We start from the raw sequence: 144,179 nt of genomic DNA on the forward strand, positions 1-144,179 counted from the left end.
GAGGAAGGAAATTCTTGCTATTGAGAGAGTACAGCGTAGGTTCACAAGGTTAATTCCTGGGATGGTGGGACTGTCATATGATGAAAGAATGGAGCAACTGGGCTTGTATTCACTGGAATTTAGAAGGGTGAGAGGGGATCTTATAGAAACATATAAAATTATTAAGGGATTGGACACGCTAGATGCAGGAAACATGTTGCCGATGTTGGGGGAGTCCAGAACCAGGGGCCACAGTTTAAAAATAAGGGGTAGGCCATTTAGAACTGAGATGAGGAAAAACGTTTTCACACAGAGTTGTGAATTTGTGGAATTCTCTGCCTCAGAAGGCAGTGGAGGCTAATTCACTGGATGTATTCAAAAGAGAGTTAGATAGAGCTCTCTGGGCTAGGAGTATGGGGAGAAGGAGTATGGGGAGAAGGCAGGAACAGGGTACTGATTGTGGATGATCAGCCATGATCACAATGAATGGCGGTTCTGGCTCGAAGGGCCGAATGGCCAACTCCTGCACCTATTGTCCATGTATCTATGTATCTAATTAATCTACAAACCTGCATGTCTTTGGAGTGTGGGCGGATTTTACTAATCATGGAGAATGTACAAACTCCATACAGACAGCACCCGTGGTCAGGGTTGAACCCAGGTCTCTGGCTGCGAGAGACAGCATGTAAGGCACTTGCAGAAGGACGGTACACATTCACTCAGCACTCTGAGAAGTTGGCCTTTGCTGAGACCCACTCCTAAAGCCATGACTGAGATTCAATCTTCTCAAGCAGGGAACGAGACGCGGTTACTGGTATCCTGGCCACTCTTTGAATCCCTTGCTTGAAATTGCACTTTAAAGTGCACCAGTTTCCATCAGTGTCACCGTTATTGCATCTGCTCAACTCAGTTGGAGAATATTAGCTCAATTCTGCTCATAGTTCTCGTGGCCGCACCGCTGATAAACTGCCCAGGCCACCACTAGACTGTTCTGTTTACATTTTATTTACATTTAACAGTTTATTGCTAGTGAGCAAGCAAGAAACTGTAGCAAAATCCAATTTCACAGCAATGCTTCGGCACATTTGAAGTGTTATCGTCAGCCGTATTAATTCAAGCAATAACAAACTGATTTTCTGTATCTTTTACTGCCTAATGCATCAGTTTGAAAAACACTTTTTTGCCCCTTTTTACCAATCATGGTTACCGCTGCAAGACACAAACAAGAAGAAACTGACTGTATTAATGGCGTAATTGCCAGACCTGATTTAGCTGATAGACTGTTAATCTTTACCACATTTAAGTTCCTATCACTCCAGATTTAAAAAACTATTACCGTCCTTTTTCCGCTTTACTTTTCAATGTCTCTCACCTTCATTATGTTACTAGTTTTTAGTTCTGATGGTTGACAAAGTTTTTCACTGTACCTGGGTACATGTGACCATCAACTAAACCAAACTCAGAGCTTATCCAGTAATTTATCTCCCACCCGAGCTCCATGCTGCCTGCAAGTTCTAGTCACCTGCAGCGGCACGGAACGGTGGAGCAGCGGTGGAGGACGCCTGCAGCTTCGCTTGGCCAGGCCGACCCGGCAGCATCGCCAGGACAACGGGCTTTTATGGCCAGTTGCACATAAGCATCATGCACTTTGAAAATGGTGCCAACACCTGGCGACTCTTGTATATGGTCTCGGTGGATTATTTCTACACCATTTGTACTTAATCTAGGATTGTGTTTATGTATAGTAATACCTTGCTGAACTGCATGCAAAAAAAAAGGTATTTCACTGCACCTTGGGTGTGTAGGATAATGCTAGTGTACGGGTCGACCCTGACTCAGTGGGCCGAAGGCACTGTTTCTGTGCTATGTCTCTAAAGTCTAAAGTAAAGCAAAGGAAAGGTCAGGCAGTATCTGTGGAGGAAGAAGCTGTGTTAGTCGCCAAAACGAATAAACATGAAGGTAGATAAAAATGCTGGAGAAACTCAGCGGGTGAGGCAGCATCTATGGAGCAAAGGAAAAGGTGACGTTTTGGGTCGAGACCCATCTTCAGACCCTTCTGCAGTTCCTTCTTAAACATTAAAAACGAATAAACATGATTGGTTGATTGATTGAAAGATACAGCATGGAAACAGGTCTTTCGACCTAGTGATCCACCAACCATCGATCGCCCGCCCGTTCATGCTAGTTCTTTTTCATCCACTCCCTATGTATTTGGGGTAATTTCACAGAGGCCATTGACCTACAAGATCGCATGTTTTCGAAATGTGGGAGGAAACCGGAGCACCTGGAGAAAACCCACAAGGCCATGGGGAGATTTTACATTAGACTTTAGATTTTCGGGATACAGCGTAGAAACAGGCCCTTTACGACCAGTGATCACACCATACACTAGCACTATCCTACACACTAGAGACAATTTTACTAACTTACTGAACTAACTGACTTAACTAACCTCTCATGCTGTGAAGCAGCAGCTGTGCCACAGCCACCATTTCTCTGGGTTATGTCCAGTCTTTATACTTCGTACTTTGTAACTTTGTGAAGTTTATAGTACTCATTGTAGAATGTATGTTCCAGACACATCCTGATGTTAATGTCATAGTCATATAGTCATACAGCCTGGAAACAGGCCCATCAGACCAACGCCCACACCAACCAACATGTCTCATTTACACTCGTCTCACCTGCCAGCGTTTGACCCATATCCCTCTAAACTTATCCTTTCCATGTAACTGTCTAAATGTTTTTTAAATTATGTGATAGGACCTGACTCAACTTCCTCGTCAAACAGCTCGTTCCATACACCCACCACCCTTTGTGCAAACAAGTTACTCTTCAGGTTTCTATTAAATCTTTACCACCTCACCTATCTAAATGGTGGCCGATTGGGAAAGGGGGAGATGCAGCGAGACCTGGGTGTCATGGTACACCAGTCATTGAAGGTAGGCATGCAGGTGCAGCAGGCAGTAAAGAAAACGAATGGTATGTTAGCTTTCATTGCAAAAGGATTTGAGTATAGGAGCAGAGAGGTTCTACTGCAGTTGTACAGGGTCTTGGTGAGACCACACCTGGAGTATTGCGTACAGTTTTGGTCTCCAAATCTGAGGAAGGACATTATTGCCATAGAGGGAGTGCAGAGACGGTTCACCAGACTGATTCCTGGGATGTCAGGACTGTCTTATGAAGAAAGACTGTATAGACTTGGCTTATACTCTCTAGAATTTAGAAGATTGAGAGGGCATCTTATAGAAACTTACAAAATTCTTAAGGGGTTGGACAGGCTAGATGCAGGAAGATTGTTCCCGATGTTAGGGAAGTCCAGGACAAGGGGTCACAGCTTAAGGATAAAGGGGAAATCCTTTAAAACCGAGATGAGAAGAACTTTTTTCACGCAGAGAGTGGTGAATCTCTGGAACTCTCTGCCACAGAGGGTAGTTGAGGCCAGTTCATTGGCTATATTTAAGAGGGAGTTAGATGTGGCCCTTGTGGCTAAGGGGATCGGGGGGTATGGAGAGAAGGCAGGTACGGGATACTGAGTTGGATGATCAGCCATGATCATATTGAATGGCGGTGCAGGCTCGAAGGGCCGAATGGCCTACTCCTGCACCTAATTTCTATGTTTCTATGTTTCTATGCCTTCTGGTTCTCGAATCTGGGCAAATGACCATGCATGACCCGACCTATTCTTGTCATGATTTTGTACACCACGATAAGGACACCCCTCATTCTCCTGCGCTCCAAGGAATAAAATCCTAGTCTGCTCAACCTCCCCCTATAATCTTCCCAGGATCTTCTTTGCCATGTTTGAAATTTTATTTCTCAGAGCATTGTAGGAATTATAGAGCTATTGTTTTCTTACTTTGGAAGATTTCCAACATTTTGTGTTGCATTTATCATTGACAGCAACATACATATAAACAAACATACTGTGTCAATTAGGAGCAGGAGAAAGTCACTTGGGCCCTCAAACTTGATTCACTGTTGAATAATATCGCGGTTGCTGTATCATCTCCTCATGTATTATCCCCGTTGCTTATCATGAATCTGTTTATCTCTGTCTTAAAGCTATTCAACAACTTTGCTTTCACTTGCCTTTTGATGGAGGGGATTGCAAAGACTATTGACCCTCTGAGACAACAAATTTTGATTCTATATGCAAGATCACAGTGGCGCAGCAGTAGAGTTGCTGCCTTACAGCGCCAGAGACTTGAGTTCGATCCTGACTACGGGTGCTGTCTGTACAGAGCTTGTACGGTCTCCCCATGACCACGAGGGTTTTCTCCGGGTGCTCCAGTTCCCTACTACATTCCAAAGACGTACAGGTTTGTAGGATGATTGGGTTGGGTAAAGATTATAAATTGTCCCTAGCGTGTAGGATAGTGCTAGTGTGCGGGGATCACTGGTCGATGGGCCGAATGGCCTGTTTCCGCACTGTGTGTGTCTAAACTCTAAACTAAACAAGACATTAATGGGCGGCACAGAGGCACAGCTGGTAGTGCTGATGGGAGAGAGGAGAAGAGGGAGTGACCAGGGTGAGTTATGCTAGCGGCCTTGCTGAGGCAGCATGGTCTTGCTTTTCTTTGGCTTTAGAGTATGACAGTGGTCTCTCTGAAGTAGGTGGGTCCGTTAGAAAGTAGAGAGAGACTGAAAGATGTCGTCTCCAGCCTTCGTTCATCCATCTGCCAATTAAACCCCCTCTCATCTGTACCTGCCTATCACATGATAGGCTTTGTCCCACCATCAACTAACTCTCTTACACAGCTTCCCCCACCTCTCACAACAAAATAAAGACGGGTCACAATCTGAAACATCACCTATCCATGTTCTCTAGAGATGCTGCCCGACCCACTGAGTTACTCCAGTACTTTGTGCTCTATGCAAGGCTCCAGCATCTGCAGTTCCTCGTGTCTCCATTGATAGAGACATGTAATTCACGTGCGGTAACCTTTAATCTTTCGTGCTGCCAGATGTAATTTCAGACCGACATTTTGAATCAATCCAAACAGTTTGCTTTCTTCCAAAAACAATTCTACGCAGCAATCATCGAAACAAACTATAATGCACCTCAACATGGCTTGCAGGAATGAGAGTTAGATTTTTTACTTTCGGGCAGACCTGATTGCTTATTGATTATTATAGTCATCCATCCCATTTCACCATTGATTTGGACTGCTCTAATGTGGCTTGTTTTAGGTTTATTCCCAATTGCCTCCAGGGCAGTCCTCTGGGGGTATGTGTAGGAGATTGTAGACATTAGAGATATAGCACAGAAACAGGCCCTGTGGCCCACCGAGTCCACGCAAACCAGCCATCATCCCGTGCACTCACACTATCCTATACACTGGGGACAATTTTGCAACTTGCCGAAGCTAATTAACCTACAAACTAATACGTCTTTGGAGTGTGGGATGAAACCGGATCACCTGGAGAAAACCTACACGGTCACAGGGAGAATGTACAAATTCCGTACGGCCAGCACCCGTAGTCAGGATCGAACCCGGGTCATAGAGTGATACAGTGTGGAGACAGGCCCTTCGGCCTAACCTGCCCACAACGGCCAACATGTCCTAGATACACTAGGCCCACCTGCCTGTGTTTAGTCCATATCCCTCCAAACCTGTCCTATCCATGTAACTGTCTAACTGTTTCTTAAATGTTGGGATTGTCCCTGCCTCAACGACCTCCTCTGGCAGCTTGTTCCATACACCCACCGCCCTTTGTGTGAGAAAGGTGCCCCTCAAATTCCTATTAAATCTTTTCCCCCCTAAACCGATGTCCTGTGGTCCTCAGTTCCCCTACTCTGGGCAAGAGACTCTACCCCAATCTATCCCTCTCATCATTTTATACAACTCCATAAGATCACCCCTCATCCTCCTGCACTCCAAGTAATAGAGTCCCAACCCACTCAACTTCTCTCTATAGCTGAGACCCTCTAGCCCAGGCAACATCCTTGTAAATCTTCTTTGTCTGGTCTCCAGCTTGACAACATCTTTCCTTTTGCATGGTGCCCAGAACTGAACACAATACTTGAATTGCGGCCTCACCAATGTCTTATACATTTGCAACATAGCATCCCAACTACAATATTCAATTTTCTGACTGACGGCCAATGTACCAAACACCTTTTTGACCACCCGATCTACCTGTGACTCCACATTCAAGGAACCATGCACCTGCACTCTTAGATCTCTCTGCTCTACAACACTCCCCATGTGTGGGTCCTCCTGCCCATGTTATACTTCCTAAATTGCAACACCTCACATTTCTCTGCACACCTCACGAGTCTCTGGTGTTGTGAAGCAGCAACGCTACCTGTGCTGCCCATCTGAAAGTAAATCTCTATCTTGAAATAAAATCAAAATTCATACGTATTGTATCCTGCTTGTTCCTGACAATCATTTATTTTTGCATTGGAGTGGAAAGATGTGTTCAAAGGGATAGCAATAGTTTTATCAAACAAGTACATTAATACATTTAGCAAAATACAAAGTTCTGGAGGAAGTCAGCGAGTCAGGTGGCATTTCTGGAGGCAATGGGCAGGCAACATTTCTTATGAGATGCACTGCGTTGCGGGTTCTATGCAAATAAATCAAATATAATACAGGTACAACTAAGTCAGAAGAAGGCTTTCTACCCCAAATGCTGTATTTTTATTCTACTTTATTTTTATTCCCTCCACAGTTGCTGCCTGACCCACTGAGTTTTGTATTAATTTAGTTTAGAGATACAGTACCGAAACAGGCCCTTCGGCCCACCGTGTCCGTCCGACCACAAACTGTGCATCTACCCGATCTATGTCTCTCATGATTTGATACACCTCTATCAGATCACTCCTCATCCTCTTGTGCTCCAAGGAATAAAGCCTCAGCCTGCTCAACCTCTCCCTATAGCTCTGGCCCTGGAGTTCTGAACTTGTTCTTTAAAATAAAGGGAATAAGGATGCTCACAGAACAAAGTCAGACGAGGCAGATAAAACAATGTCACAGCCCATAGTCTTTTCCAACGAACACAATGAGGGTCAGTTGTTCCATTAAATAGAATGGCGCCTAATCATTTTGAGAATAGCATTGGTCTTTAATCCCACATTGCAATATGGGGGAGGAGAGCTGGCTTGCTTCATTGATAAACTAATGACTCTTCACTGACAAGGGGGAAAAGTTAATGTCACAGCTTTCACTCCGAATGAAGTTAGCTGGAATGAAAGCTAATGACATAAACAGGTAAAATTCAGCCTGCAAAACCTCGCAAGCACTATTCGTGTGCAGGAAACAACTGCAGATGTTGGTTTATGCGAAGACAAACACAAAGTGCTGGAGTAACTCATCGAGTCAGCCAGCATCTCTAGAGAAAAGCGATGGGTGACATTTCGGGTTGGGACCCTTCCTCAGTCTGATATCGGTATGAAGCAGCATCTGCAGTTCTTTTCTACACGTAAAGACAGGATTTAGATTGTCAGACTTGAGGGCCTGAGCTACAGGAAAATTGGGTAGGCTGGGACTTTATTCCTTGGAGTGCAGGAGGCTGATCATATAGAGGTGTGTAGAATCATAAGGGGGGTTAGATTGAATGAATGCAGAGTCTTTTGCCCAGTCTGAAGAAGAGTTCCGACCCGAAACATCACCCATCTTTTTTTCTCCAGAGATGCTGCCTGACCCGTTGAGTTGCTCCAGCACTTTGTGTCTATCTTAAGCAGGATTCATTGTCATTTTGTACTTTGAATTTCTGCACCAATCTATCATTGTCTGCGTCAGTTCTTCAAGAGACCTATAATTTTTGAGATACAGCGTGGAAACAGGCCCCCAGCCCACTGAGCCTGTGTCCACCATCAATCTCCCGTTCACGCTGGTTCTATGTTATCCCACTTTCTCATGCACTCCCTACACACTAGGGAGCAATTTTACAGAGGGCCGATTAACCTACAAACCCGCACATCTTTGGCATGTGGGAGGGAAACCGGAGCTCCTGGAGAAAACCCACACGGTCACAGGGAGAATGTGCAGACTCCACACAGTCAGCACCTTAGGTCAGGATCGAACCCGGGTCTCTGGCGCTGTGAGGCAGCGGCTCTACCAGCTGCGTCACCGTGTCGTCCTTGATATTGAGATTAAACACAGTGGAATTTGCATTGATGATGAATTTTTTTAAGTTCTGAACTAAGCTTTAGCTGATGTTTACAAAGAGCTTCATTTCACTGTTTCAACATGTATGTAATTATGTATGAAAAGATCATCGCATCTCAAGTCAAGTCAAGTCAAGTTTATTTGTCACATACACATACGAGATGTGCAGTGAAATGAAAGTGGCAATGCTCTCCGACTTTTGTGCAAAAAGACAAACAACCAAACAACCAAACAAACTACAAACACAATCATAACACACATATTCTTTTACATAATAAATAATGGAAGGAAAAAGGTTCAGTAGAGTTAGTCCCTGGTGAGATAGGCGTTTACAGTCCGAATGGCCTCTGGGAAGAAACTCCTTCTCAACCTCTCCGTTCTCACCGCATGGCAACGGAGGCGTTTGCCTGACCGTAGCAGCTGGAACAGTCCGTTGCAGGGGTGGAAGGGGTCTCTCATGATATTGTTTGCTCTGGAGTTGCACCTCCTGTTGTATAGTTCCTGCAGGGGGGCAAGTGATGTTCCCATAGTGCGTTCGGCCGAACGCACTACTCTCTGCAGTGCCTTCTTGTCCTTGGCAGAGCAATTCCCAAACCAGATGGTAATGTTCCCGGACAAGATGCTTTCCACCGCCGCTGCGTAGAAGCACTGGAGGATCCTCGGAGACACTCTGAATTTCCTCAATTGCCTGAGGTGGTAAAGGCGCTGCCTTGCGTTACTCACGAGTGCTGAGGCGTGTGATGCCCATGTCATATCCTCGGAGATGTAGACTCCCAGATATTTAAAACGGTTCACCCTATCAACAGGATGCCCATTTTTCCACAATGAAGTCTACGTCCTCGGATGATGTGCCCTCCTAAAGTCCATGATCAGCTCCTTCGTTTTTTTGATGTTCAAGAGGAGGAGGCAGAGTGTTATCCTGGCACCATCAGTGCTGAGATGCCACCACCACAGTGTCATGCAAACTTAATCTGAATGAACTGAATCATGTGTGAAGTCTAGATCAGCCACCCCTCCTCTCAGGGTAGGGGCCTTCTCGTCGTTGTCTGAGATCAGGACCCACCACCACAGTGTCAATCAGCTTCCAAAGTTAATCGTATTGAGTTGGAGCTGAACCTAGCCACACAGTCATGTGTGTACAGGGAGTACAATAGGCCTGGGCTGAGGACGTAAACCCTGGGGCGATCCTGTGCCTCAGGGTGAGTTCGATCCTGGGACTTCGATGTATTCCCTCCCATCTTGACTACCTGGGGCCTGGCGAAAGTGCCTGGAAAGTCCAGGACCCAGGGGCACACAGGGATGGGTGTGTTCGGGTCGGTCCCCCAATTCCAAAGTAGCTTCCCGGCCAGTCTGGAGTGGGGACTATCGTGTTGAAGGCTGAACTGTAGTCTATGAACAGCATCCTCACGCAGCATCTTTGATCACAAGAATGTCCTGTTTTGAAGGATCGCCTCTTCCTTATTATAATTAGGTGCTGGATCACGTTAAAGGTAGTCCAGTCAGTAATTACAGGCACGAAATTTCGTTCAGTGGCGTTAGATCTGAAGCAGGTCAACACTGAGCTGCTGCCTGGAACCCACAGTGCGCTGGAGACCCGAGTTGCAGGATCCTGACCTCGGATGATCATGGCTTGGCTGTGTGGAGCTTTGCACATTCTGACTATATGCCCCATTACAGGAAGATTACTGTACATGAGATTGTTAACTGTGCTCAGTTCAGCACAGAATGCTCCTTGTAGGTCGTCAATGCTCCGTAGGTCGTTATTTTCAAACATAATCATAATTCTCTTTACTTTCAATTTAGGGACTTTTTTGCATCTTTGTTGATTTTCTTTTTTAATATAAGTGAAGATCACTTTTCCCCATTACACCCTTTCTTGAATTAATTTATGTGCACTGTTCAAAGATTGTTATTTTATTTAATTAATTCCTTAGGCACTTATATCATTACCGAGTTTATTTAATTACTGTCTCATTGCCAATTTCCTTAACCGCTTATGTGGGGCTTGCTTTTTAATCGATTGTCTTAAACAATGCCTCTGTTTATTTAATTTATTCTACCTGATACTCTCTTACCCTTGTCTCAAGTCATGATGCTTATATTTATGTCATTAATTAATTGTTGCAGTCCACTTATAGCAAAAAGGCAACAAACCTAATCTTATTCAAATAATTACCATTCACGGTCATTTAAAATCTTCCTTCAGGCCAAACGCCTGTGTTTATATTTAATTAATTTCAACCGAAGTTCAATGGCTTCCACTCTGACGAAACAAGATAGAAACTTAAGTTACTATAACTTAATTCACAAATTCAGTAAATTTCCACTATCTATAAACATGCAGTCAGTTGAATTTCTGAATTTCTTTAGTCAGAGGGTGGTGAATCTGTGGAATTCATTGTCACAGACGGCTGTGGAGGCCAAGTCATTGGGTACTTTTAAGACAGAGATTGACAGATTCTTGATTAGTACAGATGTTAGGGGTTATGGGGTGGAGGCAGGAGAATGGGGTTGAGAGGGAGAGATAGATCAGCCATGATTGAATGGCATGGTAGACTTTTGACGGGCCGAATGGCCTAATTCTGCTCCTAGAACTTATGAACATGAACTTTGTGCAATTCCATACCAAGGTTTTAAACTAGATCCCATTGTTGTGGAGAGGAGATTTGTGCAGAGTTTGTAAGTTCACCCTGTGACTGCGTGGGCTTTCTCCGGGTGTGTCAGTGTCCTCTCTCAACCCAAAGACGTGCAGGTTTGTTGGTCAATCGCTGTTCTGTAAAATTGGCCCTAGTGTAATTAGGAGCAGACGAGGGCATTCGATCCAATTTGTGATCCCAGCTACAAAGACAGATGTATACAGCAATTTGTTCTTCCCCCGCACAATTAAAGCATGGAATAATCTCCACCCAACTATAGTTACCCAACCAGATGCAACTAAATTTAAAGTAGCTCTTTCTTCCCAATAACCCTTTCTGGCTTAAGCCCTCCCTTCACCACCTCCAGTTTAAATTCCATTTGGAATATTTTGGAGGACCAAGAAACCAAGAAGCAAGAAACCAAGTGTAGAGGGAGCGGATGAGAAAGTGGAATAACAATAACAGTTTAAAAAAACATTAGAACAGACACATGGATAAGAAACGTTTAGAGAGGTATGGGCCAAAGACAGGAAAATGGAACTAACTTTGATGCGGTATTTTGGTTAGCATGGACGAGTTAGACTGAAGGGCCTGCTTCCATGCTGTATGGCTCTATGACTCTAACGGAACTAGTGCGACACAAAATGCTGCGGTAACTCAGCGGGTCAGGCAGCATCTCAGGAGAAGAGGAATAGGTGATATCTCGGTTCAATATTCTTCATCAGTCTGACTTACTCAAGCATTTTGTGTCTATCTTCAGTGTAAAGCAGCATCTGCTGTTCCTGCTTACACATAGAACAAGTGTGAATGAGTGATGGCTGGTCGGCAGGGTGCCAAAGGGCCTGTTTCCACGCTGTATCTCAACACGAATCTAAACTAAAAGTACTGGGGTAACTCAGCGGGTCAGGCAGCATCTGCGGAAGGAAATGGACAAACGACGTTACAGGTCGGGACCCCTCTTCAGACTTCAGTCAATATTTGGGGCAGATTTAGGAAAAGGCATTGAAAACTGGATTCCGATCACAGATCTTTATCCAAACGGTTGCAGGTAATCTAAAAATAACGTTAAACAAAATCCTAAACCAGGCATCTGACATCATAGACAGTGACAGAATCACACAGCAACCATGGAAACATTCATCAAGCATGGGTTTGTGACATCACATGAACTGATAGAATAATCAGAAATATGTTTTCCCACTAATATTCATTTTGACTCTAAGCTGGCGATAATATCAATTATATATCAGTTTTCCACAAAACAATCATGAACGCAGTTCCTACATTGGATCAGGTAAAGCAGATTGATCATTTTGAGACCTGAATCTTCATGTGATGTGCTCTTATGTATTTTGAATTCTAATGGAGAAAGGTTGTTTTTATTTCCTAGAGAATTTAATCTTGTCTCTGGTGTTGGTTAACATACTTTGACAGTATGCTCTGCTATCTGAGTTACGTGGAGTACAGGTCCACCACCGAACTGATGGTCTGGGCCTCCTTTAAACTGGATAGGACCCCCGACCCCTGGAAGTCCCCCCAAAATTGTGGGGCCTAGGTCGGGTGAGGAAGCCGATCTCGACCTCATCGGGACTTTTGCAGCCAATCGGCAGTTCAACCTCTGTTGTTCTGGCAAAATGGATAATCCAGAAGGCTCTGGAACCAAGGGTGCCGGAAAACCAGTAGTGGGCCTGTAGATGTTGGCGTATCCACTATGTTTTACTCAATAACAATTAGATAGGGATCTGTTTGGAGTATTGTGTGTAGGTCTGGTCACCCCATTACAGGAAGGAGATCTTGGAGATAGTGTATATGAGGTATACCAGAGTGCTGCCTGGATTAGAACGGTTTAGCTACAACAAGATGTTGGACAAAACGTAATCTCTGGAACACTGAAGGTTTAGGGGAGACCTGATAAAAGTATGTACAATTATGAGAGAAACGGATAGGTTAGAACCTTTTTCCTGAGCAGAAATATCAAAGACTAGAGGGTATAGCTTTAAGGCGAGAGGTGGAAATTTAAAAGACAATTTGACCAAGTGGGAGCCATTGGTTGCGGGGGGGGGGGGGGGGGGGAGCTGTGGCATCACACACACACACTAACCACCCACCACACACATATGGAGAGGGGGGGGGGGGAGAGAGAGGGGGGGGAGAGAGAGGAAGGGGGAGAGAGACAAGGGAAGAGAGAGAGGGGGGAGAGAGAGGGGGGGGGAGGAGAGAGGGGGGAGAGGGGGGGAGAAGGAGAGGAGAGAGGGGGAGAGGAGAGAGGGGGGATAGGAGAGAGGGGAGAGAGGGTGGGGAGGGGGGGGGGAGGGGGGGGAGAGGAGGGGGGGGTTAGAGGAGTGGGGGGAGAGGAGAGAGGGGGGAGAGAGGAGGGGGGGAGTGAGGAGGGGGAGCGAGACGGGGCCAGGAGAGAGGGGGGATAGGAGGAGGGTGAGAGAGGAGGGTGAGGTCAGGGCCAAAGGCAGGGGGAGAGGAGGACGAGGAGGGGGAGATTTTCGAACATTTTGATTAATAACTCGATAAATAAGGAATGGGAGATAGGAGGCAAGCAGGTCTGCAGCGAGTGGCCGAATATGGGCAGCGAGCGGTGGCCGGATAACGTCACTCGCAGTGCGTGGAACACAGCGTGCATACCCATTGTGACGTCATCAGCCAAAGGCAGCCGGTTTTATTTTTGACGTTATTTCAGATTTTTGAAAATTTTGATTAATAACTCGAGAAATAAGGCATGAAAATTTTCAGATAAGGCAATTCTGAACTCCACAGGATAAATCTCTATCGAAATATGTGACATTTTTACCGTTACCGCACACACGTTTTTTTTCGAGAAGATGTGACACACACACACACACACACACACACACACACACACACACACACACACACACACACGCACACACACACACACACACACACACGCACACACACACACACACACACACACACACACATACATCAGAGTTTTTTAGTTATATAAGGATAAGGATGTGCGGGGCAAGTTTTTTTTACACAGATGTATGTGTTTGGAAGTGCTGCCAAGGATGGTGGCAGATAGAATGGGGTGTTTAAAGGGCTTCTTATTTAAGCACATGCATATGCAGGGAATGGAGAGATATGGATCATGTACAGGCAGAGAAGATTAGTTTATTTTGGCATCATGTTTGGCACAGACATTGTGGGCCGGGAGGCCTGTTTCTGTTCTATGTTTTTTCATGTATGGTCATGGCGTTACTATAACTGTTAGGTCACACCAACTGGGGCGGCACAGTGGTGCAGCAGGTAGAGCTGCTGCCTCACAGCATCGGAGAACCGGGTTCGATCCTGACCTCGGGTGCTGTCTGTGTGGAGTTTGCACATTCTCCCTTTGACCACATGGGTTTCCTCCGGTTTCCTCCCACATCACAAAGACGTGTGGGTTTGTAGGTTAGTTGGCCCGCCTTAAATTGCTCCTAGTGTAATAGAGAATGGATGAGAATGCTGGATAAAATAGAACTAGTGCGAACAGGTGATCGATGGTCGGCATGGACTCGGTGGGTCGAAGGGCCTGTTTCTACGCTGTATCGCTAAAATAATTTAAACACTCAAAACCTCCAAGTTCTGCATTTCCCCCAGTGTGTGGGTGAGTAATAGAATTTGGTGATATTGTTGTGAATATGCGTTTAATATAAGATTAGTGTAAAAGGGTGGTTGATATTTGGTACAGACTCGGTGGGCAGAAGGGCCTGTTTCATCCAGGCTGTTTCTCTCAATGACTCTTTGGTAAGATAGTACATCTGCTGAAGTTTTACACCTGTGGACTGGCAGATGAACAATTAGATATTGTAACTATTCGTTTGTTAACATTCAAGAACCAAGTGTACCGTATGTAACACATTTTGAAGCATTTGAAAAAGCTATTGGTGTACGGCAAGCCATAAGGGCTTTTATATTTACACACAAGGAACTGCAGATGCTGGAACCTTGAGCAAAACACAAAGTGCTGGAGGAACAGTCAGTCAGGAAGCATCTGTGGAGGGAATGGACAGACAACGTTTCGGGTCAGGACCCTTCTTCAGACTGGAAGCTCTGTCATGCACTCTCGTTTCCAGCTTCCACCCCCCGTGTTATAATCAGTCTGGTTCCTGACCCAAGCATTATCTGTCCATTTCCACATTCCCACATTTCCTTCCATGCTGTGTCTTTTAAGTCTAAAGTCTTATTAAGGTTTGTAGGTAGACTGGCTTCTGTAAATTGTAAATTCTCCCTTGTACGTAGGATAGTGTTAGCTAGGTGATTATTGGTCAGCAGGGACTGGATGGGCTGAAGGGCCTCTTTCCACGCTGTAGTTCTAAACTAAACACACCAAAGCTCCTTGTTCTGCTCGGAAACACCGGCATTTACCAACTAAACCAGGTGGAAAATTTGCTCAGCTGATCACCAAATTACAAAGCAAAAACACTTCTACAGATTGCCCAGCCTTGCATTGTGAAATTTATTAATGAGTGTAGGTCAGATTAACCTGAGACATGCTCATTGATTTCACTTTATGAAGCTCTGCGACAGAATTTACTTTTCATGTGACCTAATTGAGTTGATTAAATGTTTCAATTAATACTTTAATACCTCTAGTGCTTTAATTTTTAAACACATTTTAATAATTCAAATTTTCTCAATTGTTTTATTAATTTTTAACAGTTTTGGAGTGTTATTTCTATGTCAAATGCAGCTTTAGTCATAGAGTTATACAGCGTGGAAACAGGCCTTTCAGCCCAACGTCCACGCCGACCAACATGTCCCATCTATACTAAACCCACCTGCCTGCGTTTGGCCCACATCCCTCTAAACTTGTCCTATCCATGTACCTGTCCAAATGCTTCTTAATCAATGGTATCTGCCTCAACTACCTCATCTGGCAGCTTGTTCCACATACTTACCATCCTTTGTGTAAAAAAAGTTGCCCCTCAGGTTCCTATTAAATCTTTCCCCCCTCACCTAAAACCTATATCCTCTGGTTCACGATTCCGTTGTGTTTGACGGATAATAACTCAATATCGACTCATGTTGTACCGTGTCAGTGAGTGGGTTTATTCAAGCCAAGATGGCTGCCTGCCTGATTTCGAGAAAAACATACATATAGGGGCAAGCCCTCATGTGGTGACTGTAAGGACAGTCTTACATAGATACAACATATTTTCCCCTCCTTGTAAATGAAGGTGATCATTTAAGTCCAGTTATCAAATCAAATAAAAGTCCATATGAAATCAGTCCAAAGTCCTTTCAAATTTCATGTCCTCTATTAGTAAACGGAAGTCCAAAAAATAACTGCTCAGTGAATACAACGGTTTATGGCTTCACAGCTGAAAATCTTGCAGATACTGAGGTCTCCTCTTCTGTCGCTGAGAGCGTGGAGCGGGATTTGGCTGCTCTGCTGTAGGCTGACCGCAATCGCGGTCTTGACTGGATATCGGGAAAGGAAAAGCATCTGGTTCGTTTTCTTCCTGTCTCTGTCTGCTTGTGATAAGTCGCCTCGCTATCCATCTGGTGTCATCTTGGAGGAGGTACGCATTCTCCGTTTTATCTGGATCGGCTTTGAGAGTGCGAGCTTATGCTGCCTGTTTGGGCAGCTGGTTCGTACCCAGTCGCCAACCTTGAACCGCGACGTTCATACTCTGCGTTTGGCATCACAGTACATTTTCCCTTTTGCTTGTCCGTGTGCTATCATTTCCGCCCTCGCCTTTGTGTCTGGATTTGGGCGCGATAATGTTTGAAGAAGTTCGCAGGTTTCACGCTATCATCAGCTCTGCTGGCGTTTTCCCAGTCAGCGTGTGCGGTGTGGATCTGTATGATCGGAGGAAGATAAGGATTGACTGTCCGAATGTTTCCTCACCGACATATTCGCTTTTACGCTTTCTTTGATCACTCGATTGAATCGTTCAAACCCAGCCGTTCGATTGGGGGTTGTATCGTGACGTCCGCTGATGTTGAATGTCGTAGGTCGCGAGGATGGTAGAGAACTGTTCAGATATGAACTGTGGGCTGTTGTCTGTAGTTATGACCTCCGGCAGTCCCCACTTGGTGAGCAGCTTTTCGAGAATCGCGATGATCGAGCTTGGCGTGACTGAAGAAGTCGTAGCGATCTCAGGCCACTTGCTGTGGAGATCATGTACTTCTTCGTGCAGCTTGCACCTCTCCGAAGATGTCGAAGATGCAAGTACTTCCAAGGTTTGTCCAGCCATGGGATTGGCTGAAGAGGGCAGGACGTGGTTTTGTTGACTTCTCGCTAATTGTGCATGTTTTACAATTTTTGCCAAAATCTTCTACGCGACGATCTATTGCTGGCCACCACACTGCCTCGCGACACCGTTGTTTCATCTTAACAACGCCCGGGTATCCTTCGTGTGCCAGTTGTAACACGCGGTGTTGCAGTGATTTGGGTATAACCACTCGAGTTCCGCACGTGACACATGTATCGTCAAACACTGCCAGTTCGTGGCGTACCCAGTGGTATGGAACCAAGTCGTCTGCTATCTCCTTGGGCCAGTCCGTCTTGAGATACTGGCAGACGGTTGCAATGTGCCGTCAGCTGTCGACTCTGCTTTCAGGTCTTCCCGCGTTACTAGATTCGCGGTCCCGTGCGAAATCACCACAAGAACGTAGTCGTCGATGCTGCTTGAAGCGTCGCTATCGCGTGTGCGTGCGGATGCCACCTTTGGGACTCGACTGAGCATGCCTGTGATGCGATTGCGTGAACCTGCGAGGTATTCGACTTCGAAGTTGTACTGATGAAGACGATCGGACCATCTGTAGATCCGGAGCGGATGATGTTTTGAGCAGTGTCCAGTAACGTAGTTAGCGCTTGGTGATCCGTACGGAGAGTGAATGGCCTCCCGTATAGGCATACGTGCCAGTGTAGATGCATCACACGCGTAGATGCACGCTAATGCTTCGTGTTCCCCGGTGGAGTACTTGCTTTCGGTTGCAGTCAAGGGACGGGACGCGAATGTGATCGGTCGTTCGCTTCCATCGATACCCTGCGAGAACACTGCTCCGAGCGCGATACTGGAAGCGTTTGTTGTGACGTACGTTTCAGCACTTGTGTCGAAGTGCGCGAGAACAGGCGGAGATGCTATTTTGTCTTTTAGCGTGTTGAACACGATGTCCTGCTCACGTCCATTCCCACTGTGTGTCTTTCCATAGCAGCTTCTGTTGCAGTTCTGCGATCTGCGCGTAATGCGGCACAAACTTGCGGTAGATGTTGGTGGTGCCCAGAAATGAAGCTAACTCTTTCGTGTTAGTTGGGGTGGGAAGAGCGTTGGTGGCTTGGACATTGTCCTGAGTAGGCTCAACTCCAGTCGCTGTCACTCTGTACCGGAGAAAATCGATCTCGGATGCTGCAAATGTACACTTTGCTGCGTTGAGCATCAAATTGTGTTGCGAGAGACGAGCTAACACTGCATTCGGTCATCGATCGTGTTCCTCCTTGTCTCTGCCATGGACGACGACATCGTTGATGAGGTTGAGTGTTCCGTCAATGTCTGGCAGAACCAACGCCACGTGTTTTTGAGATGCGATAGGCTCTGAGCACAGTTCATACGGCATCCTACGGTTCTGAAATACTCCTTCATGTGTGATAAATGCTGTCAAATGGTAGCTTCGGCGCATGTCCAGTTTTGTGAACACTGTTGAACCGTGGAACGACACAGCTAGCTCTTGTTATTGTTGGCAGAGGATATTTGTCCGGAATGATGGCTTTGTTGACCAATTTGAGATCGATGCAAAGTCTGAGTTCACTGTTCTTACATCGCTATCGATTCGATATCCAAGGGGATGAATCGATGCGTTCAATTATACCATCATTTTCGAGTCGCTTCAGTTCAGTTGAGACTTCCGAGCGAATGGAAAGTGGTAGACATCATAGGCGTTGTGAAACAGGCGGGACTGATGTGTCTACACTAGGTGTGTGGCAGTACCCTTTAACTACCCCAAAACCCAAGAAAAGGGAAGGATACTCATGCCCATAGTCCGCGTCGCTGATCACATTGATGTTCGTGCTGGTTGAGTCCCGAAGCTTGAAACCTAGTCGATCAAACAAATTGACTCCCATCAGACTCTTTCCTTCTGCAACGTAGAATGTGAAGCTATCGAGCTTAACTCCTTTGTAGCAGACAGGAACTGTCACTAGCCCTCTCGTGGGTACGATTGAACCATCATAAGTGTGAAGAGTGTCCCTCGGGGGAGCAAGTGGGTAGTCTGAAAAGTAGGTTTTGTAGAGGTCGACGCTCAAAATTGAAACCTTCGCCCCCACATCTATGAGAAGCGATACCGAGGTCCCAGCGATCTCAACCCTGCAGTCTTTGAAAGCACCTGTTGACCGAACATCCTGGTCAGCCCTGTCCTTCATGGAGTATACGTTGTGTACACCCGGAGATTCATCGTCTACATGGCAGACAGATGACGCTTTCTTCTTCGACGACCGGCAGACTTTCGCGAAGTGATTCAGCTTTGAACACGCGTTGCACCGTTTACCGTAAGCTGGACATTCCTTAGGAGCGTGTGTCCGGCCATCAATTCGGACACTGCTTGTTTGAGTGATTGTTTTTTGACTGTTTCTGAATGCCCTGCACTGGTGCTGTGATCATCTGATGAGATGAATGACCAGATGCTCCCTCAGTGCTTGCCATTGAATGTTGTTTGAGCACCTTGGCATCATGCATCGCACTTTCAATTTGCACGGCCAATTCTTGTGCCATTTTGAGTTTGAGATCATCATCCTCCATTAGAAGGAGCTCTCTGATCCGCGGGATAGAAGTCTTTTCTATCAGCTGGTCTCTCACCAACTCATCAGTCAGTGCCCCAAAATTGCACTTTGCAGCTAGTTCTATCAATGAAGAAACAAATTGCTTCACTGGTTCGCCATGTCCCTGTGAACGTTGACGAAAACGGTATCTCTCTATCATCACACTTGTCTTTGGGCCAAAATATTTGCCAAGTGCAGTAACAGCATTACTGTACTTACTCGTTGCAGCACTGTCAAACTGCGCTGTTCCTCCGTTCCGAGGCAATGCGGCAGGATCGCTTGGCGACGAGCGTCCGATATAGCCTTGCTATCCAGGCCACTTGCGATCAAGCATGTGAAACTTTCGAACCATCGTGTCCATGGTACAGGAGGCTCTCCTGGACTTTCCAAGCATGGAGATGGGGCAGCGAGAGTTAAACTCGCCATCCTCGTCGCCAGATGTTGTGTTTGACGGATAATAACTCAATATCGACTCTTGTTGGTTGTACCGTGTCAGTAAGTGGGTTTATTCAAGCCAAGATGGCTGCCTGCCTGATTCCGAGAAAAACATACATATAGGGGCAGAGCCCCCTTGTGGTGACTGTAAGGACAGTCTTACATAGATACAAAAATTCCCCTACTCGGGGTAAGAGACTCTATGCATTTACACTATCTATTCCTCTCATGATTTTATACGCCTCTATAAGATCACCCCCTCATCCTCCAGCTTTCCAATCAAGAGTCCTAGCGTGCTCAATCTCTCCCAATAACTTAGGCCCTCAGGTCCTGACAACATTCTCATAAACCTTTTCCCACCATTTCCAGCTAAATAACATCTTTCCTATGATATACACAAAATGCTGGAGTGACTCAGTGGGTCAGGCAGCATCTCTGGAGAAAAGACTAGGTTTTGGCAGTCGCAAGAACGACAACTGAGTTTTCAGAAAAATTTTATTCACAAAATCACTTCTCAGTTCACAGGCTCTCACGACACGTCTGGCCACAACGGTGGTCAGCACTGAACTAACGCGCGAAAACAAAACCGCGCGAAAACAAGCAGCCCCTCCCGAGTCACGTGACCGCGGCTTCCGAACGCCGGGTTCAATACCTGCGTGCGCCAGCAGGCGCCGCTACATGGTGACATTTAGGTGACAATAGGAGACTATTAACACAGAGAGTGGTGGGCACCTGGAACATGCTGCCAAGGGTAGTGGCAGAGGCAGATACAATAGTGGCGTTTAAGAGGCTTTTAAATAGGCACATGGAAGTGCAGGCAATAGAGTGATATGGATCATGCAGCAAAATGGGATCAGCTTAACTTGTGGCATCATATTTAGCACAAACATTATGGGCAGAAAGGCCTATTCCTGTGCTGTACTGTTCTATGTAGAATCAAAGAACGGCAGGTGCTGGTTTACGAAAAAGGACACAAAATGCCGGAGTAACTGATTAGGTCAGGCAACATCTCTGGAGAATATGGATAGGTGACATTTCGAGTCGGGTCGGGTTTTGGTCTGAAGATGCATCTCGGCCGGAAACATCACCTATCCATGATCTCCAGAGATGCTGCCTGACCCGCTGAGTTACTCCAGCATTTTTTGTCCTGTGCTGTCCTATGTTCTATGTTCTGTGTGCTAAAACGCATTTGAAATGCCGGAGTACAAGCTCCAGTTGTACAGGGGTTCTGATGAAGAAAGAAGAAAGGATATTAACCACTTTCCCAATCTGTATACCATTAGGTGTAAATATAATTGATCAGGTTCCATTGTATCCATTATATCTATTGCCTGTTAATACTTGTGTCGGAAGGAACTGCAGATGCTGGTGTAAAGCGAAGATAGACACAAAATCCTGGAGTAACTAGAGGCAGAATCTCTGGAGAGAAGGAATGGCCCTTCAGAAGAAGAATCTCGACCCAAAACATCACCTATTTCAGCAGCTCTACCAGGCTCTATCCAAAGACACAAAGTGCAGAGTCATTCACCAGGTCAGGCAGCATCTCTGATGTTTTGGGTCAGGACTCTTCTTAAGACTTTCAAGCTCAGTTACTCCACTACTTTGTATCTTTTTATGCAAAACTAGCATCTGCACTTCCAAGTTTTCCCAGAGAGGCTGTATGATCCAATTACTCCAGCACTTTGGGTCTTTTTATGTAAACCAGAATCTGCAGTTCCTTATTTCCCTAAAGATATTGCTGACCCGTTGAGTTACTCCAACTCATTGTGCCTCCGTCTGTTGTGTAGTGCATATTAATAAATATAAAAGTATAGTAACATCTTTAGTTTAGTTTGTCAGGTGTACCGAGGTACTGTGAAAATGATTTTCTTTTGGTTGCGTGCTATCTTGTCAGCGAAAGCACTATACATGATTACAATAAAGCCGCCCACAGTGTACAGGTCACTCCTGTCCATCAGGCAAGAGGTACAGAAGTGTGAAAATGCACATCTCCTGATTCACGGACAGTTTCTTCCCAGATGTCATCAGGCAACTGAATCGTCCTCTCACCTGCTAGAGCGCGGTCCTGACCTCCCATCTACCTCATTGGAGGCCCTCGGACTATCTATAATCGGATTTTATCTGATTATAGAGCTCATTGTCGACTTCAGGAGGCACAGCACCGACTTAGCCCCCCTACACATCAACGGCGAGTGTGTGGAGAGGGTCAATACCTTCCGGTTTCTCGGCGTCCATATCGCTGCTGACATCTCCTGGACGGACAACACGACAGCGGTCATCAAGAAGGCTCAGCAGCGGCTGCACTTCCTGAGGGTCCTCAGGAAGCACAACCTGGACTCTAACCTGCTGCTGACCTTCTACCGCTCGTCCATCGAGAGCCTGCTGACATACTGCATTACAGCATGGTATGGCAGCTGCACCATGGCAGACAGGAAGAGGCTTCAGAGGGTAACTAGGACAGCGCAGAGGATCATTGGCTGCCCTCTCCCCTCCCTGATGGACATCTACACCTCCCGCTGCCTTAGCAGGGCAAAGAAGATCACCAAAGACAGCTCCCATCCTGCGTTTGGACTGTTCGACCTGCTGCCCTCTGGAAGGCGCTATAGGTGCATCAAATCCAGGACAAATAGACTCAGAAATAGTTGCTTTCCGAGAATTATAACAACTATTAATTCTAATTCACACATGCACTGACTTCACTGCCCAACACCACGGACTTCCATCTGTATATATGTATATATGTATGTAGCGTCGCAGAAATTGTGCACCTATCCCCCCCCCTTTCTCCCTTCTGTTTTTTGTTTTTCTGTCTCTTGTTTTTTTGTGCTAAATTGTATGTATGCACTGAGTACGAGCAGCTTTCAGTTTAACTGTACATGTATAGTGTCAATAAATGGCATATCAATATCAATTACTGGACTTTATGTTGCGCTAAACGTTATTCCCTTTATCCTGTATTTGCACACTGTGGATGGTTCGATTGTAATCACGTATCTTTCTGCGGACTGGATAGCACTCAACAAAAAAATGATTTTCACTGTACCTCGATACACGTGACATTAAATTAAAGATGCTCTTTAGTTCTACTATACTTTTATAATTATTCCAACGTTTTTAAACTTCTGTACCTCTTGCCTAATTGGGAGAGGGAAGAGCTGAACACTGTGGATGGCTTGATTGTAATCACGTCTTGTCTTTCTGCTGACTGGAGATCATGCAACTAAATAGCTTTCAGTCACTGTACCATGGTACACATGACAATAAACCACACTAAACTAAAGATAGACACAAAATGCTGGAGTGACTCAGCGGGACAGTCAGCATCATTAGATTGGTTGAGACCAGAAACGTCACCCATTCCTTCTCTCCAGAGATGCTGCCTGTCCCGCTGAGTTACTCCAGCAATTGTGTGTCTATCTTCAGTGTAAACCAGCATCTGCAGTACCTTTCTAAACTAAACTAAGGGTGCTGCAGTTAGTTTCTCCAGCACTGTGTGTCTATAATTGTAATATTCAGCATAGTAATAATTATAAAACTATAGTCAAACTTGGGCAATTAGAAGCTGTAAACAATGATTTGGCAGTTAAGAGGAGTGCACTTTAGGATGAATCATTGGGGAAGGACAGGATTAAGAATGGTTTGATCTTCGCTGCTGGAAGTGATTGGTGTTACAAGCACAAAAGCCAAGCCCACTTCGACTGCAGCGTTGAATCCCGTTGGGCTGCAAGAACTGTCAATCTCTTAGGGCACCACCATCTCACACGCAAGCAAGAACCAGGAAAATGAGTGGGAGCTGCCTTGCGGGAGAGGAGCTGGGGGTGGATGCAAATCCTTGTATTTCTTTTTAAATTGCAAAGTGTGGACGGGGAGGAGGGGGGTCGATGCGGTGAGTGGGAATTAAGAGAGAGGGAAAGAGAAAGAGAAAGAGAAAGAGAGAGAGAGAGAGGAGGGAGAGGGAGAGACAAACAGGCATTGCAGTGCAGAAGGAAGGAAGGGGATGCAATGACAACCTGCGTCCCTGGCGCGGCGGCTGGGCTGACATCTATCAGCAGGTAAGTCCATCCATTCCCCCTCCCTCATCCAACCTGCTACCTGCCGGTGCATTGCTCCCCCCTGCAGTGGTCATTATGGCCCCGGCGCGCCTTCCTCTGCAGACGCAGAAGTCATCTCCCACTTCCCCTTCCATGTCCTGGGCAGCTTGCGTTGCAACATTTTCCTGGATCGGAATCCACCCTCAGCCCTTGGTCTGACATGGACCCTATTAGGGTGCAGGCAACCCAAATTGGGTCCACGGCCACTAAGGTCATGGCACCTGCTCATAGAGTCATGCAGCATGGAAACAGGCCCTTCGACCCAACTTGCCCACACCGAACAACATGTCCCATCTACACCAGTCCCACCTGCCCACATTTGGCCATAGCCCTCTAAACCTATCCTATCCATATACCTGTGCAAATGTTTCCTAAACGTTGTGATACTGCCTCAACTACCTCCTCCAGCGGTTTGTTCCATACACCCACCACCCTTTGTGTGAAAATGTTACCCTACAGGTTCCTATTAAGGGAGGCATGGTGGTGCAATGGTACAGTTGCTGCCTTACAGCGCCAGAGACCCACATTCAATCATGACCATGGATGCTCTCTGTATGGAGTTTGTACGTTCTCCCTGTGACCACATAGGTTTTCTCTGCGTGCTCTTTCCTCCCACACGCCAAAGACGTACATGTTTGTAGGTTAATTGGCTTTTGTAAATTGTCCCTAATTTGTAGGATAATGTCAGTGTACGGGGTGATCGCTGGTCGATTGACTCGATGGGTCGAAGGGCCTGTTTCCACGCTGTATCTCTAAAGTCTAAATCTTTCCCCCCTCACCTTAAACCTCTGTCCTCTGGTTTTCAATTCCCGTACTCTGGGCAAGATACTCTGTACGTATACCCGATCTATTTCTCTCACGTCCTGGGCAGCTTGGGTTTCAATGTTCCCTGGATAGGGGTCCACCCTCACCCCTTGGTCTGAGTTGGACCCTGTTTGGGTGCAGTCAACCCACACTGATTCCACAACCACTCAGAGGGTGGTGGGTACATGGAACCGACTGCCAACGCATACAAATGAACAATGGATACTACTTTATTCCAAAGGTAGTTCTGGAGTAACTCAGCGAGTCGGGCAGCTTCTCTGGAGAAAAAGGATGGTTGACTCCAGTTCTCCAAAGGGGGGTAGTTGAGGCAGGGACCTTAGCAGCTTTTCAATGACATTATACAGGTGCATGGATAGGACAGATTTAGAGGGATGTGGGCCTAACACAGGCAGGTGGGACTAGTGTACATAGGGCATCTTGATTGGCATGGGCTGAAGTTTGGCTGAAGGGGCCTGTTTCTATGCTGTGTGACTGCGATTCTAGAGGGTGGCACAGTGGCACAGCTGATAGAGTTTTTGCCTTACAGGGCGGATAATGGATAGGGTGAATGCCCAGACACTTTTACCCAACGTAGGGGAATCAAGAAATATGAGGACACGGGTTCATGGTTAGAGAGGATTGATTTAAGAGGAAGCTGAGTGTGGGTGTATGGAGTGAGCTGCCATAGCAGGTAGTTGAGGCAGGTACTATAGCAGTATTTAAAAGACACGGACAGGTACTTGGCAATTTTCTTGACCGTGGAGCAGAATTAGGGCATTCGGCCCATCAGGATGCTCTGCCATTCGATTATGGCTTATTTAGAGGGATAGGGGCCAAATGTGGGCAGGTGGAACAAACGAACAACACAGTGGCACAGCCACCGAGCTGCTACCTCACAGCGCCAAAGATCCGAGTTCGATCCTGACCTCATGTGATGTATGTGGAGTTTCATCCTGTGACCGTATGGGTTTCCTCCGGGTGCTCTGGTTTCCTACCACATCCCAAAGACGTGCAGGTTTGTATAGTTGAGTTAAGTATAGGAGCAAAGTGGTCCTTCTGCAGTTGTACTGGGCCCTAGTGAGACCACACCTGGAGTATTGTGTGCAGTTTTGGTCCCCTAATTTGAGGAAGGACATTCTTGTTATTGAAGGAGTGCAGCGTTGATTTACAAGGTTAATTCCCGGGATGGCGGGACTGCCATATGCTAAGAGAATGGAGCGGCTGGGCTTGTATACTCAGGAGTTTAGAAGGATGAGAGGGAATCTTATTGAAACATATAAGATTAGTAAGGGTTTGGACACGCTAGAGGCAGGAAACATGTTCCTGATGTTGGGGGAGTCCAGAACCAGGAGCCACAGTTTAAGAATAAGGGGTAAGCCATTTAGAACGGAGATGAGGAAACACTTTTTCACACAGAGTTGTGAGTCTGTGGAATTTTTTGCTTCGGAAGGCGGTGGAGGCCGGTTTTCTCTGGATACTTTCAAGAGAGAACTAGATAGCACTCTTTAAGATAGTGGAATCAGGGGATATGGGGAGGAATTGGGTACTGATTGGGGATGATCAGCCTTGCTGGGGTGGGAGATTGCAACCTTCACGTGGCCCGCCCAGTTTCGACGAATGCAATCAATCTGGCGTGCACAATCAAGTAAGATCAAATGGAACAAGTTGTCCTACAACTTTAGGCTGTGCATGCCATACGCAAGAAGAAGAAGATCAGCCATGATCACATTGAATGGCGGTGCTGGCTCGAAGGGCCGAATGGCCTACTCCAGCACCTATTATCTATTAATTGGCTTCTGTAAATTGCCCCTAGTTTGTAGGGAGTGCATGAGAGAGTGGGATAACAGAACTAGTGTGGAGTGGTGATCATTGGCCAGCGTGGACTAGGAGGACTGTTGTTTCCATGCTGCATCTCTAAACTAAGTGTAAATGGATATCTTTGTTGGTATGGGCTAGATGGGCCGAAGGGCCTGTTTGCGTGCTGTATGACTTGATGACTATGTCAATAACTCTGTGACCACATCTGGTATGGTGCAAAGAGGTCGGTGTGTCTGGGAGGATTATGAACAGAGACACTGAGCAGGTCAGGCAGCATGTGTGGAGGGAGAGGTGGCATTGCAGATTAGAGATCTCGCTGGGGAATGTTAGAGAGAAGTACGAGTAGGTGAATGGAGAGAACGAGAGTCTTGCAGAACAGAGGAAAGCTAGAGAGAAAAGCCCAGCGGGTCAGGCAGCTTCTCTGGAGAACATGGGTCGGTGATGTTTCGGGTGGGGGTCCTTTTTCAGGCTGATTATAACTCCTGTGTTTTTCTTCAAGGATTCTTCAGATCCCGGTGAAAAACTGATGGGGGTTTGATGTGGAAGATGGGATCAACACCAATGCAAAACTACCCGAGGAATCTACTGGGCTGTTAACCTCAATTCTGAAGTAAGACTTAATCTACAACCTTCTACTTCTACCAAAGTCATGATTTAAAACAAATAAAGGAATTTCAAATGGAGAAGGAAATTAGCTGCATGTGGCGACTCTCAAATGCTCCAGAAGTCTTATCACCATGAAGTTCTTTGAGATGTAGCTTTGTATTCATGTTTATATCATAGCAGCAGAAGTAGGCCATTCAGCCCACTGAGTTTACTCCACCATTCAATCATGGCTGATTGAAGGATGTTGCCAGCACTCAAGGGCCTGAGCTATAGGGAGAGGTTGAGTAGGATAGGACTCTATTCCTTGGAGCGCAGGAGGATGAAGAGTGATGTTATAGAGGTGTACAATGTAATGAGAGGAATAGATCGGGTAAACGCACAACGTATTTTGCCCAGAGTATGCGAATCGAGAACCAGAGGACATAGATTTAAGCTGATGGGAGAAAGATTTAATAGGAATCTGAAGGATAACTTTTTTACGCAAAGAGTGTATGGATGAGCTTCTAGTGGAGGTAGTTGAAACAGGGATTATTGCACCATATCACCAAGTACATGGATAGGACAGGTTTTGAGGGATATGGGCCAAACATAGGCAAGTGGGACATGTTGGTTGGCGTGGGCAGATTTGGCTGAGGGGTCTGTTTTTCCCATTGTATGATCTACCTTTCCGCCTCAACCCAATTCTCCTGCCTTGTCCCCATAACTCTTAACACCCTTCAAGTACCAATCAAGTATTTGTCAATCTCCACCTTAGAAATACCCATATTTTAATTTCATTTAGCCTTATGACGTAGAAAACAGCCAGTTTTCAGATCCGTAGAACTAGTGTGAACAGGTGATCAATGGTTCTGGCCTACACAGGCTCACAGAGACATTTGACTTTCAGTACATTTCCCCATGACCCAACCCACTGCCATTTCCATCAGTTCTCCCCACATTCTACCTATGCGGGGGGGGGGGCAAATTCACAGTGGCCAATAAGCCTACACCACCCACATGTCTTTGAGATGCGCGGGAAAATGGAAACAACTAGAAGGAACCAACGCACAACGCAGACACAGGCACAACGTACAAACTCTGCACGGACAGTATCTGAAGTCAAGATTGAATCCATGTTGTTGGGGCTGTGAACTAGCAACTCTAAGTTGCATCAATGGTTTAATGGTGCTTTATCCTCACGTGTGCACTGTGCACTGAGATTCCTTTTGCATAGTGCACACATGCACGAGTCGCCATATTTTGGCACCATTTACAAAAAGTCCAAAGTCCTGTACACGTTCGATGTACTAGAACAGCTCATAAGAAACATGGAAAATAGGTGCAGGAGAAGGCCATTCGGCCCTGTGAGCCGTTCAATATGATCATAGCTGATCCTCCAAAATCAGTACCCCGTTCCTTTAGCCCTAAGAGCTAAATCTAACTCTCTTTTGAAAACATTGGCCGCCACTGCCTTCTGTGGCAGAGAATTCCACAGATTCATAACTCTCTGGGTGAAGACATTTTTCCTCATCTCAGTTCTAAATGTCCTACCTTCTTAAACTGTGACCCCTGATTCTGGACTCCCCCAACATCGGAAACATTTTTCCTATATCTAGCCTGTCCAATCCCTTAAGAATTGTATATGTTTCTATAAGATTCCCTCTCATTCTAAACCAAGTCGACCCATTCTTTCAGAATATGTCAGTCCCACCATTCCGGGAATTAACCTGGTGAACCTACGCTGTACTCCCTCACTAACAAGAATGTCCTTCCTCAAATTAGGAGACCAAAACTGCACACAATACTCCTGGTGTGGTCTCACCAGGGCTCTGTACCACTGCAGTATGATCTCCTTGATCCTATACTCTAATCCTCTCGCTACGAAGGCCAACATGCCTTTAGCTTTCTTCACTGCCTGCTGTATCTGCATGCTTACTTTCAGTGACTGATATACAAAGGCACCCGGGTCTCGTTGCACCTCCCCTTTTCCTAATCTGACACCATTCAGATAATAATCTGCTGCCTTGTCCTTGACACCAAAGTGGATAACCTTACATTTATTTACATTATACTACATCTGCCATGCATCTGCCCACTCACCCAACTTATACAAGTCACCCTGCAGCCTCATAGCATCCTCATCGCAGCTCACACTGCCACCCAGCTTTGTGTCATCCGCAAACTTGGACATGTTACATTTAATTCCCTCGTCTAAATCGGTAATATATATTGTAAACAACTGGGGTCCCAGCACTGAGCCTTGCGTCATCCCACTCGTCACTGCCTGCCATTCTGAAAAGGACCAGTTAATTCCTACTCTTTGCTTCCTGTCTGCCAACCAGTTCTTTATCCATGTCAGTACCCTAACCGCAATACCATGTGCTCTAATTCTGCACACTAATCTCTTGTGTGGGACCTTGTCAAAGGCTTTTTGAAAGTTCAGATACACCACATCCACTGGCTCTCCCTTAACCATTATACTTGTTACATCCTCAAAGTTTTCCAGAAGGAAACTTTTCAGGCTCCTGAATGTAACTGCTGTGATCATCTACTATAACGAAAGGCAATACCAAAAAAATACGCGTGAATGTCTGACTGGTAGACTTTAGAGATACAGCGCGGAAACAGGCCCTTCGGCCCACCGAGTCCGTGTCGACCAGCGATCACCCCGTACACTAACACTATCCTACCCAGTGGGGGCAATTTTACAATTTACAAAGCCAATTAACCTACAAAGCTGTACATCTTTGGTGTATGGGATGCAATCGGAGCACCCGGAGAAAACTTACATAGTCACAGGTAGAGCGTACAAACTCCGTGCAGACAGCACCCATAGTCCGGACCGAACCCGGGTCTCTGGCAGTGTGAGGCAGCAACACTACTGGAGCGCCACAGTGCTGCCCTGTTGAGTTACTCCAGCACTTTGTGTCTATCTTTCGTATAAACCAGCATCTGCAGTTCCTTGTTATTGCAGACTTCTTCATGGCCTCACGCCCACTATGTGGTGAGAACCCGTAGCCTCGTTGAACTCGAGAGAGAGAGCACTCTACAATTAGTTGCGGCAATCTGCCAGAAAGAACAGCCTGAAGGGTGTTCCCGAGCGGATTATGTCACTGAGTGAGGATTGTTACGCACTGAACATGTTCAGCCACATGAGCCTTTGGGAGGGTGTGGAGCTCAGTTTTAGTTTTAGAGATACAGTGCGGAGGAAACCGGCCCTTCGGCCCACCGAGTCCGCACCGACCAGCGATCCCTGCACACTAACACTATTCTACACACATTAAGGACAATTTACACTTGCACTTATACCAAGCCAATGAACCTACATACCAATACGTCTTTGGAGTGTGCGAGGAAACCGAAGATCTCGGAGAAAACCCAAGCAGGTCACGGGGAGAATGTAAAACTCCCTACAGACAGCACCCATGGTCTGGATCGTACCAGGGTCTCCGCCGTTGTAAGACAGCAACTCTACCGCTGCGCCACTGTTGTGCCCATTATAATATCAGATTTCTGCACTCCGTATCTTCCCCTTCGCCTAACCTATTATACTTGAATGTGGCTTGATTGTACACTGTGGATGGCTTGATTGTAATCGGGTACATTTTTGACTGGATTGCATGCAAAGGAAAGATTTTCACTGTACCTCGGTACACGTAACAATAAACTAAACTAAAGGAGCAAGTACTACAGAGGTTGGTTTTGGAACTATGGGCGGTACAGTGGCGCAGCTAGAAGGACTACTGCCTCACAGCACCAGGGACCCATGTTTGATCCTGACCTTGAGTGCTGTCTGTGTGGAATTTGCACATTTTTCCTGTGGGTGCTCTGGTCTCCACACACATCCCAATGACGTGTGGCTTTGTAGGTTAATTGACGTCTGTAACAAAAATTGGCCATAGAGTGTAAGGAGTGAGAAAGTGGGATAACGTAGAACTAGTGTGAACAGGTGATCAATGGATGGTGTGGACTGAGTGTGTAGAAGGGCCTGTTTCCCTGCTGTACCTCGAAACTAAAATCTAAACTCAATCACTACTTCTCATTACTATGAGGCACACACATTGAACCAGTGATTTAAAAACACTAAACATAGAACATAGACCAGCACAGCACCAAATCAAGCCCATAATGTCCATGTCGAACATGATGCCAACTTAAACTAATCTCCTCTGACTGAACGGGATCCATATCCCTCCATTCCCTGCATATCCATATGCCTGCTAATATCTTAAACACCACTATCGTATCTATCTCCCCCACCACCCCTGGCAATGAGTTCCAGGCATCCAAACACCCTATGTGTAGAAATAATCTTGCCCTGCACATCCCCCTTTCTCACCTTAAAGTTATGGCCACCATAACTTTTCCACTATGGGGCAAAAAGTTCTGACTGTCTACCCTATCTATGCCTCCCATAATTTTATACTCTTCCACCTTCTGTCTTCCTAAAGAAAATACATTCTGCACTGTGTGAGCCCCAGCGTTGAATTGTCTACTTTGGTTCCAACAATTAATTATCATCTTGCAGCTTTTTCATGCTTACACCTATCTGCCTTTTCAATTCAGTTCCTCGCATTTCTCCGTACTGCTCCTGCAGAAAGGAGGAATGTGAACATTTCTGCATGCCATTTGGGATTCTATCCTGGTACATTATTTAAGAGGCTTCTAGATGGGCACATGGATATGTCATAAGTGATAGGAGTAGAATTAGGCCATTCGGCCAATCAAGTCCACTCCGCCATTCAATCATTGCTGATCTATCTTCCCCTCTTAACCCCATTCTCCTGCCTTCTCCCCAAAAGCTCTGACACCTGTGCTAATCAAATATGCAGGGAGTGGAGGGATATGGATCATGTACAAGCAGAGGAGATTTAGTTTAACTTGGCACCATGTTCACCACAGACATTGTGGTCTGAAGGGGCCGTTCCTGTGCTGTACTGTTCCATGTAAGTGAGAACAAGGAATAAATAAGCTCTTGTGAGTGAGACGCAAGGAACTGCAGGTGCTTGTTTACAAAATAGACACAAAGTGCTGGACAAACTTAACGGGTCAGGCACCATCTCTGGAGAAATATAGTAGGTTTTGGGTCGATACCCTGAAGAAGGTGTTTGTACGTTCTCCCTGTGACTGCGTAGGTTTTCTCCAGGTGCTCCGGTTTCCTCCCACATTCCAAATACTTGAAGGTTAAAATGGCTTCTGCAAATTGTCCCTAAAGCTGTAGGATAGAACTATTGTACGGCTGATTGGACTCGGTGGGCTGAAGGTCCTGTTTCCATGCTGTATCTCTAAACTAAACAAAACATATTATCTATCTTTTCTTAGAGATACAGCGCGGAAACAGGCCCTTCAGCCCACCAAGTCCGCGCCGCCCCACGATCCCTGTATACTGGCACTGTACTACACGCTAGGGACAATTTACAATGTTTACTGAAGCCAATTAGCCTACAGATCTCTACGTCTTTGGTGTGTGGGAAGAAACCGGTGCATCTGGGGGGAGCCCACACGGTCACAGGATGAATGTACAAACTCTGTACAGACAGTTCCCGTAGTCCGGATCGAACTCGGGTCTCTGGCGCTATAAGGCAGCAGTTCTACCGCTGCGCCATCGTGCAGCTCTATGTCTACTGTGTTTACAGGCTTGTTATTCTGCTGCCAATAAGGATTTCATTGTTCTGTTGTCGGTACACATGACAATTAAACACTCTTGACTTTGAGTAGTCTATTTTCCCTTGAACAATTGGTCGGTGTGGACTCGTTATCCCAAGGGGCCTGTTTCCACGCTGTATCCCTAAACAAAATGAAACTAAATATTGTGGTGGATGGGGCAAAATAGAGATATCGGGAAAACTGAGGGAACCTGTAATATTTCCTCTGTTAGATACAACATTCTGGAGTAACTCAGCGGGTCAGGCAGCACCCCTGGAGAAAAAGGATGGGTGACGTTTCGGATTGGAACCCGTCTGAAGAAGGGGGTGGAAACGTACTCTGATTTTAAGCTTCGAGCCAGATGGAAATGAATCACTGTGTCGTGGGGCAAGGATTACAGGGGAATTGAACTATATTTCATGTTGTAGGAGCAGAATTAAGCCCATCAAGTCTACTCCCCCATTCGATCATGGTTGATCTATCTTTCCTTCTCAACCCCATTCTCGTGCCTTTTCTCCATAACCCCTGACACCCTTGCTAATCAAATCTAAACCAATCAACGTGGATTACTCAAGCACACATTTTTGTTGAACCATTTTACAGGTTAATTTGGAAAGATATCAAGATGGCTTGATATCTAGGTCAGAGGGAAGGTCCCCACCCGAAACGTCACCTTTCCTTTTTCTCCAGGGATGCTGCCTGACCCACTGAGTTACTCTAGCACCTTGGTATAAACCAACATCTGGAGTTCTACACATCTACACATAGCTCCTTAATGGGAGGTCATGTTGCAGTTGCATAAGACGTTGGTGAGGCCGCATTTAGGATATTGTGTTCAGTTCTGGGCACCATGTTATAGGAAAGATATTGTCAAGCTTGAAAGGGTTCAGAGAAGATTTACGAGGATGTTGTCAGGACTAGAGGGTCTGAGCTATAGGGAGAGGTTGAGTAGGATGAGTCTCTATTCGTTGGAGCGCAGTAGGATGAGGGATGATCTTATAGAGAGGAATCATGAGAGGAATAGATCGGATAGTCTCTTGCCCAGAGTCTCTTGCCCAGAGTAGGTGAATCGAGGACCAGAGGACATAGGTTCAAGGTGAAGGGGAAAAGATTTAATAAGAATCTGAGGGGTAACTTTTTCACACAAAGGGTGGTGGGTGTATGGAACAAGCTGCCAGAAGAGTTAGTTGAGGCTGGGACTATCCCAATGTTTAAGAAAGTTAGGCAGGTACATGGAGAGGACAGGTTTAGAGGGATATGGACCAAACGCAGGCAGGTGGGACGAGTGTAGTTGGGACATTTTGGCCGTTGTGGGCAAGTTGGGCTGAAGGGCCTGCTGCCACATTGTATCACTCTATGACTCTAATTGCTGGGGGTGAGGGGGGAGGAGGGGAGGGGGGGGGAGAGGTTAGGTGGTAGCAACAGGGCTTGTTGTACAAGACTAAATCAGGGGACAGTATCAATTAATCTACACCAGTCAAAAACACCTTGTGATCAGTCAATCTCTGCTGATATATCTAAAAATCAAAGCTGTATATTCCAAGGGTTCGAGACAAGGGTGGGGAAGAAATTTGTCCTAAAAAAATATTATATGTCATGTATAAATATTTCATTTTTAATTCTAAAATCACTAACCAGTGGACTGAGTGGGAAAACGATGTGAAATCTGTAATAAAATATGAATCTTTAAGCAAGGTCATATTCCATGAACAAATTAAATATGCTTTGAGCTTAAAGTCAGTGGCATCTTTGTGCAGTTTTACTGTTATCTTGAGGATGATTTGAAGCCACTGTTTTTACCTTCGTTGACTTCAATATCATCCTCCTTATTCCCTTTATCCTGTGGAGGTAAGAACTGCAGATGCTGGTTTAGACTGAAGAACGGTCTCGACCCGAACGTCACCCATTCCTTCTCTCCAGGGATGCTGCCTGTCCCGCTGAATTTACTCCAGCTTTTTGTGTCTATCTTCTCTTTATCCTGTACCTGCACACTGTGGACGGCTTGATTGTAACCATGTATTGTCTTTCTCCTGACTGGTTAGCACACAGCAAAAGCTTTTCACTCGATCCACGAGACAATAAACTAAACTCAAACTAGCATGCAGTCCAGGATTGCGGCTAAAAATCACATACGTGGATCCAACCATGTTAGCCAGAACTCATTTGTGTTTAGTTTTCTTTTATTGCATCAGTTTGCATTACAGATATCACTTCAGTGCAAAACGATTTTGATCTGACATCTCCAAAAAGCTGAGTGGGGCTCCCTGGAGGAACCTTGCTTGACTTGAGTCAACTGTCAGCTTGGATCTGTTCTGCAGACACGTCAAGGCTTTGAATTGGGCTTGCACTGAGAGTTTAGTGTTAACACGCAAATCGTTCTGGCTTTTCACCTCTCAAGCTTGTCGAGTGTGAATGCTTGGTCAGTGTCGGCGTGTGGGGAAGCTTCTCCTCTTTGTTCATCACGGGTATGGAGAAAGAGTAGTTGTGTAACAGGATTACTTCCAGCACTGGTGCTTACCAGCATCTGTGTCTCTGTGTGTGTGCGTGTGCGTGTGCGTGTGCGTGTGCGTGTGCGTGTGGGTGTGTGTGTGTGCGTGTGTCTCTGCGTGTGTCTCTGCGTGTGTCTCTGCGTGTGTCTCTGCGTGTGTCTCTGCGTGTCTCTCTGCGCGTCTCTCTGCGCGTCTCTCTGCGCGTCTCTGCGCGTGTCTGTCTCTGCGCATGTGGCTCTGTGTGTGTGTCTGTCTCTCTGTGTGTGTCTCTCTGCATGTGTCTGTGTGTGTGTGTGTGTGTGTGTCTCCCTGTGTGTCTGTCTCTTCGGTTTAATATCAGGGTCAACTGCTATTCTTACACTTTTGTACTTAAGTATGATTGGGCGTGTATAGTAAGGTTTTACTGAACTGTAGGCAAAAATAATTTCACAATTGCGAGGTACATGTAACAATGAACCATTGACTCTATGTTTCTAAACAACTCCATATGCCTCTATCGCTCCATTCCCTGCATGTCCATACCCCGTGCGTCTCCTGTAAACTTTGCCCCTCTCACTTTAAAGGAATCGCCTCTTCACCAATTCCAACACACACACACACGCACACACACCCTCCACCTCACATACACTCACTCCATCAATTCCAATACACACACACACACACACACACACACACACACACACACACACACACACACACACACACACACACACACACTCACACTCACACTCACACACACTTATACACTCACTCCATCAATTCCAATACACACACACACACACTCACACACACATACACTCATACACTCACATACACACTCACACACACTGGCTCACACACCATATATATGACAGTAAACTTTCTTGAATCTACTCGCACGCTGAGCGCGGCCTCTCCACTTTGGGGCTTCCGCAGTCAGCGGCACTTCCGCAATCAGCGTGACCTCTTGCACTTACCGGAAATTACGCAATCAGCGCGACCTCTGCGCTCGCCCGAAATTACGCAATCAACGCTACCTGTCCACTAAGTGCAAGTCACGAAATGAGCGGGACTTTTGGACTAAACACAGTCGGACCTAATAGAGCATTTCCTTCCAAACACAGTTGGACCTAATAAAGCATTTATTCCTTCCAAACACAGTTGGACCTTGTAAAGCATTTATTCCTTCCAAACACAGTCGGACCTAATAAGGTATTGCAGTTTCAAGCACAGGCAGGGCAGCAGGCCAAGCAACTCATGGCATTGCCATTTCATTTCATTTCCAATTAAGCACTGCACTTTCAAGCACAGGCTGGGCAGCAGGCCAAACAACTCATGGCATTGTCATTAAGGGCTAACAAATCATTTATTGCAAGTACATTGCAGACTCACAGTTCAGTTGATTCACAGCTTAGAATGACCGTCGTGGCCTCTCCCTCGTGATCTTGCAGAGTGACTGACTCGCGTCCAGGCATCCGGTGTTTTATAGTCCTGCCCAAATTCCGTACAGACAGCAGCCATAGTCAGGACTGAACACGGGTCTCTGGCGTTGTAAGGCAGCAGCTGTGCCACCGTGCCGCCTCGTATGTTGTCATTATACCTGTCCCAACTGAGTATGGTTTCCTTGCTTTGTTAAATGGTTACTCACAATGATTGCTCGATTCGAATGAGTAATTTCTAAGAATCCTATTGCACCCTAGGTGGGTGCCTGGAACATGCTGCCGGGGGTGGGAGTGGAAGCAGTCACAACAGTGGCATATAAGAAGTTTTGGGATAGGCACTTAGATATGGAGAGGAATGGAGAGATATGCAGGCAGAGGAGATTAGCTTTACGACACAGACAATGTGGGCTGAAGGACCTGTTCCTGTGTTGTGATGTTCTATGTTCTATGTAAAGCAAGCCATCCCTGATCCCAAAAATCTGCCTAAGAAGAAGAGTATTTAAAAAAAATTGGGGGTTTCTCTGGGTGCTCTGGTTTCCTCCCACACACGTACAGGTTTGTAGGTAATTGGCTTTGATAAAATTGTCCCGAGTGTGTAGGATAGCGTTACTGTGCGGGGTGATTTCCGGTCTGCGTGGATTCAGTGGGCTGAAGGTCCTGTTTCCGCACTGTTTCTCTAAAATCTAAATTTATTTTCAGTTACATTAATAACATTGCATTAGTTTAAAATTCTTAAACAAGGCATATTTTTAAAGCAATCAGAAATAAATAACTGCATTCAATTAATCTGCCTGATTGCACTGATTCAAAGAAGATGGTTTGTGGTCATGCAAATGAATTTGTAAACGGAGTTGTAAACTCATTTTGGAAAATGAGAGCAACTCTCAAAGATAATTTAGAAACAGAGAAAAAATAGGTTCAGGAGTACGCCACTCAGCTCTTCGAGCCAGCACCACCATTCAATATGATCACAGCTGATCATCTAAAATCAGTACCCCGTTCCTGCTTTTCCCCCATATCCCTTGAATCCTTTAGCCCTAAGAATTAAATCTAACTCTCTCTTGAAAGTTTCTGCCCAAAGTTTGGATTGCCCTCAAAATGGAAGTTCTACCTTGTTCATTATTTGAGTCATTCTTTGTTCTTGTAAAATGTTGATGACTAGAACTCACAGCTATAAATGAGAGGGACAATTTTCTTACAGGGGGGAGTGGGGGGGTGGGGGGGTTGGTGCCTGGAACACGCTGCCAGGGTTGGTGGTGGAGGCAGATACCACAATGGCGTTTAAAAGGCTTTTAGATAGACCATTGCATACTCCAGGGATGGAGGGATATGGATCGTGTGCATGCTCAAAAAATTAGTTTATCTTGGCATCATGTTCGGCACAGACACTGTGGACTGTTCCTGTCCTGTTCTATATTCCAAAAGGAATAAAGTTATGTTTCCTCAATTTGTTTGCATCTTCAGCAATTCGTCTGCATGACAATCCATAATTGCATTGGACAGGTCCACCACTGATTTTCTGACAATTGGTGGTCTGCCACCTCCTTTAATCCGGACAATATTACAAGAGCACACTTGAAGTTTCCCCCCCCCCCCCCCCCCTACCGCCATGATGGCCCCCTCGAAAATGTGGCACCTATGCCGGGTGAGGCAGCTGATCTCAACTAAAAATCTCCTTATGCTCTGGTATTTTATTTAATTCACATGTTTAATCGATAGTGTTTTATTATTTGTTTTATGTGTTATTCCTAACTGTCACTGTATGTCATGTTGTCACTTGCGGGCGGAGCACCAAGGCGAATTCCTTGTATGTGAATACTTGGCCAATAAACGTATTCATTCATTCATCTGGACTACTATGCCGATCTGCGGGTTGAATTTGGCCCCTGCGGCTCTGGAACTCTGGCCTGGCCGGAGCCAGCAGATCCATTCCCATAGTCGCCTAGGCGGATCATTCCAGTACCTTAATATGTTGCAGGAGGTGGAGATGGGAGGGTTTGCATTGACTCAACTAGGATTTCTGTTCTTTCTTGACCGGTTACTTCAGCTGAAAACATGAAGCAGAAGAAGATGACTACCTTAGATCTCATAGCTGGTTGCCTCTGGGGGAATATGTCAATGCATTTACTCTGTGAAAACAAGCATGCACTGAGAGTTTGTGTCCATTTGCGTGCATGCAAACAGCAATTGGTATTTTTCCTCACTTTGCAAAATGAGTTTTGCTGCACTTGTTTCACTTAAAGTTAATTGAGACCTTTCCCTTGTGAGTTAAATGCACAAAACTTACCAATGATTATCGCCTGACGTTTATTTGCGTGAAATTTTAGGTTTAGTTCAATAAACAACCAATTATGCACACTGATTTCTTTAATTATGGAATTCCCAGATGATCTTAATCACCAGGCAAATTAAAATTCTTGCGTAATTTAAAACACGATTATCATTGATTCACTGTATTATTGCCTTTCTCAACACTTTTTCATAGTCCGACTGTTATAATTTCATTTATAATGATACCAATTCACCACTGAGGCTATCTTTTTAATCAGTGAAGAATGTAAGAAATCAGTAAAGTGTAGAATATTTATATAGTTGTACATAAAATTATGTACATAGAATGATGAGGGAAATTTCTATTTAACAGCATAGGTTATGTTTAAAGAGCTCATCCTTTTATGGTGCACCTAATATGTTCACTCTTTTTTTACACGGGGGATAATGCAATATTAATCACTTCAAAGTATTCTAAATATATTTCACATAGATAGCAACGTATCAGAGACCATGTATGCCATCATTTGAATTAAGCTGTTGTATGTGAAGTAAAGAGTTAGTTACTAAATGGAAAGGGTCTTCATAAGTCCATAACTTCTCGGAGCGGAATTAGAGCATTCAGCCAATCGAGTCTACTCCGCCATTCAATCATGGCTGCTCTATTTCCCTCTCAACCCCATTCTCCTGCCTTCTCCCCATAACTAATCAAGAATCTGTCAAATCTCTAAAGCTTGTCATAACAGCTGGTTAGGTTAAATACTTATTGAAATGAAAGTTATGTTTAAGAGATCTGCTTACTGTTCCTACTGTTGTTGTGAAAGTTATGTCTATAGAACAGCCACGCTTTTCACTCAGAAGGTGGTGGGTAAATGAAACGAGTTACCAGGGGAGATAGACACAAAATGCTGGAGTAACTCAGCGGGTCAGTTGAGGCAGGTACTATAACAGCAATTAAATGACATTTGGACAGGTACATGGACAGGCAAGGTTTAGAAGGAGATGGGCCAAACATGGGCAAATGGGACTCGCTTAGTTGGGGCATCTTGGATGAGTTGGGCCGAAGAGCCTTTTTCCATGCTGTATGACTCTTTGATTAATTTAATCTGTTGAAAGCAATGCCTTTGCTACTAAGATGATCACCAGCTACATTTATATCACAACTTTAATATAGGAACTACTCTACAGCGGCGCAGCGGCTGAGCTGCTGCCTCACAGAGCTAGAGACACATGTCCACACCGACCATCAATCACCCGTTCACACTAGTTCTATGTTATCTCAATTTCGCATCCACTCCATACACACTAGGGATAATTTACAGAGGCCAATTAACCTTCAAACTCGCACTTCTTTGGAGATGTGGGACGAATGCGGAGTACCCGGAGGAAACCCACGCGGTCACAGGGGGAACGTGCAAACTCCACACAGTCAGCACCCGAGGTCAGGATCAAACCCTACCGCTGCGCCACTGTGCCGCCATTTTAGGGACAAGCTTGAGGAATTTAAGTTCTAATGAATGTAGTAGAAGCAGTTTTGTTTTGTTTCTTGGAGATGAGGAATTGCTCTAGTCAGGGTTGTGAATCTGTGGAATTCCTTGCCACAGATGACTGTGGAGACCAATTCAATTAATATTTTGTAAGGATAAGATTGACATATTCTTGATTAGTAAGAGTGTCAGGGGTTATGAGGAGAAGGCAGGAGAATGGGGTTGAGAGGGAAAGATAGATCAGCCATGATTGAATGGTGGAGTAGACTTGATGGGGCCGAATGGCCTAATTCATGAAACATGAATTGGAGAGTGCTTTATTGTTATTTTAGTCTTTTTATATTTTGCATTCGGCTATGTAAATTATGATGGATACGACAATTAATTATATTTTAAGCTTATTACACTTCAAGAATCTATGGTTAGTAAAGGTATTTTAAGCATGATATAGAAGTGCATTAAACATACATAGTGCCCTAGTCCTTAAAATGCAACTTTACAAATATCACAAGTCAATGTAATTGCATAAATATACAGTACCCTCCATAATGTTTGGGACAAAGACCCATAATTTATTTATTTGCCTCTGTTCTCCATAATTTGAGATTTGTAATATAAAAAAATCACATGTGGTTAAAGTGCACATTGTCAGATTTTAATAAAGGCCATTTTTATATATTTTGGTTTCACCATGTAGAAATTACAGCTGTGTTCCCCAAATTTCAGGGCACCATAATGTTTGGGACACAGCAATGTCATGTAACTGAAAGTAGTCATGTTTAGTATTGTGTTGCATATCCTTTGCATGCAATGACTGCTTGAAGTCTGAGATTCATGGACATCACCAGTTGCTGGGTTTCATCTCTGGTGATGCTCTGCCAGGCCTCTATTGCAGCCATCTTTAGTTTATCCATTAAATCTTTCTCTTTTCACCTTAAACCTATTTACTCTGGTTCTTGATTCCCCTACTCTGGCTAAAAGACTGCATTTACCCTATCCCCCCTCGTGATTCTTTACACTTCAATAACATCACCCCACATCCTCCTGCACGCCAGTCCTAACCTGATCAACCTCTCCCAATAGTTCAAGCCCTCGAATCCTGGCAACTTACTTGTAAATCTTCTCTGTACTTTGCAGAAATGTTTCTCATTAAATATATCCAATGACTTGGCTTCCACAGCCATCTGTGGCAATGGCCTCTGGTACTAGATGCAACTTCCAAATTAACATTCCTACTCCCTACTACCGATGCAACTTGCAAATTAACGTTCTGGGAATCTTGCACCAGCGCTCCAAAGTCCCTTTGACTCCACACTTTGCTACTTTGTCTTCATCTGCCACTTCTGTAACAAAAATATTGTCCGTAAAAGAGTTTGAGTGAAACTTGTGATTTTGTATTTCAGAAAACACGATGGCATTTCAAAAGATTGTTGGAGGAGCATTTCTTCTCGGGGGTAGTACGCTGACAACAGTTTTAGGTCTTTCTCAGATAATAGACTACAGGGCAAAGAAGGTAAGCTTTATTTCATACTTCAGTGAAAAAATATAAGCATGTAAAAAACATGTATTCAGTTTTGCTCACCGTGCTTTAGGAAGGATGCCGTTAAGCTGGAAAGAGTGCTGAGGAGATTTACAAGGATGTTGCCAAGGCTCAAGGGCGTGGGTGGATAGACACAAAATGCTGGAGTAACTCAGCAGGACAGGCAGGATCTCTGGAGAGAAGGAATGGGTGACGTCTCAGGTCGAGACCCTTCTTCAGACTGATTCGACTATAGGGAGGGGTTGAGCAGACAAAGACTTTATGCCCTGGAGCACAGGAGGATGAGGGGTGACCTTATGGAGGTGTACAAAATCATGAGGGGAATACATAGGGTGAATGCAGAATCTTTTACCCAGAGTAAAGGAATCAAGAACCAGAGGATATCGGTTTAAGGTGAGAGGGGAAAGATTTAATTGGAACCTGAGGGGCAACTTTTTTCATACAGAGGGTGGTGGGTTTATGGAATGAGCTGCCAGAGAGAGTAGTTGAGACAGGTACTATAACAACAGTATTTAAAAGACATTTCGACAGGTACATGGACAGGTAAGGTTTAGATTGATATGGGACAAAAACGGGCAGGTGGGCCTAGCGTAGATGGGGCATCTTGGTCGGCATGGGCAAGTTGGGCTGAAGGGCCTGTTTCCGTACTGTGTTACTCTGAAAATTGAAGAGGCCAGCTTTTCCTGTGTCTGATTCTGCCACTTGGGCAGTGTGAGGCCTGGTATGTTTTCACGTTGCTTCTTGTCCAAGTATGATTACGCAGGTTGAGCAGGTTATTTGTAATAGAGAGCCTCCGGGACTGATCCAGGCAGTGCAAGCTTGTTGTGAGTCGGGGCCAGTACAGGCAGGATTGAGTTGAGATGTATGCATGGAATGTTTGTGAGGAAATATACATGAGTAGGCGGGACGGTGGTGCAGAGGTATAGTTTACAACGCCAGAGACCTGGGTTCGATCCTGACCATGGGTGCTGCATGTATGGAGTTCGTACATTCTCTCGGGTTTTCTCCGGATGCTCTGGTTTCCTCCCACACTCCAAAGACGTACAGATTTGTTGGTTAATTGGCTTTGTTTAGAAGGATGAGGGGAGATCTCATTGAAAACTAGTGGCTATGAAAGGCTAAGATAGAATGGATTTGGAGAGGATATTTCCAGTAGTGGGAGAGAGCAGGATTGGAGGGTACAGCCTCATAATGAAAGGACGTAGTTTTAGAAAGGAGATCGAAAGGAACTCCCTTAGTTAGAGGTTGGTGAATCTGTGGAATTTATTGCCACAGCCAGCGGTGGGGGTAAGGCAATGGGTATTTAAAAATGGAGATTATTAGGTTCTCGATTAGTAAGGGTGTCAAAGGTTATGGCAGGAGACTGGGGTTGAGAAGGAAAGATAGGTCAGCCTCGATTGAATGGCGGAGTAGAGTAGATGGGCCGAATGGTCTAATTCTGCTCTTATGACATGACATGGTGAAAATGTGATCACATCAAACCACTTATTATGGGAACTGGTGAATTATTCAAGTCAAGAGAGTCGAGAATCAAGAGGAGAAAAAAGGAACTGCAGATGCCAGATTACAAAAAAGGACACAAAGTACTGGCTTTGTCCTACCTCCACCTGTCTTTTCCAACTTTCTCCCTCACTACTACAATCAGTCCAGATCCTAAATGTGGAAACAAAGAACTGCAGATGCTGGTTTACAATAACTAAAAGGACACAAAGTGCTGGAGTAACACAGCGGGTCTGGCAGCATCTCGGGAGAACATGGATAGGTGATATTTTGTTCAGACTTCAGAAAGGTGTCGAACTGAAACGTCGCCTATCCATGTTCTCCAGAGATGCTGCCTGACCCGCTGAGTTACTCCAGCGCTTTGCGTCTAAGAATCAAGAGAGTTTAATTGTCATGTGTACCGACAAACAGAACGATAACATTCTTCTTTGCAACAGCATAACCAGTCTATAAACAAAATACACATAAATAACATATAATAAACAAAAATTCAATAGATTAATAACCCTTAAATACTAGTGCAAAAGATGCCCAAAATCCTCAGTGCAACCAAAGACAGCCTATATTCATAGCTGAAGTTAGACTCAAGAGAGAGTTAGATAGAGCTCTTAAAGATAGTGGAGTCGGTGTGAGAAGGCAGGAACGGGGTACTGAATGTAGATGATCAGCCATGATCACAGTGAATGGCGGGGCTGGCTCGAAGGACCGAATGGCCAACTCCTGCACCTATTGTCTATTGTTAGTGTGGAGTGTTCAATAGCCTGATGGTTGTTGGGAAGAAGATATTCTTGAACTTGGAGGTCACAGTTCTCAGGCTCCTGTACTTTCTTACGCATGGTAGGAGTGAAATGAGAGCGTGGACAGGGTGGCAAGGGTCCTTGATGATGCTGGCTGCCTTTTTGAGGCAATGTTTCTTGTACATCTCTTCGATGGTGGGGAGCTCAGTACCCATGATGGACCAGTGGTGTCCACCACTCTCTGAAATCTCCTTTGTTTCCAGGATGCTTTGGTTTATAACAATTGGGATGATCAGGCTTTGAGGCTTCATAAAGAATTCATTGCCACAGGCGCTGTGGAGGCCAAGTCATTGGGTATTTTTACAGCGAAGATTGATAGGTTCTTGATTAATAAGGGCATCAAAGGTTATAGGGAGAAGACAGGAGAATGGGGTTGAGACGGAAAATATATCAGTCATGATTGAATGGTGGAGCTGATTCGATGGGCCGAATGGCTCCTATGTTGTATGATCTTATAGTCTTACAGTGTTGAAAATTGGAAAAAGGCCAGAGAAGAACAGAATGGTGTGAATTGCAAGTAGGTTAATATAAAGAAAAGGCCTCACATTAGTGAGTATTTATCACTCATCAGCAGTTAATTAAAACTCAGATCACCATTACCAGCTGTACAAACTAATCACATCAAACAATAAATATTTGAACAGCTCCTCTCTCAATCTCGGATTCTTCTCATTCCCTTCTTTCGCCCGCTCAGCAATTAATTTGAACCTTTGTTGAAAATTACCCCAAATCAAATTTACCCATAATCAAATTTTTTTAAGAGATAGAGCATGAAGCAGACCCCTCAGTCCACAGTCCACGCTGATAATACTAATGTAGGGAGGCATGGTGGCACAGCGGTAGAGCTCGCCAGAGACCAGGGTTCGATTCTGACAAACGGGCTGTCTAAATGGAGTTTGTACGTTCTCCCTGTGGATTTTCCCCGAGTGCTCCGGTTTCCTCCCACACTCCAAAGGCGTACAGATTTGAAGGCTAATAGCATTCAGTAAAATGTTCCTTATGGGGAGGATAGTATTAGTATACAGGGTGATCGCTGGTCCGCACAGACTCAATGGGTCGAAGGGCCTGTTTCCGCGATGTATCACCGGTCCAAAAACCTTCGACCACATTAGTTACATAGAAACATAGAAATTAGGTGCAGGAGTAGGCCATTCGGCCCTTCGAGCCTGCACCGCCCGCTCAGCAATTAATTTGAACCTTCAATATGATCATGGCTGATCATCCAACTCAGTATCCCGTACCTGCCTTCTCTCCATACCCTCTGATCCCCTTGGCCACAAGGGCCACATCTAACTCCCTCTTAAATATAGCCAATGAACTGGCCTCAACTACCCTCTGTGGCAGAGACCTTTCCAGAGATTCACCACTCTCTGTGTGAAAAAAGTTCTCCTCATCTCGGTTTTCAATGTTATCCCGCTCCATCAACCAAACCCTACTCACAAGGGACAATTTACAGAGGCCAATTGATCTACAAACACGCACGTCTTTGGGATGTGGGCAGAAACCGGAGCACCCAGAGAAAACCCACGCGGTCACACCTATTCCTTTTCTCCAGCAGTTCTGCCAGACCCTCTGAGTTACTCCAGCATTTTCTATCTATCTTTGCATATAGACCAGCATCTTCAGTTCCTTCTGACACATTTTTTCTAGAATGGAACTTGACATCTTGTCAGAACCTGTGGGCGTTGCATAGAGCAGCTGCTTACAACAGCGGAGACCTTGGTTCGATCCTGACTACGGGTGCTGTTTGTATGGAGTTTGTATGTTCTCCCCGTGATCAGGTGGGTTTTCTCTGGATGCTCCGGTTTCCTCCCAGACTCCAAAGACTTGTAGGTTTAATTGGATTCTTTAATTGTAAATTGCTCCTAGTGTGTAGGATGATGCTAGTGTACATGGTGATCACTGGTCGGTGCAGACCTGGTGTGTTGAAGGGCCTGTTTCCACGCTGGATCTCTAAACTAGACTAATTATTCCTCAATCTTCTGATTATAGGCCCAGTATCTGGGCCCCAGCTGACACTTATTGTCTTCACGAGACCCAAGAGTGAATGAAGTGGGAACAGTGCCAAAAACAACAGGTTAAGTATAGAGCAAAGCTTCCTCTCCACTGTTCCATTACACACTCCCATGGCAGAGGCAAGCAGAAGGGTTGCTCCATCATGGTACACCTGTGCTCAAACAGAGTGCAAGGTTGCTGCAGAGAAGCAGACATAATCCTCAAAGATTCACGGTATTCATGTGGTGGAAATAATTTACAATAATTGGTGTGCGTGCAAAAGATCACAGGCAGCCAACAATGGGCCATTATGGACTCCACCCTTCCTGAGGCCATCTGTTGCCGGACTTGATTTGTTCTGGCCTTTTCTTGACGCCTGTTTATCCGCCCCCACCCCCCACACCCCCTAGCTCAAGGGTTCCCAACCTGGGGTAAACTTATCCCCGGGGGTAAATTTTGCCTACCCAGGGGGTAAATTTGTTGATTCTGGATTTGTACATATTTTTTCTCATTGACTGACTGTGTTTGGTTCTGGTATATCGGTATCTGTTCATCATTAGTTGTTCATACATAAGTGAAATAACATTGTTATGTGCTATTAAAGATGCCAGGGGTAAATGGGACGGAAATGGTTGGGAACCCCTGCCCTAGTAGTCCTACCAGTTCTACTGTTCGCATCCTTGTATCCCTCTCGTTAGCACATCTTCCCCAGCCAACAATGGACCAGTATGTACTTCACAAGGTCACCTGTTGCTGGCCCTGTTTTATTGTGGCCTTTTCTCACCAACGCTGATCTTTCAGTCCGAAGAAGGTTTGTTTTCTCCAAAGATGCTGCCTGCCTCGCTCGCTAAGTTACTGCAACATTTTGGGTCTGTCTTCAGTATAAACCAATAAACCAGCATCTGCGGTGCCTCCAAACGCAAAAGATTACAGTGTCCTACTTAAAATTCTGAAATGCAGACAAACAGGTTCTGCAGAGGTTATTATCTTGATTATTCTTTTCAAACTTAATAGGTTTCAAATTGGCACATGAACTGACTTTAGACATTAGAGATACAATGTGGAAACAGGCCCTTCAGCTCAGCCACGCCGACCAGCGATCATTCCATACACTAGCACTATCCTACACACTAGGGACAATTTACAGTTTTACCAAAGGCAATTAACGTACAAACATGCACGTCTTTGGATCCGGAGCACACGGAGAAAACCCACGCAGTCACAGATGGAGCGTACAAACTCTGTACAGACAGCACCCACAGTCAGGATCGAGCCCGGGTCTCTGGCGCTGTGAGGCAGCAACTCTACCACTGTGTCACTGTGCCGCATTTTATATTTTCATTGAACTTCCACATGTCAATAAATATACACGAAAGCCAACCCCTTATTTAGTCAATTCATACTTTGAAAGCTTGTACACAACTGTATGATTATTATCAAATCATCAGAGGTTGCTGTGCAGAAGTGCACTTTGTATTGTTAATTACATTTTTTTAAGTATTGAAGGTTTTAATAAATGAATATGATCTGAAAATAACTCCAGTGAGAAAATGAATGAAATCGCCATCTCTAAGTAATTTGCATGAAGTCCAGCATGAGACTAAAACAGTGATTACAGTGGAACTTGGACGTTAATTGTCTGGTCTTGAAAAATGCACTTTTGTTTGGTAGTAGATGATAATTAATGGGTCTCGTTTGCTGTTAAGCTCCAAATTGCAAATGTCTTGATACTGTATGTTCAAGAATTTGCAAGTCTAATCATGTTCCTGTAGGGGTAAAATTGATATAATCATTCCTTATGAGTTTGTATATAAATTTGAATAAAACATTTAGTCTTCATTAAACTTCTCTATCTCCCCTTGGAGTGAGAAATTGTGTTAGAAATTAACCAAAGTGAACCCATCATTAATATTTCTTTTCAACTCTTTTATTTTCAACAATTTGTAATAATAAATATGTGCAAAAGATTCACAAGCCTCCTGTAGGAAACACAAATGATTCTGGAATTTTCATTTCGCCTACTTAAAAAAAAAAAATGTAAGCAAAAAATTGTGGCAATAATGGAACTTATTGTAATGTAAGGCATCTTTGGTCTGTTGGGCTGAAGGGCCTGTTTCCATGCTGGATGACTATTACTGTCGAAAGGAAAGATCTGATAACTGAAAGTTGGCAATGTTTACCTTTAATTACATGTGCAGTGGACTTGGTTAATGCTGACAGGGGAAAAAAAATGTCTAAAGAGCAGAGGGCGGTGGGTATAGGCAACGAGTTGCCAGAGGAGGTAGTTGAGGCAGATGGTCTAATAACATTTAAAAGGCACTTGGACGGGTACATGAAAACGTTTAGAGGGATACTAGACTAGCCCAAGTGCAGACCCGTTGAGTCTGCTCCCCCAATGCACCTTTTCCCTACCCCTAGCCCCTACGGGAGGCGCTGTCATCCAACTCCCAAATGTAAGATTCCAGCACTCCCCTTGCCTCCCTCAGCAGTGATCTTTAAAACAAATTCCAATTGCACTTGCCCTGTGTGTTGCAATAGCAAATCGCCCTCCCCCTGCTAGTCTATCCATTGTGACATCATCAGTTGAAGCTGCCATTGTGACGTCAACAGTTGAAGCTGGTCGGTTTGAAATTCAAGGTAATTAATCAGTAATGTCGAGAAATAAAGCATAAAATGTTCAATGAAAGTGATCTCTGCCTCGAGGGGAAAAATGTGAATCAGAATATGTAAAAATCTTGTGAAAGTTGGCTTTTTTAAAGCTTTAATCGCGAATAACGTGTCAAATATAGGATTAAATCTTCATTGAGGCTTGTCTCTGCTAGCTGAGCCATTGTGACATCATCAGTTGTAACTCGTGGTTTTAATTTCAAAGTCTTTTGACTTAATCAGTAATGAGTCGAGAATAAGTCGAGAAATAAAGCATGAAATGTTCAGATAAGGTGCTCCCAGCTTCAACGGGAAAAATGTCAATATGTAAAAATGTTATTGTTACTGTGTAGCTTTTTCACGAAGATGTAAAGAACCACATATATACACACGCATATACACACTAACAAGATAAAAGTTTTAATAAATACTAGACCAACTGGGAGCCGTTGTGTCCCGTCCACTCGACGTGCAGTTACGGGGGGAGGGGAGGTGGCCTGCGGCATCACATGTACACTAACGACCCCCACACACACACACACACACACACACACACACTAACCACCCCTCTTGATATTATATTAATATTATTAATTCGCTCCTTTTACCCCATCCCCGCCCTATCCACTCGCGCATAGCCCCCAGCTCGCAGGCGTGCCTAGAGAGGGAGAGGGAGGGGGGTTAAAGAGAGAGGGCAGATATAAGGGGCAAAGACAGAGGGAGAGGGGCAGAGAGAGAGGGGGGAGAGGGGGGGGGAGAGAAAGGGGGAGAGGGCGGGGAGGGGGCGGGGAGGGAGGAGGGGGAGGAGAGGGAGGAGGGGGGGAGAGGAGGGGGGGGGAGGAGGAGTGGGGGGGGGAGGAGCTGGAATGGGGAGGGGAGCTGGGGGGGAGGAGGGAGGAGGAGGGAGGAGGGGGGGGAGGGGAGGAGGAGGAGGAGGGGGGGGGGGGAGGAGAGGGAGAGCGTGTGTGGGCGGCGCTGGGCTGCGGGAAGCGCTGGGTACCGGGAATTAATGCATGAATCCGATAAGGCAATTTTGGACTCCACGGGATAAATCTCTATCGAAATATCTAAACATTTTACTGTTAATGTTGGCGTGTCGTTTTTAACGAAGATGTGAATACACACAAACAAACAAGTACACACACACACACACACACACACACACACACACACACACACACACACACACACACACACACACACACACACACACACACACACACACACACACACACACACACACACACACACACATCTACAACCAAGATCAGAGTTTTAATAGTTACAAGACCAAGTGGGAATGTTGTGCCCCATCCATTATTATTAATTCGCTCCTTTTACCATATACCCACCCTATCTGCTCACGCATAGACCCCAACTTGCAGGTGCGTCTAGAGAGGGCGAGGGAAGAGGGTTGATAGAGGGGGCAGAGACTGATAGAGAGGGGCAGAGACAGAGGGGCAGAGAGAGAGAGAGTGAGGCAGAGAGAGAGGTGGGGGGGAAGAGGGTGGGGGAAGAGGGGGGGGGGGGGGGGGAAGGGAGAGGGGGTGGAGGGGGGGGGGAGGGGGTGGGGGGGGGGGGGGGGCAGAGGGGGGGGGGGGGAGGGGGAGGGAGGGAGGGGGGGGGGGGGGGGGGCGGGGGAGAGGGACCCGAGGTACAGAGAGATGGCGAGCGGCGTCACAGGGCCGGGCTGGTTCCTGAACGCAATGCTCCCTCACCAGCTCCAGGATCTGCTCCAGCCTGGGTCCAATCTGTAGCAGCAACCTCCCCACCATGCGCCGGTCCGAGGACTCCCTAGCGAGGGGGGTGCGGCCAGCCGGCCGGCCACCAAAGGACTGCGAGTTTGGCAAGTTCATTCCGGCAGCGTTTTTTGTATAATGGGGGGGGGGGGGTGAGGGGAGGAGGGGAGGTGGGGGAGGAGGGGGGGGGGGGGGGGGGGTATCAGATTTGTGAACATTTTCATTAATAACTCAAATAAAGCACAATTTTCAGATAAGGCGATTCCGGACTCCAGGGGGTAAATCTCTACCGGAATAAGTAAAAATGTTGCAGTTGTAACATTTTTAGGGTGGAAATGTCCCACACTGGAGGGCTATATGGTGAGGGGGAAATTATAGAAACCTGGGTTTGATCCTGACTACGAGTGATGTCTGTGCGGAGTTTGTATGTTCTCCTGTGACCAGGTGGGTTTTCTCCTGGTGCTCCGGTTTCCTCCCACATTCCAAACACGTGCTTGTTTGTAGCTTAATTGGCTTTTGTAAATTGTCCCTAGCGTGTCGGATACAACAAGTGTACGGGGGGTGATCATGTTCGGTGCGAAGTCGGTTTGCCGAAGGGCCAGTTTCCACACTGTATCTAAACCAAACAGTTTGCAACATCCACCATCCCACTCCCCAAACTGACGTCCCACAATGACCAGTTACTGCTGCAGGAGACTTCATTGGTGCTTGGGAGGATGACTAAATGGCATCTTGGATTCAAGAACAAAAGCAAAATACTGCCGGTAGAATCATACGTGGAAACAAGTCCTTTGACCCAACTCCTCCATGTCGACCAAGGTGCCCCATCTAAACTAGTCCCATTTGCCTCCGTTTTGTCCCATTTCCCTCTAAAACATTTCCTATCCATGTACCTGTCCAAGTGTCTTTTGAATGTTGTTATAGTACCTGCTTCGACTACCTCTTCTGGCAGCTCGTTCCATATACCCACCCTCTCAGTGAAGTATCAAAGGTGACTAGCCAATGATAGTTTTATGAACACTACCAAATTCAACACTAATTAATATGTATAGCTGCTGAGAATGTCCGAAGAGTTTTTCCACAGTTCTTGTTTTGTACATATTTTTTTTATTCTGAATAAAATTCATTTTTGGAAAAACAAAACATTCTCTGAGTGAAAGGCCGACTGGGGCTTATGCTGTGACTGCCTGTAGATCAGGCTCATGGTAATCGCTTCAGAAATTTGCCTTGATTGCAGTAAATGAAACAAAATTTCAGAAATAAGATCGAACGCACCAAAACGCACGCACTTTTATCAGATGTGACTGAGGAAAAATTCCTAGCACAAAGAGTCTTTGGATATTACTGAATATTGAACATAAGACTGTATTTTAGTTAATGAAGTTTGAAGAAGGGTCTCGACCCGAAACGTCACCCATTCCTTCTATCCAGAGATGCTGCCTGTCCCGCTGTGTTACACCAGCATTTTATGTCTAACTTTTAGTTAATGAACTTGTTTCGAAACTGGTGGGAGATTATTGTCATAAAATGTCAGGCACTTTTGATGTGTGGTCTCAGTGTTATTAATTGGACACGTGGAAAACTGTGTGTTTGAAGTCTTGTTTCATTGTCCTGCCATTTGAATTGTCCAGGTCCGCCTTTCCTGTGTAGAAGCATCGGAAGTGTTGAACAGGGAATATCCGGAGAATGAACTCCCGCGTAGAGAAACTCAGCTCTTCACCCTGCAGACCACTAAAGAATTTGATGTCCTTATTGTTGGGGGAGGGGCAACAGGATGTGGCTGCGCTCTCGATGCTGTTACTAGGGGTAAGTAGCGGCTAATTTTCAAAAGTATTCAAGATATGCATTTCAATGTCGCTCTTTTGTAAACACAGGAAACTGCAGATGTTGGAAACTGGACTAAAAAAAACTGCAGATGTTGGAATCATGATAGGCGGCAGAGTGGCAGAGCGGTAGAGTTGTTGCCTTACAGCGCCAGAGATCTGGGTTCGATCCTGACCACGGGTGCTGTCTGTGCGGAGTTTGTACGTTCTCCCTGTGACCTTGTGGGTTTTCTCCAGGTGCTCTGTTTTCCTCCCACACACCAGGCGTGCGGGTTTGTAGGTTAATTGGCTTCGGTAAAGATTATAAATTGACCCTAGTGTGTAGGATAGTGTTAGTGTACAGGGATCGCTGGTTGGCGTGGACTTTCTGGACCGAATGGCCTGTTTTTGCGCTGTATCTCTAAACTAAACTAAAACTAAGTTAAAGAAACTGCAGATGTTCCAACCTTGACTCAAGGAACTGCAGATGGAATCCTTAATACAGGAAACTGTTTCAGGTCTCCCAGCTACAGAAAGGATGTCATTAAGTTGGAAAGGGTGCAGAAGAAATTCATTAGGATGTCACGGGCTTGTACGCTTGAGTTATAAGGAGAGGTTGGATAGGCTGGGACTGTAATTATGCTCCTGAAGCTTAACCCGTTAGTCCAGTTCAGTAAAATACTGTCAAGCACTGGATCAACTAAATTCTTTATTCTCACTCACAAACAAATTTCAGCCTCGTGCGAATAGACACCTCCAGACAGTCAACACAGTCCCAAGTGCATCTCCAGAAGGTCAACCTCGATCCACGTGGTGTCTTAGGGTTTTTGGTACAGTAGATATTCATACTCTGTCGCAAAATGCTGTATCAACCTATCACTTGCCGGGCTTTGCCCCGCCCCCCCACAGCCGTCTGTCCCCGCCTACTATGATCAGTCAGAAGAAGGGTCCCGACCCAAAACGTCACCTATCCATGTTCACACAGATGCTGCCTGACCCGCTGAGTGACTCCAGGACTTTTGTGTTTTTTCGATTGGGCACCGCTCATAATGCTTAGAGCGTGGACTGGACTTTCAAAATGGCGCCAAAACATGGCTCTTCTTGCATTGGGGATCAGTGGACTGTTTCTGTACAATTTGCTAATTGGGATTGTGCTTGGGTGTACCACTACTTTACTACATCATATCTAAGGAAAGAATTTCATTGTCCGTTTAGATATGTGACTATAAAAGCACCATTAATGATTTAAAATGCTAAATTTCTTTGTTCTGCGTCTTTATGAAAACTTCCAGCCTGCTGAAAGATATTCGAAAGATGTACCTTCACATAGTTGCTCTCCCAACCCCCATCCCTCCACCTTCCTCACTTTAACACCATCAATTTCCCGCGGTGTCGCACGGCAGAGGACATCCCGAGATGCTGTGGCTGCAGTGCCCGCTCGGAGGACCCGGAGGCTCGGCGGATCACGGTACCGTGAGGGAGACATCAGACGAGAGGAGCAAGGGCCGGTAGGAGGGTGATCCGGGGTAATGCTGCACGATTGGCTGCAGGAGGCTCCCCGGGACACAAAGATGGCCGGGCCAGGAGGGGGACGTTAGTTCGCGGGCTGATCCGGTCGAAGCTGACGGAGGAAGGCCCTGCAGGAACCTGGGGCTTTCCTGGATCAGGAACTGCTCCAGTAGACCGAGTGCGCGGACAGAATTTTGAAAATAGAAACATAGAAAAATAGGTGCAGGAGTAGGCCATTGGGCCCTTCGAGCCAGCACCGCCATTCAATATGATCATGGCTGATCATCTAAAATCAGTACCCTGTTCCTGCTTTTTCTCCATATCCTTTGATTCCTTTAGCCCAAGAGCTAAATCTTGCTCTCTCTTGAAAACATCCAGTGAATAAGCCAGTTCGGTATTCCGAAAAACGCAAGGAATCATGGGATTTGGCAAAGGTCATTCGAGAATCAAAAAAGCGAGGGGGGTGCCTGGTAGCGGGGAAGAGCGGGGTGTAACAGCGAGAGAGAGGGGGTAGATGCGAATGGGAGACAGGGAGAGACGGTGAGAGGTGGGGGAAGAGAGGTTTCAGTCAGACAGACGACCACTGGTAAAGCCATGGCTCGTTGCTTCTAGGAGAGTCAAGAAAATGTTCTCAATCGAGAGAATGCAACTTCAGAACCCCCTCGTCTCGACCATGCTGGAGATTTCCGCGGGCGCAAGGAACAAATGACCTAAAGTTTACATTGAATGAACTGAGTGTTCTTACCGTCATCGTCGTTCACCGGCGTTTAGTGAGAGTGGTTGGATCCTGGGATCGAGGAGTCAACGCCCGACAGGTGAGCGGCCCGCAGTAGATGGTGCCTTTCCGCTCACCGCTGGATGAACTGACACCTCTACTCCCTGGGTTGGGCACTGTCTCCTCGATCCCGCTGCTCAGCGGCGGCCGACTCGGATTCCAGAGCATCGCTGATGCCTCACATCCACTCCTGATCCCCCACCGCCTGTCCGGATAATGTGACTGACGTTGGTTGAGCTGAAGCTGGGATTCAACAACTCTCACAAAACGCCCGTGTACGACGAGGACGTTAAGAACACGCAGTTCACTCAACGCAAACTTTAGGTCATTTGTTCCTTGCGCCCGTGGAAATCCCCGCTCCCATCCATCCCAACCACGGCGCAAACGTCTAATGTGTGGGAAGTCTGAAGGAGTGTCTTCTATCCAGAGGTCCGCGGACAGGTGCGACGGCCCACGTCCACAGGTAGCGCGGCGGGGAGGCGTGGCCCCAGATCGACTCTGCTTGCGCGGCGACGGGACGGGCGGTGTTGAGCTGGAGTTTGCAGCTTCCTCTGGCCAATTTGCATGCCTTTTCCTTGGGTTTAACACTCCTTGATTTACCTCATCAGCCACGGTTGAGCCACACTTCCCCGTTTTATTTTTTCACCAGACAGGGATGAACAATTTTTGGAGTTCATCCATGCGGTGTTTAAATCTTTGCCATTGCATCTCCATTGTCAACCCTTTAAGTATAATTTGCCAGTCTATCCGAGCCAATTCCCGTCTCATACCTTCAAAGTCTCCTTTCTTTAAGTTCAGGACCCTAGTCTCTGAATTAACCTTTCCCACTCTAACCTCTCACTTTCCATCCTAATGCAGAATTCCATCATATTATGGCCACTGTTGCCCAAGGGGCTCTGCACAACAAGATAGCTAAGTAATCCTTCCTCATTACACAATACCCAGTCTACAATGGGCTGGCCTCTAGTCGGTTCCATATTGGTTTAAAAAACCATTCCGTATACATCCCAGGAAATCCTCCTCCTCAGCGCTGCTACCAATTTGGTTGGCCCATTGTATATGAAGATTAAAGTCACCCATGATAACTGGCACCAAAACATGGCGGTGCCTGGTTTGTGTAAATATGCAAAAATAATGTCACTGTGCAGTTGCACATGTGACTATAAAGCACCATTGAACCATTAAAATTGGTAATTGAGCCAATTTTAGAGTTCATATTCATTACAGACCTGTTGGCTAATGGCTTTGAGGCTATTAGTGAACAGTATCACAACTTTTGCAAATGAATGCCTTTTCCTTCCACTACTCTTTGAACTGGAAAGCCTCCCAACTGGAGAATGTTGCCACCTGCCGTGTGCTAATGAATATTTAATTGAACCACCAAACGCCCTAAATTTACTTAGTATGCAAAACTACTGCTTTAGTTCACGTTGAAACCGATTAAACCCAAACCACCAGAAAAAAAAAATCCTTCTGAGTTTTATATTTATTTAAGGCTGCAATGAGAGGATTTCTCTTTGGAAGAAAGGGTTTTGAGCAATCAGAAACACATGCACAAAATTACATTCGTTGCTACACAAAAAAGCTGGAGAAACTCAGCGGGTGCAGCAGCATCTATGAGATGAGCGAAGGAAATAGGCAACGTTTCGGGCCGAAACCCTTCTTCAGACATTCGTTGCTGTTTTCCCCCTAGTAGTTCTGCAATGTATTGTCCATGTTGTATTCACTGTTTTTAAATCAATAACGCTTGCTATTCATAGAGTCACGGAACCAGACCCTTCAGCCCATCTCGTCCAAGATGCTGCATCTAGGCTACATAGTGTGGAAACAGTCCCTTTGGCCCAACTTGTCCACTACGACTAACATGCCCCATCTAAACTAGTCCCACTTGCCTGCTTTTGGCCCATAACCCTCTAAGTCTATCCTATCCATGTACCTGTCCAAATATCTCTTAAACGTTGTGATAGTACCTGCCTCAACTACCTCCTCCAGCAATTCTTTCCACATACACATCACACTTTGTGTAAAAAAATTACCCCGCAATTAAGAATTGTTTCTCATTAACAACAAGGGATCAGGTCGGTGTCGGGATGTGTGGTGTCAGAGTAAGCATGGAGTTCATATCAAACAAGCAATTAGCTTCAAAAGACACAAAGTGCTGGAGTAACTCAGTAGGTCAGGCAACATCTCTGGAGGACATGGATATGTGATTTTTCGGGTCAGGACCCTTCTTCTTATTAAACAATTAAGGTTGTATCTTGTATCCACCTATCACTTGCCAGGTTTCATCCCGCCTCCATATCTCTTCCAGCTTTCTCCCCACACCCACTACAATCAATCTGAAGAAGCATTCCGACCCAAAACGTCGTCTGTCCATCTCCCTCCACAGATGCTGCCTGACCCGCTGAGTTCCTCCAGCACTTTGTGCTTTGCTCAAGGTTCCAGCATTTGCAGTTCCTTGTGTTTCAGACAGGGTAAGAGTCTCTGGTTGGTGAACCGTGCAGTGTACTGCCATGGTGTGGGAGAAAGAATGGAGCACGTTTTGAGGTTTTCACAAAATTCCTTGTGCTAGCGGCTGGAAGGACGGACCGGCGATCCGCGGCCTGTAGAGGGAGCCGCAGAGCCCAGCCGCTGCTCGTCCCCCGAGGACCAGAGAGGAGGATGGAGGTAGCTGGTGACGGTGGACGCGAGAGCAAGGGGCCCGTAGCAGAGTGAACCAGGATAGCCTGAGGCTCGCCTGGATCGGGCATCGATACAGTAGACCAAGCACACAGACCAGACTGGACTTTGAAAATAGCGTCAAAACCTGGCGACTGTTGCATGCGGTGTCAGTGGACTATCTCTATGCACTTTGTACTAATCACGGTATGGCAATACTTTACTGAACTGTATACAAAAAAAATCACTGTATATCTGTACATTGGATAATAAAGAACCATTGAACCATTAGTCTGGCTCAATGTAATCACCCCATTAAACATCTCCTTCATTAGAGATCCTCGGACTATCTTTAATTGGACTTTACTGGACATTATCTTGCATTAAATGTTATTCCTTTTATCATGCATCTGTGCACTGGATGGCTGGATTGTAATCATGTAATCATGTAGAGTTGTTCCGCTGACTGGTTAGCGCGCAACAAAAGCTTTTCACTGTGTACCTCTGTGCACGTGACAATAATCGACATTAAACTGAACTAAACACCTTTATTTCTGAGCCTATGGTGCCAGTAAGGATTGGTTATTTTGTGAGTGAACAGTGACTATTTTCATGTGTTGGAAAATCTAATGAATCCTGAGTATTGGAGAAAATACGTCGTTATTTTAAATGATTCTGCCAAGTATTGTACATGTAGGACAATTGAGAGCAAGTTACAGAGGATTCTTCTTCGTCTGTGTAGGTTTCAAAACTGCACTGATTGAGAGAGAGGACTTCTCTTCTGGAACCAGCAGCAAAAGCACAAAACTTATCCATGGGGGAGTGCGATACCTACAGAAAGCATTCACAAATTTAGACTATGAACAGGTATTTAATAACAACAAATTAAGCATGTTTTACGTACTGCGGTAATTGTGGAAAATGGAACTGATGTGCTACAATGCTGAGAGCTATATTTTGCACTCTGTATCTTCTATGATTCAATTCAATCACACTTTATTGTCACATGGACCCAGGTACAGTGAGATGCTTTGTTTTTGCATATGACCCAGTAAAATCAGATCTCACCTGGGCAGTACACAGGAGTAGTTACAAAAAAAGTTAACCAAACAGTTTTATGTTCTGCTTGCAACGGTGAACCAGGCAGCAGACAGCCCCCCGCCAGGTCCCTACTTCTTTCTCGGCAGCCCCCGCCCAGTAGCTTTCGGCAGCACAGGACCCCCTACACTCTTGACGGTCCAACTCACTCTCAACCCTTTCCTCTACCTATTCTACTTGAGTTTGTCCTGATTTTATTTATGTACTGACACTCCCCGACTTGCATAGTAGGCGACTTACATAAGTAATTCTTTAAGCCCACTGCTTTATTCCGACGTGCTATTTCTGTTGCATGCGATCGTTTCTGCAAACCAGTCAGCTGTTCTCGTAGATGCTCCTCCCCATGGTCTCCGCGCGGAGCTCCCCCCGTGATCTCCATGTTGGAGCCCCCCCCCCGTGGTCTCTGCGTCGGATAGTAAATTTACGCCTGAGCAGTAGCACTTCATTTACAACTTGCGTAACATCGTACTTATGCAAGGGTCCTTGGGACGTAACTCTTGCGTAACTCCTACAGGGTGCATCTGTATAGTATCATCTGATCTGCTTGGATAGCATGCAAAATATCGCTTTTCATTGTACCTCGGTATACTTAACAATAATAAACCCAAATCTAAGCCTTCTATTTCTTGCTTATTAACAGGAGATTAATATTCATTATCTTTGCTGATAAGCAACTAATTGGACTTTTCAATTAATTTTAAATGGGGCGGCACAGTGACACAGCAGTAGAGTTGCGGCCTTACAGTGCTCAATGCTAACTATGGGTGTTGTCTGTGTGGAGTTTGTACGTTCTCCCCGTGACCGTGTGGGTTTCTCCGGGTGCTCTGGATTCCTCCCACACTCCAAAGACATACAGGTTTGTAGGTTAATTGGCTTCGGTAAAATTGTAATTTGTGCCTAGTGTGTAGGAGAGTGTTAGTGTGCAGGGATCGCTGGTCGGCGCGGACTCGGTGGGCAGAAGGGCCTATTTCTTCGCTGTATCTCTAAAACTAAACTTAAGAGCCAAAATGATTATATTCCTAGTATTTGTAACATCCGGCTATTTTCTTGTTACAGTATAAGCTGGTGAAGGAGGCATTACGAGAACGTGCCAACATGCTTCAAATTGCCCCGCACATTGCAAAAGAATTGCCTATTATGCTTCCACTTTACAAGTAAGCTTTCCTTAATATCGTAGAGTTTTGCTTCTTGTTTGCTGTTGAAACTTTACGTTAATTGTGAAATTCTGTGAGGAAATTCATCTTGTTTTTTTTTGACAACTAGGATTAAGCTTGCTAATTGGTGGACATAATTTATTTCCTGTCAATGTATTAATCAAACATACAACATGTTTTCATTGTGTAAAGGGCAGTCTACAATGATAGTACAATTGTTCTGCTAACAGCTTTTGAGTTAGTTACATTGCAATCAATGATCAGCTGGGCAAGTGGGCTGAAGAATGACAAATGGACTTTAATTTGTTTAAGTGTGAGGTGTTGCCTTTTGGGAGGTAAAACGAGGGCAGGACCTTCACAGTGAACAGGAGGGCCCTGGGGAGTGTTGTAGAACAGAGGGATCTAGGAGTGCAGCTGTATAGTACCCTGAAAAGTGACATTGCAGGTGGATAGGGTGAGGAAGAAGGCTATTTGGCATGCTGGTCTTCATCAGTCATGGAATTGAGTAGAGAAGGTGGGTCTATCCATTCCTTCCATGGATACTGCCTGATCCGCTGAGTTACTCCAGCATTTTGTGTCTACTTTTTTTTTCCAACCCTTTTCTTCATTTGTAATTGATGAAACTTAACATTTAGCTTGGCTGCATTGAGTCACAGATGGTGAGGTACGTTTCAGCTGTACAAAACATTGGTGAGGCCGCATTTGGAGTTTTGTGTTCAATTTTGGTCACCCCACTGTAGAAAAGCTGCCATTAAGCTGGAAAGAGCGCAAATATTAGTTCGCAGGATGTTGCCAGCACTCGAAGGATTGAGCTATAGGGTGAGAGTGGGCAGGCGAGGACTTTCTTCCTTGGAGCGCAGGAGGCTGAGGGGTGATCTTATAGAGGTGTCTAAAATCACAAGAGGAATAGATAGGGTGAATGCACATAGTCTTTTACCCAGGGTCGAGGAATCAAGAACCAGAGAACACAAGTTTAAGGTGAGAGAGGAAAGATTTAATAGGAACCTGAGGGACATCTTTTCTCTTTGATGGTTGTGGATATATGGAATGAGCTGCCAGAAGAGGTTATTGTGGCAGGTGCTATATTAACATTTAAAACACATTTGGACAAGTGCATGTGAGGTAAAAAGCGATGTCAGGATGGAACCCAGGTCCCTGGCACGGTGAGGCAGCGGCACTGCCAGCAGTGCCACTGTGCCACGTCTCTCTCTCATCTATACATAACTAAAACTCTGACCTTGTGCTCTTCTGGTTTGTGCGGTCTTTCTATTTGCGCAAAAATGGTACGCGATAGCGCTACGATTTTTCGCCAGGTTACTCACCGTTCCGATCGGTGGTATGTTGTCAAAGTTATCGAGGTTTAAAAATCTTAAAAAAACGCACGTGTGCACAGACTCCTTCAGTCAGCGCCACGCAGATTGGTCCCTTCTGTCAGTCAATGCCACGGCCGGGATGGCGACGCCCCTTCCTGCCTTGCCATGGCCTCTCCCGCCTCACTCACTGACTCCTCTCCGCTCCTCACAGTAACTTGTCTATCGTCTCGCCCACAACCGGCGGCAGCCGCGGAGGGGGGTTCAGTGGAGGCCCTGGTCCCATCTCAGATTCACAGATCAGTTGATTCACAGCTTAGAATGAGAGTCGTGGCCTCTCCCTCAAGCAATCTTGCAGAGTGACTGAGTCATGTCCAGGCATCCGGGGTTTTATAGTCCCTCCCCGGAAGGGGCGTTACCTTCATCACAGTGATTGACAGGTGAGAGGTTCTCAAGGTTTTTTAAACACTCACTATATTTTTCATCGATGTGAAAAATCCTTGGGGCCTGCTCAGTGGAGGAGGAGTGTGAGTAAGATGGGCAAAAATCATAGCAATATATGGTAATGTTATTTCTAAAATCAATATACAGCACAGACAGAAAGTGGTCAAGATGAGACTTTTAATTATATGGATGTTCATAGTTAATAAGGAGGACTATGTAGGAATATCAAAATGATCACCTGCAGCTGAGAAACAAAATGATGATTTGTGCATGAAGAAACCATGACCAAAGCAAAGATACCAGAGCGGAGACGGAAGCCGGTTACGGAAATGGTGCTGAAGATTACCCATGACCCTACTACGACTTTTTTGTCGAGTAGACTATCTTACTCCGCTATAGGATCTTTGGTTTCCAGTCTCCATGAGATGGAGAGTGTGGAGGAAAGTGGCGCTGTAAGGGCAGCTATAAATGTCTTCCAGCTCATTGGAACTTTTCCCAATTCCATAATGAGCGTCTAAGAACTTGGCCCTCATCAGACCTGGCGTCTCTCCGCCATAAACGGAGTTCACCTCCTGGATGCTCAACTCGTAGACCACCCGCTCCTTCCTGAAGCGGATATCAAACGGCTGTAATCCGCTGGCGGGACTGTGGCGGAACGCGAACTCCCAGTCAAAGTAGCGAACGTGGTTGTTTACAACGTGGTATCTTGGTCCACGTGGCTGGAACTGGAGGGGGCCGTAGGTTTGAAACTTCTGGTGAGGCCTCAGCGAGGCGTAGTTGTGATCCGAATCTGTCCTTTGGATCTCTCTCGGTCTCTCACTCCCTCTCTCTCACCTTCTCGCCTCGGCATTCCCGGAATCATTTGGCGTTTTGCAGGGACGGCTGCATCTGCAGTTCCTTCCTGTTGGGGGGTGGGGGGAATCCTGGCCCGTGGCGGCTCCTGGTCCGTTCCCTCCACGAGTGCCGCCTGGCTCGCTGAGTTCCTCCAGCACTCTGTGTGTTTTGTTTGGCTCTGGAGTTGAAGGTGGACACGGGAGGGGCTGGGGTGGCTCTGCGGAACGGGCGGCAGCTCTGGGGAGTGGGTGGCCTTTTTGGGTTGAGACCCTTCTGCAGTCAATCGCAAGTACTCTCACCGACGAGAGTTCAGTTCAGTCTGAAGAAGGGTCTTCTCTCTAGAGTTGCTGCCTGTCCCGCTGAGTTACTCCAGCTTTATGTCTAACTTCAATTTCAAGAGTTAAATAAAAAACACAGTGTGCTGGAGGAACTCAGCGGGCTCGGCAGCATCTGTGGACTGTAGATAGCATCCCACCCAGTTGCTACCACTCCTTCACCGTGGTGCCAGTGGCGACCTGCAGCTGACTGACAGCGGACGCAGTCACAGCGGGGTGATGGTGCAGGGTGGTCCCACCAACGCCCCTACCTGACTGACACGAGAGGAGGCCAATCTGCATGGCAGCGATGACAGGAAAGGAGACCAATCTGCGCATGCGCCATTTTAAAGATTTTCAAACCTTAATAACTTTTACAATATACCATCGATCGGAACAAAACTTGTTGCACTTGCGCACAGGAGAATGGTGAGTAAGGTGGCGAAAAATCGTAGCGCTATAGTGTACCCTTTTTGCGCAAGTAAATATAAACGCGCATACCGGAAGAGCACAAGATCAGAGTTTTAGTTATGTACAGATGGATGTTGTTAAGCTGGATAGAGTGCAGAGAAGATTTATGAGGATGTTACCAAGACTCATGGGCCTGAGCTATAGGGAGAGGTTGAGCAGGCTGGGGCTTTATCCTTGGTGCGCAGGAGGATGAGGGGTGATCTCATTGAGATGTATAAGATCATCAGGGGAAAAGCTAGGGTGAATGCACAGAGACGATTACCCAGAGTGGGGGAATCAAGAACCAGAGGACAAAGGTTTAAGGTGAGAGGGGAAAGATTTAATAGGAACGAGAGGGGTAACTTTTTCACAGAGATGGTGGTGGGTTTATGGAACGAGCTGCCGGAGGAGGTAGCTAAAGCAGGATTGATAACAATATTTACAAGACATTTGGACTGGTACATGGATAGGAAAGGTTTTAACGGATATGGGCCAAACATGGGCAGGTGGGACTAGCCTAGTTGGGGCACCTTGGTCAACTTGGGCAGGTTGGCCCATAGGGCCTGTTTCTGTGCTCTATGACTCCATGACTCAAATTCACTGTACATTTAGGTGGAATCATAGAACAATACAACATGGAAACAGGCCCTTTGGCCCAGCTTGCCCATGCCGACCAACATGTCCATCTACAATAGGCCCACCTGCAACTGTTTGGCCCTTGTCCCCCTAAACATATCCTATCCATGTACCTATCCAAATGTTTTTAAACATTTTTGATGGTACCTACCTCAACTACCTCCTCTGGCAACTCGTTCCAGACACCATCACTCTTTCTGTAAACAAAAACATTGCCCCTCGGGTTTCTATTCAATCTTTCCCCCCTCACCTTAAGGCTATGTCTTCTGCTTCTTAAATTCACCTACTCAGGGTAAAAGACTGTGTGCATTCACCCAATCTATTCTCCTCATGATTTTGTACACCTCTATCAGATCATCTCTCAGTCTGCTGCGTCCAAGGAATTAGCGTCCTAGCCTCTCCAACCTCTCCCTATAGCTCTATAGACAACAGACAATAGGTGCAAGAGTAGGCCATTAGGCCCTTTTGGCCAGCACCGCCATTCAATTTGTTCATGGCTGATCAGCCACAATCAGTACCCTGTTCGTGTCCTCCACATATCCCCTGACTCCACTATCTTTAAGAGCTCTATCTAACTCTCTCTTGAAAGCATCCAGAGAACCAGCCTCCACCGCCTTCTGAGGCAGAGAATTCCACAGACTCACAAATCTGTGTGAAAAAGTTTTTTCTCATCTCCGTTCTAAATGGCTTACCCCTTATTCTTAAACTGTGACCCCTTGTTTTGGGCTCCCCCAACATCGGGAACATGTTTCCTGCCTCTAGCGTGTCTGCACCCTGAATAATCTTATATGTTTCAATAAGGTCCCCTCTCATCCTACTGAATTCCAGAGTATACAAGCCCAACCACTCCATTCTATCAACATATGATAGTCCCGCCATCCTGGGAATATACCTGGTGAATCTACGCTGCACTCCTTCAATAGAAAGAATGTCCTTCCTCAAATTTGGAGACCAAAACTGCACACAATACTCCAGGTGTGGTCTCACTAGGGCCCTGTACAACTGCAGCTCCTATACTCAACTCCTCTTATTATGAAGGCCAACATGTCATTAGCTTTCTTCACTGCCTGCTGTATCTGCATGCTTACTTTCAGTGACTGATGAACAAGGACCTCCAGATCCCGTTGTACTTACCCTTTTCCCAATTTGACACCATTCAGATAATAATCTGCCTTCCTGTTTTTGCTACCAAAGTGGATAAACGCATATTTATCCACATTAAACTGCATCTACCATGCATCTGCCCACTCACCCAACCTGTCCAAGTCACCCTGCATCCTCATAGCATCCACTTCACAGTTCACACTGCCCCAGCTTAGTGTCATCTGCAAATTTGCTAATGTTACTTTTAATCCCTTCATCTAGATCATTAATATATATTGTAAATAGCTGCGGTCCCAGCACCAAGTCTTGCGGTACCCTACTTGTCACTGCCTGCCATTCTGAAAGGGACCCGTTAATCCCTACTCTTTGTTCCCTGTCTGCCAACCAATTTTCTATCCATGTCAGCACCCTACCCCAATACCATGTGCTATAATTTTGCCCACTAATCTCCTATGTGGGACCTTATCAAATGCTTTCTGAAAGTCTAGGTACACCACATCCATTGGCTCTCCTTTGTCCTTTTTCCTAGTTACATCCTTAAAAAATTCCAGAAGATTAGTCAAGCATGATTTCCCCTTCGTAAATCCATGCTGACTCGGACCGATCATGTTACTGCTACCCAAATGTGCTGCTATTTTATCTTTTATAATTGACTCCAGCATCTTCCCCACCACTGATGTCAGGCTAACTGGTCACAACCTCGTAGACCTTCTCTGTACCCTTTCCAGCTTGACGACATCTGTCCTACAACATTCATTTATGTTTATTCGTGAGGCTTATCACACTATCTTTTTTTTACTTAAATAGGTGGTGGCAATTGCCTTATTTCTGGGCTGGAATAAAGATGTATGACTTTCTGGCTGGAAGTCTTTGTTTGAAACACAGTTACTTCCTCACCAAGTCAAGAGCGGTGGAACTCTTCCCTATGCTGAAGAAAGAAAAGCTTATCGGAGCCATTGTGTACTATGATGGTAACTGCTTTACATTAATTACTTCTTCTAAAGGGTTGGGAATATATGTCAAAGGGGAATCGGAATTAATGGAGAAAAAGGATGGGTGACTTTTTTTGGGGGGGGAGGCTGGTTAGGAAAAGGCCAAAGCAGGGCTGGTAACAGATGGCCAAGGAAGGGTGGAGCCCATGAGGAAGGGTGGCATGATGGTTTATTGTTGGCTGAGAAAGAGGTGATATCAAAAGGATGCAGTGGAACGAAAGTCGACTCGGGGGGGGGGGGGGGGGGGGGGGGGGGGGGGGGGGGGAGGAGATTGCTGGGGTTACTTGAAATTAGATATTTCACCGTTCATACCGCTGGGTTGTAAATTGTGAGGGGCTGTTCCTCCAATTTGTGCCTGGCCTCACTCTGAGAGTGGAGGTGGCCCAGGTAAAGGAAGGCCAGTGTGGGAATGGGAAGGGCAACTGGGTGATCATGTAGGTTTAGGCAGACTGAGCGGAGGTGTTCAGTGAAACGATCGCCCAGTCTACGCTTGGTCTCACTGACGTTTAGGAGTCCACATCGAGAACAGCGGATACAGTAACTGAGGTTGGAGGAGGTGCAAGGGAACCTCTGCCTCACCTGAAAGGACTGTCAGGGGCCCTGGGTGGAGTCAAGGGAGGAGGTAGTATAGGAACAGGTGTTGCATCTCCTGCCGTTACAGGGGAGAGTCCCTGGTTTGGGTGGGAAGGGGTGAGTGAACGAGGGAGTTATGGAGGGAACCAAACCATAAATAGGTGGAGATGGGAAGATGTGACTGGTGCTGAGATCCCCTGGAAGTCATGGCCTCCGAGAGGAGGGCAACGATACCGGAACGTTCTGCCTAGGCCGCCCGCAAAATTGTCCCTGGAAGTCGGCGACTTCAACGGATCTTCGGTCAGGTCGGACTTCCAGAGTCCCGGCCGCGGGGGGCAAATTCGACCCAACGATCGGCTGCGAAAGTCCCGATGAGGTTGAGATCGGCCGCCTCACCCAGCCTAGACGCCACATTTACGGGGGGACATCCGGGGGTGACATAAAGTATAAAGTATCCTTTATTGTCATTCAAACTTGTTAGTTTGAATGAAATTACGTACCTTGCAGTCATGACAGAGAATAGAATAACAGAACACACAATGAACACAGTTTAACATCCACCACAATGAGTCTACCAGGCACCTCCTCACTGTGATGGAAGGCAAAAGTCTTTAAGTCCTTGTCTCTTAGTCCCTTGTTCTCCCTCTGCGTTGAGATGATCCATGCTTTCGATGTTGGGCCCCCCGCCGGGTGATGGTAAGTCCCGCGGCCGAATCCGAGCTCCACGAACGGGCCGGTTCAAGCTGCCACCCTCTAGACCAGCAGACGAAGCGGTTGTTGCGGGAGCTCCGGAGAACCGGTCACCAACCTGGGACCTGCGAGCTTCCAATGTTGTCGTCCACTGGGCCCGCGGCCTGCGAGGCTCTGAAGTCGGGCCGCCACCGCAGCGCCACCACAGCCCCGAAGTCGGCCAGCTTCGTGATGGTGAGTCCTGGCTCTGCCACCGGAGCCTCGAGGTCGGCCCCAGTTGGAGGCTGCCAGCTCCGCGATTAGGTCTCAGCGTTGACGGAGACGGAGATACGACAAAGAAAAGGTCGCATCCAACTGATGGAAGAGACTAAAACCAGTTTCCCCCACCCCCACACATACACAACTAAAAATAAACTAAAACATACATCCAACAAGACAAAAGAAAACAAAAAAAAACAAAAAGACAGACAGACGGACTGCAGGCGAGAGCCACAGCTGCTGGGGCAGTGCCGGCACGTCCGGATTTCAAGTGCGGTCTCGTAATTTTGTCCAGATTAAAGGAGGTGCCGGACTACCAGTTGCCAGAAAATCGGTGGTGGACCGTTACAGTGTGGATACAGGCCCTTCGGCCCACTGAGTCTAGCCTACCATCGATCACCCTATTCACACTAGTTATCCCCACTTTCTCATCTGCACCCTAAACTCAAGGGATCTCCCGGTTGCTAACCATTTTAACTCTCCATTCCCACACTGACCTCTCTCCATTGCCAGAGTGAGTCCACATGTAAACTGGAGGAACGGCACCTCATATTCTGCTGGGGTAGCTGACAACCCAATGGTATGAACATTGAACTCTCCAGATTTGGGTAATTAACATCATAACAAACTACCGTCCCCTCTTCCCATCCCCACCTGGAGTTGCTCCCATTTTAGTCATTTGAGATACAGCGCTGAAACAGGCCCTTTGGCCCACCGAGTCTGCGCCGACCAGCGCAGTACATTAGCACTATCCTACACACTAGGGACAATTTACAATTTTACTGAAGCCAATTAACCTACAAACGCGCACATCTTTGGAATGTGGGTGGAATCCGGAGCACCCGGAGAAAACCCATGCGATCACAGGGAGAACATACAGACTCCACACATACAGGCGGCACCCAAGGTCAGGATCGAACCAGGATCTCTGGCGCTGCAAGGAAGCAGCTCTACCAGCTGCGCCACTGTGCTGTCTTAACTGAAAATTCGGAATGGCAGCCAATACATTTGAGGGCCAGATTCTAGTGCCGGAATCTCCTTCACTGCAGGGAGACGAGCTCTATGTTGGCATAAGGAAAGCAAACCATATGTTAGTTGTTAGCCTGGGTGTATACAACATGTCCCATTTAGTCAAGGTTTCCTTTGTAGCCACAAGCTCACGACTTTATTTCTTAGGGGTAGTTGTCAGAGTTCATTTAGCATTTGTTGATATCCTCATTCTCTTGGAAGGGAAAAGGCAACATATTTTCTCATGGGATGTGACTGAAATGTGAGCAGTAATCTGTCAGATTCACTCAAGCGGCCGAAGGAATATCCGAGACGACACTTTATTCCAAAGCCACGGCAAGATTTCTCGGTATTCAGATGCGCTTTTCCCGGTAGATCAGTTGTTTTACGAGCCGCAAGATGTGGGGGCTCGGCAATCGCACAAGGCAGTCGTCTTGTGTTTGTCAGGATGAATATTCGCCCCCCCCCATTGGGAAATGTTTACTGGAGCCTTCAGTCGTCTTGTGGCAAACAGAACAGGAGGAGTCTGCCTTCCACTACAGTTCACTAGGCCAGGGGAGCTAGAGCCACAAGCTCGCAGATGATAACTGCCTCTTCCGCTGTACCTGCAACAATTTAATTGGACAAGTCAGCCCAGTCAAGCATTGCGGTCTCATGACTGGGAGACATGAAATTCATTGTCATTATTGTCTCTGTCATTTTAGATCGTTTTATTCCTGTGCAGAATTCTCTTCACTTCAATGCACTTTCTTCCTTGAGGAAATGGGGATTATCCTCAGTCAGAGTGGGGGCAGGACACTGAACTATACTTACCTCGGGGAGCTGCAGATTAAATTGGCTTTGCTCACTGGCTTGATGGTAGATCGTGCATGCGTATGTATGTGTGCGTGTGTTTGCATGCCTGTGTGCATGTGTTGTGTGTATACATTCTGTGTGTGTGTGTGTACTCGTGCGTGTGTGTGTATGTGTATGCGTGCGTTTGCACGCCTGTGTGCATGTGTTGTGCGTGTATGCTCAGTGTGTGTGTACTTGCGTGTGTGTCGCTGCGCTATGTGTTTTACTAGAGTTGTGCGTGAGGAATCTTTTAAATATCTTCAGTTTTATTTATTTAACGAGATTACTTTTTGAATCGTCTGAGCAGAGGTTAGCGATTTTTTGAATTTTCTACAAAAGGGTAGAGTGTGTGGTTTTCGAGGGTTATAACATGAATTGGATAGCAGTGTAAAATAAGGGACAAAAATAGTTGTGATTGTAGTTTTAAGTTGTTTATAGTTTGGGTTTATTACTGTCACGTGTACTGAGTGTACTTAGGGCAGCATGGTGGCGCAGCGATAGAGTTGCTGCCTTACAGCGACAGAGACCTGGGTTCGATCCTGACTCGGGGTGCTGTCTGTCCGGAGCTTGTACGTTCTCCCCGTGACTTGCGTGGGTTTTCTCCGGGTGCTCTGGTTTCCTCCCACACTCCAAAGACGTGTAGGTTTGTAAGTTATTTGGCATCTGAAATTTGAAAATTGTCTTGATACTGTTAGTGTGCGGGGTGATCACTCATTGGCGTTGACTTGATGGGATGAAGGGACCTGTTTCCGCACTGTATCTCTAAAGTCTAATAGGTACAGTGAAAAGCTTTCTTTTGCATGCTATTCAATCAAACGAGATATTTCTGGGTTTAGGTTTATTATTGTCATGTCTACTGAGATACAGTAAAAACCTTTGGTTTGCATGCTGTCCAAACAGATCAGATAAATATAATCAAGCCAAACTCAAGTAAAATTGATAGTGAAGGAGAAAATACAGAGAGCAGAATATAATTCTCAATATTGTAGTGCAATAGTTCCAGAGACAAAGTCCAGTGTCCGCAATTAGATAACGGAGATGGCTGGTAGAGTCGCTGCCTCACAGCACCAGAGACCCGTGTTCGATCCTCACCTCAGGTGCTGCCAGTGTGGAGTTTGCACCTTCTCCCTGTGACCATGTTGGTTTCCTCCAGGTGTTCCAGTTTTTCCCACACTCCAAAGACGTGGATTTATCAGTTAAGTGGACTCTGCTATAAATTGTCGTTGGTGCGTAGGGAGTGGATGAAAATGTGGCAGAACGTAGAACTAGGTGAAATGGTGATCGAACGTCGACGTGGACTCGGTGGGCCAAAGGTCCTGTATCCACGCTGTATTTCTTAGTACTTAGTACCATGGCGAATCGGAATGCTTCCTAGCTTGTGGTAGGACCGTTCAGAAGCCTGATAACAGAGGAGATACAGATTAACCTTGTAATTTTGGCGTCAAAGATTAAAGTAATTGTAACTATTTCATTGCATTTATGGAACAAATGTTTAAGAAGATTTAACAATGTGTACAAGGTATCTGTTGTCTTTAATCAATTTCACATCCATTTTTGTATCTTTTCCATAAAGGACTGTGGATATTAAAAGATTGGTTGAAAACCTGCCACAAATGACTTCTGTTTAACATAAAGGCACAGTCTTTCTAAATATGTATATGCTAACATTGCTGTTAGCTTGTGGTAGCATTAACCTTATTGCCAGCTCCTAGCCATGAGTGATTATGAATTCAGGGCACACAGAGTCAGTGCCCCTGCAATGCAGACCAATTTTGCTCATAGCACAACATTCATGATTTTAACTTCAGTCGCATTAATAAATAGAAGAAGACCCTCAAGACACAGACATTAAATATGATAAACCATCTCGACTGTCTGTTCTCTTTGTGTCAGGGATTTTTTTTTAAATATAGTAATGAATCTTTTAATGATGTACATAAGAATCACTTAGTCATGAAATCGGGCTTTGTTCATTTGTCCCCTTTTGATAACCTTTGCTTTAAAAATTGAAGAACGTTGACCTGGATCACTGGAATACTAGAGAGATCTGAAGGTATTTTCCTTCCAGAACAGCGGAAAGGACCCAGCTTGGGAGGGGACGGGGCGGCAAGAACAAAGAGGGGACCCAGCATTGACGGGGGGGGGGGGGGGGGGGGGGGGGGGGGGTTGGAGGGGTGGGTGGAGGGGCGCTGGGAACAAAGAGGGACAATCAGGACTGTAATTAATACTATTTGTAACTTGTCAGCGCCCTTTCCGTGGCGACTCTTTGCAAAATAAAGAATTTCCCTGTACCTATACATACATGTGTACATGTGACAAGAAAGTAACATTCACTCATTTATATGTGAGTGACAAAGCAAGATTGCTTCTTTATGGAAATCCTTTCATATCCTATGACATGGGGGATATTAATTAACACTTTAAATTGGGGCTGTGTGTGGAAATTAGTTCTTAGAATTATTGTAGTTACAAAGAACAGCAGAGGCTGGTCAATACACAAAACTGCTGGAATCAATTGCAGTCCGAAGAAGGGTCTCGCCCTCTAATGTCACCTATCCATGTTCTCCAGAGATGCTGCCTGACCCGCTGAGTTACTCCAGTACTCTGTGTCCTTTTGTGCATTAACCAGCAATTGCAGTTTTTGTTTCTGCTACATACAAGTATACATAGATCATGACTGATCTATTTCTTCCTCCTAACCCCATTCTCCTGCCTCCTCCCCATAACCCTTGACACTCGCACTAGTCAAGAATCTATCTATCTCTGCCTTAAATATATCCATTGACTTGGCCTCCACAACCGTCTGTGGCAATGAATTCCACAGATTCACCACCCTCTGACTATAAAGAAATTCCTCCTCATCTCTTTCCTAAAGGAATATCCTTTAATTCTGAGGCTATGATCTCTGGTCCTAGACTCTCCCACTAGTGGAGCATTCTCTCCACATCCACTCTATCCAAGCCTTTCACTATTGAGTAAGTTTCAATGAGGATCCCCTCATCCATCTAAACTCCAGCGAGTTTGCTCCTATAACATCTGAACAAAACGCTGGAGTAACAGCGGGTCAGGCAGCATCTCTGGCGAAAAGAACAGGCAAACCTGTCTAAATGTTTGTTAAACGTTGTGATTAGTAACTTTAATTTAAGACTTTAGAGATACAGCGAGTATCTTAGAATAATTGTGTCCTTAGAATTATTATCCTAAGTCTGGGCTGAGAATGAGATAGATGCAATCTGACAGGGACAGATGTGACAGATCTGTTCTGACACACTTCTGTAGCACAAGTCAGTGGCTTGAGGTGACTCATGCTCTCCCTGGCAATCTGTCCACTTGCTGCAGGGCAACACGATGATGCGCGGATGAACCTTGCGATCGCTCTCACTGCTGCCAGGTATGGGGCTGCCATTGCCAATTATGTCGAGGCGGTGAAACTCCTGAAGAGCACGGATCCGGAGACTAGCAAACAATATATATGTGGCGCTGAGTGCAAGGACGTCCAGACAGGTAGGCAGATCCATCACCTTAAGCAACATTAACTGTTTCAGTGCATAGGATGGAAATGCAGACAAAATGTGCAGAGAGGAACTGCAGATGTGGATTTCCACCTGATCGGGTTAACATATGATGAGCGTTTGATGTCACTGGGCCTATACTCGCTGGAGTTTAGAAGAATGAGGGGGGACCTCATTGAAACTTACCGAACAATGCAAGGCCTGGATAGAGTGGATGTGGAGAGGATGTTTCCACTAGTGAGAGAGTCGAGAACCAGAAGCCATAGCCTCAGAATAAATGGATGTACCTTTGGAAAGATGGGGAGGAATTTCTTTAGTCAGAGGATGGTGAATCTGTGGAATTCATTGCCACAGACAGCTGTGGAGGCCAAGTCAATGGATATTTATAAGGTGGAAATTGACAGATTTGTGATTAGCATGGGTATTAGAGATTACGGGGACAAGGCAGGAGAATGGGGTTGAGAGAGAAAGATAGATCACGCATGATTGGATGGCGGAGTAGATTCCATGGGCCGAATCGCTTAATTTTGCTCCCAGAACTTATGAACACGGAAGATAGACATAAAAAGCTGGAGTAACTCAGCAGGTCAGGCAGGATCTCTGGAGAAAAGGAATAGGGGATAATTCGGGTTGAGATCCTTCGTCAGACTAAGAGTCAGGGAGTGGGAAACTAGAGATATGAAAAGGTATCATGAACAAATGAATGAAAATCAAAACCACCAATGATGATACTTGTTCATACCAAAGATAGACACAATGAATGACTGAAGTTGTAGGAACAAGGACCTGCTTTTGCAAACATAACGGACACAAAGTTGGAATAACTCAATGGGTCAGGCAGCATCTTTGGAGAAAAGGATAGGTGACTTTTCGGGTTGGGTCGGCCTGAAGAATGGTCCGGACCCAAAACGTCAACTATCCATTTTCTCCAAGGATGCTGCCTGACCCACTGAGTTACTCCATCACTTTGCGTCCAGCCTTGGTAAAGTCCATTCAGGGGGTCTGTAGAAGGGTCCTGACCAGAAACATCGTCCATCTTTTTTCTCCAGAGATGTTGCCTAACCTGCTAAGTTACTTCAGCACTTTGTATCTATCTTTGTTAATTGTTTTTTTATATTTATGATCAACCCATCCAGCAATGTTGGGGGCAATAAAAAAGCTTTGGTTTAAATGGGTGGGTTATTCCACAGTTCCACAGTGGCGCAGCGGTAGAATTGCTGCCTTACAGTAGCAATGTTACAAAATTTTGAGATTTTAAAAATCAAGTCTGCAATTTATCCCATCAGATAAAGCATAACAAGAAGTTTAATTTGACACCTAATTCACTTTCATATCTTCAGTATTAAAAAAGTTATGGCCATTTCCATACTCTGAAATGAGCATCTTGTTCCCTATTGCTTTTCCATTGACTTAACTCAAAAGCTGCGATCGAGGACAGTCAAAAGCCCAAAACTTTCTTAACAATTAAGAGAACTGAATGAAATTTTCAGTTATTATTGATTGAAGCATTCTGAAACAAATATGAAACAATCTTACTTGGATGACCTGAAATTAAAGCATATAATTAGTTAGTTACCTAATTGCAGCTAATTACAAAATTCAATTACTAGATCTAAACATCTATCAATTTCTTAAGAAAAGGTTAACATTTTTAAATAGCCTAAGTGTCCAGATAACATTCACACAAGAATTCACAATATAACATGATTTTTAAATCTCATTGTCATGAATTTATAGGCCAAATGGAAGGAATTTAGTGTTTAATTCCCGTAAAATAATGGCCATTTTAATCATCTTGCGAGTGGGATTTTGTGGAACTCGATCATTTGTAACGTTGAGGTTTGCAGTGAATTTAAACCCCTATATCGCCAGGAAAAACACTGCCAGTTCGTATGGGGCCTAAATCACCTTTTCACAACGTAAAATTTCGATTAAAATAATCCTAAGAAGCAAGTTTATATGTAAAATAAACGGCTTGCCTTTATTTGTCCCGTACGGGAGATCCGTCTCATTGACGGTGTTAGATGTCGATTTTTATTTTACTCCTGCGATTAAATTATCCAGCGATGTTTTTAAAAAACTTCATACAACGGATGTTGGAGCGATTTCTCTGCAGCAGCTGAACAGCCTGAGAAAGATCGACTCCGACAGGCAGGAGAAAACGGCATTTTAATCCCGCCCCCCTCTCAAAGGCGCCAAAGTCGCGCACACGGCCAGTGGCAGAACTGCAGCGCCGCTGAATGTAAGTTTTGTAACATACTTACTTACAGCGCCAAAAACCCGAGTTCGATCCTGAATGCGGGCGCTGTCTGTATGGAGTTTGTACGTTATCCCGGTGACCATGTGGGTTTTCTCCAGGTGCTCTGGTTTCCTCCCACGCTCCAAAGACGTTCAGGTTTGTAGCTTAGTCGGCTTCTGTGAAATTGTCCGCGGTGTGTAGGATTGAACTAGGCATTGAGCCATACAGCGTGGAAACAGGCCCTTCAGCCCAACTTGCCCACACTGACCAACATGCCCACACTAACCAACATGCCTCATCTACACTGGTTGAACCTGCTGTATTTGGCCCATATCCCTCTGAAGCCTATCCTATTCATGTGCCTGTCCCAATTTATTTTAAACATTGTGATTGTACAATGGGCAGTGTGATGGTACAAAGGGTGGTGGGTGCACGGAACAAGCTGCCAGAGCAGGTAGTTGAGGCAGGGACTATTTAAGAAACAGTTAGACAGGTACATTGATAGGACAGGTTTGGAGGGATATGGACCATACGCAGGCAGGTGGGACTAGCGTAGTTGGGACATGTTGGCCGATGTGGGCAAGTAGGGCTGAAGGGCCTGTTTCCACACTGTATCACTCTATGACTCTATGACTAACGGATCTTCACATTTTGTTCTATACTGTGTGACAACTAAACACTCTTCAATTACTTTTGCTCATTTGAATCTTACTCCAGATTTAGGGCATCTGATCAGTCTTGTTTTTTTTTCGCAGGAGAAATATTTGAGGTGAAGGCCAAGTGTGTTATCAATGCCACAGGACCGTTCACGGATACATTACGCCAAATGGATGACATAGGAGTCAAGAAAATCTGTGAACCCAGTGCTGGTGTCCATGTTGTCTTGCCTGGCTATTATAGGTAATAAAATACCGCAAAAGATAAAACCTCACTTGAAAATTACATGTTGACTGGACTCAATGCGAGAGTTTTCATTTGAAAGGTAATTCTTGTACATTAGGCAGCAAATCATTTAGGTCATTCAACAATCTGCCTCTTGCCATCTAGATTGATTTTTGTTGTTTAGTTTTGAGATGCAGTGCGGAAACAAGCCCTTCAGCCCACTGAGTGCGAACCAACCATCTCATAGAAACATAGAAACATAGAAATTAGGTGCAGGAGTAGGCCATTCGGCCCTTCGAGCCTGCACCGCCATTCAATATGATCATGGCTGATCATCCAACTCAGTATCCCGTACCTGCCTTCTCTCCATACCCCCTGATCCCCTTAGCCACAAGGGCCACATCTAACTCCCTCTTAAATATAGCCAATGAACTGGCTTCAACTACCCTCTGTGGCAGAGAGTTCCAGAGATTCACCACTCTCTGTGTGAAAAAAGTTCTTCTCATCTCGGTTTTAAAGGATTTCCCCCTTATCCTTAAGCTGTGACCCCTGTCCTGGACTTCCCTAACATCGGGAACAATCTTCCTGCATCTAGCCTGTCCAACCCCTTAAGAATTTTGTAAGTTTCTATAAGATCCCCTCTCAATCTTCTAAATTCTAGAGAGTATAAACCAAGTCTATCCAGTCTTTCGTCATAAGACAGTCCTGACATCCCAGGAATCAGTCTGGTGAACCGTCTCTGCACTCCCTCTATGGCAATAATGTCCTTCCTCAGATTTGGAGACCAAAACTGTACGCAATACTCCAGGTGTGGTCTCACCAAGACCCTGTACAACTGCAGTAGAACCTCCCTGCTCCTGTACTCAAATCCTTTTGCAATGAAAGCTAACATACCATTCGCTTTCTTTACTGCCTGCTGCACCTGCATTCCTACCTTCAATGACTGGTGTACCATGACACCCAGGTCTCGCTGCATCTCCCCCTTTCCCAATCGGCCACCATTTAGATAATAGTCTGCTTTCCCGTTTTTGCCACCAAAATGGATAACCTCACATTTATCCACATTATACTGCATCTGCCAAACATTTGCCCACTCACCCAGCCTATCCAAGTCACCTTGCAGTCTCCTAGCATCCTCCTCACAGCTAACACTGCCCCCCAGCTTAGTGTCATCCGCAAACTTGGAGATATTGCCTTCAATTCCCTCATCCAGATCATTAATATATATTGTAAATAGCTGGGGTCCCAGCACTGAGCCTTGCGGTACCCCACTAGTCACTGTCTGCCATTGTGAAAAGGACCCGTTTACTCCTACTCTTTGCTTCCTGTTTGCCAGCCAGTTCTCTATCCACATCAATACTGAACCCCCAATGCCTTGAGCTTTAAGTTTGTATACTAATCTCTTATGTGGGACCTTGTCGAAAGCCTTCTGGAAGTCCAGATACACCACATCCACTGGTTCTCCCCTATCCACGCTACTAGTTACATCCTCGAAAAATTCTATAAGATTCGTCAGACATGATTTACCTTTCGGAAATCCATGCTGACTTTGTCCAATAATTTCACCACTTTCCAAATGTGCTGCTATCCCATCTTTAATAACTGACTCTAGCAGTTTCCCCACTACCGATGTTAGACTAACTGGTCTGTAATTCCCCATTTTCTCTCTCCCTCCCTTCTTAAAAAGTGGGGTTACGTTTGCTACCCGCCAATCTTCAGGAACTACTCCAGAATCTAAAGAGTTTTGAAAGATTATTACTAATGCATCCACTATTTCTGGAGCTACTTCCTTAAGTACTCTGGGATGCGGCCTATCTGGCCCTGGGGATTTATCGGCCTTTAATCCATTCAATTTACCCAACACCACTTCCCGGCTAACCTGGATTTCACTCAATTCCTCCAACTCCTTTGACCCGCCGTCCCCTGCTATTTCAGGCAAATTATTTATGTCTTCCTTAGTGAAGACGGAACCAAAGTAGTTATTCAATTGGTCCGCCATATCCTTGTTCCCCATGATCAACTCACCTGTTTCTGACTGCAAGGGACCTACATTTGTTTTAACTAATCTCTTTCTTTTCACATATCTATAAAAACTTTTGCAGTCAGTTTTTATGTTCCCTGCCAGTTTTCTTTCATAATCTATTTTTCCTTTCCTAATTAAGCCCTTTGTCCTCCTTTGCTGGTCTTTGAATTTCTCCCAGTCCTCCGGTACGCTGTTTTTTCTGGCTAATTTGTACGCATCATCCTTCGCTTTGATACTATCCATGATTTCCCTTGTTATCCATGGATGTACTACCTTCCCTGATTTATTCTTTTGCCAAACTGGGATGAACAATTTTTGTAGTTCATCCATGCAGTCTTTAAATGTCTTCCATTGCATATCCACTGTCAACCCTTTTAGAATTAATTGCCAGTCAATCTTGGCCAATTCACGTCTCATACCCTCAAAGTTACCTTTCTTTAAGTTCAGAACCATTGTTTCTGAATTAACAATGTCACTCTCCATCTCCATACACTAACACTATCCTAGACAGGGACAATTTACAATTTATACCGAATACAATTAAGCTACAAACCTGCACGTCTTTGGAATGTGGGAGGAAACCTGAGCACCAGGAAAAAACCCACTCAGTCTCAGGTAGAAAGTACAAACTCCGTACAGACAACACCGGTGGTCAGGATGGAACCCGGGTCTCTGGTGCTGTAAGGCAGCAACTCTACCACTGTACCACGGTGCCGTTGTATTTGTGAATGAAGAGGTTCAATTGTAAATTGTCTAATAACGAATAACATTGGATAGCAAATGTTATGAAGGGTGTGGGTCAACCTCCGGCAAATGGGGACAGAGAGAACTGTAGGTGCTGGTATGCAAAAAAAAAAGACACAAAGTGCTGGAGTGCTGGTGATTAGTAAGGGTGTCAAAGGTTTTGGGTGGAAGTCAGGAGAATGAGGTTGAGAGGAAAGAATAAACCAGCCATCATTGAATGGCGGAGCAGACTCGATGGGCTGAATGGCCTAATTCTGCTCCAATGTCTTATGGTCTTATGAGGACTTCATTGCATTTACTTATTGAGGGCAAATTGGTCGAGCTTAGATGGGGCATCAAGGACGAGCTGGGCTGAAGGGCCTGTTTCCATGCTGTATGACTATGAATTGTCGCCTATATGTTGATGCAGAGGCAGGAAACTGTTATTGAAAGGTTGATCTTAAACAGGTATTTTACAAATTCACTATATTTAAGCTAATTAGTTAAGCCAATAACAACAATTAAAAAACATTTGGACAGGCACATGGATGGGAAAGGTTAAGAGGGATATGGGGCAAATGCGGGCTGGTGAAGGAGAGGTGCAGCTTGGGGTGAAGATGGGTGATGCGCTATGATTAGTGAACATGGGGTGCCTCGGTCGGTGTGGGCAAGTTAAACTTTGGCCAAAGAGCCTGTTTCCACGCTGTATGACTCTAATGTGTGACATGGTGGTAGAGTTGCTGCCCTGTAGCGCCAGAGACCCGGCCTGGTGCGATCCTGACTAAGGGTGTTGTCTGTACGGTGTTTGTACCTTCTCCCTGTGACCGCGTGAGTTTTCTACAGGTGCTCCAGTTTATTTTTTCCTCTCGCATCCCATCGATGTAGGTTAATTGGCTTCTGTAAATTGCCCCCAATGTGTAGGATAGAAGTAGTGTATGGGTGATTGATGGTCGGCGCGGACTCAGTGGGATGTTTCCACGCTCTTTGTCTGAACTAAACTAAAAACTGAAACAAATAGAAAGTCTTGTTGCACTAGCGTGAATCATTGGTTTGGAATAAATTGTATATTGAACATAACCCCTGCTTTTATCCTTAAAGCCCTGAAGCAATGGGTCTGTTGGATCCAACAACAAGCGATGGCAGAGTTATATTTTTCTTGCCGTGGGAGGGAATGGTGATCGCAGGGACCACTGACAGGCCGACGGAGGTCACAGCTAAACCCATTCCGCACGAGGAAGAGATTAACTTCATTCTCAATGAAATACGCAACTACCTGAGCCCTGACGTCGAGGGTAATGTGTGATCTTTACTTAAAGCTAACCAAGGGTGGCACAGTGGCGTAGCTGGTAGAGCTGCTGCCTCACAGCGCCAGGGACCGGGGTTTGATCCTGACTTTGGGTGCTGTCTGTCTGTGGAGTTTGTACTTTCTCCCTGTGCAGGTTTGTAGGTTAATTGACGTCTGTAAATTGCCTAGGATAGGACTAGTGTACTGGGGATTGTGTTCGGTGAGGACTCGATGGGCCGAATGTCCTATTTCCACATTGTATCTCTAAACTAAACTAAGCTACAAGCAAATGCTTTAGGTGGAAGGGAGGTCGAAGAAGGGTCCCGGCATGAAACGTTGTCTAATGTTGTCTTCTCCAGTGATGCTGTCTGATCCACTGAGTTACTCCAGCACTTTGTGTTTTACTAATGATGGAAGTGTTGCATTGTATAAACCTCTCCATACTGTCAATAGTGGTTAAACCAGTCATTAACAATATTTATAAATGTGCTCATATTATTTAAATATGATATGCCAGCCATATCAATCTGTGACAGACCCATATTATCCTGCAACCATTTATGCCAGCTATTTCCACTTCCAGAGACTTGGATACATTCCAGCAGTTTAATTATTGTGTGACAGGAGCTATTTCTGGTAGCATGCTTTATAAATACAGTTCAGTACTCTCATAATATGATAAATGCCTCATTTTAGCTAGATGGACCAGTATGGCAACACAGTAGTGTTTGAAATGTAGTCCAAGTTTCTCTAATATAATTCTGCAGTGTTTATTTTGAATAGGACCCCAAAAGCATAAATCAGTGTGTTATAACTGCGGGTTGAATGATCTATAGTCTCTTTTTGTTTGACGACTTCATAGAAGGTGGAATGATATGGATAGATTTAATTAAAAATTTATCTGTAACGTCTGCAGTTAACGTTCTGCTTCCCGAGTGTACGAGCTAGAATTTGTTGCTCAATCTTGTGGTGTAATGGGGCAAACGTGAAATTTGGGTTGTCCCTTGACTTCAGACACAAACATCTAATCAACGGATCACACAGATCACGCGCTGACAAGAGTGGAAAGTGAATGATGCTTAAATCAGATGAGTGCTTTCAAAACAGGAATATCTGAGCACATTTTGGTTTAGTTTCGAGGTACAGCACAGCCATAGTCATACAGTGTGGAAACAGGCCCTTCGGTCCAACATGCCCCAGCTACACTAGTCCCATCTGCCTGCATTTGCCCCTGTCTATCCAGATCTGTTCTTTACACTTGTGTACAAAAGTTACCCCTCAGCGTGATACGATGGCAGAGTGGTACAGTTGCTGCCTTTACAGCGCCAGAGACATGGGTTCGATCCTGACTATGGGTGCTGTCTGTATGGAGTTTGTATGTACTCCCTGTGACCACATGGCTTTTCTCTTGGGTGTTCCTGGTTTCCTCCCACACTCCAAAGATGTACAAGTTTGTAGGTTAATTGGCTTCGGTAAAGTTGTGAATTGTCCCTAAAGTGTGTGTAGGATAGTGTTAGTGTACGGGGATTGCTGGTCGGCGCGGACTCGGTAGGCCAAAGGGCCGTTTATCTAAACACTGTACCTCTAAACAAAACAAAACTAAACTCAGGAGCCTAATAAATCTTTTCCTAAACCTGAGAATTGTATTTTGCACTATGTATATCCCTTTGCACTTGAATTTGGCTTAATTATATTTATGTATCGCATTATCTTTAGGAAACAGTCCGTTGCGTAAACCTTACTGCAGCAAATGTGTCAATGTGGCCGACTAATAAGTAATTCCATGTGGAATTAATCTACTTATCACATTATCTCGTAACAAAGCATTGTTTGTGTCTGTCACACTGTATATCTTTTTTAAATTTCACGTCAAATTAACTTCACCGTAATGTGATGTGTTGCATTATCCGGAAGGGAACGTATTGCAAGTATGTTCATATCTTCATCCTTGAATTATGAATGAAATGAATGTAAATGTACATTTCCCTACTAATGTACTGACACATCTTACCAATCTCTAACTTAGTAAATGTCTCTTGCGTGATCTTTTCCATTCAACATTGTAGTTTAGTTAACATGGAATTAGTTGTCCCTTCTGTGGTTTAAAATATACTGCTGTCAGAAACTTGGTTAGATCCCATTGCTTTCCTAGCGATAACAGGCTATAATTCACACAAGCTTTTTAACAATATCCTGCTGATTGTAAATACGATGACCTTGTTTGTTTAAAACTGATCACGCGTCCCTTTTTTTCAAGTAACTATCTTTTCTCCGAAATCCCATCTCGAATCATCCTTTCATCCAAGGTATCTTTTGCTGCAACTTTGCATCTTCTCCCATTTCTGCTGTTTAAATTCGACTTGCCCCCCTTATCAAGGCTGCACCACTTCAAGTCTATTCGAAGGAGTTCACAACAGTTTGTGCTTCTGCAACCTCTGTGTTACGGGACAGAAAAAGTTAAGAGAAATCCCCTTCGCTGCTATTTCTAATATTGCCCTGGTTTTCATTTCTATCTATCTCAATATGAAAGGGCGGCACAATAACACAGCCGGCAGAGCTGCTGCCTCACAGCGCCAGAGACCCGGGTTCGATCCTGACCTCGAGTGCTGTCTGTACCGAGTTTGCATGTTCTCCCTGTGACCGTGTCGGGTTCTACGGGTGCTCCGGTTCCCTCCCACATCCCAAAGACCTGCAGGTTTGTAGGTTAATTGGCTTCTGTATATTGTCCCTAGTGTGTGGAGAGTGGATGTGAAAGTGGGGATGACATGGTATATGGGATGCTGGCCAGCTTCTTAACATCATCCTGCTTCCATGCTGTATCTCTAATCTAAACTCATCCTGCATTCCTGTTTCATGCTAGGCATCTGATCTATCAGATAATCTGAGTTTCAACTTTCCAATCATTCGCAGTCAGACATTCCTCTTTTCGATGCCTAAGATAGGCATGGCCCTGAGTTGTCTATCAGCACCCACCCATACAATCTGACTAGCTTGCAATTTTTCAGAAGCCACTTAACCTACAAATCTGCAAGTCTTTGGAATGTGGGAGGAAACCGGAGCACCCAAAGAAAACCTATATGGTCACGGGGAGAACGTATAAACGCTGTACAGACAGCACCTGTAGTCAGGATCGAACCTAGATCTACCACGCTATTCATAAATTCATAAGCTATCGGAGCAGAATTAAGCCATTCGGCCCTTCAAGTCTATTCCGCCATTCAATAAAGGCTGATCTATCTTTCCCTCTGAACCCTATTCTCGGCCCCAGCGAGTCCCGCACTAACCCGCTGCATGCCAGCACTCTACCACCCATACATGGCGCCAGCAATTACCTTCCTTTCTTCTGTTTTTGTTACTAGCTGTTGGAGGCAATTTTACAGAAGCTGGGGGAAACTTTTTTAATCTACAAATCCCTGTATCTCCGTCGTTGGCCTAACATCGTGGAGTGGGAGGACGCTTCAACCGTGGGTGCGGCGCGGACTTACCATCGTGGAGCTTGCGATCCCTTTGCCGGTGATCGACTGTGGAGAGCTCCAACCACGGGCCTGTGGACTTTAACATTGTGGAGTCTGCGGGCCCTGGTTAGAGACCGATTCTGGAGCTCCAAACCATGGAGAGTTTCAACCGCCCCGACACACAAATTTCGATCACCCCGATGCGAGGGCTTCGGATCGCCGGCTGAGGGAGCTTTTATCTCCCCGACTGAGGATGGTTCAACAGCCCCGACCGTGAGAGAATGAAGAGGGAGAAGATTGGACTTTATTACCTTCCATCACAGTGAGGAATGTGGGGAGCCCCACTGTGGTGGATGTTTATGTTAATTTTTATTTTATGTGGCTGGGTGTCATGCTGCTTTTCACTTAGTATGGCTGTACGGCAACTCAAATTTCACTGTACCTTAATTGGTACATGTGAAATTTGAAACCTTGTATGACAGCAACTCTACTGCTACGCTATTATGCCACCCGCCTTTGTTGCAATCAAGCTAATGTTTTTCGATTTTCTTTAGTTACTTTAACCTAATATTTTGCAGTTACAATAACATGAAAAGTAATTGGAAATCCAGTATTTTAGATGCTTTGATTTGTTGTTATTTACGGCTCATTGGACATTTTGAGCTGGAATATACGATGGCACCTCACACCTATTGCATGTTATGTGTGTTCCAAAGAATTAATCCAACCCAGCAGAAAAAAAGGGTCACTGATGTGCATGAAGCAAATGCCTTTATAAATCAGATTTTTTTTTAAAAAGCTCAAGTTAACTTTTGAAAAAACGTGTGACAATTCTCTTGTAGCTTTATGGAAGTATCGACCAATTTTTAGGAGTGGTTTTATCCAGTTGATTAGCTGTTGTCAGCTCAAGTCAGGGTTTATAATTTGATTTGGAATGCAGAAGTAGTTTAGTTAAAGCCAACTATACTTTGATGCGTATTTTATTTTCCAGTCTGAACAGTTTTGCATAATCATTCGTATGTCCTATTTTCCATTAAGAATATTGTTGCAGACTAATTTATTTCACATGTTTGTTTTGCTTCTGAATCTGCATTTCCATTTCACGACTCTTATTGAAGTAGCTTTGCAACACAATTATGTCTCAAAAACCAGTACCTACTGAACTGCCATCACAGACTGCCCTATTAAAACCTGGGGCTCTGGTTAATTTACTCAAACATTCTAAATGTTTAAATTTTGATGGCATTATAAAATATGCGGTGGACTTTTTCATTTTTTTTTTGTATTAAAGAATATCCAGGGCAATTCTAATGCTTAATCCTTCAGCTTTCCTTTGACATCCCAGTGTTATTTTTTTTATTCACATTTTTTTGGTCACACTCTCCAGGATACATCTGTCCTTATTCCATTGTGTACCGAGTGAGAAGATTTAGAATGTACAAATTCATGTTCTGTACTGCTGCAATTTACGGCCAACTTCCCTTCTATTCATTGATGCAGCGCGTACAAAATGACTCATTTACACAAACTGTAGAGAGTCATAGAGTCATACAGTGTTGAAACAGGCCCATCAGCCCAACTTGCCCACATCGACCAAAATGTCCCATCTACGCTAGTCCCACCAACCTGCGCTTGTCCCATATCTCTGTAAACCTGTCCTGTCCACATACCTGTCTAAATGTTTCTTAAATGTTGCGATACTACCTGCCTCAACTACCTCCCCTGGCGGCTCGTTCCATACACCCCCCCATCGTTTGTGTGAAAAATTTGCCCCTCAGCGTCCTATTAAATCTTTCCCCTTCACCTTAAAACTATGTCCTCTGGTTCCCAATTTTCCCTACTACTTTGGGTTAGAGATTGTGTGTTTACACAATCTATTCCTCACATTATTGTGTACACCTCTATAAGATCACCCATTATTCTCCGGCTCCAAGGAATACAATCTCAGCCTGCCTACCCTGATGAATAAAGTCTCTCCGGAGAGCTAATAATGAGAATTACTCATTTTATGTGGTTCATTTTCAAATAAACTGTTTGGGTAGAATGTAGAAACAAGAAAAAGCAGATGCTGGCTTACGCCAAAGATAGACACAAAGCGCTGGAATAACCCAGCGGGTCAGGCAGCTTCTCTGGGGAAAAAAAGGATGGGTGACATTTCAGGTCGGGACCATTCTTCAGGTAGAAGATTGGTAGAGTCTGAAAATGTGGGCAAATGGGACTAGTTTAGATGAGATATCTTGGTCGGCATGTACGAGTTGGGCTGAAGGGCCTGTTTCCATACTGTATGACTTTATCATATTTCTGACCTTTTGCCATTATGGATTGATGGAAAGATAGTGTGGAAAAAGGCCCTTCAACCCAGCCAGTCCACGCCGGCCATCGATCACCCCTTCTCACTAGATTTCTTTGGGTGCTATGGTTTCCTCCCACACCAAAAAGTTATACAGGATTGCCTTGATTGGCTTGGTAAAATTGTAAATTGTTCCTAGTGCATGTGGGATAGCATTAGTGTGCGGGGATCGCAGGTCGGTGCGGACTTGGTGGGCCGAAGGGCCTATTTCCGTGCTGTACATATGAAGTAAATGGCTGGGGTGTGGGTGTATAGAGAGGAGAAGGGGGTCAAAATCACAGATGAACTTGGAATACTCTGTTGGGAGAACGATGGTTGACAGCTTGCGTTAAGAATACAGTGGGTGATGGAAATGGAAGATAATTTCACGCCAAATGGACAATCTCGTAGCAGCTGCAAATTGTGTTTGCTTCCGAAATTCATTTCCATGGATTTTTGGTGGAAATGAATTTTGGAAACCAAATACCACACAAAGTCACTGCGAGTATAGTTGCCCAGAACAGATTTCTGTCCCATAATGACTTTGGTTTTCTAGTGTTTCATTTATATTGCCAAATTTATTTAATTCAGTTTCACAACTTCTGAGCTCTTATAATCTGGTCTCGTAACTACTTGCCCAGATGGTCGGGACGATGGTGCCAGCGGTCTGTTGTTGCATCCTAAAATTATGTTGTAGCTTCTTAATGGTCATCGTAATGCTTCACAGCAAGACTAGTGTGGACTGGTGAGTGTGTGCACAGGTGCCTAGGTAGTGGAAGATGATGTACACACTAGTATAGACACTAGTGTATATGTGGTGTAGATTAGTGTAGGCCAGGGGTTGGCAACCTACGGCCCCTGGGCCGAATGCGGCCCGTAACCCAAAATCATCTGGCCCGCAGGCATATTCTTTTTTTCCGAAACCGTCCGGCCCGCAGACTTCCTTCATCTCCGGTACCTCCCGGAATGGAGGCCGCGGTGACGCAAGGAGGCTTGCGCTGGTGGCCACAATGGCGGAGCCGCCTAGCGCCGAGCACTGCCGAGCGCCGAGTTCTGGCTGTACTGCATCCTCCGCAAAGCTGCCGGCACGGCTGCGCTCCTTCTGTGTCTGGGCTTCACTGTCGGGATTGGGATTGTCAATAGGCCGGGGACGAGTGAGTATGTGTATTTGAGCCACCGCCTTCAGGACAGAGCCAAGGCAATGGTCCGTAGGTATGCCATGTTCATGAGCGCCCATAACTAGGAGGCCAGTGCTCCAGGTAGCCTCCTCAAAGGGGCGGGAACTATGTGAACACGTGATTTGATGCCTGCCATCCGGGGAGGGATCCATGTGCACACGTGCTAGATGTGGCCCGCCATCCGCTCACATACATGTGTTCTGGCCCCTGTACAGAACAAGGTTGCCGACCCCTGGTGTAGACATTAATGTAAATGTTAGTGTAGACACTAGTGTGGATGTTACTATAAACATCAGTTTAGATATTAGTTAGACATTAGTGTATATGCTAGTGTAGAGACTAGTGTGGACGTTAGTGTAAATATCCGTATAGACAATAGTGTGAATATTAGTGTAGATAATAGAGTGAACGTTAGTGTAGATAATAGTGTGAACGTTAGTGTAGATAATAGTGTGAACGTTAGTGTAAACATCGATATAAATGCCAGTGTAGACATTAATGTGGACGTTAGTGTAAATATCCGTGTAGGCATTAGTGTAAACTCTAGCGTGGACTCTAATGTAGACACTAGTGTGGACATTGTAGGTATTAGTGTAAACAGTAATGTAGACACGTGTAGATATTAACGCAGACATTAGTGTAGACATTACTGTCTACGTGCGGGTACTAATGTAGACGTAAGTGTGGACACTCGTGCAGACACTCGTGTAGACATGGGACCGGGAGTGTGTAGACTGCTGCCTAACACGTAGACGTTACACCTGCTCTCTCACCTTCCTAGATCGTGTCACCTGTAAATTAGTTTTATTTCCGAATCTGCTCATCTGGCCTGGATTGGGGCTTTAAACCAGGGACTGTGGGGTTGTTGAATTGCTTGCATTGGGTCAGCAGAGAGATCGGGGAAAGCGTCAAAAGTCAAGCGGAAATCCAGGACAATTTATTTTTGAAAAAGATGAGTTGTGATTTTTATCAGGATGCACAGGGAACAGAGAGGCAAGGATATCGGAAGAGAAAAGACATGCATGCCCAACACCACATTCACAAGAGCGGCAAACCTACAGTTATGTTGTATGTACGTGGCTTCCAATAAATAACATGACCCCGCCCTGCATTAGGAATATTTTTACCTCCGAGATCAAACAATTTCGATCACGGATCAGCACCGGAACAGAGGAAATTATTTTCACTTTACATCATGTTCGACACAGACATGTCCCACAATGAACATGCTGAACATGATGCCAAGTAAATCTAATCTCCTCTGCCTGCATATGATCCATATCCCTCTATTTCCTGCATCTCCATGTGCTTGTCTAAAACGCTCTCAATGCCACGTAATTCATTTACTTCAGTAATAATTATAAATTGTCAGTGTGCAGGGATCGCAGGTTGGTGCAGACTCGATGGGGTGAAGGGCCTCTTTCTGCACTGCGTCTCTAAACTATACTAAACTAAATGTCATTGCTGCACTATCTTGATAGCTGACACTATGGAGCTACATCCTGAATAATGGAAGGCATAGAGTGGGTGTGGAAAGGATGTTTCCACTGGGGGGAGAGTCTAGGACCAGAGGTCATGGGCTCAGAATTAAAGGGCACTCTTTTAGAAAGGAGGTGAGGAGGAACATCTTTAATCTGTGGAACTCATTGCCATGGGGAGGGCTGTGGAGGCCAAGTCAGTGGGTATTTTTAAGGCAGAGATAGACAAATTCTTGATTAGAACGGGTGTCAAGAGTTATGAGGAGAAGGCAGGAATAATGGGATTAGGAGGCAGAGATCAGCCATGATTGAATGGTGGAGAGGACTCGATGGGCAGAATGACATAATTCTACTCCAACAACTTGTGAATTTGTGAGATGTTAACGTAACCTTTGCTCTGCACAGTAAGAAGAGGAGATGTGCTTGCAGCCTGGAGTGGTATCCGTCCGCTGGTATCTGATCCCAACTCGAAGGACACCCAGTCAATCTCCCGCAACCATGTTGTAACAGTAACGGACAGCGGACTGGTGACAATTGCTGGTACGTGATTTGTCAGTAAATATAGTCTGTTTGAACCCACTTTCATTACTGAACTGCACAGTCAAATACTTCATAGCCAATTGATCTTTTTTTAAATTCATTTTAATTTTATTTGAGTTTGTTCTGTCTATTTATTGCATTGAAATACACTTTTCATTTCTCTTGTGTAGAAAGAAACTGCAGATGCTGGTATATACCGAAGATAGACACAAAGTGTTGGTGTAACTCAGTGGATCAGGCAACACCTCTGGAGAAAAAGGATGGGTGACGTTTTGGGTCCCATCCTTTTTCTCCAGAGATGCTGCCCGACCCGCTGAGTTGCACCAACACTTTGTACCTATTGTTTCATTTGCCTTATGTTTTAGACTGAGTATATTGAAAGCCTCAGGCAAAAGGAATGGTCTTCATAATCCAGGAGAAATAAGACAAAAGCAAAATGCTTTTTGTATGAAGTCATTCTTCAGTTAGTATTTATTCATATTTCTTCTTTTGATCTGTGAAGATCTCTGATGTAAAATGCAATTCTTAAAAAGTAAAATTGAAGAAAAATGTTGAACAAATGTGTCGATAAATTGAACAAACAGCACGGTGGCGAGGTGGTGTAGGGACCAGAGACTGGAGTTCGATCCTGGCTACGGGTGCTGTCTGTACGGTGTTTGTACGTTCTCCCCATCATCGCTCCGGGTGCTCTGATTACCTCCCACATCCCAAAGACGTGCAGGTTTGTAAGTTAATTGTTCCTGCGTCTGGTGTTGCTGATGGCTGAGTCTAGTGGTGCGCGCTATCAAGCTTCTGTACCGTCTGCCGGACAGGAGCGTGGAGAGGAAAGAATGGCAGGGGTGGGACAAGTTCTCGGTTCTCTTGGCTTGTATTTGATTTTAGTTTAGTTTAGTTTATTCTCACGTGTACCGAGGTACAGTGAAAAGATTTTTGGACTGTACTACCCAGCCAGCAGAAAGACTATTACAATCAAGCCCGTCCACAGGGTACAGATAAGGATTAATGCAATAACGTTTAACGAGAGGGTCTCAAATGAGGTAGATGGTAGGTCAGGACGGCCCTCTAGTTGGTGAGAGGACGGTTGTTGCCTGATATCCAATGGGGATGTACTGTGTGGCTGCAAAAAGGCTCCTGTGATGGACTGCGGAGCCGAATGCCCTGTGTGGGGCTGAGGAGAACAACGAGGGACTCGGCACGCGGGGTAGCCTCCGAGATCTATACGATATGAAACGATAGACCTTACAGCGAATGCAGCGCCGGAGACGCGGGTTCGATCCTGAAAACGGGTGCTGTCTGTACGGAGTTTGTACGTTCTCCCCGTGAACTGCATGGGTTTGCTCCGAGATCTTCGGTTTCCTCCCACACTCCAAAGACGTGCAGGTATGTAGGTTCATTGGCTTGGTAAATGTAAAAATTGTCCCTAGTGGATGTAGGATAGCGTAAATGTGCGGGGAACGCTGGTCGGGCATGGACCCGGTGGGCCGAAAGGGCCTGTTTCCACGCTGTGTATATCTGAACTAAACTAAACTAAACTTTATTTATCCCAGGAGGGAAATTAATCTGCCAACACTCATAAAACACAAGATACATGAAAATGAAAGTGACGAGTGGAAAAGGATTGGGGATGTTGAAAGATTGGAGAGGTAGGGGAGGGGGGGAGAGGGAGGGGAGTCTCAGTCTACCCCAAGACAGAAGGCAGCTTGATAGCCACAGGGAAGAAGGATCTCCTGTGGCGTTCTGTACAGCTTCTTGGTGGAACCAGTCTGTGCTGAAGATACTCCTCAGGTTGGCCATTGTGTCAACGAAGAGGGACCCGGCGTGGAGAGGCCACCTGTGGCCATGTGCAGTGGCAGGCCAGGCTCACTACTGTGAGGAAATAAGCCCGTACTAAGAACTTTTGAATCTTTGTCAGCACCAGAAACAAGGCGACTCTTTGTGTACTGCCTTGGAGAAGTCTGCATGATTTTACCGGGTTGTATGCAAAGACAAATAATTTCACCGTACCTAGGTACATGTGACAATAAAGTATCATTGATGTATAGGAAGGAACTGCAGATGCTGGAGTAATGCCTGTCCTGCTGAATTACTCCAGCATTCTGTGTCTCTCTTCAAAGTATCATTGATAACTGTCCCTGAATCTGGAGGTGTGCGTTTTCACACTTTTGTACCTCTTGTCTTATGGGAGAGGGGCGAAGATTGTGACCGTGGGTGAGACTGATCCTCGGTTATGCTGAATGATTGAATGAATGAATAAGTTTATTGGCCAAGTATACACATACAAGGAATTCACCTTAGTGCTGCGCCCGCAAGTGACAACATGACATACAGTGACAGTTAGGAATGACACATAAAACAATACACATTAATAATAAAACATTATTGATTAAATAAATGTGAATTAAATAAAATACCCGAGCAAAAGGAGGCTGCAGATTTTTGGTTATTGAGTAGAGCTACTACTTGTGGAAAACAGCTGATTTTATGTCTGCCTGCAACAGCTTTGACAGTCCGGAGTCGCCTTCCAGAGTTTGTGGCCAGAGATGATCTTACCCGCTCACTTCCTGGCCCTTGCAGAGACTCCACTTTCCATTTGGCGACATCTTCGACTCCGCACCGCGCCGCGCTGGGCTGGGCCAGGCTGGGCCGCTTCCGGTCCCTCCGAAAATTGTGTCCGGTTCGAGACCTCCACCATCCATCCAGAGCGTCCCTCAGCTCCAGTACAGATGCAATGACGCAGGAAGGGGTAGATTGTCCCGTGGAGTGACAGGAGAAGAGACTAATCCACGCGGCGCTGTTTGGCAGGAGAGGAGACCGATCTGCGCACGCGCGGTTTTTAAGATTTTTAAACCTCGCTAACTTTTACATTTTATCACCGATCAGAACGGAAATTGGTGCACTCGGTGGGCGGGGGGATGGGGGAGGGGGGGTGTGGGCGAGGCGTGGTTTTTTGGGGGCGCAAATAGAGGGTGACCATGCAAACTGGAAGATAACAAGAAATGAGTACGTATAGAGTCATGGGGAGAAGGAGGCATCATGGGGGGGGGTAGGAGCCAGCGAGGGGGCACTCGGGGAAGGGGCTGGAATTGGCTGGTAAGATGGGAATCACAGAGGGGCGCTGGTCGGGGTCGGTCTTTTCCGATTGTAATTTTCTTTGAGACTCCAGGTTTCCATTTGGCGACATCTTCGACTCCGCACCGGGCCGCCCGCGCTGGGCTGGGCCAGGCTGGGCCGCTTCCGGTCCCTCCGAAAATTGTGTCCGGTTCGAGACCTCCACCATCCATCCAGAGCGTCCCTCAGCTCCAGTACAGATGCGATGACGCAGGACGGGGTAGACCGTCCCGCGGAATGACAGGAGAAGAGACTAATGGACCACGCGGTGATGGATTGAGGATGCAATCGACAGTGCGATCTGCGCACGCGCTGTTTTTGACGGCTAAACCTCGCTAAAGACCACATTTTGCTTCTACCGATCGGAACCCAAATTGGTGCACTCGGACTCTGCAAATCAGACTGGAGCGCTATCGCTACGTTTTTGCGCAAATAGAAAAAACCATGCCAACTTCGGAAGATTCAAGATCATCGTACGTATAGACTCCACTCTGATGAAAAAGCACGGAACCATTTATAAACTGGAAATGGCCGCAATCACAAGGACTCAGGCTGTAATGAAATTAATAGGTGATGGAGAGGGGTGGGTGGGAAAGGTCTTTTCCATTGGCCCCTTGCTTTATTTAGGTGTGAAGTGGTGGCTGATCATTCAGTGGGTGTAGAAGGGTCCAGTCTTTTCACCATATCCCCTGACTCCGCTGGTTTTAAGGGCTTTAGGGTAACTCTCTTGTAGCATCCAGACGTTTTGGCCCAAACTTGCAGTGGAAGGTTAAGCTGGTGGCCTTTGTTGCTGCAATGCGACTGTGTTAACCTGTACCGTGTATCTTGCAGGTGGCAAATGGACCACGTACCGTGTGATGGCTGAGGATGCAATCGACAGTGCTATCAAGGCCTGTAACCTGACGGCTAAACATCCATGCAAGACCACTGGGCTTCTACTGGATGGTACCCATAATTGGTCTCCTACTCTGCATATCAGACTGGTCTCAGTATACGGTCTGAGCACAGATACAAGCCGATCCCCCACTTCTCACCTTCCAATCACGTCGTCACCACACATCCACTCTCTTGAAAAAACCACAACCTGCACTCCTAAAAGAAAAACAGAATGTCCTTCTGCAGATTTGAAATCAATAGACGCATACTGTAGGTGCAGGAGTCTAGGCCATTCACCCTTCCAACAGGACCTCTTTGCTCATCACAATCAGTACTCTTGTTCATGCCTTCTCACCATGCCATGACTTTCCGCTATCTTTAAGAGCTGTACCTGCTGCTTACTTTCAGTGACTGAGAGAATTGGCCCACACTGCTTTCTGTACCAGAGAATTCCACTGATTCACAACACCATTCAGATAAAAAGTTTGTCCTCCTGTTCCGTTCAAAGTGGAATAACTTCACATTATATCCACATAAAACTGCATCTGCCCTGGTTCTGGACTTCACCCAACTTCGGGAAGTCACCTTGCTCTCCTGTGTCCAATCCCTTAACAGTTTACACTTCAATAAGATCTCCTGTGTCTAATCTGCAGAGTATACAAGCCCAGCTTTTCCATTCTCTTATCATACGATCAGATCCCGCCATCCCGGGACAGCCCCCTTGTGAATCCGGCCCGTAACCCGAAATTATCCGGCCCGCAAATGCATTTTTTTCCCATATTCTTCCGGCCCGCAGACTTCCGTCATCTCCGGTACCTCCCGGGCAAATATAGAGCGGAGCATGATACTCCACTCCTGCGGAATCCAATGCACTGAGGTGTAGTATGTAACGGAGCGTAACGGCCGCCATTTTAGAATGCTCAACCCAATTTCCGGGTTCATTAACATACCACTCGCCAATGGAAACGTAACAACCCGGTAAAACTGACTTAAAATCTTGCTGCTTAAATCCAAGGATATAAAAAGTTATACTGTACCTCTAAAATTTATAGCAGAGTTAATCTATTAGTATTTTAAATTTCAATATCTGGATGATTATTTTTGTAAGCGTTGATCTACCACGGTGCTTGGGGTTAAGAGGCTGGAATCTCTCTCTTTCTCTCTCTCTCTCTATCTCTCTCCCTCCCTCCCTCTCTAGCCCTCTCTTGCGCGCTCTCTCTCCCACTCCCCACCTCTCTCTCTCTCTTTTTTCTTGTTTTTCCCTCTAGCTTTTCTCTTTATTTTTTATCCAAAATCATCAGTATTTTATTCTGATAATCCTGGTGACACACTGCCATTTCTCTCTCTCTTTCTCTCTCTTCTCTCTCTCTCTCTCTCTCTTTCTCTCTCTCTCTCTCTCTCTCTCTCTCTCTCTCTCTCTCTCTCTCTCTCTCTCTCTCTCTCTCTCTCTCTCTCTCTCTCTCTCTCTCTCTCTCTCTCTCTCTCTCTCTCTCTCTCTCTCTCTCTGTCTCTGTCTCTGTCTCTGTCTCTGTCTCTGTCTATTTCTCTCGCTCTCTCTCACTCACTTGACTCGGCATTATCGGAATCATTTGGCGTTTTGCAAAGACAACTGCATCTGCAGTTCTTTCCTATTGAAGAAGAACTCTGGCCCGAAACAACTCCTAATCCATTCTCTCCACAGATGCCGCTTAGCCTGCTGAGTTCCTCCAGCACTCTGTGTTTTTGATTTAACTCTGAAATTGAAGCTGGAATAACTCAGCGGGACGGGCAGCATCGCTGGAGAGAAGGAATAGGTGACGTTTCATGTCGAGACACTTCTTCAACATTATGCGTTGCCCGTGCATAAAATTCACACCTGCGTACGTCCACGTATGTGTGAGTAAGTGTGAATCGGCTTGAGTTAGCGCCTGCGTGGAGGCCCGAGAGACGGGAAGTGTCCGCGCTGCTCTGCCTCTGTTCTTTATTCCCAGTGAGTACAATTCTTCCATCATCCGTGGACCTCCAGCTGAACCCTGCTCCAAAATAAATTCCACATGTGAAACCTGAAACTATGCAACTTGATCCAAATCCACATTAAAAACTTGAGGGAGTCCGCAAGCAACGATCAACTCGCTTATCTTCAACGAAAGACACTTTAAAAATAATGAATATACGCCCCACTCTTTCTGACCTGTTGATGTATGAATTTCAACATTATTTTGGAAACTGGACATTAGTTGTTTGGTCTCATTCTCAGGGGTATTGCCAAATTAACTCAAAAACGCGATGAAACACTAGCCATTAACTGACGGAAGCCTGCTTTAATAAATAATCATAGGAAATGTACTGCCGATATGCATCCAATATTCATATACCTGAAATAAACGGGTTTCCTGAAGAAACGGTCCCGGAGCACCCGATTGTGTATTCGGACAGTAATTTATCACAAGACTTAAATTGTAAAGTACCCAGACATTCAGCTACAACTCACAAGTACTCTTGTGTGGGAAGGACCTGCAGATGCTGGTTTACACCAAAGATAGACACCAAATGCTAGAGTAACTCAGCGGGACAGGCAGCACCTCTGGATATAAGGAATGCGTGACGTTTCGGGTAGAGACCCTTCTTCAGACCGAAGAAGGGGTCGACCCGAAACATCACCCATTCCTTCTCTCCAGAGATGCCGCCTGTCCCGTTGAGTTTCTCCAGCAATTTGCGTCTACCTTTGGTGTAAACCAGCATCTGCAGTTCCTTCCTACAATGGTCTAGTAAATCTTGTCTGCGCTCTCTGCTGTGCTTTCCACTGTATAGTGCAGTGCCCAATATCGCAGTCTTAATGAAACCAATGTTTTAACGAAGTTCAACATTGTTGATACTGCATATTTTACATAGTGCATATAGCGCATAGTGGAGTATCTTGCTCCGCTCTATGATCTTTGGCCAGTGCTCCGGGTGGCGTCCTCAAAGGGGTGGGATCTATGTGACACGTGATTTGGTACCTGTCATCCGGGGCGGGATGGGGGCGGGATCCATGTGTAACGTGATAGATGTGGCCCGCCATCCGCTCACAGACATGCGTCCTGGCCCCTAAGCAGAACAAGGTTGCCGACCCCTGATCTAAATCATTAATGTATATTGTAAATAGCTGCCAGTACCAGCTGCCGGTCCCAGCGCCGAGCTAGCGGTACTCCACTAGTCACTGCCTGCCATTCTGAAAGGGACCCGTTAATCCCTACTCTTTGTTTCCTGTCTGCAACCAATTTTCTATCCATGTCAGTACCCCTCCCCGAATACCATGTGTTCTAATTCTGCACACTGATCTCCTATGTGGGTTTTTATCAAATGCTTTCTGAAAGTCCAGGTACACCAGATCCACTTGGCTCTCCCTTGTCCATTTTCCTAGTTGCATACTCAAAAAATTCCAGAAGATTAGTCAAGCATGATTTCCCCTTCGTAAATCCATGCTGACTCGGACCGATCCTGTTACTGCTACCCAAATGTGCTGCTATTTCATCTTTTATAATTGACTCCAGCATCTTCCCCACCATCGATGTCAGGCTAACTGGTCTATAATTCCCTGTTTTCTCTCTTCCGCCTTTCTTAAAAAAGTGGGATAGCATTAGCTACCCTCCAATACCCTCCTGATCCTAAATCTATAGAACATTGGAAAATTATCACCAATGCGTTCACGGTTTCCATAGCCACTTCCTTGTACTCAGGGATGCAGACCATCAGGCCCTGGGGATTTATCAGTCTTCAGTCCCATCAGTCTACCCAACACCATATCCAGCCTAATGTGAATTACCTTCAGTTCCTCCATCACCCTAGGCCCTCTGGCCACTAATGCTGGCGTAACTCAGCGGGGGAGGTAGCATTCCCGGAGAGGAGTGTCTTCCTAATGGGCCTGTCCCACTTAGGTGATTTTTCAGCGGACTTCCGGCGACTGTCAAGTTGCTGGCAGTCGCCTGAAAAACCCGAAACTGGAACGGCCACTGTCAAAACTGGAAAACACCACACACACACACACACACTGGACACACACACACACACACACACACACTGTCAACACACACACACACACACACACACACACACACACACACACACACACACACACACACACACACACACACATCGGGGGCCAGGGCAAGCGGGGGGAGCACTGTCTGAGATTCACACGGTGCAAAGCCAAGGTGATACAGACACACACCGCGATGAACAGGAAGGTTGGCGCTGTAATTAAGACAGCTAGCACAGTGTACAGTAAGTTCTTTAAAAGGGGGGGGGAGGGGGAGAAGGAGTGGAGACACTTTTAAGAAGCCAGACAATAAGCCAGAGATACACAGCTGTGAAGTTCGGCGGACATTTAACATTACCGTCGGTTATCCTTGGTTCTGAAGACTCCTGCTTACGTTTTTTTTTCCCCATTGACCCAATGAAAATGACCAGTCAGCAAAGGCGATTAACTAAAACTACCTATGACTACCGTGACTATCTACAACCACGTGGCGACCCCACTACAACTGCACCTACTACTACAGGATTATCGATTATCTCCATGGCGAAAAATTTTCAACATGTTGAAAAATTTGAGGCGACCATACTGAGGCTGCTTCCTGTTCATCTTTGCTAGGTTATAATAAGTAAAACACAAAAGTCCTGGAGGAACTCAGCGGGTCAGGCAACATTGCTGGAGGGTATGGAGGGGCGATGTTTCAGGATGGTTTAAGGGTGGCACGGTGGCGCAGTGGTAGAGTTGCTGCCTCACAGCGCCAGAGATCCTGGTTCGATCCTGACTACGGGCTGGTGTCCGTATGGAGTTTGTACTGCCGCTGAGTCAATGTCTCTGCAATGCATCAGTCTGGTGAATCATCCTCTGTACACTGTGGACGGCTCGGTTGTAATTATGTATTGTCTCAGCAATTAGCCTGGGTAAAATGCCCCATGTGTGTATGGAGTGGATGAGAAAGTGGGATAACATAGAACTAGTGTGAACGGGTGATCGATGGTTGGCGTGGACTCAGTGGCCTGCGGGCCTGTTTCCACACTGTATCATTCAATCAATCAATTGGCTACCTACTTAATTTAGTTTGGTTTATTGGCCCATGCACAATGTACAGTGAAAACCCTTTGTTGCGTGCTATCCAATCAATATCAAGCCATCCACTGTGTACAGAGTTTAAGAAGGAACTGCAGATGCTGGAGAATCGAAGGTACACAAAAAAGCTGGAGAAACTCAGCGGGTGCTGTTGCACCCACTGTGTACAGATGCAGGATAAACAACATAACGTATAGTGCAAGATAAAGTCCAGTAAAGTCTGATTAAGAATAGTCCGAGGGTCTCCATTGAGGTAGATGGTAGGTCAGGACTCTCGGTTGGTGAGAGGATGGTTCAGTTGCCTGATAACAGCTGGGAAGAAACGGTCCCTGAATTTGGAGGTGTGTGTTTTCACATTTTTGTACCTCTTGCCTGATGGGAGAGGGTAGCAGAGGGAATGACCAGGGTGAGATTGGTCCTTGATTATGCTGCTGGCCTTGCTGAGGCAGCGTGAAGTGTAGATAGAGTCAATGGAAGGGAGGTTGGTTTGAGTGATGGACTGGGCTACGATCACGATTCTGTGGACTTCATTGCCACAGATGGCTGTGGACGGCAAACCATTGGGCATTTTTAAGGCGGAGATTGACAGATTCCTGATTAGTAAAGGTGTCGAGGGTTACGTGGAGAAGGCAGGAGAATGAGGTTGAGAGGGAAAGATAGATCAGCCATTATTGATGGGCTGAATGACCTAATTCTGCTCCTATGACTTATGAACTTATGAATTCACTGCAATGTCTTGCAATCTTGGATGGAGCTTTTCCCAAACCATGTCCATTGTATGTGGGTGAATGATGGTACCCGGGGCCTGTTTCCACGCTGTATCACTAAACTAAACCAGTTTTTAACTCTGTACTTGCTCTTTAGGTTGCACGGCATCTTGCTCATGCGTATGGTGGCAGAGCGTTTGAGGTGGCGAAGTTAGCAAAAGTGACCGGAAAAAAGTGTCCTTTGGTTGGCAAGCGTTTGGTGGCTGATTTTCCATACATTGAAGCCGAGGTATGAAACATTATTGTTACTGCTTTAATGTTGTGAAAGGTTGATCTTAAATAGGTCTTTCACAAATTTGCACTACAGGACCACCACCGAGTTTCCGGCACATCCTCCAATCCGGACAAAATTACGGGACCGCACTTGAAATTCCTCCTGGAAGTCACCACTAAAATGCGGTGCCTAGGCCGGATGAGGCGGCCGATCTCGACCTCATTGGATCCTCCGCGGCCGATCGGTGGGACAAACTTACCCCCTGTGACCGGGGCTCTTGAACGCCTGTAAATCCATTCCCGTAGCCGACTTCCGGGGCTGAATTTGCAGAACGGCATCTCGGCGGCCTAGGCGGGCCGTTCCGGTACCATTGGACTCCGAGCGGAGGCCGTGACCTCTGTTGATCCGGAAAAATTGATAATCCAGAAAGGCTCTGGAACCAAAGCTGCCGGAAAATTGGTTGTGGACCTTGAGTTAAGCTAATTAGTTCTGGTAACAACAATATTAACATGTCATTTGGACAGTTACATGGATAGGAAGGGTTTAGTGGGATATGGGCCAAATGTGGGCAGGTGGGACAAGTGTAGATGGGGCTTGTTGGTCGCAATGGACAGGTTGTGCCAAGGAGCCAGTTTTGGTGCTGTATGACTCTATGACTCTATAGGTTGAGCAAAGGGGAAGATACAAAGTGCAGAGTATCGTTTTCAGCTTTGCAGTGCATCAGTTCTCAAGACAAAGTCCAATGTCCACAATGAGGTAGAGGTGAATCCAATGATATCCTAACTAACGTTCATTTAGTTAAAAGTAATTAAGAAATACAGCATGGACACTAGGTGTTGAGGAGGTTTACCAGAATGTTGCCCGGATTAGGGGGTTTTAGCTGGAAGGAGAGGTTGGACAGACTTGGATTGTTTTCACTGGAACGCCGGTGGTTGAGGGGGAGACCTGATAGAATATATAAAATGATGAAAAGCTTAGTTAGGGTAGACAGCCTCAACTGTCCACCCTATTTCCTGGATGGGAATATCAAATACTAGAGGGCATAGCTTTAAGGTGAGAGGTGAAAAGATCAAAGAAGTTACTTTTAATGCAGAGAGTGGCGGGGCTTGGAATGCATTGCCTGGGGCACTGGTGGAGGCAGATCAGGTACGGCAGTGACGTTTAAGAAATTTCTGGGTAGGCACATGGATGTGCAGGGAATGGGGGGATAAGGATCACATGCAGGAAATTGAGATTAGCTAATCTCAGCATCATGTTAGCAGAGACATTGTGGGCTGAAGGGCCCGTGCCTGCATTGTTCTGTTCTATAAGGGGAATGGATAAAGTGAATGGATATGGGTTATATCCACGCAGGCAGAGAGGAGTTGGTCTTGGCATCATGCTTGGCGCGGACATTGTGGGCTGAATGGCCTGCTCCTGTGCTACACTCTTCTATGTTCTGTGCGCAGGTGATCTACGCCATGAAGGAGTACGCTTGCACGGCGATCGACATCCTAGCCCGTCGCACGAGGCTCTCCTACCTTAACGTCCAGGCTGCCGAAGACGCGCTTCCACGCATCGTGGAAATAATGGCTGCAGAATTAAACTGGAGCGAGAAGCGGATTAAGGTGCCTTACATTAGCTCCAGCGCCATACACTAGCTCTATCCTACACAATTTTACAGAGGCCAATTAACCTACAAATCTGCAAGTCTTTGGAATGTGGGAGGAAACCGGAGTACCCAAAGAAAACCCACGTTGTCATAGGGAGAATGTGTAAACTCACCTGTAGTCAGGATCAAACCTGGATCCCGCACTCTGTTCATATGTTTTAGGAGCAGAATTAGGCCATTCGGCCCATTAAGTCTTCTCTGCCATTCAATCATGGCTGATCTATCTTTCCCTCTCAACCCCATTCACTGCCTTCTCCCCATAACCCCTGACACCCACACTAATCAGGAATCTGTCAATGTCTGCCCTACAAATATCCATTGACTTGGCCTCCACAGCCGACTGTGGCAATGAATTCCAATGAATAAAACGCTGATAATTTTTTTTGACACCCCGCGCGATTTTTTTTTTTTTGCTACACGTTCCTTCATTATTTACTTCAAGCTGAACATAATAGATGCATCTGCACACACGAAACATCTGTCCTTCTTACTGCTCTCCACGCAGAAGCCTCTTTTATTGAATGAATAATGCATTTGAAATTAAATGAGGTAGCTTATATCAATACACTTTTAATAATTGTTTTCATTTTATTCAAAATGTGTCTAATCCTTTGTATCAGATGATCTAAATAAGATATCGGTGGAAAATCCACTACTTAGAAATTTTACCGGCTCCATTTTTTCTTTGAGGTAAATTAATTTTATCTGTGCATTTTGCAAATTTGTTTTTTTTCACAGGATATTTGCTTTTTTCAAATTGTCTAGTTGTTAAGATATTTGAAGGTGTAATTCATAACAAGGAATTGTAGATACTTTTACTTTAGCGATACAGCGTGGAAACAGGCCTTTCAGACCACCGAGTCCACGCTGACCAGCGAGCAACCCCGTACACTAGCACTATCCTACACACTAGCGACAATTAACAATTTTACAGATGTCAATTAACCTACAAACCTACACGTCTTTGGTGTGGGAGGAAACCGGAGCACCCGGAGAAAACCCGGTCACAGGGAGAACGTGCGTAATCCACATAGACAGCACCCGTGGTCAGGATCGATCTCGGGTCTCTGGCGCTGTGAGGCAGCAACTCTACCGCTGCGCCACTGTGCTGCCCTAATAGCTTGGATCCGTACTTATACATTTTAACAGCAACTTTCTGTTCTGGGGGGTAAATTTATTATATTTATGCGTTTTGAAAATTTTCGATTTTGACACGAAATTTGTGTTTTTTTTGCAAATTTAGCTATTATTAAGATATTTTTATGTGAGATTCAGACCAAAGAACTGCAGATATCTCGGTGAATTAATATCTACCCGCAGTTTCATTGTCTTAGGTTATGTTCACGGCTCATCAAATATATGTTCTTATTTAAGTGCATCCCGTTTATTATCTCCACCACTTTTTAAGCAGCTTCTCCGCTTTTATAACTGTTAGCTTCTCATTAAATTGCTGAAAGGAGGCTGAACAGATGCTTGACTTATGCAGTCGAAATTGCTTTGATTAGAATTTTTAATAACAAGGTAATAATGTAACTTTCCTGGCATAATTTATATTAATAATTATTGCATATTTTAATTTGTAATTCTGTGAGCCTAATTGCTGCTGCATATTTTCAGGATGAACTAAAGGCTGCTCAGGAATTTCTGTACTATGAAATGGGCTACAAGGTCCGATCTGATCAATTAAGAAACACGGAAATAAATTTGTCACCTTTGGATGTCGATAGGTAACTTCTGCTTTTCCTCCTTGCAACAGTTAAGTCCTTTTTACCAGAAGATACAGTGACTTTACTCTTTAGACTTTAGGGATACAGCGCAGAAATAGGCCCTTCGGCCCACCGGGTGCGTGCCGACCAGAGATCACCCCGTACACTAGCACTATTTGACATACTAGGGTCAATTTACAATTTTACCAAAGCCAATTAAACTACAAACCTGTACGTCTTTGGAATGAAACCGGAGCACCCGAAGAAAACCCACGCGGTCACAGGGAAAACGTTCAAACTCCATACGTACAGCACCCATAGTCAGGATTGAACCCGCGTCTCTAGCGCTGTAAGACAGCAACTGTACCGCTGCACCACTGAACACAGTGGTGACACAGTGACGCAGCAGGTAAAGCTGCTGTCTCTGAGCGCCAGAGACCTCAGGCGCTGTGTGTGTGTGTGTAAGTGTCTTTTGCACCTTCTCCCTGTGACCGCGTGGGTTTCCTCCAGGTGTACCGGTTTCCTCCCACATCCCAAAGATGTGCGGGTTTGTAGGTTTATTGGCCTCTGTAAAGTTGCCCCTTCCGGGCAGGGACTGGATGAGAAAGTAGGATAACATAGAACTATGTGAACAGGTGATCGATGGTCAGCATGTACTCAGTGGGCCAGAGGGCCTGTTTCTGTGCTGTATCTATCAATCGATTTCTCAGCCCTACCCCAGAAATCCAGCTGGCATTTAAGTGCAAATTTGGAGCATTCCGCATGGGAGGATGTACCATCTTTGAAAGGTGTTGTTACACTGAAACTTTGTCTACCTCCCATTTGCAGGGGAAAGATCCTTTAGCACTGATTTAGGTTTATTATTGTCACGTGTACCGATTTACAGTGAAGGGCTTTGTCTTGAATGCTACCAATCAGATCAGATAATACCATACACAAATACAATGAAGCCAAACTCTAGTACCATCGGTAGAGCAAAGGGGAAGACCCAGAGTCCAGAATGTGGTTCTAAGCATTGTAGTGCATCAGTTCCAGAGACAAAGGCCAGTGTTCGTAATGAGATGGGTTCGAGACAGCACCCTAGCCCTTGCTTAAAAATGCAAATTTTCAGTATTGATTTAAACTAGTATGTATATTTTTACAGGTATAAGAAAAGGTTCCAAATGTTTGACGACAACGACAAAGGTTTTATCACTATTGTTGATGTCCAACGAGTGTTAGAGGTAAAATAATTGTTTTAAAAGTTCAGAAATGTTCAAAACCTGTGAATTTTGTTATCTATTTTAGTTAAAAAGAACATAAAACATTACAGCACAGGAACGGGACTTTTGGCCCACAATGTCCATGTCGAACATGATGCCAAGATAAACTCATCTGAACTACATGTGCATGACCCACATCCCTCCATATCCATTTAAAAGCCTTGTAACCACTATTGCTTCTGCTTCCACCACCTCTGTGTAGGAAAACAAAATTGCCCCGCACATCTTTAAAATTTGCCCCTCTAACTTTGGTCTTTCACTAGTCTTTGATATTTCCATCCTGGGAAAAAAGTTCTGACTGTCAACACTACACTAACTCACGTAATTTTATATACATCTTATCAGGTCTCCCTCCTCTCAACAACTGATCCAGAGAAAACAATCCAAGTCTTTCCAATCTCTCCTAACAACTAATATCCCCTAATTGCAGCATTGTTGTAAAATCTAAATATTAACCAAAAGCTTTACCCATGGTGTTATAGAATCTCATGGTGGAAACATTTAATACAGACCATCATACAACTAGGCTACCGTAGAACCAAATATCTACCATAAACTCAACCATAGAACAAAATACTAACTCAGGTTGAATAAGAGGAGAGGGGAAAGATTTAATGCAAACCTGAGGGGCAACATTTTCACCCAGAAGTACAAGATTTTTGAGGATGTTGCCAGAGCTCAAGGGCCTTAGCAATAGGGAGTAGTTGGGCAGGATAGAACTTTATTCTTTATTGTGCAGGTGTGTGACGGGTGACCTTTTAGAGGTGTACAAAATCATGAGAGGAATAGATCGGGTAAATGCAGTCTTTTGCCCAGAGTAGGGGAATCGAGAACCAGAGGACATAGGTTTATGGTCAGGGGGGAGAAAGAGTTAATAGGAACCAGAGGGGTAACTTATTTACATAAGTGTGGTGGGTGTATGGAACGAGCTGCCAGAGGAGGTACAGTGGCTTGCAAAAGTATTCATACCCCTTGAACCTTTCCACATTTTGTCACGTTACAACCACAAACGTAAATGTATTTTATTGGGATTTTATGTGATAGACCAACACAAAGTGCCGCATAATTGTGGAAGGAAAATGATGCATGGTTTTCAATTTATTTTACAAATAAAAAACTGAAAAGTGTGGCGTGCAAAAGTATTCAGCCCCCTTTACTCTGATACCCCTAAATATAATCCAGTGCAACCAATTGCCTTCAGAAGTCACATAATTAGTAAATAGAGTCCACTTGTGTGTAATCTAATCTCAGTATAAATACAGCTGTTCTGTGAAGGCCTCAGAGGTTTGTTAGAGAACATTAGTGAACAAACAGCATCATGAAGCCCAAGGAACACACCAGACAGGTCAGGGATAAAGTTGTGGAGAAGTTTAAAGCAGGGTTAGGTTATAAAAAAATATCCCAAGCTTTGAACATCTCACGGAGCACTGTTCAATCCATCATCCGAAAATGGAAAGAGTATGGCACAACTGCAAACCTACCAAGACATGGCCGTCCACCTAAACTGACAGGCCGGGCAAGGAGAGCATTGATCAGAGAAGCAGCCAAGAGGCCCATGGTAACTCTGGAGGAGCTGCAGAGATCCACAGCTCAGGTGGGAGAATCTGTCCACAGGACAACTATTAGTCGTGCACTCCACAAATCGGGCCTTTATGGAAGAGTGGCAAGAAGAAAGCCATTGTTGAAAAAAAGCCATAAGAAGTCCCGTTTGCAGTTTGCCACAAGCCATGTGGGGGACACAGCAAACATGTGGAGGAAGGTGCTCTGGTCAGATGAGACCAAAATTGACGTTTTTGGCCTAAATGCAAAACGTTATGTGTGGCAGAAAACTAACACTGCACATCACCCTGAACACACCATCCCCACTGTGAAACGTGGTGGTGGCAGCATCATGCTGTGGGGATGCTTTTCTTCAGCAGGGACAGGGAAGCTGGTCAGAGTTGATGGGAAGATGGATGGAGCCAAATACAGGGCAATCTTGGAAGAAAACCTGTTAGAGTCTGCAAAAGACTTAAGACTGGGGCGGAGGTTCACCTTCCAGCAGGACAACGACCCTAAACATTTAGCCAGAGCTACAATGGAATGGTTTAGATCAAAGCATATTCATGTGTTAGAATGGCCCAGTCAAAGTCCAGACCTAAATCCAATTGAGAATCTGGCAAGACTTGAAAATTGCCGTTCACAGACGCTCTCCATCCAATCTGACTGAGCTTGAGCTATTTTGCAAAGAAGAATGGGCAAACATTTCAGTCTCTAGATGTGCAAAGCTGGTAGAGACATACCCCAAAAGACTTGCAGCTCTAATTGCAGCGAAAGGTGGTTCTACAAAGTATTGACTCAGGGGGGCTGAATACTTTTGCACGCCACACTTTTCAGTTTTTTATTTGTAAAAAAATGTGAAAACCATGTATCATTTTCCTTCCACTTCACAATTATGCGCCACTTTGTGTTGGTCTATCACATAAAATGCCAATAAAATACATTTACGTTTGTGGTTGTAACGTGACAAAATGTGGAAAAGTTCAAGGGGTATGAAAACTTTTGCAAGCCACTGTATTTGATGTAGGTACTATTGCAACGTTTAAGAAACATTTGAACAAGTACATGGATAAGAAAGGTTTAGAGGGATATTGGCCAAACGGGGGCAAGTGGGACTAGTGTAGATGGGGCATCTTAGTCAGCATGGGCAAGTTGGGCCAATGGGCCTGTTTCCATGGTGTTCTATAACATAGGAAATAACTATTTTATTAAAGCTGTTTAGAAGGTTGAGGGGGGACCTATTTTGAAACTTACTGAATAGTGAAAAGCCTGGATAGTGTGGATGTGGAGATGATTTTACCACTAGTGGGAGAACCTAGAACCAGAGGGCACAGCCTCAGAATAAAAGGGCGTACCTTTGGAAAGATGGAATCTGTGGAGGCCAAGTCATTGGGCATTTTAAAGTGGAGACTGACAGATTATTGACGCCTGTCCCACATACGCAATTATTTCGCCGAGTTGCCACGACCGCGGGCTGATGCCTGTATGGTCGTGAGTAGTCGCCCAAAGAATCGTACCTTTTTCGGGTCGCTGCTGGATTTTCAACATTTTGAACATTTTTGGCGACCTGCTTGCGACTATGACGGGTGCCGGCAAGTCGACGAAAAAATTGCGTAAGTGGGACAGGCCCTTAAGGGTGTCAAATGTTACGTGGAGAAGGCAGGAGAATGGAGTTGAGAGGGAAACATAGAAACATAGAAATTAGGTGCAGGAGTAGGCCATTCGGCCCTTCGAGCCTGCACCGCCATTCAATATGATCATGGCTGATCATCCAACTCAGTATCCCGTACCTGCCTTCTCTCCATACCCCCTGATCCCCTTAGCCACAAGGGCCACATCTAACTCCCTCTTAAATATAGCCAATGAACTGGCCTCAACTACCCTCTGTGGCAGAGAGTTCCAGAGATTCACCACTCTCTGTGTGAAAAAAGTTCTTCTCATCGCGGTTTTAAAGGATTTCCCCCTTACCCTTAAGCTGTGACCCCTTGTCCTGGACTTCCCCAACATCGGGAACAATCTTCCTGCATCTAGCCTATCCAACCCCTTAAGAATTTTGTAAGGAAAGATAGATCAGCCATGGCTGAATGGTGTAGAAGACTCGATGGGCCTAATGGTCAGATTCTGCTCCTAGAACTTGTGAACTCTTGTTGTGCAGCATATTTGATTTGGTGTAATATGACAACTGAAAAATTCAGCATGTTTATTTATTTATTTTTTTATCTAGAGTATTGGGTATCAGGTGGATGAGAAAACCCTGCATGAAATGCTAACTGAGGTTGACATAAACAAAAACGGACAGGTAGAACTCATTGAATTCTTGCAGGTGAGTATCTGTCTTATCAGTTAAAATCTTTTAAAGAAAGTGATGCTACAACTTGATAATACTAGCACTAACCTACACACCGGGGACAATTTACAATTTGACCAAAGCCAATTAACGTACAACCTTGTACGTCTTTGAAGTGCGGGAGGAATTTGGAGCCCATGTGATCACAGGGAGAACGTACAAACTCCGTGCAGACAGCATCCGAGGTCAAGATCAAAGCCGGGTCTCTGGCGCTGTGAGGCAGCAGCTACACTTTGCTGCCCAAAAGTAATTTAAAGAAAGTGATCCTATAACTTGATAATAATTCAAATTGTTTAGATTAATCGGTACAATGACTTCTCTGAACACAGAGGTGGCACAGCGTTAGAGTTGCTGCCTTACAGCGCCAGAGATCCGGGTTCGATCATGACTATGGGTGCTTCTCTGTACGGAGTTTGTACGTTCTCACCGTGACCTGCATGGGATTTCTCCGGGTACTCCCGTTCCCTCCCACACGCCAAAGACCTGCAGGTTTGTAGGCTAATTGGATTGGTATAATTGTAAATTATCCCCAGTGTGTGTAGGATAGTGTTTAAGTGTGCCAGAATCGCTAGACAGCGCAGACTCGATAGGCCAAAGGGCCTGTTTCTGCGCTGTATCTCTAAAGTAAACTGAACTAAACGTTCACCCTTTGACATTCATTTAGTTTGCTCGTGAGATAAAAATGAAGCTGGCAATCTGTTTATTTTACTTGGTCTGCCTGATTGTTCGAGTTTATTTTCCCTCAGAAAGCAGAGTTTGTTTTCATAGTTCTTGTCCCGGATAGGTATTTCAAATATCTGCGAGGTCTTTCCTCTACATTGACAGTGATGAATGTGGTACATGAGATAAATTAATGCTGGGGATTTTGGTCAATGTCGGTCTTTTCTTCGCTGTGTCAAGTTAAACAAACAAGATCAAGGCAAAGGAAATGGTAATTCTCGCTCCCGAGATGAACTGCAGATAACTGTTAGAAGATTGCAGGAATTCTTTCTTTTGCACCTTGTCTGCCATGGTGATGTTTTTAAACATATTTATTTGAATGTAATGACTTTAGACTTTAGAGATACAGTGAAACAGGCACTTCGGTCTACCGATTCCACACCGACCAGCGATCACTCCGTACATTAACACTATTCTACACACCAGGGACAATTTACAATTTTACCAAAGCCAATTAACCTACAAACCAGTACGTCTTTGGAGTGTGGGAGGACCACGTGGGTTTTCTCCATGTGCTCCGGTTTCTCCCACAATCCAAAGACGTGCGACTTTGGAGGTTAATTGGCTTCTGTAAAATTGTCCTCAGTAACTTTGGGGATAAAATAGTCGGGAATGAATATCTATTTGTAGCATCGGAGAGAATTTAAGTTAAAGAGGATCCTCCATGGCAAAACAGAGAGGGAAGGGATAGGTTTATTGTTGACATGTGTATGGATCGAATGTAATCGTGTATTGTCTCTCCTCTGACTGGTTAGCACGCAACAAAAGCTTAACACTGTACCTTGGCACATGTGGCAATAAACTAAACTCATCTCAATGCGTACCGAGATACAGTGGGAAGTTTTGTTTTGCGTGCTATCCAGTCTGAAGGGCCTGTTTCCACGTGGTATCTTTGAAAGTCTAAAGTAAGAATTTCACTGTTTCGTCATTGGTACACATGACAATTAAACATTTGACTCTTGACCACTGAACTCCTTAAAAAATGTTTCTCTTTCTCCACTGCTACTTCCAGTTGATGAGTGCGATCCAGAATGGCTCGGTGTCTGGAAGCAGGTTGGCCATTTTGATGAAGACGGCCGAAGAGAATTTGTGCCGACAAAACCCAATTCCCGTGTCCCGCAGCGGAGGAGGCTTGTGAGTCTTGTTCCCCAAATGGACCATCGACCGTGTGGGAGGCTATAAATGTCTGCTGTGGTTACCGCTGCTGCTCAGCCTGGCATAGCAAGACATTCTTCCTTCATCATTGGAGATATCCTCCTGGTGCTCCTGCTCAATGCATCAAACCCTGTCGTAAAGTCTTTCCTTCCACCATTGTGCTTCATAAATCCAGTATATTATTTAAAATATCTTTATATGCAGTGTACATTTTGATAAACTCAAGCCATTGTAAAAAAAAAAGTTTGTATTTTAATACGGGATTAGTTTTTCCTTACTTGCGAATACTGTCTGTGCTTGCTAAAAAGTAACTGGTGAAAGTAACTGGTATTTAATTAACATTTTTGTTTCAAAATGATGAGCAGATACCATTAATTTTATGTGGACGGAGTTGTGATGTGGGGTATTTTTATTGTCTGTTCCAATGATCACGCGTTTACAAAATCTGATAACTCAGTGGGTTCAAAATAATTCATATTGCAATCAAACTTTGCGAGAGTGAGGTTTTCCCTCATTTCATAATGTTTTTTTAAATAACAATCAAATGTTTTTCTATAAAGCCTGTTCCATACGGAACCATATAACTATATGCCTGCTTGTTTTCATTGACGTTTCCTTCTGTAAGACGTGTGTGGCTCATTAATGGACGCTAATATATTTGGACGAAACCGGGTCTAAGTTTAGAAACACAGCATGGAAACGGGCCCTTCGGCCCACCGAGTCCACGCCGACCATCGATCATTTGAGTTCTATATTATCCTACATTCCCACCCACTATGTGCAGTTTACAGAGGGCCAATTAACCTTCAAACCCACACGTCTTTGGGATTTGGGAGGAAACGGGAGCACCTGGAGGAAACACACCCGGTCACGGGGAGAACGTACAGACAGCACCCATAGTCAGGATTGAACCCGCGTCTCCGGCACTGTAAGGCAGCAACTCTACCGCTGCGCCACTGTGCAGCCCCAACGTCTTTCCCCTCTCACCTTTAACCTATGTCCTCTGGGTCTTGATTTCTCCAACTCTAGGTAAAAGACTGTGCATTTATCCCATCTATTCCCCTCGTGATCTTATGCACCTCTGTAAATTCACACTGCATCCTCCTGGGCTCCGTGGAATACAGTTCTAGCTTATCCATATAGCTCAGGCCCTCCAGTCCTGGCAACATCCTCATAAATGCTCCAATTAAAATAGAGGATGTAGGAAATACTCAAGGGGGTCAGCAAAGAGCAGTAGCGGGAGAATACGGGCCTATATTTCCAGTTGATGACTTTTGATCTGAATTATCTCCAGCTAATCTGTGGATTGGCTGACGCCTCACGGTGATATTTTTCAGGCAACCCAGTGAATTGTTTAATCAATTAATCTCCAAAATCGTGAAGTGACGTTCTATTATTGCAGGCCTGATCATTTCACTGAATGGGATTTTTTGTAGTTATACGTATGTACTGAAGGGACCATACACTGTGAGCTACTATCAGTGAGCTAGGAACATGTTAGCGGTACAGATTGTTCGGAGATGTGGCAATGAAGCAGTAACTGAAGAAATCACACAGACCACACTTTCCACCATCGAATCCAGCAATGATTTGATCATATAGAAGTGTACACAATCAGGAGAGGGTTTTGTACCATTGCTTTGGGCACCATTTTGTAGGAAAGATGTCATCAAACTGGAAAGGGTGCAGAGAAGATTTACGAGGATGTTGCCAGGACTCGAGGGCCTGAGCTATAGGGAGAGGTTGAGCAGGCTAGGATTCTATTCTTTGGAGCGCAGGAGGATGAGGTTTAGAGGGGTATGGGCCAAATGCTGGAAGGTGGGACTAGTGTAGATGGGACATGTTGGTCTGTGTGGATAATTTAGGCCAATTATCCTCTTTCTACGCTGTATGACTCTGTTCTTCACACTGCCTCGGAAAAGCAGCCACCATAATCAAAGACTTATCCCACCCTGGTCATTCCTCCTCCCCACTCCAGAAGAGATAGAAGCTTGAAAGCACGTACCACCAGGCTCAGGAACAGCTTCTTCCCCTCTGTAACCAGGTCTCTGAACAGTACTTCCATGAGCTAGGGTACTGTCCGATTCACCTCTACCCCATTGAGGACATTGGACTTTGTCCAATTGTGCGCTACAAGGCTGAGAATTATATTCTGCACTGTATCTTCCCCTTTGCTCTACCTATTGTTTGATTTATTGTATTTATGTATGGTACATCTAATCTGTTTGGATAGCTGCAAAACAAAGCTCTTCACTTTCGCACAGTCTCTCGCCCAAAGTAGAGGAATCAAGAACCAGAGGACATAGAACTGATTCGCTACAGTGCTGAGAAGGATATTCCTTCTATTGTACCTGAGATTGAACTGATTGTATCTATGTATGATATATCTTACTGTTTGGATAGCATACAAATCAAAGCGTTTCACTGTACCTCGGCACACGTGACCTCATTAATAAACCTAAATCTAGATTCCATGGCGCTTAGTGTTAATGCTACAGTTGAAGCAGATGAATTTCATGTCTGGACTATTTGATTGCCAGCCCTCTAGTAAGAGAAGTTTCACACAAAGAGAAGGCTTGAAGGAGCCTGAGAGCATGTTGTTTGAGTGGCCTTGGCAAACAAACTAATCATCAAGTCTGTAGCAATGTGTAGGGTGACTTAGCGAGAGGGGACAATGTTCCTGGATGACTCGATGTTCATGGTTGAGATCTTGGGACTATCTTTGGACCTGGACTTCACTGCTGATGGCGTCAGCGTCTAATTTCTTTTTTAGAGATTCACGACGACCATCGATCACCCGTTCACAATAGTTCTACGTTATCCCCACTCTCTGCACACTAGGGTCAATTTACCGAGGGCCAATTTACCTACAAACCCGCGCATCTTGGAGACGTGCGAGGAAACCAGAGCACCTGGAGGAAACCCACGCAGTCACGGAGAAAGTACTAACTCGACACACGAGATCAAGATCAAAGCCAGTTCTCTGGCGCAGTGAGGCAGCAGTTCTATTTCAAGCCTTTGTATTGCAGCTCTACCAATACAACTCTACCAGCTGTGCCACTGTGACACCCAGTCAATACTGACATTTCTGTCCACCTCAATGCAATGATTTCCATTCTGACCTCAGCTTTCCGCACAAGATCTCTGGTATAATGGGTGCATGCTATGAAGACGTAAGGTCTGAAAGTAAGACCTTGTGGTGAAATAAATGTCTACCTTCCATGTTAAGGGGGAAAAAAACGACGAACATTGGGTGCATTTGATTTGTTGAACCACAGTGTGCATTGAATTGTTTTATAAGCTGTCTGATAGGCTTGTCAGACTGAGATAGTGTACTGTAATTTATACAATATCAGATAGTATCTACAAATTGAACAAATACAACTAAACTTTAAAAAAAATCAAGTTACCAGAATTGAATATGTCATGGAAGTTAAAAGACTCGTGTCTGTAACTCAAGGTGGTAAGAAGCTCTTAATGCTGTGTTACTTTTTTTTCTCTCTCGGTGTACATGCATTTCTGTGTGACCTTACATGCCTATAGAAATCCACACGATTTGCCTTTTTAATCTTCAAATTGAATTTCAGCAAGGTATTAAAGAAACTTGATTTAGTTTAGAGATATAGCGTGGAAACAGGCCCTTCGGCCCACCGAGTCCATGCCGACCATCGATCACCCCGTACACTAGCACCATCCCACACACTAGGATATCCTACACCCAATTTAACTTGTGACTGAATTTTTCAATGTGTTCTTCAGATTGTACTGATCTGTCGCAGATAATAAATCATAATATTAACAGGTGGAAGGAATACACTACAAGTAGTTTAATGTTGAAACAAGGAACTGCAGATACTGGTTTACTGAGGAAAGACACAAAATGGTGGAGTTACTCAGCGGGTCAGGCAGCATCCATGGAGAACATGGATAGACAATGTTTCAGTTTGGGACCCTTCTGCAGACTCATCAATCTGAAGAAGGATCCTGGCTCTAAGATCATGGATAAGTGAGATGAGCCTTAAGAAGGGTCCCAAACTGAAACATCACCCAGAAATAAAATGTTTGCTGATGCTGGTTTATACCAAACAAATACACAAAGTGCTGGAGTAACCCAGCAGCATCTCTGGGGAAAAAGGATAGGTGACATTTCGGGTCAGGACCTTTTTTCTTAAGACTCTGAAAAGGGTCCCGGCCCAAAACGTCACCAGAGATGTTGCCTGACCTGCTGAGTCACTCCAGTATTTTGGGTGTATCTTTGAAACATCACCTATCAATTTTCTCCAGGAATGTTGCCTGCACCTTGTGTCTTTTCTTGGTTTAATGTTACATTGCTTAAAAAGTAAACTCAAATCAATAACAAACATTTACAATATAATTGTGATAAAAAATTAAGCATGAAAAATCTTCTTAGGGAAATTGAGGTAAATTGAAGATATCAGTCTTGTCAAACACAGCGTAAACATAAAGGATTAAAAAAAAAAATCTGTTGATTGCAAATTCTGCACAAAATATTGCAATGTGCTTAGATTATGCTCACATTTCTCTTTGCACAGGAATTAAACTTGTTCTGCAGAACTTCATGTGAATCATTTAAGAATTTTCCAGATTTTAGCAAAGTAATAAATGCCTCTTGTGTATTTAATTTATGTATATAAAATAAATGTGTGTGCACTAGTTAACATGGAGAGGAGGAAGCAAATAGAACTTAGTTTTACGGTGGCACTGTGGACCATTTACATTTTATTTATGTTAAAAACACACTACGGTAGGAGCTTTGAAAATCCTCAAGTGTTGTTCTTGCTAGCTAGAGTTAATCTACCCGAGATTAATATACCTCTTGGTTCTTAATGTGTTTAAGGCTCAGATTGGTTCGACCACAGCTTTCACGTTGATACATACTTAAAACAATCTTCATGGCTGTAAATCTTTACCAAGGGATCAAGGGGAAAGTTTAATGGAGATGTGTGGGGCAAGTCATTTTACACAGAGAGTGGTGGGGGCCTGGGATGGTGGTGGAGGCAGATACGATAGTGGCGTTTAAGAGGCTTTTAGATAGGCACATGGAAGCGGAGGGAATAAAGGGATATGGAACATGTGCATGCAGATGGGATCAATTTAACTTGACATCATGTTGGGCACAAATCTTGTGGGCTGAAGGCTGTTCTATGTAAACCTGTGTTTAGCTATAAACATGTGCCGTACCTGTTTGGAATTATGTTCTATAAATCATCTAATATATGGCCAATCTTTGTTTTTCAATAATAACTGAAAATTGAAAATAATACATTTCATCCTGTACCTTTCATTTCCAAAACAAAATGTGGTTAATAGATAGAGATAAATTAGTTTGAAGGCCTTAATGATGCAGATCCACCATCGATTTTCCGGGCAACTGATGGTCTGGCATTTCTTTATCCAGACAAAATTACGAGAGCACACAGTAACCCCCGCCCCCCCACTCCAAAAGTCCCTCCCGAAAATGTGGCGCCTAGGCCGGGTGAGATGGCTGATCTCGACCTTATTTGGACTTTTGTGCCTGATCGATGGGTCAATTTTGATCCCTGTGGCCGGGCCTCTGGAACTTTGGCCCAGATCTGTTCCCATAGCTGACTTCCGGCATTTTGCAGGCCAGTAACTTGGCCCTCCGGCGACCCAGGCAGACCGTTCCAGTGCGGCTGGACTTCTCTCGGAGGTCGTACTGTTGGTCCAGCAAAACGGATAATCCCGAAAGTCTCTGGAACCAAGGGTGCCATAAAATTGGTGGTGGACTAGGACAATGTGCTCAAATTCATTTGTACTGAGGATAAACCAGCAAATTATAATCCTCTGCAGAATTTCAGATTCAACATCCGCATTAACTTGTTCTGAATAGCATAACTAATTTTATTTGTTGTGCTTCTGGGCTAGCAAGATTCATGGAGTTGCATGTAATTTTGAGGTTATTTCCTAATGTGCCTAATTTTTAAATGGGAAAGATTTTGAGAGGGTGAGTCAATATATGTTCTGATGTGTCAAGCAGTAATTATAATTTTCTGTTTATTTCCAAAACTAATAAAAAAATATGTGTACCACCACAGAGTCTGTGTAACATTGCTATTAGGAATTGGACTTTCATTGAAATTATTCAATTTCATGTGATACACCCCACCATCTCCTACCTCCCCAGTCACCCTGCTCCTTTTCCCTATTCCACACGCTCATCTCCCATCCCCGTCCCATATTTCCCTTTCATTCCCCACTCTTTCCCTTCCCTCCCGTCCCTCTCTACCTATATCCATCCCTCCTTTACATTTCAAGGTGGACAACCTGCATGTGGTTTTAAATGGATGTTAAACATCTCTGTCATACAAGATGTATCTCTCTCCACCCCGCATCCAACTAGTTTCACTGTCATCCACCTTAGATTCATTGTTCATACCCCCTTGTCATCACCTTTTCCACAGCAAACAACGGACCATTGAGGGCTCCACCACCTTTCCTTGATGATCGGTGCTGGCTTTGATTTTTGCTCTTTTCATGCCTTTGTTCTTTGTGCCTTTTCATACCTCTAGTTTCCCTCTCCCCTGACTCTCGGTCTGAAGAAGGATCTCGACCCAAGAACGTCACCTGATCCTTCTCTCCGCAGATGCAGCCTGACCCGCTGAGTTACTCCAGCATTTTATGTCTTCTGTCGTACAAGATGTTGGTGAGTACTGTGTTCCGTTTGACCACCCTGCTATAGGAAGGATGCCATTATGCTGGAACAGAGTGCAGAGAAGATTTATGAAGAAGTTGCCTGGACTCGAGGGCCTCGGCTCTGGAGAAGTTTGAAAACGCACGCCTCCAGATTTGGAGACTCTTTCTTCCCGGCTGCTATAATGCAACTGAACCGTACTCTCACCAGTGAGAGCGCAGCCCTGTTCTCCCATCTACCTCATTGGAGACCTTTAAACTATCTTTAATCAGACTTTAATATTAAATCTTTGTACTAAATGTTAGCTTAATTAAGTATTATTGTCACGTGTACCAAGGTACAGTGAAACGCTTTTTTGTGCATGCTATCCAGTCAAAGAAAAGACTATACATGATTACAATCAATCCGTCCACAGTGCACAGATAAAGTACAACATTTAGTGAAAAGATATAACATTGTAGTCCGATAAAGCTGCAAGTAAATATCTCAGTGTTCCATTCACGGTACATATGACAATTAAACATTCTTGGCTGTTGGCATTCTCATCACGAGAACCAGCCTCGCAAAGGCCTGGCAAAAGGCAGCCTGTTTCATTCTGGACCAGAGTGAATGTACCACCCTCCTCTCCCACCCCTCCTTGAAAAGCAAATGATGGTTCCTTTTGCTTCAGATTGGTGTGCAGCTGGGTCTGACCTCCAGCGAAACTCTGGCTGTCCCACAACTCCTCGATCCCTGACGTCTCATCAATCCTGGCCGATAAAAGGGGCTCCATGTGCAGAGCTTCAGGGCCGTAGAATGACCTGCTGCTGATAACGGCGGATCAGGGGGCAGACTTCTCTTCATCTGAGGTTCATTCAAAGTTGCTTTTTTGAACCAAAATAATTCAAGCCTGTTCAGTTTATTTACTCCCAATGGGAAATGGTTGATGCTCTCAGAATCTCGTGGTTGGAAAGAGCAATTGAGAACTCAGCCATGACATGTTTATTGTGGTTTGGAAGATCGATGAGGCTCAACCTTGGTTTAATTTTTAGACTTTAGAGATACAGTGGAGAAACAGGCCCTTCAGCCCACTGAGTCCGTGTGGACCAGCGATTGTCCTACACACAAGGGAAAACTTTTACATGTTGATTAAACTTGCGATATTGATTGATTTGAACAGATTAATTGAAAGATACAGCATAGAGATAGGCCTTTTGGCCCACCACACCATCAATCACCCATTCACACTAGTTCTATGTTATCCCACATTCTCATCCACTCCCTACACACTACGGGGCAATTTTACAGAGGGACAATTAACTTACGAACCCGCACGTCTTTGGGATGCGGGAGGGAAATGGGAGGACCTGGAGGAAACCCACGTGGTCACAGGGAAAATGTGCAAACCACACACACACAGCACGTGAGGTCAGGATCGAACTGAGGTCTCTGGCGCTGTGAGACTTGCGATATTAATGTCTGAATGCCTTAAAGCAGGGATATAAAATTCTCTTGCCTGCTGTTTTAATTGAGAAATTAGAATGAATGTGCAGACACCTATTTTAATTATGAGACTAAGGATTTCATGTGATTGTATTAAATATTAATGCAGTAATCTCAGTGTAATTTCTAGACCTTTCTGTTTTCAGTTTTCAATGATTTGATGAGGTGGTGTTACGAAGTTAAATTTCGTTGCGTTTTGAGGTTTCATTGCTGACTCCCGCAGGTGCCTTGATTGATGGATTATATTGGATTGCCGTGCTGAACTGAATGAGTCATTTGGTAAAGTCGTAATAAGCCAAAATAAATGATAAAACCCAGACGGCCCAGGTTTTGGGGGTTATTTGTCCCTAGGTGAGGGGACGGTGGGCCCGTGGGCCAATGTGTCGGGGAAGTGAGCGCTGGAGGCCCTGCAGCAGCTAAGGGGGGATCACGTGGTTCGGGCGCCGCTGGAAGGCCCGTGGAGGCCGGACGAGTGCGTGGATTGGACGCGGCCTGCAGCGGCACGGAGTGGCAGAGCAGCGGCAGAGGACACCGTCAACATTGCCAAGCCAGAAACTCCGGCCCAGTGCCGCTGCCATGACAGCAGGCCTTTGGAAGATAGAGTTGGAACATGGCAACTCTTAGACAATTTCCTCGGTGGAGTCTACTATTCTTACACCACAAATGTTGCACTTTTATACTTCTTTATGATGCTGCATATATACAGTATGATTTTACCGAACTGTAAGCAAAACAAAGAATTTTACTGCACCATAAGACATAGGAGTAGGCAAAATGTGCAGGAAGGAACTGCAGATGCCAGTTTATACCAGAGATAGATACAAAGTGCTGGAGTAACTCAGCGGGTCAAGCAGTATCTCTGGAGAAAAGGAATAGGTGATGTTTCGGGTCGGAATCCTTCTTCAAACTTATCTTCGACATAGGAGCAGAATGAGGCTGTTCGGCCCATCGGGTCTGCTCCACCATTCGATCATGGATGATCTATTTTCCCCTCTCAACCCCAGTCTCCTGTCTTCTCCCTGTAACCTTTGACTAATAAAGAATCTATCAATCTCCGCTTTAAAAATACCCAACGACTTGGCCTCCACCGCCGTCTGTGTATTTAGGCGCATGTGGCAATAACGCACCATTCAACCATCACTGAACCATTTGAACTGGGTTGAGAACAGGCCAGTTTCCTCACTTTAAGACACTGCATCTTTCTGTTTGCACACAGCAGTATTGGGGACCTAGTGGAAAGGCGGCTGGCAAATAAATGAGTGGTGACATGGGGAGATGTGTTTGGGAGTGTATAGACATGGTCTTCAGGGAACGGCCTTAGAGGCCAATGAGGTGCTCAGTTGGATGATTGAACTTATCTTTTCTGTCAGTCATGCACACAGTCCAGACTTCCCATCAATAACTCTATCTACACCTCACGCTGCCTCAGAAGAGCAGCCAACATAATCAAAAACTTGTCCCACCCCAGTCATTCCTTCTCCCCGTTCCAGTGTCGCAGAAGCTTGAAAGCACACACCATCAGACTCATGAACAGCTTCTTCCCCTCTGTTATAGGCTTCTGAATGGTCCTTCCATAAGCTAGGGCACTGTCCAATTCACCTCTACCCCATTGTGAACATTATATTTGTCTGTGGAATTAGCGGGCTACAACACTGAGAACTATATTTGGAATTCTGTATCTTCCCCTTCACTCTTCCCTTTCCCCTATTTTACTCATATGTCATAGGAGCAGATGTAGACCATTTGGCCCATCGAGTCCACTCTGCTATTCAATCGTACTTTAGTTTGGCCTGACTATATTTATGTAAAGCATTAATGGATCGGATTGGATTGCATGCAAAACAAAGCCTTACTGTACCTCGGTACAGGTGACAATCATAAACCTAAGCCTAATGGACAAGGATCAGGTGAACGGGTCAGTGAATATATTTTGACCCACTTTGTTCTCGGTTATTGCTGGGTAACTGGCTAAGTTCAAAGCACGAGTGATGGGCATCAGTGTTGAAAGATTATTATTTGACACTGCATTTTTCACATTGTTGCACATATCCTAATGAGGTTCCAAAGGCCCTGTACTATACATGAATGCTGAGACAAAAGGTAATGACTACACTTGTAACCATTAATGAGAACTGCTTAAATGTTCACAAAACCAGATTTTATCTAATGGAGCATATCCAGCGAACTTAATGATAAAGCTATAATGAGAAGTATTTTTTTAATACTTCTTTTTTTAAAACGTTAAACCTTAAAAAATGGCTTTTGAATTAATCAGAATATGAGACAGCCCAAATGTAAAGACGGCACAGTGGCACAGTGGTAGAGTTGCTGCCTTACATCACCAGAGACCCAGGTTCGATCCTGACTACAGGTGCTGTCTGTAGGGAGTTTGTATGGACTCCCTGTGACCATGTAGGTTTTCTCCAGGTGCTCCAGTATCCTCATACACTCCAAAGACATACAGGTTTGTAGGTTAATTGGATTTTGGAAATTGTAAATTGTCCCTAGTGTGTAGGATAGTGTTGGTGTATGGGGTGATCATTGGCTCGGGTGACTCGGTGGGCTGAAGGGCCTGTTTCCACACTGAAGATAGACATAAAAAGCCTGAGTAACTCAGCAGGTCAGACAGCATCTCTCGAGAAATGGAATAAGTGAGGTTTCGGGTCGAAACCCTTCTTCAGATTGTTTCCACGTTGTATCTCTAAACTAAACTGCCCTTTGCAATGATCAAATAATGGATATTTATTTTTGCAGTTATTTGACCTAGGGCTGCTAAGCGATCTATCAGGAACCAGGGCTAAGATATCAGCCTGCTCCATAGCCGTCACTGATTGCAATTGCTTACTGTGGATACTTGCATTGCTGTCCTCTGCTTTAGAGTCTCTTAGTTAACTCTTATTTGTGCATGGTCTCCTAGTGAATTATTTTGCTGAAGGGAACCTCTTTGTTTTCTGTGTCTGAAGAAGTTCTCGACCCAAAATGTTACCCATTCCTTCTCTCCAGGGATACTGCCTGTCCCGCTGAGTTACTCCAGCTTTTTGTGTCTACCTCTTTTTTTTTAACCCTTTTCTTCATTTGTAATTGATGAAACTTATCATTTAGTTTGGCTACATTGAGTCATAGAGTTATATTAGCATACAGCGTGGAAACAGTCCCAACTTGCCCATGCTGACCAACAAACCCATCTACACCAGTCCCACCTGCCTGCATTTGGCCCGTAAACCTCTAAGCCTTTCCTATCCATGTACCTGTCTAAATGTTTCTTAAATGTTACAATAGTACCTGCCTCAAATACCTCTTCAGGCAGCTCGTTCCATTCACCCACCACCCTTTGTGGAAAACAGTTACCCCTCAGGTTTCTATCAAATCTTTCCCCTTTCATCTGGTTCTCGATTACCCTACTCTGGGCAAGAGGCTCATTTATCTGATCTATTCCTCTCATGATTTTATAAACATGGAATAAAATTAGAATCTGAGAGCCTGGTTTATTTTTACTTTTTTTTCTTCATCAACGAATCAGATTCGGAGATTCAAGAATGTTTAATTGTCGTATGTAATGACAATGGAACAATGAAATTCTTACTTGCAGCAGCTTAATAAGGCTGTAAACACTACACACATCGATAATATATAATAAGCAAAAAAATCAATAACTCCACAGGGCTTCACGGTGGCGCAGCGATAGAGCCAAAGACGCAGGTTCGATCCTGACTATGGGTGCTGTTTGTACAGAGTTTGCACGTTCTCCTTTTGCTTGCGTGGGTTTTCTCCGGGTGGTCCGATTTCCTCCCACACTCCGAAGATCAACAGCTTTGTTGGTTAATTGGCTTTGGTAAAATTGTAAATAGTCCCCAGTGTGTAGGATAGTGTCGGTGCGGACTAGTGGGCTGAAGGACCTGCTTCCATGGTGCATCACTAAAGTCTAAAGTAAAGTCTAAATGCTGGTGCATCGTCCGTAGTGGCACTAAAGACAGTTCCATCGGTTAGCGTTGTGAAAGTGATTTAAAATAATTACAAGAGTTGTTTTGATTTACAATATTTAAAATATTGAAAAATAATAAGCAAGTGCACCATCACAATTTGTGAAGTAAGACGGTGATTTGGCGTGTAAAATCCACAGCATTGCCTTATCCCTTTGTTTCCATTTCCGTTATAAAAAATAATGACTCGTTTTTTTTTTCCTTTGTGTCTGTAATGTTGGCTGTTTCACTTTAATGAAAGGTTCGCTGTGGAATCTGAACCTAACCCCAGCTGTCTAGAAGTGCTTTGGAAATGTTGGTAAATAAATGTGAACTGGATGCCAAACTAGAGCTGGTGTTCGTCAAATTCCACGGTGTGCTCCTTTCTCTTGCTGCCCCCTACTGTACTGACACTACATCTGCACAAACATGCACCGCATATCCACAAATTCCTTTTCTTTCCCCCTCCTTTTTCAAAATGTTAAACCTACGATCAAAACCAGGCGCAACCCCACAATTTGTATCCAATCGATTCTGATCTTCCTAAGCGGGTATAAATTGTCTTTTGAAAGGCGCGTCCCGAGTTTTAAATCTTTATCAGTAGTCAGGGAACAAGGACAGAAAGTCTTTCTAATCTTGTTCAAAGAAAGCGTTTTAGCATCACGGCAAGCTCCTTCACCCGATGCAGAATAGAATTATTGGCCTGCCCCTTCATGAAACAATGCCCCGGCCTCCTCATCTGTCAACAATGTGCAATTTGCAAGATGGAAATAAAGCCCAGCTGCAGTTTAGGAACAGGTTCTGTGCGGTGGGTGTATACAAAATCCTCTAAAGAGGAATATCAGCGATTTTCACATGCTGCATGCTGACATCCATTGGTTTGGTTGAAAACTATCTCTATTGTCCAGTTTGATTGCCTGAATCAAACTGATTTACAGCAAATCCATCTGAGCTTTGATAAATCTATTACAGTTTCATTTCACTGATTTCATTAACTTGAGTAAAACTAGCCATGCTTTCTGCATAACTGTCTTTTAATGGTTTGCCCCTGTCACCTGCCTGAATATTAATCCCCCTGACTTATTGGTCCACAGAGGGAATGAGTAATGGGTATTTGAATGTGATCAGCACACTACAATGCAATTAAGGGAGCTGCACTGTTCTCTGCCTTTAATCCTGAACTAATTTGAATTGCAGTTTGATAGCAGTGTGAATCCTGCATAATTATGGAGGGTGCATATTAAACTGTGTGACAAACCGGAGAGGTTTTTACCCATCACGGGGAAAAAGGAGACATATGAAAGCAAGAGTCAGGCAGCCAGAAAATGGACAGAGTGAGGCTCAATTAATGAAAAGAGTTTGACAGATACTGGTGCAGAAAATCACACTTTCCACAAGAAAAAGGTTGACACAAATGTCTTATGTCAATTTATTTGCAGAAATATGTCATTTCTTTAAAAAAAAAACGAAGCATCACGTGTTACCTTGCTGCATGGAAACTGTGATTTATTTTTAAGTAAATTAATATTGTTGCAGTTTTCACACATTATCGAGGATGTTTTGTTTTATCTTTTCATAGGATTGGTCTTTAAGTGGTATTAATCAGTTGCAGAAATAAGGAGTCAGGACTGTCACGGATGCTTTAAATTGTCATCGAGGAATAGTGGTGCATCAAATATAAATATACCTGATTATGGTCGTGGTGTATTAAGAATTAAAAGTGTTAAACATATATTCATGATGCAGTTCTTCACTCTTGCTTTAGTTTGTTTTATTCAAAATTAAAAACGAAAATATATATATTGGATGCATTATCCAGACATTGCTCTCTAAATCTGAAAATATTTAAAAGGCATCATTAATTTTGGCTGCGTGTAATATTAATCTTTGTTTGCAATGCATTCTAACTGAAATTTGTCTTGAGATCGCAGAATATTACTCTTTTTAACAACACCAACCAATCTGCACTGTAATAATGTCTTCCTCTTTCAACTTAAATAACAAAATACATCCCGATATAAACACGAGGATATTTAGGGGAACAGATTTTGAAATAAATATTCCTTGGAGCGCAGGAGGATGAGGGGAGATCTTATAGAGGTGTACAAAATCATGAGAGGAATAGATAGGTTAGATGCACAGAGCCTCCAGCCCAGAGTAGGGGAATCGAGAACCAAAGGGCATGGCTTTTTAGGCCAGGGGGGAAAGATTGAATGGGAATGAGAGGTGTGACAAAGGGTGGTGAGTGTATGGAACAAGCTGCCAGAGGAGGTCGTTGAGGCAGGAATTAACATTTAGAAAGGCACATGGGTAGGATAGGTTCAGAGGGATATGGGCCAAAAGCAGGCTGGTGAGACTAGTGTAGATGGAACATGTTGGTAGGCATGGGCAAATTGGACTGAAGGGTCTGTCTCCACACTGTATGACTTTATGACTCTATGATTCCTGGTTCTGAGATAAAAAACAGGAAATACTACAGTAACACTCAGCAGACCTGGCAGCATCTGTGGAGAGAATAAAATGGAATTAACATTCAAGTTCTTTCTTTCGAACTACATATTCTCTATTGAAGATGTATTTTCCAATATCAGGAAACGTTTCTAAATTAATTCCCATCCCTTCCCATGAAGCAACAGTGTTGTTACAATGCACCTTCACATTGCCAAAGATTTTAAAAGATCGCATAACGAAAGAAATGTCATTAATATCTAGAATTCAATTTGTTTTAATAAATAAAGAGTTATCAGCAGTGAGTCAGTAGCTTTCTCTTATATGACGTGTAGAAAGGAACTGCAGATGCTGGTTTATACAGAAGATAGACACAAAGTGCTGGAATAACTCGGGTCAGGCAGTGGATCAGGCAGCATTTCAGGATGGGTGACGTTTCGGGTCAGGACCTTCCTTATTTACCTTTATCTCTTATCTACATGCATAATCTATATTCCTCCATTCCCTGCACTTCATGTGCTTTTCCAAAAGCCTATTAAATGCTACTATCTTATCTGCCTCCACCACCAACCCGGTTTGCTGCATAGTCTGAGGCAGGATTCTACCCAAAGTCACCCATCCTTTTGCTCCAGAGATGCTGCCAGACCGATAGAGTTACTCCAGCACTGTGTGTCGATCTTCTGTTGAATGATGTTGAGTTTTTGCTCAAAATACCTGATTCATTGGTCAATAATCTACTTGCCAGTTAGCTAGTTTATCAAACGTTCAATGGTTCAAAAGATATCTAACAAGACAAAAAAATACCAATGCAAATTTTGAACATACACACCGAGGGTGGTGGGTATGAACTGCCAGAGGGGTTAGTTGAGGCAGGTAATATAACCACATTTAATAGACATTTGGACAAGTACATGGATAGGAAATCTTTAGAGGAAATGTGGGCAAATGAGACTAGCTTAGATGGGGCATACACAAAAGCAATTCAGCAGGCCAGGCTGCATCTTTGGAAAACATGGATAGGTGACGCTTCGGGTCAAGACCCTTCTTTAGATGGGGCATCTTGGTCAGCATGTGCGAGTTGGGCTGAAGGGCCTGTTTCCGTGCTGTATGACTCCATTACCTCATTAGATATTAAGCTGCATGAATAAGACATTCATCCACTCAAAATTATTCCATCTTTCAATGAGCTAGTTTGTATCAGTATCATTCCACGTCTCTTAATTATTTGAGAATGTAAGAATATCAGTTTTAGCTTTTATTTAAAGAAGTCAATATTTTTCATTACCTTATGTGTTCTGATATCACCACCCGATGGGTCTAGTCCTAAATGTTAGGTTTCCCCTTTGTGTTTTGAATCCCCCCATCGGAGGAAATAGTTTCTCTCAATCTACCCTATCAAATCCTTTAATAATCTTAAACACCTCAATTAGACTACCTCTTAATCTTCTGTACTCAAGGGAATATCAGACCATGCAACCTGTGCATATAATTGATCTCTTTTAGCCTGTTTCCTTCTGGCGAATCTGTGCTGTGTCCTGATGATAGTGTCGGTATTTATATTGCCATCCATCTGAAGCGACATCAATATATTTTGCTGCGCCAATATGGACCAACTTTATATTTGGCACGAGCTAAAGACCGCATAATAATAGAAACGTCGTTGATATCTAGAATTGAAACCTTTTTATTTAAATATAAAGAGTTGTCAGTATAACCAACAGATAATCATATCTGAATTTCAGCTTTCTTTCACATTTAATCAAAATAGGGATGAACCTTATGATTTTAACTAAAATCAATATAATAATAATAATAATAATAATAATAATAATAATAATAATAATAATAAATACTTTATTGATCCCCTCAGGGAAATTCAGATGTCCAGAAGCCCCCAACCAACAAAACCTACAGATTCAAATATGTACTAGTATGTAGGTGTGTACTAAAACCAATATGTACTAGTGTGTACATATGTACTAAAATTAATATGTACTAGTATGTACGTATGTACTAAAACCAATATGTACTTGTATGTGTAGGAAGGAATTGCAGATGCTGTTTTACACAAAGTGTTGAAGTAAGTCAGCGGCTCAGGCAGCATCTCTGGAGAAAAAGGAATAGGTGATATTTCGGGTCTTCAGGGTCTGAAGAAGGGCTCCCATCCGAAATGTCACCTATCCATTTTTAAGTACTAGTATGTACATGTGTACTAAAATCAATATGCACCAGCATGTACATATGTAGTAACATCAATACATGCTAGTATGTACATGTGTACGAAAACCAATATGTACTAGTATGTACATGAGTACAAAATCTGATATGTAGTAGTGTGTACATATGTAGTAACACCAATATGTACCAGTATGTACTTGTGTACTAAAACCAATATGTAAACAAGGGTTTAAGAAGGAACTGCAGATGCTGGAAAATCGAAGGTAGACAAAAGTGCAGGAGAAACTCAGCGGGTGCAGCAGCATGTATGGAGCGAAGGAAATAGGCAACGTTTTGGGCTGAAACCCTTCTTCAGACTAATGGAGGGTGGGGGGGGGGCGGCGATAAGAAAGGAAAAAGGAAGAGGAGGAGCCCGAGGGCTGAGAGAGAGCTGAGAAGGGGAGGAGACAGCAAGGGCTACAGGAAATTGGAGAATTCAATGTTTATGCCGCTAGGGTGCAGACTGCCCAAGCGGTATATGAGGCGTTGCTCCTCCAATTTCCGGTGGTGCTCACTCTGGCCATGGAGGAGGCCCAGGACAGAGAGGTTGGAATCAGAATGTGAGGGGGAGTTGAAGTGCTGAGCCACCGGGAGGTCAGGTTGGTTAAAGCGGACCAAGTCGAGGTGTCCGGTGAAACGATCGCCAAGCCTATGCCTGGTCTCACCGATGTAGATCAGCTGACATCTAGAGCAGCAGATGCAATAGATGAGGTTGGAGGAGATGCAGGTGAACCTCTGTCGCACCTGGAACGACTGCTTGGGTCCTTGAATGGATTCAAGGGGAGAGGTAAAGTGACAAGTGTAGCATCTCTTGCGGTTGCAAGGGAAAGTGCCCAGGGAGGGGGTGGTGCGGGAGGGAAGGGAAGAATTGACCAGGGAGTTACGGAGGGAGCGGTCTTTGCAGAAAGCAGACAGGGGGGAGATGGGAAGATGTGGCGAGTGGTGGGGTCACGTTGGAGGTGGCGAAAATGACGGAGGACTATTTGTTGTATGTGACGGCTAATGGGGTGAAAGGTGAAGACTAGGGGGACTCTGCCCTTGTTACGAGTGGGGGGATGGGGAAAGAGAGCAGTGTTACAGGGTATGGAAGAGACCCCGGTGAGAGCCTCATCTATAGTCGGGGAGAGGAAACCCCGTTCCCTGAAGAATGAGGACATTTCCGATGCCCTGGTGTGGAACACCTCATCCTGGGAACAGATGCGGGGTAGACGGAGGAATTGGGAGTAGAGGATGGTAAACAAGGGTTCTTGAGTAGTTGAAGGTCCAGTTATTCCATTAGAAATACACAATTTGTCCCAATTGCAAAAATAAATCACGTGACAATATAATTCCTCAAAATATAACATTTTAAATATTTTTCTAGCAATATTAGCCTTGGCAACAATTTAAGATTTCATGTAAATTTTGTCCAGAAGTCTATTAACAGGACTTGAAAGGGTAAAGAACCATGTTAATTATGGCTTACTCATTTCACTGTAACAAGTACTTTTACTAATCTGCTATTGTTTAAGAAAAAAAGCATTTGCAGGCTTTTTCATGATATAATTCCAGACTACATTGGTAGTATGTTGCTACAGTTAAAGCTTGGCTGTTAGCTAAATTAAGCCATTGTGACTCGAAATCCTCCTTTAATAAGGTTCATGCTGTCTACAACTTCATCATTTTCTGCTGAATGATAATTACTTTATTCAATCATGTTCAAGGCTTTAGTGAAAGCTAGCAGTGATTGATTAACTTCAATTACCATGCTTACATTTGCATAGATAAAAACTGCTTTTCAATTTGTGAGTGGCACAGCGGCGGAAATGTAGCATTGATATTTGCATTTCAATGTGTACAGTGAAGAATAAAGGTGGAAGAGAGGTCTGATCTGAGCTAAACCCTTTCTGCTTCAGTGCCTCTGCTTTTTCCGTAAACACTCTTGTTATGATGTTGGTTTGTACAAGCTGCACTAAGGTAACTAACTGTGCCCCAGTTTACAGGATACAGACTCGCTTGACAGGTTTACTGTATGGATTAAGAGCGATCTTTATCCCGTCTTTTGTAAATACTGAAAGTTACACAGCGTGATATCAATAGTTAGCTCCAGTACCTTAACCCTTTACGCACACCAGAAAGCGTGAAGAGAAATACCCTGAATAATTCAGTGCACAACTCTGTGAATATTCCTGCTTTCAAAATGTGTGCAGTCTAACGCAAAAGAGATCCACTTTTTAGACTTTCTTAGAAAGATGCGCTACCAATAATCATAATAAATATATTTAACGGTGTGTAAATAATTTTGGATACTCCTTAATCAATTATAAAGAATGTTTACGAATGTCTAAGGTTGAAAATGTTCACCAACATTCAAATAAATGCAGGCATATTTTGAATCATTTTGTTTTTCAGGCTGTATTAAATATCAGGGGTGGGTAATCAACAGTCTATATTGGGTGTGGACAATTGTTATAATATTTAAAATTCTTTAAAACAAATAGTTATCTTCAGTATTGCCAACAGATGCAAATGAAGTTACTAACCAGAATTTGCTTTCAATAAAATGGTTTAAAATTGCTTTGTTGACTCTGGGTAATATTTTCAATTCTTTTAAGCAAAGAGTTATCTTCAGTTTTGGCAACAGATGCAAATGAAGTTGCTATGCAGAACTTGCTTGCAATAAAATGGTTTAAAAATGTTTTATTGGCCGTGGGTAACGTAGAGCGAAAAACTAAAATGCTTTACATTTTTGTGGAACAAGCAAAACTTCTGTACTGGTGATAAAGCAGAAAAGAAAATGTTTTATGAATGTCATGCAAATTGTCGTTGCTGTTGACAGCGAAATGGAAGTGGGCAGAAATATTATTTAGCAGCATAAGCCTACAGTATTGCCTACATCCAGCTCCTGTTAATGCTACCATTGTGAAAGTTGCATTAGCAACAGTACTTAAGCGTTTGACTAAAGTCCCACTGATAACTCAAGAATAAAGGAAGAAATTCTGAAATTTAGGCCATAAATCTGGGTTGGCTTTAAAACTGCAGTTGTTGACCATATTTCTTGCAAACTAAGACATCTTAAGAGGCACTGCAGAGGCGCTGTGAATTATGTGCGTGACTTGATCGAGTTTGGTGGCCGAATGTTTGTTTATAAAATGTGATGAGGAATCAGATGGTTTAGATCAGATGGCTACCAGTGGATGTGACTTAGAACAACTTAAACATTTGCACCTGAAAAAAAAGTTACTGCTCTCTAATCAGCACTGGAAGTCATCTGCAATTTAAATACAATAAGAAGCGTATGAAAAACATGACTTGTTAGCAACAAATTAGCTACTTTATTTTTGTACAAATCCTACGTTGCAATAATTATGTTATTGGTTTTATTTCATAAATTGTTATCAGATTTGTATTCTTTTATTAGGGAAAATTAGACATATTTTCAATTTAGCTTCCTTCCTTCCTTTCAATAACCCCTCAGTAAAATATCTTTTTCCACAAGATTGGCCCAAGACAAATGAATTTCCTCAGCAATTAATGGAAACAGTTAATAGCCAACAGGGTTAAATACTTTAAATTTATCCTGATTTTTTTTAGTCTTTATATACATCTTAAGTGGTTAATATACCAACACTGACAGAATGATTATAGAATTTAAAGATTTCAAGACTAAAGTATCTTAATCACTACTAAATTGTTTATTCCAACAATTATGATTGCAGCCAACATTCTAAAATTAAAGTTATTTTTTAATATTTAAAAAATATTAAACAAACTACATAAAGCACATACTCGCATTATACAGCAAACCCTTTGTATGAAGAAATACCTAATTTACTCCGTATGCATAAAATACTTTATGATTTATACATAAGTACTAAATTAGGATAGAGGTGCAATTATTTTTCATGTTAAATCATCTTTTTTTCTAAAGCTTGATATTTAACATTTGCTTTGTCAAGTGAATGATTTCTGCTCCACTCTGTTCCTCTTAAAGACATTTCTGGAGAGAACGATATGTATGCTCTTGGTTCTCGCATCTTATACAATTCGTCTGGAATATAAGTTAAAATATATCCACAGGCACCTTTTGTGTACAACATTTTATCAGTCCATACTGTAATTAAATCAGAATAGGTTAGAGATCTTAATACATCCAAATTAAAACAAAAGGGATAGTTTTGATGGATGTACCTTTGTAGCAACTACAGGGAAGAAATTCTCATGTTTATTAAGATGTGATTCATCCTATGCACCTATATACCTAACAATCTATTTACTGTGCCATTCTACATTAAATAATAGACATCTGTTACTGCACATATTCAGTGTTTCTGTAGTGATTATATAGAAGTAAGCAGTAATTGTTGTGGAAACAGCATGTTTGCCTCATTTTGTTTCATTAATTACTGTTATGGTAATGACTTTAATCCCATTTTCATGTAGTGTGAACAACTTTTTTTTCTCCTCTCTGATCGCAAACATCCTTGCAGCGACTTGGAATCACTGAGCAGCAACCATTGACTGATTTGTTGCACTTCCAAGATGAGGGAACATAACGGATTTGTGCGGCAGGACCAAGATGGTACACTGTGAGACTAAAATCGCACAACTGGCAATAATTGACAGAAGAGTGGGGGGGGGGGGGGGGGGGGGGGGGGGGGGGGGGGGGAAATAGTTGCTTTTGTATGCTGCTGTTGGCTAACGTGTCTGCTGAGGAGGATTTTAACCTTTTCATACAGAAGTTGGATATGCTTGTGGGAACTGTCTATCTGCTTAGAAGCCACATGACAGTTAGTTTACAATAACTTGTCACTTTGACCTCCGAAGCTATTTCTTATCGTATGTATCAGGGTTCCTGTCAAAGGATAACACAATTAAATTTTTAAACATCTGCAGTTCAAAAACTGTAAATTCCCTAAGCTGTTTAGTGTCAGTCCACATTGACATCCAAAATATATTTTGGATTCACAATGTGCATAAGTCAAATACAAAATTAATAAGACTTAATATTGTAGAATCAACACATTTGGCTTTGAATTGTTCTGACCAACCTAATTGCATGCATTATTTATGTACAGTAATATTATAACAACACAATCTTGTCACCTAGGCTCAACATGTTAAAAGAACTGACTTCTGAAAAAAACTTTTGGATCTCAAATTGGAGATGCATAACTGCTTTTTCAGTTGATCTTTAAGAAACATTTCCCCAAGATATAGTTTATGACACAAAATAAAACAAGTAAGGCTTTGCATTTAAATATTTTTATAATGAAGAGGTATAAACGTTTAGAAGTTTATTTAGTCAAGAGTTAAAAGTGTTTAATTGTCGAATGTACTGACATCGGAACAATTAAATTCTTACTTGCAGCAGCACAACAGGCAAACACAATGCACACAGATAGTATATAACAAACAGAAACATCCAATAAATTAATGATGTCAACATTGATGCAAAGAAAATGTAGGGATAGTAGAAGTGCCTATTTAACACACCTACAATTAACATTTCAATGTCCTTTTCTCTCTGATAGCAGAATTGGACATCTGTTTGCATTAAATACTATCCAGAAGCATAAGCTGGTTGTTATAAAATTAGACAATGCTGGAAATACACGGCAGTGCAAAGAAGCCTTTTCAGGTCAAAGACTCTCCATTAGAATTGAAAAGATTTTCCAGTTCCGATGGAAGGTCTCTGACCTGATATGTTCACTGTTTCTCTTTCCACCAATGTTTGGTTTAGTTTAGAATTACAGTGTGGAAACATGCCCTTCGGCCCACTAAATCCACACCAACCATCGATCACCCGTTCACACTAGTTCTATGTTATCCCACTTTCGCATCCACTCCCTACACACTAAGGGGCAATTTACAGAGGGACAATTAACTTACAATGTGGGATGAGGGAGGAAACCAGTGCACCCAGAGGAAACCCACGGGGTCACGGGGAGAACATGCAAACTCCACACATAGACAGCAACCAAGGTCAGGATTGAACCCTGGTCTCTGACACTGCGGCTTTACCAGCTGGACCACTGTGCTGCCCCTTTGTGATGCTACCTGAGTGTTTCCTGCATGTTCTGCTTTTATTTCAGATCGCCAGCATCTGCAGTTATAATTTTTTTGTTTGATTTTCTGGTGATTGTCGTAACATCGACTGTTTGAGAGTTACAACCTGCTATAACAATGTTGTAACTGTTACTCCCACAAAACCAAGTGGAAGACTGTCTAACAATAGTGTTTTACAAGTTTTGGGGATGAAAAGACAGTTGAGGCAGTATAAATACACTTCGATAAGACATAACATGTGGCAAATCTATCACAAGGTTTGTGCACCATATCGAATTCTAATCTTCGGAGCTTGCAAGAGAAAGATTTTAGTTCTGATATTTATATACTGCTTCAACAGAAAATGAAGAGAATAAATTTGTAGATGAAAAAAAGATTCCCTTTAAATGAAATGATGCCATTAACATTAGGTCTCTGCCGCAGAATAATAAAATATAATTGTTCCGTCCTTTGATATTGTCGGCATGTTTATTACTTTACAATCTTGGTATTTTTATTAATAGCTTCATATCGAACTGCTCTTTTATTGAGAGGTAATTTTCGATGTAAATAATGTCAATGTAACAGAATATGTTGGGTATATATCTTTACCCTAAGAATAAAAATAGGTGCTTAAAAATAAACAGATTTTTAGCAGGATGACTAGATAGCAGAGGATTATGATCTAATAAAGCCAATAATAGGATTGAGACAAAAATAAAAAGGTGAGATTAGTTCACATGACATTGCACAAAAAAATGAGTGCATGGATCAACCATATTTAGAAAGGAAGTTCAATAATCATATTGTATTCCATGTTGGATTTAATTATTTAATAAATTGTAACTCACAAAAAAATGAGATTGATTATTGTCAAATAAATGAAAAATTAGAACCAAATTAAACCCTGCTGTGTGATCAGTGCCATTCAAAAGGCATAGATAGGGTAGGCAGTCAGAATCCTCTCCCCCCAGGATGGAAATAGCGAGTAGTGGCACAGTGGCACAGCGGTAGAGTTGTTGCCTCACAATGCCATAGACCTGTGTTCAATCCTGATTACGGGTGCCGTCTGTACGGAGTTTGTATATTCTCCCTATGACCGCTTGGGTTTTCTCCAGGTGCTCTGGTTTCCTCCCACGCTCCACAAATGTACAGGTTTATAGGTTAATTGGCTTCGGTCAAATTTGTAAATTGTCCCTAGTGTTCAGGATAGTACAGCCAATGTCCCACCTACTGGAGTGTGACGACGCCCCCCAGTGCAGCCCCCAGGACCTGGCTGAACCGACCCGACCAGCTGTGACGTGCGCCAGATACTGGCAGAACGACATCTGAGATTGCAACGGACTCGAAGAAGAGGATAGTGCTAGTGTAAGGGGTAATCGTTGGTCAACGTGGACTCGGTGGGCCGAAGGACCTGTTTCCGTTCTGTATCTCTAAAGTCTAAAGTATAAATACTGTAGGACAGAGCTTTAAGGTGAAAGAGGACTCAATGGAGATGTGAGATGTTTAATGAAGTGGTGCAGGACTTTTTTTACGCAGGAGGTGGTGAGTGCCTGGAACTCGCTGCCAGGTGTGGTGGTGGAGGCAGATACGATAGTGACATTTAAGAGACGTTTGGATTGGTGCATGGATATCCAGGGAGTGGAGGGATATGGATTATGAGCAGGCAGATGAGAGTTGGTCTTGGTGTCATGTTCGGAAACCCATTGTGGGCCAAAGGGCCTGTTCCTGTGTTGTACTGTTCTATGTTCTATGTACTAATAAACAGAATCCTTGCTGATGTAATTAATGGCTACCACAAAGAACTGAGGTTAACTTACCACTCAATTAAACCAGGTTATTTTATCTGTAGTGTGCATAGAACTTAGAACATAGAACATAGAACAGTACAGCACAAGAACAAGACCTATCGGCCCACAATGTCGGTCCCAAAATTGATGCCAAGACTATCCAATATGGCTAACCCCTATCCCTCCATTCTCTGCATACCCATGTGCCTCGTCAAAAGCCTCTTAAGCAACACCATCATACCTTCCTCCACCACCAACCCTGGCAGCAGATTCCCAGTACTCATCACTTTCCATACATCTCTTTGCACATCCAACATTGCCCACCTCAACTTAAAGCTTTACCTTTAGACTTTAGAGATAAAGTGTGGGTACAGGCCTTTCAGCCAACCAAGTCTGTGTGACCAGTGATCACCCCATACGCCAGCATTATCCTACACACTGGGGACATTTTACAATTTAAAGCCAATTAACGTACAAACCTGTACATCTTTTGAGTGTGGGAGGAATTTGGAGCACCCGGAGAAAACCCATGCGGTTGCAGGGAGAATGTGCAAAGTCCGTACATACAGACCCGTAGTCAGGATCAAACTCGGGTACCTGGCACTGTAAGGCAGCAACTCTACCGCTGCGCCACTGTGCTGCCCTCGAAAGAAATCGATGCTGGGGATTGAACCTGTGACCTCACACATACGAAGTGCTTTACTCAAGATTTCAACACCTGCAGTTCCTTGTGCCTCTAAATTATTTGTGTTACATTTTGCAATAATTTACCGAAACTTTACACAAATTATACTTTATGTCACAAAAAATTGGATGATTTGATCTTACATCTAATCTGTTCTTGGATTGCTGCCTACGTTTGCAGTGGATTGCATTGCACTTTGTAGGGGCAAAGGGTTTGTAGGTTAATTGCCTTCTGTAAAAAGGTTGTCCCTAGTGTATAGGATGCAACACTGGGAAACGATAGAATTAGTGTGAACGGGTGATCGTTGGTTAGTGTGGATTCTGTAGCCGCACTGTACCTCTAAACTAAACTGAACTAAATTACACTAAACTAAATTACACTAAACTAACTCAGCCAGCGTCTCTGGAGAACATGGATAGGTGGTGATTCAGGAAGGGAGCCTTTAGTTTCTTTTAGAGATACAGCATGGAAAAAGACCCTTCATTCCACCAACTCCATGCCGATCATTGATCACCCGTTAACACTAGTTCAACGTTATTCCAATTTACAGTGGCCAATTAACCTACAAGCCCACACATCTTTGGAATGTGGGAGGATACACGGGGGGGAATGTGCAAACTCCATACAGACAGCACCTGAGGTCAGGGTCAAACCAAAGGAGTGCTGCACCACTGTGCTGCCCTTCTTCAGAATGAAGGGTGGGTTCCAACCCGAAACATCACCCATCCATGTTCTCCAGAGATGCTGTCTGATCCACTGAGTTACTCCCGCACTTTGTGTCTGTTTTTGAATGGCACTCCACTGGCTCATTTTAGGTTGAGAGAGCTAAAGCCTGGACTGAATGCATTCTTCTGATCTTCTGCTAACTGAAATCAAGCGTGTGTCACAGATTTAAACATTAAAAGATTGAAGGTAATCCTGTTAACCTGGGTTTAACTTCCCTGGAGTATTTTACATATTCAGGCATAAAACTGAGCAGGTGGTGTTTGGTTTTACATGTATTTTCTGAGGTTTATCCTTTAAAAATAAATCAGAATTAACTGGCTTTCACTACACTTCATTTATTTGCCTTTACTTAAAAGATTCGATTTTGAATTCAATGCTCTTGAAAACTCCGATAAAAACTCACTTTGCCTTTGAGAATGGCCAACAGTGCTGCCTTATCAACATTAAACATCCACTTAATAATGGAGGTGTCTATCTAATTAAATTGTTGGAAACATTTAATAGGTATTCTTGAAATAAATATCAAACTTGATTTAGCAACTCATTAACCTTATTTATATTTACATTAAGGTGAACTAAATTCAATTGAATATTTCGTGTGGGAAGGAACTGCAGTTGCTGGTTTACCCCGAAGATGGACACAAAATGCTGAAGTAACTCAGCGGGACAGGCAGCATCGCTGGAGAAAAGGTACAGGTGAAATTTCAGGTCGAGACCCTTCTTCAGATTTTGTTTCTCCAGAGATGCTGCCTGACCCTTTGATTTACTTCAGCATTTTGTATCCACCTTCAATTCAATATTCTGTTTGCTTGTTTGTTTGTTTATTATTGTCATGTGCACCAGTGTACAGTGAAAAGCTTTTGTTTGAGCGCCATCCAGTAAAAAAACTATACATGAATACAATCAAGCCGTCCACAGTGCAAAGAGAAAGGATAAAGTGTTTAACATTTAATGCAAAGATGTAACATTGAAGTCCGATTAAGCCCAATTAAAGATAGTCCAAAGGTCTTCAATGAGGTAGATGGGAGGTCAGGACCACACTCTAGCTGACGAGAGCACTGTTCAGTTGCCTGACAACAGCTGGTGAAAAAACTGTCCCTGAATCTGGAGTATGAACGTTGCAATAAACATTAGTTGACAACTTGTTCAATTTATATCACAAAATATGCCCCAAAATATTATTGTCCATTGAAAATGACATCCTCATAGAAAATCTACTGCAAGTTATTATTTATTGTCTTCTGGATATTAGAAACTTTATTTTCCATCTTAGGCTTTAAGATGGTGGTGACCTTTCGTGGTCAATGGAGTGAAATCTAATGTGCAAATATTCACATAATGAAGGGCAGAAGTCTCAACATTGTGTTTACTTACAAGTGCTGAATTTAAATTGACTGTCTTTACAAAACATTTCTTTCTCCCCAGAAAATGAGGGATTCTGTCTCTCTGTGTCTGTGTGGTTTGAATAAAGTAATGTATCAGAATGTCAATATTATTAGCTTGCCTTAAATTAAAGCCTATCTCACTGTAGGGACCTTTTCAACTACATGTAAAACCGCACTTTAAGTTTTAACATGTAAGGGTGGCACAGTGGCACAGCCGGTACAGCTGCTGTCCCACAGCGCTGGAGATCCTGGTTCAATCCTCACCTTGGGTACTGTCTGTGTGGAGTTTGCACGTTCTCCCTGTGATGCTTGGGTTTCCTCCAGGTCTGCCTAGCCTATGCGATCTCCTGGTTGCCAACCATTTCAACTCCCCTTCACACTCCCACACTGACCTTTCTGTCCTGGGCCTCCTCCATCGTCAGAGTGAAGGAACACTCACAAATTGGAGGAACACACCTCATATTTCGCTGGGGTAGCTCACAACATGCGCTATGAACATTGAATTCTCTAAATATTAGGTAACTTCTACTTACGCTCCCCTCCCCCCCCTCCTCCCTTCTTCCACCCTGGTCGTTTAACCAGTTCTACACATTGTATCCCTCTTGAGATCACACCTTCCCTAGCTAACAAGACACCAGGCTTACAAGACACCACCTTGCCTGAGGTCATTTGTGGTGGCCTTGATTGGTCCTGGTCTTTTCTCACCTGCAGTTTTTCACTTCCTCTCCCCACCTCCTACTGCCTTTCAGTCTGAAGAAGGTTCCTGTCCAGAAACATCACCCATCCTTTTTCTCTAGTGATGCTGCCTGTCCCGCTGAGTTCCCCCAGCGTTCTCTGTTTATTTCATTTCATGGGTTAATTGGCCACTGTAAATCGCAGAGTGGATGCTGCCAATGTATAGTAATTTGTGAATTAGACTACCTCTTCCCCTTTGCTATTACCTATTATACTTTAATTTAATTACTTGTATTGTATTTATGTATAGTATATCTGATCGGTTTGGATAGCATGCAAAACAAAGCTTTTCACTGCACCTCAATACATGACAATAATAAACCTAAACTAAACTTTCTATCTCTTCCTTGCCTCTGATCTAAATTAAATGTTGGTCCATAGTCCAAATAGTAGAGTTCTTATTATTTTACTCTCTCTCTCTTTGCCTAAAGTCACTTTAAAAATATTAATATAATTTTAAAATGTGATGATTTTTTTATTGCTTTAAGCAATGCATATATTCGACAGCAACTCCTTTTACCAATCTTCATCTAACACAGATGCTGAATATACTTACTCTTATTTAAAACTAGGGAATCTGTACAATCTCCTGTCAATCACCGCCATGAAGGCCACGTCCCTTCTGGTGGGAGGGGGGAGGGACTATAAAACCCGGAAATGTGGGCGTGGCTCAGCCTGTCTGCAAGATGGTGAGGGAGAAGTCACGACTCTCTGTCTGAGCTGGGAAACTACAGAACACTGTGAGTATGCAATGTACTTGAATAAATGATTTGTTAGCCCTTAATGAAAATGAAATAAGTTGTTTGGCCTGCCCTGTGCTTGAAACTGCAATGGTAATGGAAATGAAGTGAAAATGCAATGAGCTGTTTGGCTTGAGCCTGCCATGTGCTTTGAACTGCAATGGCAATGGAAATGAAGTAAAAATGCATTCAGCTGTTTGGCTTGAGCCTGCCCTGTGCTTGAAAGTGCAATGGCAATGGAAATGAAATGAAAATGCAATGAGCTGTTCAGCCTGCCCTGTGCTTGAAACTGCAATGCAATTGGAAATGGAATGAAATGAGTTGTTTGGGCTGCCTGAAACCACTAATTTTGGCCCACATGGCCCCAATTAGCCAAGAAACCAGTCCCTTTTGCCAAAATGCCCATAATAGCCCAGGAAGAGCATTTTGTCTAGGAAAAGTCCAGAAAAAGTGCCTTTCACTGAGATTTCACTCATTTATTTTAGAGCCCCTTCGGCCCATCAGGCACATACTAGCCCAGGAGTCCTTTTGGCCCATCAGTAAGCATTCCTCCTGCAAGTATTAAACCTCACCCCAGTAATTTTCTCCCTCTCTTCATTTGTTCCCTGCGAGATCCAGGCCAGGATAGACTTTCCACCTTCATTGCTGTGATCTGCAGAAAAAGATGAAAAATGTCTAAAATTGAATCTCCACCCTCACCCCCTTCTCTCTCACTGAGTCTCTCACCTGTTTTGGGCAGAATTTCTGCCAGTTTCTGAGCTGCCAACCCTCCAGACCTAAGTGACTGAGCTGCCGGCCCACCAGGCCTGAGTGACTGAGCTGCCAGCCCAAGAATACTTTTGGTCATCAATGTACATACTAGCCCTCTGGAAACGAGTCCCTTTGGCCCACAACACCCATACTAGAGCTCCAGAAAGCCCCCCAACCCCCACCCACTGGCCAGCAATATTGGAATTGGTGGAGAGGTGGAATATTGTGATGTGGGACCAGCCCTCCCGTGTGAACATGGGACCCAACGAGTCACACTTAGTCTAGTAATATGTTATTTCTTTATATTAATTTTATATAAAGAAATGTTTTAGTGCCAACTATTGTTGCGATGCTCAAGGTAAAATTGAAGTATTAAAGTTTCAACCATTTCTAATGTGTTATGCATAATGACTCAATTATTTTGATTAATTTAGGAATATTATTCATGTAACTGACTGAAGCAACCTGTGGGGTTCCACTGTTGAGAACATGCTGCCAGGATATTTTGTCTGTGAATATGAATAATGTCTTTGTACACTGCATTGCTTATGAAGGTGAGTTTTGTTGTAATATTCTTCCCCTTTTGATGGGACCCACACTGGAAGTTGTCTAAACCAAGAAAATGTAGACACTAGGAACTGCAGATGCTGGTTTACGAAAAAAGTGCTGGAGTAACTCAGCGGGCCAGGCAGCATCTCTGGAGAACATGGATAGGCGATGTTTTGGGTGGATATCCTTCTTCAGATTTCATAGAGCTTTGAACATAGATCATAATCAAAATATCAGTTTGTTGCTTTTTTCAAAAGAATTATTGTTTACTTTAGTTTAGTTTAGTTTAGCGTGGAACCAAGCTTTTTGGCCTATCCAATCCATGCCGACAATCGATCACCGTTTCAAACTAGTTCTATGTTATCCCACTTTCTCATCTACTCCCTACACACTAGGGGGCATTTTACAGAGGGCCAATTAACCTACAAACGCGCTGGCCGTTAGGATGTGGGAGGAAACCGGAGCACCCGGAGGAAACACCTCTACGGCCAACTACAGTTAGGACTGTGAAATGGTGCCAAAACCTGGCGACTCTTGCATAGACTCTTTGGGCTGTTTCTAACAGCTGACAGGAAGGCACTGCAACGGGTGGTCAAAATCGCTCATCACATCATCGGTGGCCCGCTCCCTGCCATGGATGCCCTCCACCGCACACGGTGTCTGAGACAGGCTGGGAAAATCATTAAAGACCCCTCACACCCCAACCATGGACTATTTGCCCTCCTCCCATCAGGAGCCTCGGGTCTTGCACCAGCAGGCTGAGGAACAGCTTCTTCCTAAATACCATTACCCTGCTGAACTCACAGGCCCGACGCCAGCTATTTTTATATCCTTTTATCTGTATATATTTATTTGCCTATGTACTAGTTCAATTCATCACATTGTACATATTGTTTTAACCAGTATTTTTACTACTTTGCACTCTGATTAGATGCTAAACTTGCATTTTGTTGTACCTGTACTTGTATTTGTGCAATGACAATAAAGTTGAATCTAAGTAATTTAACTAATCTAACTATGTATTCGGTACTTATTGTATTTATGTATGGCAATTATCTTACTGATCTGTATGCAAAAAATAATAATTCACTGTACCTTGTAGAAACAAGGAACTGCAGATGCTGGTTTATACCAAAGAATAAGAGTCTGATGATGGGTCCCGCCCCGAAACTTCACTCATTCTTTTTCTCCAGAGATGCAGCCTGAACCGCTGAATTACTCCAGCACTTTGTGTCTATCTTCACTGTACTGTGGAACACATGATAATAAAAGAACCATTGAACCATTGAAACCACGCAGTCACAGGGAGAACGTTCAAATTCCACACAGACTACAGGCCAGGTCAGGATCGAACCCGGGTCTCGAGCACTGTAAGGCAGCAACTCTATTGCTGCGCCACTGTGCCGCCCTTAAACAATTAATTGCACAAGACATTAGATATCTGAATGGTCATCAAAATGAGTAGCACATCTTTAAGATATGCATAATCTCGATTTATTTTTATTAAAAGATAAATCTTCCATCAGAGTTTCCTCAGAGGCAGCAGCTCTACCCGCTGCGCCACTGTGTTCCCCTATTGCATGTGAAAATGCCTCAGAATGTACACCTGAAGGAAAGAACACTTCTGAAAGCTGGAAGGAAACTTAACTTAATATATCTTGCACAAAAATGTGTACCCTTTATCCTTTATCTGTACACTGTTGGTGGCTTGATTGTAATTATGTATGGTCTTTTCTTTGACTGGATGGCAAGCAGCAAATGCTTTCCACTATACCTCAGTACAAAATTACATTTGGAAAGAAAGACACAAAGTAACTCAGTGGGTCAGGCGGCATCCCTGGCGAACGGATAGATAACCTTTCAGGTCAGGACACTTCTTCAAACTGATCAGGTTAAATCTGGAGTATGTTTCACTACTCAATAGGTCAAACTGCTTAAATTGAAATTACATTTTGGAGTAAAAATAATTAGTATTTGGCTACTTCTATTTTTGCACTTTCGATCGTGACTACGGGTGCTGTCTGTACGCAGTTTGTATGTTCCCCCTGTGACCTATGTGAGTTTTCTCTGTAAGCTCTGGTTTCCTCCAACACTCCAAAGTAGTTTAATTGTCTTCGGTAAAATTGTAAATTGTCTCTAGTGTGTAGGATAGTGTTAGTGTACGAGGTGATTGTTGGTCAGCGTAGATTCGGTGGCCCAAAGAGCCTGTTTCCCCACTGTATCTCTACACTAAATTAAACTAGACACTATTGTTATTTTAGTAGAGTGTCATTTTGACTATTTTGCTCACAACTGTGCTTCAACCTGATTTATCTCCAATACGTTCTTTGGAAACAATGATATTTTGTTTTGCGAGCACATTTTCACAAGAGGGTGCCTTTAAAAGAAAAATTAATTTGATGCTCACACCTTTTAATTAATGTTCACTGGTTCAGCTTGATTTCTGCACCCTGCACAATAACTGGAAGTCACAAAGCGGTTGTAATTCCATCTTGCTTGATTGCTGTTTACAACCTTTTTTGTTTAAATGAAGCAATCTCGTGGTGTTGGTGGGTATGGTGGGTCTGGCAAGGCTGTGAATATTGCTAAGTGATTTATTGGAAAATTGCCTGGAAACCGAAGGAAGTATGTCATTTTGTCTCTAGCTTCCTCAATGCATTACATTTTAGTGATCTAATCACTATAAAATATAATTTTATGGGTTAGGATGGAGTGCTCATTAAATATCCAAATAATGGAAAAGAAACCTAAAGCTAATCTTAAAAGAATTGTGTGAAGGGATTGAATAAAATGGACCAGTTTGTATATTTTCACTTTGTAAGTGTTCAAAATATTTTTTTTAAATAAAGCAACTTGGATCTTAATTGAAAGGCAAAAACAGGGAAATTATGATCGAGGCCTCGTTGAAACAGTGAACAATTCTGTACAAAGACACAATGGTGTTGCACAGAATCTGTGACATGAACTATGAGGGCCAAGTTAGAGAGGTTTATTTTCATCACTTGTTTGAATAATGGGCTGAAATTCACAACGACCAGATAAATAAGATGATTGAATTGCTCTTGCAAAAATAAACTTTTGTGGTGTTTTAGGTACCTTAAAGTTTAGTTTAGTTTATAAATACTGTACAGCATGGAAACATCCTTCGACCCATCGAGTCCACTCAGATCAACGATCACCCGTTCACTAATTCTATCTTATCCCAGTTTCGCACCTTACACACTAGGGGCAATTTACAGAGAGCCAATTAACCTACAAACCTGCACGTCTATGGGATGTGGGAGGAAACTAGAACACCCATAGAAAACCCACATGGTCAGCAGGAGAACGTACAAACTCTGCACTGACTGCACCCGAGGTCAAGATCGAACCCGGCTCTCTGGAGCTGTAAGGCAGCAATTCTGTCGCTGCACCACCGTGCACAATGGCATCGCGTTTTGATGACTCGCGCTTACTTTCTAATGTTCTTGTCTATCCACGTTCTCCAGAGATGCTGCCTGACCTGCTGAGTTACTCCAGCACTTTGTATCTATCCTTGGTATAAACCAGCATTTGCAGTTCCTTGTTTTTACATATGCTAAATGCGCTTGGTATTTTGACTGAAAATCTAAATATCATAAACCAGCCACTTGAAAGGGCTGGGACATTATATGCATCTAGTTTAGTTTAGTTTAGTTTAGAGATATAGCGCAGAAACATGCCCTTTGGCCCACCGAGTCCGTGCCGACTAGTGATCCCTGTACACTAACGCTATCCTACACACTAAAGACAATTTACAATTTTACCGAAGCCAACTAGACACGTGTCGCCCATAACATTCAACATTTTATTAAAATTAGAAACCTCCATTCAGATGAAAGCTTGACCTAATAGTTCACTAACCAGTGTTGAACTGTGTATCTTACTATACAAGTAGACAGGTGGTGCAATATTAAAACGAATATTCCCACATCTACTGAGTATTCACAGAGCGCTCAACGGAAAACAAGGAACCTACCCACGCACCATTTAGTATGTTTCGTCTCCTATTGAACATGCAGATGGCACCGTGTCCCAGATTTCATTTTAGTTAATCTAATCCCTGCTCTGCTCCCACTAGAAAGGAGAGCATTAGCAGCCATATGTCAGCCAGATTTGTCAGATTATTCATTACAATTAATTGCGGTTCTCACTAAGGCCTTTAAGGCTGTGAATTGCTCTGAATTCTATTGCAAACACAAAATTATGAGTAAAAGACTTTAGCCCTGTCATTCAAATTTCACATTGACCTTTATCTATTGCTTTCACTATGGGTGGAGAGCCGAGAGCTTTATAATTGGTTTTCCGTTCCTTTCTTGTGATAGGTGGGAGATTGGGCTAGTCCGACTCTTTGACCACGAAAGAGGAGTCAAACAAAACTGTGGTGCCCGTCAGACGCTATTTCAGGCATCAGGCTCAGTCCAATCAAATGTCTTGACCCGAAACATCACCTATTCCTTTCCTCCAGAGATGCTGCCTGACCCACTGAGTTACTCAGCATTTTGTGTCTATCTTCAGTGTAACCCAGCATCTGCCATTCTTTCTTACACATCTTAGACAGTTTTAGTTTAGTTTAATTTCGAGATACAGTGTGGAAACAGGCCCTTCGGCCCACTGAGTCTGCCCCGACCAGCGATCGTACTGTACACTAATACTATCCTACACACAATAAAGACAATTTACAATTCTTACCGAAGCCAATTTACCG

At 44.3% G+C, this 144,179-nt stretch overlaps 1 protein-coding gene across 1 annotated transcript; it reads left to right on the forward strand.

Moving 5' to 3' along the window:
• The first annotated feature begins 23,690 nt into the window (after nucleotides 1-23,690).
• gpd2 (glycerol-3-phosphate dehydrogenase 2 (mitochondrial)) lies at nucleotides 23,691-109,875 on the forward strand. Its single transcript, XM_055638085.1, has 18 exons — nucleotides 23,691-24,001; nucleotides 27,162-27,272; nucleotides 41,965-42,074; nucleotides 52,410-52,584; nucleotides 58,265-58,389; nucleotides 59,677-59,774; nucleotides 65,674-65,837; nucleotides 72,561-72,725; nucleotides 75,728-75,872; nucleotides 79,699-79,892; nucleotides 88,731-88,865; nucleotides 92,805-92,981; nucleotides 98,789-98,922; nucleotides 100,356-100,514; nucleotides 102,176-102,285; nucleotides 103,409-103,487; nucleotides 107,290-107,388; nucleotides 109,145-109,875. The coding sequence occupies exons 3-18, from the start codon at nucleotides 41,973-41,975 to the stop codon at nucleotides 109,268-109,270; spliced, it is 2,187 nt and encodes a 728-aa protein (XP_055494060.1). The 5' UTR covers nucleotides 23,691-24,001; nucleotides 27,162-27,272; nucleotides 41,965-41,972; the 3' UTR covers nucleotides 109,271-109,875.
• The last annotated feature ends 34,304 nt before the right edge of the window (nucleotides 109,876-144,179 follow it).

The sequence above is a fragment of the Leucoraja erinacea genome, chromosome 7 (genome assembly GCF_028641065.1).
Source record: "Leucoraja erinacea ecotype New England chromosome 7, Leri_hhj_1, whole genome shotgun sequence".
NCBI lineage: Eukaryota > Metazoa > Chordata > Chondrichthyes > Rajiformes > Rajidae > Leucoraja > Leucoraja erinaceus.

Bases quoted from the DNA above. Each gene is read 5' to 3' on its own strand.
- gpd2 (XM_055638085.1), top strand. From the start codon at position 41,973: ATGGCATTTCAAAAGATTGTTGGAGGAGCATTTCTTCTCGGGGGTAGT. The intron at 79,893-88,730 runs GTAATGTGTGAT...TGCTCTGCACAG, and splicing joins CCTGAGCCCTGACGTCGAGG to TAAGAAGAGGAGATGTGCTT. The intron at 88,866-92,804 runs GTACGTGATTTG...TGTATCTTGCAG, and splicing joins CGGACTGGTGACAATTGCTG to GTGGCAAATGGACCACGTAC.